The 144,179-nt window shown below is 45.3% G+C and overlaps 4 protein-coding genes across 5 annotated transcripts; 2 read left to right on the top strand and 2 right to left on the bottom strand.

Annotated features, from left to right (window-relative positions):
* Positions 1-6,098: 6,098 nt before the first annotated feature.
* Positions 6,099-26,251, bottom strand: LOC144114900 (torsin-1A-interacting protein 2-like). 2 transcript variants are annotated; one of them, XM_077648914.1, is made up of 3 exons: positions 26,124-26,251; positions 17,164-20,294; positions 6,099-7,749 (listed from the first exon to the last, which is right to left on the bottom strand). In XM_077648914.1, exons 2-3 carry the CDS (start codon positions 17,332-17,334, stop codon positions 6,871-6,873), a joined length of 1,050 nt encoding a protein of 349 aa, XP_077505040.1. In that variant the 5' UTR covers positions 17,335-20,294; positions 26,124-26,251; the 3' UTR covers positions 6,099-6,870. The 2 variants fall into 2 exon arrangements, with proteins under 2 accessions (XP_077505040.1, XP_077505039.1); XM_077648913.1 differs by lacking the exon at positions 26,124-26,251 and adding an exon at positions 24,500-24,612 and having other exon boundaries at positions 17,164-17,344.
* A 198-nt stretch (positions 26,252-26,449) lies between these two features.
* Positions 26,450-29,168, top strand: LOC144114899 (pumilio homolog 3-like). The gene is made up of 2 exons (XM_077648912.1): positions 26,450-28,030; positions 28,613-29,168. Exons 1-2 carry the CDS (start codon positions 26,546-26,548, stop codon positions 29,129-29,131), a joined length of 2,004 nt encoding a protein of 667 aa, XP_077505038.1. The 5' UTR covers positions 26,450-26,545; the 3' UTR covers positions 29,132-29,168.
* A 4,682-nt stretch (positions 29,169-33,850) lies between these two features.
* On the bottom strand, positions 33,851-71,140 carry LOC144114898 (FIGNL1-interacting regulator of recombination and mitosis-like). Its single transcript, XM_077648911.1, has 22 exons — positions 70,915-71,140; positions 70,732-70,771; positions 70,447-70,526; positions 70,256-70,351; positions 69,099-69,236; positions 67,939-68,022; positions 59,004-59,161; positions 58,008-58,128; positions 57,464-57,597; positions 56,966-57,108; positions 52,813-52,887; positions 52,598-52,663; positions 50,979-51,042; positions 50,795-50,876; positions 50,522-50,604; positions 50,271-50,415; positions 49,199-49,348; positions 48,895-49,083; positions 45,875-45,985; positions 44,772-44,960; positions 38,117-38,272; positions 33,851-34,036 (listed from the first exon to the last, which is right to left on the bottom strand). Exons 1-22 carry the CDS (start codon positions 70,963-70,965, stop codon positions 33,902-33,904), a joined length of 2,490 nt encoding a protein of 829 aa, XP_077505037.1. The 5' UTR covers positions 70,966-71,140; the 3' UTR covers positions 33,851-33,901.
* A 225-nt stretch (positions 71,141-71,365) lies between these two features.
* Positions 71,366-139,388, top strand: Oseg2 (intraflagellar transport protein Oseg2). The gene is made up of 43 exons (XM_077629399.1): positions 71,366-71,476; positions 80,471-80,614; positions 85,550-85,662; positions 85,901-86,006; positions 87,577-87,656; positions 90,415-90,502; positions 92,261-92,478; positions 93,432-93,555; positions 94,322-94,417; positions 95,360-95,521; positions 95,605-95,658; positions 95,878-95,981; positions 96,372-96,457; positions 97,073-97,185; positions 99,621-99,686; positions 100,853-100,954; positions 101,276-101,412; positions 102,540-102,732; positions 102,803-102,895; positions 103,403-103,480; positions 103,563-103,643; positions 105,490-105,736; positions 108,351-108,471; positions 109,587-109,734; positions 112,141-112,230; positions 112,747-112,844; positions 113,446-113,581; positions 115,932-116,048; positions 116,166-116,308; positions 119,078-119,236; positions 119,329-119,509; positions 120,064-120,173; positions 120,649-120,784; positions 120,916-121,014; positions 121,096-121,205; positions 124,324-124,483; positions 126,104-126,322; positions 126,937-127,140; positions 128,249-128,308; positions 130,611-130,709; positions 132,181-132,334; positions 135,958-136,049; positions 139,031-139,388. Exons 1-43 carry the CDS (start codon positions 71,438-71,440, stop codon positions 139,118-139,120), a joined length of 5,250 nt encoding a protein of 1,749 aa, XP_077485525.1. The 5' UTR covers positions 71,366-71,437; the 3' UTR covers positions 139,121-139,388.
* Positions 139,389-144,179: the final 4,791 nt, after the last annotated feature.

Here is a 144,179-nt window from a genome sequence, read left to right as displayed (position 1 = left end):
GTAATGTGGAATGAGGACCTAAATCTCCCTTCCTCCTCGTCACCACCACGCCAACCGCCACCTCTCAAATAGTTCCGCCGCTGTCCTTCTCATAGAAAGGATGTGCTGCAGTACCCAACAGTGCCTCCCGACTTTTCTTTACCGTGATGGTAATTTGGGCACGGGAGGATGAGTCCGATAGCAGATGATGATGAGTCTGATTGCAGAGTCTAGGCAGGAAAGGAAAGAAGACGTCAGACGTGATTTTGTCCGCGTGTCGCGGGACATCGAATGTTCACTGTTCGTGCTAAGGTTGTGGAAGAGTGAAGGGGGAATTTGGAGAGCTGGACACAAATGCCTGTCTCCAGGGCCCATTCCTGCCTAGTGGCTGCGCACCCTCGCGCGCGCTCGATAGAATTAGGTCAAACTGGCCGCCGAACTTTCCAGAAAGAAGTAGAAAAGGATGAATCAGAGGCGACGGAGGGCGCGTAACTTCGCCCGCGCTAGGAGTCGCCCCCTCGCCTTCGTTCTCGCACTCGGCGTCGACGGGGCGAAAGAAAAATCGAGAACCTCCCAGAACAGACGATTGCTCCTAGCCAATAGGAAGACGAGACCGGAACGGGAGAAGGAGTGAGTTTGTATGGAGAAGGAGGGAATTTGTACAAGGACCTCTATGCGTATGTGAACGCCTGCTTTGGCGCTAGTAACAGACAGACGCGGGGCGCGTCTATGAAAGGAAGTTGATCGCGGGCTGCGATTCAGCCCTGAGATGCCGGTTAAGCTTGCATAAGCCCGCCCGCTGAGGAGCTCCCGGGGGACGCACCACTCTCGGCCAGCCACGGACCATCCAGGCAGCGTACGCCAGTCAACGGGACGGCCACCGTTGGATACCTGCGGTCGCGTCTGACTGACGAAGTGCCCGGTGCGGTGAACAATTAGCATCCATTCATGCGAAAATGCTCGGTCGGAAGCATCAAAGTGGTGCGTCTAAACGAAAGGCGAAGTTAGAAAGAGAAGAGCGTGAAAAGAAGCTACCAAAGATGACAAAGTACCTACTGAATGCAGCTTCCGCGGAGCAGTATGATCGCTCTACCCAGAGTCCGTGTCAAACTCCCAATAGTACCGACTGTGCTTCTGTGGAGGAGTTGCCAACTCTATCACCACGGTTTCCTGGCAAGAAGCAAGGTTTGACTCATCTTGGTTGTCTGGATCCTGTGAAAACGGTGCCAACTTCGGTCGTCCATATTTCTGAACAACCGACGCTAACTGAGACCTGTCCTGTTCCTGAGTCAGCAACGTCTATGCTATCGGCCGGGCCCCTGCCACAGAGCTCCAGGTGTCCGGTCCGTCACGCCCGATTTCTACTACTGCTGATCAACAGGTGCCAAACCTCCCCGATGAGCCTACTTCTACTGACGAGCTCCATGAAACAACAATCCAAGAACCGACTCACTTGTTTCCTGTTAGTTTGGCGTCAAATAATCATGTTCCCACCCACAAAGTGTGCCTCGAGAGGACGAATGAGACGGCTTCTCGTTGCGGCAGCAGAGAAGTACAGACGCCCCCGCAGCAAGAGGTACGCTGCGAGATTCTCCGAAGTGACCCTGCTAAGTGGCCGCACGTTATTACTGACAGCTTTCGGAGTGTATGCCTTGAGAAAAGGCCATTGTATTTTCAAAATCGGGTAGAAAATTTTCCGTCTTTCGAAAGGCAATACAAAACTGACAAACGCTATATGTCACCTCACCTTTTCGTGCGAAAGGCTGTAAATGGGGAGGCATACGAGCGACACTGGTTAATGTACTCGGGGGTCCAAAGGTTACGTTTACTGTTTCATGTGCAAACTATTTTCGATTTAAAGCAACCCAAGTGCTTTCACAACGCACGGCTTTTCTGATTGGAAAAGAGCAGAAGAAAAGGTTTACGCACATGAAAATAGCGCCGAGAACCGGAACTGCGTGGCAGCATGGCTCGCCCGCTCCAGCTCGATCAGCACAATTGACAAGGAGCTGGTTAAGCATCTTGTCACTGCGACCGCTTACTGGACAGAGGTGTTGAAGAGCGTAGTCGTTGTAGTTAAGCTTCTAGCTGAGCGCAACCTAGCGTTTAGGGGCAGTGAGGAGATTTTTGGTTCACCGAGAAATGAAAATTATATGGGAGTTCTTGAGGCATTGCCAAGATTGATCCCTTTCTAGAAGAGCGCATCAAACGCTACGGGAACAAAGGAAAAGGTCACCTATCGTATCTGTCAAAAACCATTTGTGATGAATTTATCGAGCATATGGCAAAGGCTGTCAAAGAACGTCTCGTTCACGAAGTGAAACGCGCAATATACTTCCCTTTAATTGTTGATTCGACTCCAGACCTTACTCACCGTGATCATCTGTCAGTTGTTTTACGATACTATTTAAATGGGAAAGTGTACGAACGCTTTCTCGGATTTGTTCCAGTCGAATCGCATACCGCCTTGTATCTTTTCAATACCATGATGTCCCTCTTGACGACCAATGGCATCTCAATTGATGATTATAGGGGCCAAGCTTATGATGATGCGAGTAATATGTCAGAAAAATACAAAAGAGTGCAAGCTCAAATCAAACACCTGAATGAATTGGCAGTCTACATCCCGTGTGCTGCGGTCATTCACTGAACTTAGTTGGCGCGTGTAGCGTTGATAGTTGCCTTGAGGCAGTCAAATTTTTCACTGTAATTCAGAGACTGTATATGTTCTTTGCTGCCTCACCTAACCAATGGTGGTATCTTTTGGATAGCATGGGCAGAACTGGCCAGCAGCTTGTTTTGAAAAGTCTCTCTGAGACCAGGTGGTCAAGACACGCTATCATATGCAAGGCCATTCTGAAAATTTCAATGCAGCCTTGTGTTGCCTTGAAGCTATATCAAAGAACGAGGAAGAAAATGGTGACACTAGGAACGAAGCGCACTCTCTCTTGAAGAGAATGACAAAACTAGAGACTGCATTCATGGCGATTTTCTGGAGTGAAATCTTGGAGGGCTTTGACAAAATGAGCGTAGCACTCCAGAAACCAGGCCTAGACATTTCAGCTGCTGTAGACCTGCTGAGCTCTCTAGAAGGCTTTGTTAATTCTTTGCGACCTCTCTTTGATACCTTCGAAGAGAGAGCACGCACGCTAAGTACCAATAAATTTTATCGGGATGAGGGCAAACGCATCGTTTTGAGTAAGCACCCGGACGAAAGAAGCGATAGTGCGCTACAAGGTAGAAAAAAGTTTATCGTAGAGCCCTACAATGTTGTACTCGAAAAGTCTAGGCTCTGCTTTGCGAGTGCGAAAGGCTGCCTACACTGAACTCTGCGAAAGGTTCGGATTCTTAAAATTGCTGACAGAAGTTGGCAGTGAGGCCTCTCTGGCACAGCAGGCTGAGAAGTTGGTGAAAGCCTACAAAAATGATTTGGAGCCAGCATTTTCTGCTGAAATTGTTCAGTTTGCGAACTTTCTGCACAACTCTGTGTGCCAGGACACGAGTCCCCTGGGATTAATGAAGTTGCTGCACGAAAGAAAGCTTATTGATATGTTTCTGAACTTTCTATTGCTTTGCGAATGTACTTAAGCATACCTGTGGCAAACTGTGAGACCGAACGATCATTTTCCAAGTTGTCGCTGATGAAAAATCGCCTTCGTTCCAGCCTCCTTGACGACAAGGTGAACTCACTTGCTATCATGTCCATTGAAAGTGACCTCCTCAGCGATCTATCCTTTGAACAGACTACATCTGATTTCGCCAAAGCAAAGGCACGAAAGATGTCATTTTAAGAGGACTGTTTGCGCTAAACATGAATAGTTCCAATAAGTTCGTTGTGTCGCCACCCAGCCTCAACATTGCCAATGAAAGGCCGAGCAGTGTAATTCAAGATATGCAAATCTTCGTTGTTCGTCTCTTGTTTGTTCTTCTCGTTATATTTAGCGTGCTTATGAAGAATTGTATTTTTGCTGTTTTTGATAGTGCCATGTTCATTTTGGTGTCGTCCTTGCTTGTCTTTAACGAAAATATTTTCAAATAATGTTTTGTAATTAGTTGGTAATTTTCATCTGTATTCTAGTGCATTTTTATGGTGTTTGTATTGCCTTAAGTATTATATATATATCTATTGCATATTTATATACTAACGTGTATAACGATTACTGCAGTCTGATGCTTGAATTTTAATAAATAATGTTTTGAATACAACCATGTGTCTCCTCACGGGATTAAACTTAGCGATGCAAACAAAGCCTAGCTTCAGAAGGATCGACATCAGAGCTGTGTTGTCTTTTCTACGTTCTTGTTCGTCTTGAGTGCACAAAACTTTTCCTTAAAGCCTAGCTCTTGCTGAGAACAGAATGCAGATTAATCACAAAGTGAACATATGTGTTGGTGTTTACAACAGCAAGCGTTTCAAGCAAGTTTTGTTGTTTTGCTTATAATAATAACAATAATAATAATCCCATTGATCACACTTCATTCTTTTTAATTTGGTGGAATTAAAATAAAACATGGCATATTTCTAGTAGCGCAGCAGGCGACGAGGGCGGGGGGGGGTTCAGTATAGGGAAAGGGGGCCCTGTGAGAAAGAGGGCCCCATCGGGGTGGCGGGGGATTCCTGTTTTTGCAGCTCGACAAGCTCTCCCCAAACGATCAGGCTAAACACATACTGTTACAATAGGCAGGGGGCCCTGTCTCCTCGTCCTGGTTTTCTCGCTTCATACATGTCGCTCGAAGTTCCATTGCCCATAGTTCCATATTCTAAGCAAGTTAGAATAAATGAGCCCCCTTCTCCTACTGTCCAAGGTGAGGCCCTGGGCTGCAGCCCCCTTAGGCCCCCCTTTAATGCAGCGCTGTTCAGTTGCGACTGGTAAGCAAATATGGGCAGCTCTCGTCACCGAATTATTTCATATTTACAAAAGTATGCCATGCTGCACAAAATTTCACTCTCTCTTGATCCACTCTTGCACCACCACCCACACTGCAGAGCTCACTCAGACAGCAATTAGAAACAGACATCTTCATATAAATGTCTAATAAAATATAAATGCCTAATATTTATGTCTAATAAAATATAAATGCCCAATAAAAGAAACAGACATCACGTGCTAAGTACACTGATAGATGGCCGGGGAAGATAGGAGGCTATTGGATTAATTTAGACAACCTGAAGTTCTTAAAAGCACATGGACACTTGCTGCACTTCAGCTCATGAAACTGCAGTCATTGGGGCTACATTTTGATCCCTCGATCTTAGCTCAGCAGCCTCAAAGCCACAGAATATATGTGGACTTGCATAGGTAATTTGGTGGGAATGAATTGCCGCAGATGTTGCATCCAGCAAATTTTACAAGTGCATCTTCACTTTTTTTTTTATTGTACTTCCAAGGTTCAGAAATCCGCTTGTATGAGCTCATGCTCATATAAACAGAATCCCGTTTCAGACTCTCATTCTTTTGCTTTCTGGCATAAATCTTTGCACTATATCCCCCTCAAAACTTTGCAAGCTTCTCTTTAGCCTTAAGTGTGGATCATTTGGTACTGTTGCTCATTTGGTGAACGATTCCAGGTCAGATAAGGTATGTTACTGCCATCACATGCACAACAACTTATTTCGCTCTTTCCTACACTTGTTTGTGCACTTGTATCGCTCAAATGCATTTGAAAAATATTTTATGGTTTAACCTATCAAAAGGTTAAAGAACATAGTTTAAGACAGGGGACTGAAAATGTAAGCAAGCGCCTTGCACTATGAGCCTTAAGCTTAAGAAACAAAACCAAGTTATACACCAGCACTTTGTGGGGGCTGGCCAGTTCAACGCAGCCAGCTGCGATTGTGGTGATGAGGAAGAGAGAAAAAATGCAGGTGACACAGCAGGCATTTTGTATAGGAGGCAGAATTTCAGCGTGCCTCACGTAGCTTAAAGTCCATTTAGTGAGGTTGTGTGCTCCCATGCTCCCGTTGAGATGAAGTCTGTGCAAATCCACAATTCATTCCTTGAGTTCAAATATGACGAAAGCTACAAGGGACATTGTGACAAAGTCGTTTTCATTCCGCGCATCTGTGGGTCTTTATGTACCCTCAATTATCCATATATTACAAAAAAAGAGAAGCCAAATTTCAAAACAACATAGTTTTTTACTGAGCAATAATCCATTGGGCACAATATGTTGCACAAGTAAATGGCACATTCATGCTGGCAACTCATCGGCCAGGTCAACAGTAACAGCCGCACACAGGAACAGACAATGCACAAAAATTAAACGAGCTGTTTGAGCACCCCGCACAACAATGAACTGCCAAGCCCAAACAGCATTCTCACACATTTCTTGCAACAAAACATCCCAAATAATTTCAACCCTCCGATTACTGTCAAGCCATTACAATTTCTTGTAATGACATAAATACAATGGCTTTCGTGTGAATACATATACCTAACATTGCCAGTAACCTTGTGTTGATTAAAAGAAACTTGGTCTGCAGAATACTGAATGCAAAACAGAACCAAACAAAAAAGGTTATCCGTGACATCAAAAAAAAAAAGCACGTCAGCTTTTATGAGAACCAATGTCAAATTATGCCCCAAATGATGTGTAGGGCAATCACTAAAAGGAAAAGTACGCCAATAATTTGTGTAAATGAGAACATTGCTATGAAATATTTAGACAGGTACGAAGAGAAAGACATGCACGCTGACGAGCAAGCATTCTTTCAAGTGGCCACAGCTCTAAAGATGTGCAGTGAACTATTACACTATTTCTCTAAGCATGTTCACTAATCACTAATTAAACAAATGTACCTCTTCAACCCTTGGCACACCAATTGAAGCTCCAAGGAATAAAACCACCACAGCAGTTGAATTATTAAAATACTCATTCAAATACTCCCTATCACGCAAAACAAGATTCAGGGTCTTCATGTACCAGTACAACGTTGCCTGTGACCCTACTAATGATAGCAAACCTTTGGTTGGAGTCCATTGACTCCCAGGCATTGTTAAGTGCAGTCTCAGCAAGGCGATCATACTCTGTTCGTTCTCTTTTGCCAGATACATCTTCGTGCTTTGTAAACACGGTCAGAATGTATGTCACATTTTTGTACCGAGCATTTTCCTGGTCACATAAAGGATGCAACATCATTGCTGCATCAGGGTTCCACTGTTCAAGGTGCGACGCTACCATCACATGTCGCTGCCTCTTCTCTACCACTTCTTTGCACCGATTGTCAATAATATGCCGTGCTACATCTTCAGACACTAATAACTCATCAGCATCTATAGTACCATAATCTCCACCATCATCAAATGTATACGACAAGGCTGTTGCTACTTTTTTGGAAAGACATGTGGCAAAACGTTCATTTTTGACAGATGCAAGAAACGTGATCACAGCGGGGCCCGCATAAAGACCAGTGTCATTGAGCATGTCCACAACCGAGCTGCGTATGATCTGCCAGCTATACTCTGGCTGTGCTGTATAAGTGTCCTTCAGACTACGAAGGTGTTCTCGCAATGTGAGAAGCCGCCCATCTGCCAATGGTACTGGTGCTGATGTTTCGTTAAACAGATACTGCACAAGTAGTATCAGTCCACAGACAAAAGCGGCAGCAGAAAATATATAATATGTTTGCTGGCGTTGTGGTGGTGCTTCTTTCTTGAGCTGTGCTGGTGAGGGACTCCTGGGTATAGATTTCCTCTCGTAAGGTCTCTTCTTGATGTCTTCCCTTCTTTGGCCAGGGTAAGCTGGTTTAGTACCACTTGGTCTACATGCCTAAAAGGGAATGAATAATAAATGAGTGAAAAATTACCAGGAAAATGAATGCCTCTTTAATGGGACCCAACTGAATTCCAATCAAACAGATAAAAAAGGAGAATTAATCCGAACCTGTAACTTTCACAATGTTCCCCATACATAATTACACAATCTATATCTTTATATGGTCTGTTTCTTTGATATCCATAATAAGTGGTCAAAAATTTCTGTATGTTTCCTTACTAAAAGCATTTAACAAATAACAAATAGTTCACAAATCAATTGCTGCACCACCATACCAGATATTTTCTCAATGCACCTGCTATAAGCAGCATACAAACAGCCTAACTGCTATGTCACAACAAAATCAGCCATGAAATAATGCCAGTTTAAACAACTGAGCCACCATGCCAGATATTTGCTCAATGGACCTGCTGTGTGCACAGCATACAAACAGCATAACTGCTATGTCACAACAAAATCAGCCATTAAATAATGTCAGTTTAAACAATTGAGCAAGCAGCACTTCAAAAAGACTAACCGAACAAATAGCAGGCCACAAATATAAAAATGTCACTGTACTTCTCTCTTTCATAAAACCCTACATACAATCTGCGTGTTTCAGAGTCATTAGTGCACTGCTCTTTAAAGGGCAATTTTGGGAGTTCCTCCAACATATTCAGTTTATTATTGCATCACATTCCTTGAAACCTCCCGTCGCCGGCACAAGAAACAATTTTTTTGAACCACCAAGTAGAGTGAGTGAGTGAGTGAAAACTTTATTGTCAGCTTTGGGAGGTGGGGTTATTGGGTTATTCTAGCTGCTCCAGTTTTCTTCTGGTGATGACCTCTCGCGCCCTCGTTGTAACCCGGATATGGATAGTGGGGTCCGATCTGGTGAGAACAGCTTGCCATTCTTTCAGAGTGGAATATGTCACTAGTTCTACTGGAGGTGGATCCTCCAGGCAGTCCCAAATCATGTGATGTAATGAGGTGGGGTTTCCGAATAGATGAAAGTATGGATTAATTAGTTCTAGAAAGATATTCGCATGTCTACTGGTTAGGTTGCGACTTAGTTTGTAGTCTTCTCCAAGTCATAGCTTGGTCTCCACCTAGCGAGTTATGCGGAGGAGGCAGACACGCTCTTAGGTTTTGTGTAACCGCCTGATAAAAGTCTAAAGTCTCGCTTCTAACGGTGTCCGCTTCAGAAGTCTACTCATCTGTTCAGTTGACAAATCCTCAAGCGGCTTCGTTCCCCAGGTTACCCGAGTGAGCCAGAACCCATATTAAGTTTACTTCTTTAGTGCTTTTTGGGTGTTTGCGTAGGCCACAACAGAGATACGTTTCACGTAGTTGTGTAGGGCCGTTTCAGAGCTGCTAAGAATAGACTTAGCTCCTGCTCACGTGATCCTTAGGGCAATGGTGGCCTCTTGGGCTGTTGCTGCGCTGTCTGTTATTACTGTGGCTGCGCTCACCGTGCAGATGGCAAAAGCCGTTTTTCAACCTAGTTAACATTCAGCTGCATCTATGCGAACGATGTTTTCATCCCCGTCATATTGTTTGCTCAACGCTTTCGACCTGGCCCCTCTCCTGTAATCGTGTTGCCCCGCGAGCATGTTTTTTGGGAGTGGTTTTAGCCGAATGAGCTTTTGCGTTTCGATCGGCATTGTTACTAGGGCAGAAGCGGGGGAGTGTCCTGACTGCATACCTAGAGTATTTAGAATTTTGAGTCCCGTCTCAGTTTGCCTGAGGCGAGTGAGGAGCGTGGTCAGAGACAATGCTCTGGTTGGCACAGTGAAGACGTCACAGACATTACAGGAAAAACACTCATGCGTGCATTCCGTGGCTGAAATAGCGACTGGAAACATTTACTTGGTTTATAAAATGCCTAAGATGACCAAATAGAAGCCTCAAAATTTGTTCCTCCCATGGCGAGTGGGCAAAAACGTGCGATTAATGTTTGTGACAGTGCCAATAGTGTGTTGCCTGCACAAATCACCTGAACAGAGGCCACAGAAACAGCAAATTTTGAAATCGATTTGTGCAGGAATGAACTACTGCATGGCTGGTGGAAATTATCAGTACGAGGTGAGAACGATCAGTACGAGGTGAAAATGGTCAGGTTGGGGAGGAAAACCTAGAGTAAAAGTTTTCATTAAAATATGCGAAACACGAAAAACTCTCTGGGCTTGTTTATGTTTGTGACACGCTTACACTAACAATCATTAAAAAAATCCAGCAGATGCCTGCAGTAAGTGAAGAAGATTTGTCATTTTCTGCTGGATCACAAGGTTTTCATGCATTTAATGTACCGGGTGTTACAAACTATTCAATACAGATATTTTGTTTTTAAACACTATAAATGATATACTGGTGCAGTCTGTGCAGGTAGATTAAACAGCAAGGTGGACATAATTTACATGATAGAGTGCAAGTAAAAAACAATCAATAAAAAAAATTAACGAATAAACTTTTTAAACTCTTGGTTTTAGGGCACAAGATTATTTTGGGAAGTTAAAAGGCATCAACACAGAAAGAGAACCGATTTTTTTTTAATTTCTAAATCGGTAATGTGATTCAGAATAAGAAATGCAAAAAAGATGTCTTTGAATGCTCCTGAAGTAGGCTTTCCCACAATGCACATTCATCAAATGACCCTGCTGCCTGTGGTGTTTTGATAGAAACAGTATCAACCTCTTCTACGTCAAAGTAGGGGTTGGAGTCTGACTTTTTTTTTTTCTGAATGTAAGTTTCCGTTTTTTCCGCCAAATATTATTTTTTGACAAATGAAATAGTGACTTTTTCAGTGGTCTAATATGGCAGTTCTCTGTGGTAAAAAGTCACTTAGTCTATCTCAGTGTTTTTGTCATCCTGAATAATTTATTTATCAGTAATTAACACGCAAATAATAGTATACTTGAAACTGTGCTTGTAGAAGAAATTGTTATTGTCATTAAAACAGTGATTCAAGATAAATGATAGCCAGTAGACAAAAACGGAAGCGTAACTTTACTGCTGAGAACTATGTTGACATGTTATCATTGGGTTGTCACACTGGGTTGTGAGTAAGGGCGGGCCATTACATGGTCTACATAATGATTGCAGCAATGGAATTGCCGCTCCATTGTCCGCGGTAGCCAGAACTTACTTTTGTGTAAGGTCCATGCGCAGTTTCGTGTCAGTGTACTACATGCAGCTGATTAACTTACTCTATCGACTAACTGCTCTGCAGGTGATGCTAGTGAACAAACACTGCTTGGATAGAAAGCAGCAAGGAGTTGGTGCTTCCTGGTCTGCAGAGACGTGTAAGCTAGCAGTGCAATACCTTGAATTGCATAATTGCACTGCCTACCCAACAATACCATCATCATATCATGCCCCTAAGTTCCCTACTTAGTTAATTTTCAACTCTGACTGAGTGTAATATAGATTACAGCCATCTAGCTATGCTTGTGTACCAAGAATACTAACATTTGTCAGTTAATGCTGAATTTTGACAACTGAATTCAGCGTACTTTATCATTTTTTTTTTTCAGTTAAAACCGATAAGTTCAACTCTTAGTCATAAGACACAGGAACTGCATACGTATTTCCTGCATTAAATATTCGAGTGACGTCACTGATAAATGTGCAAAGTGGGAAAGCAACCTAACGAGTTTTCTAAACAGTGTTTTTCATGTTTGGTACTTCAGGCCACAATGCCGATTCCAATACTTTAAAAACTGGGCTAGCCTTCTATTTTGGTGATCGTCAATATTGCAATACAATGTTTCACACTAAGACCAAAAATGAGAATGATGATTAGTTAATTTCAGTTAACTGAAGGCCAGTACTGCTGCACAATCCACCTGCACAGACGACACGGAAGTATCTTTCACAGCTTCCAAAATAAAATCCATATTGAATAACTTGAAGCATCTGGTACACCCAATTAATTTGCACAAAAGAAAAAACTAGGTCATGTTTACACCAACACTGGAAATGAGAAACCCAAGTAACTTTTCCAGCAGTATTGTAACTTTTTCAAGGCCTCAAGCGTCTTTCAAGAACAGCTCAATCGCCATAACATCGCTCTTCCAACAGAGTTAAGACCATGCCAAAACGAGCGCCAAGGGCAGTATTATCATCACACTGCGATCAGCAGGTTTAAGCCACTCGGAATAGTAGACTTATCATAGTACACGAAGCTATCTTACACTTTTTTTAAAAGGATCCTTGCAACAGTTTGCATCATGGGCAAAAAAAAGTGCCTGAGTTACTGAATCACCCATAATCCTCCTGCAAACATTTTCATCTAGCTTATGTAGTTCTAGAGATGTCGGTGATTAAATGACCCTCCGTCTTTTCTCTCTCAACTCATACACTGGTGTGAGCCAGAAGAAAGAAAATAAAGATTACAGGCTGGAATCAGGCTCCACTCACGAATGTATCACCCAGCTTGTTTTGTTTTGTTTTTTTCACTCATTGCCCTGCCATGCCATGGCAACAGAGGAAAAGTGGAAGGGCGCCGTGCATCGCCATTTCCAGCCAGCTGTGCAGCCTGCTTCTGTCATCAACAAACGTTGCTGCAGTTTTTGGCGAGCCAATGAGAGCCCGTTGCAACTGATATCACGAAAGCCTCATCATGTCATGAGGAAAGATTTTGCACAAGAAACCGACACCAGACGTCGCTGCGAGGGACGAGAATAGAAATTAAAACAAATTATTTTAAAATTATTGGCTCCCTTTTGAGAACTTGTATGCGGTACGAATACTCAATAGCCTTTACTCTATGTAACACACGAATTTTCTAGCCACCTTCGAAACCACTACAGGAAACCTGAAAAGGTACCTTAAACCACCTTTTGAACATGGTCTTACAAGACACAGTGCACTTTTGTACAAAGCACAATGCCCTCTTTTGTTCTGTATGGTTTATGCCAACACTCCTCAAGGTAGTGGTGACAGCAGGGTGACGAGCATGCTGCAGCCTTACACAAGGCATCACTCTCACAGGTACAAATCAAGGGAGAACAGAGTGATTGAGAGCCGGGGGAAACTGCTAAAGTTAAATATTGCACCTAGAATTTCCCTGCTCTTTTTGCACATGAAACGACTTTGCTCATGATGCACCCTCTCAATCCAAGGCGGTTCTCAAGATCAACAAACAGGTGCTTTAATCTTCTTTAGGTGCAGCATCCTCTCCTGTGACGTAAGCAATCCTCCCCCACACCTTTTTGCATGTGCAGATTACATGCATGCAGCCTGCTTTCTCGAACAAGTTTGACATTCCTTGCACAGATGACTGTAAATAGATTTTTTTCACTATCTCAAATAACCTAATTTTTCCGAAACTTTGAAACAATCTGCGAACTCCAAAGCAGTGATGGCCAATGTACTTATCACTGTACCACTCGACAAGTGGGAATAAAGCAGTTCAGATAACTAATGAATCTGAATTTTGCATTATTATAACAGAAACTGCACTGCCATGATATAATAATATCCAAATGTGTCTTTTAGTGAACTACAATCATGCTGGCTAGTAAATAATGATCAGAAGTTGATTGGAAAGACTGTGATTAGGACCCTAGAATGAGGGTTAGAGTATGTGGGGACTCACCCCGCTCCGTCCCCTTCAGTTTGCTTCCCCACGATGAGCCCCTCTGTGTGAGCCAGAGTGTTGCTCCTTTGTTTCCCTCAGATCTAGGCTCGCTGTGGTCAGCGTACGCTCGGTAGCGCTCGCGACCACGGGGTAGGGTCAGCGTTTTTGGACTGTCAGCCGTGGTTAGGTGAGGAGAACGTATTTATCCCTCTATACAACTCCACAAGTATGGACAAACAAATGTATATATAGATAAATAAATATGCTACTTGGATATCCAAGTTTTATTTGCGACAGTGTGCACTGTACACAGTACCAATTTTTCAGAAATCATTCATTTTTGTTAAAATTATTAAAATTCGGTGCTCACAAAAACTTAAGTGATTTTGAGCATTCCTTCAATGACATTCATAAATACTTTCAAATTTTTGAAATTCTCCTAAATTGAGTGATTTGGGGCCATTAACCCCAGTGAATTTAAACTGTTCTAAATTCCTGAAACCATATCTGAAATATTTCTCATGAATAGCTGCTCAGGTCATACAAGCAATGCCAGAAATTCCTCTATCTAATTATCTCAGGCCTGATAAGAATAGAGACAAAAAATTACATTTTGGAGCTTTCCTTTAGGGGGACGCTGATTGATGAATCAACTTTTTAACTTTTAACTGCTTTGCTGTTGTTTTCAATGGAACTTTCATGGATGCTTTATACCCTTATGCCATTAGAACAATCAAAATTTTAATACTATATTTTATGGTAAAAAAGTATGCCCATCACTAGGGGTGTCAGTTAAGGAAAATTATAAATTTTAATTTTTCAACATAGGCCAGCCACAGGAAAGGCTGTCATATAGGATAACTGTAAGAGTACAGTTTTATGTCACACCACTTGAAATACATAATTGTTTTGCCATCACTGCTATTTAAAAATTCTATATATTTTACTGTACAGACTTACTGAAAGCATTAGGTGCATAGCCTTGTTCCTCAAAAAAATATTGGTCCGGAAAACACCATCAAACTAAGTACTGGATATACAACATGAAAATGATTGCTGTCCTAAATGTGCTCTTTGGGCCAAAAAATGCTAAGAGAAAAACAAGTTCAACAATTTGATGCGCTTTCATTTTATTTCACAAGCTTTCTTTCCCCAATAAAATGTTCCTCCTGAGTAGGCAGGACCCCCTCCTTCGAAGTAATGCTGCTATAAGGCGAATACCTGAAGTTTTTGTATTCTAATTTTGTGCTTTTGAACTGCTGAGCGATCTTGTTTGTGCTTGGAAACTCAAACATAAGCTGAAAAGTAATAACTGCTGTAGACAGCAGTAAAAGTAAAGGCCAGTAGATAAAGGCTACAATTTGCTAAAAAAATATCACTTGATGCATTTCTGTCAACCACAGCCTCAATTTTGCTTTGTGCCCAAGCCTAGGATTATGCCATATTTCCTCCTGATTTTATGCATTTCTGCTGTAGTCTTTACACAAAGCCTGTACAGGACACAAAGCACAAAGCCAACAGCGATATGACTTTTTCCCACTGTATACATTAAGAATGATCTTTTTGGGCATTCCCACTGAAACACAGGGTATATTCAATCCCACTGCATGATACGAGTGCTGACTAACCAGGAAAACAGCACGTCATGGCCACATTTCGGTGAAATGCAAAAGGCACCCATGTGCTATGCGATGTCAGCATGCACTAATGAGCTAAAGAAGCTCAGGTGGTCCAAATAAATCTGCAGCCCTCCAATACGGTGTCCCTCATGGGCTGTGTGTCGATTAGGGATGTTAAACTTCACAGTTCGCAATTCTTCGCAGCAAAACAAAGTGGCAAGAAGAGTAAAGATATGCACATACACAAAGAGGACGTGAAAGTACCAGCATATTTGTAAAGCCGTGTCCTTCATTATGACATGACTTTTTCCTTGTAGCTGTTCATCACTACCAGCTTATATGCTTATATGCTACTTATATGCTGCTGGCACATGCATTTGCAGCATGCAGTTGCCATAGTGTACTACCAAATGTCACACCTTCTGCAGTAGGTGCAGATGCCACAAAGATCAGCCTTCATGCTCCGTGCCTACCTTTAGCGATGAGGTACCCTGTGTTGCACTACTTTCAAAGCAGACACACAGCCACAACCCTCCTTGCACTGGTCGAAGAGGTGGCACTAAGCAGCTAGTTTTGTTCAATACAATGTTTACGTGCAATATGTGGCTATTAAAATTGTGCCATAATATTTCGTAGCGCAAAAAGCAGTGACAGCATCCTGCTACAAACACAATAAAAAATTGGAGGGGACACTAAAGGTGCACTAAAGAGGAATTTGAACTCGTCTTTTTACCATGGTAACTCTATCCACACGTTCCGGGCATTCTTAGAAACTTCAAATTATTATCCTGTGCAGCCGATTGCCCTAATTAAATCAGATTAAACGCCCCAGCTCCCGCCTTTTTTTGAAATGAACACGGGAGGTAGGCGGAGTCAACCAATGCGTGGAGAGCCTTTCAGCCAGTCCAGTGGTGGCTTTGCTTCAGATTTTATTTTGTTTTTTTAGGTTTCTGTGAATAAACAGTTTCTGTCACAGACAATATAGCCACAAATTAGGACCACGGAAATAAAAATACACATGGACTCTTTGATTTACGTATCACTCTGCCGATGGCAGAGAGGCAAGCCGCCACGGTACTGGCTGATGTGTTGGTTGACTCCTCCTACCTACCACGTTGAGTTCAAAAAACGGTGTTTAATTTGATTTGATTAGGGCAATCGGCCGCACAGGACAATAGTTCGAAGTTTCTAAGAATGCCCGGAATGTGTAGATAGAGTTCCCGCGGTAAAAAGACGAGTTCAGATTCCTCTTTAGTGCACCTTTAAGCTCCACCTTAAGAGTATGACAATATAGAATTAATGGGTTAATGTCTATATATGCAAAACTGTTCATTCTAAACTATACATTCGTAGATCCCAGGCAGTCCCATACCACTCCTGGTGTATTGGTGCAGCGGTTAAGTGATGTGCCACTGCATTGCAATGGCAGATACTGCCACTGGTAGGACTTGTGCGACCCAGGTTGCTCTTCCTGAGCAACTTCTCGCTACCAATCTTTAATTTAACTGTCACCTGCCATGGTGGTCAGTTTGCTCACAATCTGGTGGACAGGTTGTGATGACACCACAAGGTCACATGATATAGGTGGACCACCTAGATTGCTTCTCCGGGGATTTTTCGCTCACAACTCCAATGCCGCCGTCGGATTTTCTACAGTACGAAATCTTTAATGCTATCGTGTTAAAACCGATGGATTTAACGAGATGCATGCCTTTGCGACAGGTGTTCTGCACTGCTGGTGACACATGGTGTCACCACTCCTCGTGCAGTGAAATTCTGGTTTTATGGAGTCTTATCACCACAGGTTACAGTATACGTCGAGCTGTTTAAGACACAGCAGGCAAGCATTACACGTAAACACGGCATTAAACAATACCATGCGACACAGAGAACTTTGTTCCATAACAGTAAGCCACCATATTTTATTTGTAAAAAATAAGATAAAACATAGCTGCATATGCTTTGAGTGCAGTAGTGTTTATTCATGGGTAACACATTTTTGTGCACACCCCATATAGACAGGCAGGGCTGATATATAGCATTAAAGGGGTGAGGTTGTGCAGTAATGAGGACAGCCTCGAAGGAGACCTTTGCACTCACCCATGCTACCAACAAATGTGCTCAACCTTTGTCACTCCACCCCTCTGCTGCCATAAGGTGCTGCCCTACTGGTTAGCCGATGTTTGTGGGATTCAGGTGCCTATAGCTCGCTAGGTAGAAGAAACTTACAGGTAATTCCTGGCCAGGTGGCTCTATGCTGGCTGTGTCAGATGATATATGCTGAGCTCTGTCCAGTTCGTCTCCAGATTCATCACTCACTTTCTCTGTATTAAAGCCACCAGTGGGAATCTTGTCTCTGTCATGAATGCCTGACCTCACCAGGTCATCGTCCTCACTCATTGCTTCCAGGCTGAAACACAAGGTAAAGCAAACACATGGAAATACAAGCCAGCTGACCACAGATTTTTTATGCAACAATTAGTTTTTCCAAGAAACAAGCCTCAATTGTGTTGTCTACAAAACAAGAAGAAAAACTAAACATAACCACCAAATAAGCTGTACAGCAAAATCCATATGTAAAGGAATATATCAAGTGTTGATGATTACAGCAATGTAAGTGCAGACGGCACTCCTGGCAAGGTTTTTGGTTTTTGAAGAAAAGAAATGGCGCAGTAATTGCCTCACATCTCTGTAGACACCCAAACTGCCTGGTAAGAAAAGAGAGGAAACTGGGAGTGAAAGAATAAACAGAGAAAGCGGTGCCATAGTGGAGGGCTCCGGAATAATTTCGACCACCTGGGGATCTTTAACGTGCACTGACATCGCATAGCACACTGGCACCTTTGCGTTTCACCTCCATTGAAACATGGCCGCCACAGCCGGGTTCGAACCCAGAAACTCTGGCTCACTAGCTGAGCGCCCTAAACACTGAGCCACCGTAGCGGATGCACTTGTGGCAAAATATGCATATTTTTACACATTGCGGGAATGAAGACAGCAAAAGAGTGTTAAAGGGACACTGAGAACAACTACGTCTATATACTGTTCTCAGTAAATATTGATCCTCTGGCTTTTTCTCGCAATGTTGATGTTTGCGCGACAGCAAAACACATTTATCGGAGAGAAAATTGAATATAAAAAATTATCCCGTCAGTCAATTCAAACTCGTGACATCCTTTTGAAAAGGACGCGTTACCGCCGTTTTGAAGTGAATGGTGGTGTAGCGTAGCATCTGGGGTCTGTGCCCAGAAATCGGTGTCGACACAAGCAGTTTACTTGCGAAATCGGCCGGTGATGCAGATGCTTGTGTTTTTATTTCAATCTTTTCTAGCTTATAAAAGCTCCATTTTCAGTGATTTTTGCGATTAGTACGCAGTACTTTACTGATACACGCCAACTTGAATTTGTCCTCGGTGTACGAAAAAAAGAAAAAAAAGAGAGGTGCAGCACTCCCCTATCACTGGCCTACTCAGGAGGTGTGTCTCAGGTTAGCTTGTGTTTTTTTATGTTACCGCAGAACATATGTTAGTGGTGCACTAAAAAAATTAGGGGCACACTTAAGCTCTGCCTTAAGGGCATGATGCCAGAGTATTAATGGTTATTTTCCGCTTTCTTAATCAGCCCCTTTATAATTACACACACTCATTAGCATACATCAGAAGGCATATTAGACCATGTGATAGACAATACACACAAGGTCTCCCTTTAACCATGTCAAACGAACGTGCCTCAGTGGTCTAGGGAAGCATGTCCCACTCGCGACCCCAAGGTCATAGGTTCGATTCCCAATTAATTACCCAACTTTCTTTCCAGTGTAATTAATTTCCTTTACATCCTTACATGTCATAATGACATTTTCGTCATGCTATGGCCTCACAATCAGAATATAACTCAAGTTTTTAATTTTCAATCCACAGCTTAACATGTGACATTACGACCCTCTTGACCAATCGGGATTTTCTCGACATGCCAACACCAACATCTACGGCAGTTTCTCCACTAAACGGGAGCCTAATCTTGTAGCGTACCATATTGTTCACGTCACTCGATGTGCTAAGAGATCAAATGCACCAAAGCCAAACAAAAAGTCACTTATTACAAGAAGCAGGTTACAACAGCCATGACCATTAACAGGAGACCCAAGGGAAAAGGTGAAAACTTAGACCGCTTTTCTGACGAATATAATTTTCAGGGTCATAGCACATTAGCGCTCTATGCACTTTTGCAAAGGGTGCACATGCAGCGAAAGTAAGTGCACCCTGCTAGGAAAACTACAATTCTGAAAATACCAGGTATTTTCTAATATGTATGTAAGAGGCGAGTCCAGATAAAACATCCGCATTTAATGGTTGAAAGAATTCAGTAACTAAATAAAATAAATACTGCCAATTTTATTGTATGCATTAGGCGTCTATGCATGATGTAAATTTTATTCACAACTCAACACAAACATTCTCATACATATTGCCGTTAACTCTACTGTCCTTACAGCTGCTGACCAAACAACCTTTGTTGCCGTCAATATTCATAATCATATGAAATTTCGGCATGTTTCCTCTCCAATAAAAAAAAAAAAGCTGCCTACTTAATGCGAGCAATAATCAAGATTCGAACGAAAATCTACCCCTTGCAGAGACTTCATTCATTCAGGTGAATTTAGCTCCCTCCTTGTTACGATTAAGATGTTTTTTTTACGCCATATAGTGAACGCAGTAAATAACATTTTGCTAAACAATGAGCGAGGTAGAACGCCGTCCGCAGCCAGATTTTTGTCACCAGTAATAATCATTTTTTTTTCATAATTGATGCACATCTTTGAAACAAATTTATTCAGCGATTCTTCGAATATTTACATAAAATTCATGGCATTTCGATGTTGATATTCGCATCGAATATGACACTTCGTACGAAAATCTGCCGATCCCTATAAACCCCTGATATTCTACGATGGAAAACTAAGAAATGATCTTTCTTGAGGTCTCAATATTTGGCGCAAAAATATTTTTTTTCGATGGTAACACAAAATGGTGCCTGAAAGAGATAAAGAGGCCCTGCGACATAGATAAAGCATGAGGTCTTTATTCTTTGTATGCAGAGTAAGCGACACTGTGACGCCTGAACACCCGAAGAGATTGCCAAAGTAGTCATATTTTAATCCTCTCCAGAAATGCTCGTTTCGAGCCAGTGGTGTCGCGACGTAGCAGCCATTTTCGGCAGCGGAAATGAGGTGGCATCCAGATTGGGCACTGTCTTCCTGATTGAGTTGGTCGTTCAGTTTCAATATTATTCCTTGATACTTGCGAAAAGGGCCCAAAATATTATATCTCCGAGTACCCAAAGCTTTTCAAATGTCACAAAAACTGGAAAGAAGCAGAGAAAGCGAAGAAAAACTAATAAGAATAATGCTAGGGGGACCCTTTCCATTCCGCTTCAAACATTGATGGGGGCGAATGCTGTTTAAACCACACCAAGAAGGCAGCAAAAAAACCCGTACACGGGGGCAAACTGTGGGCTGCCACGATAAAGCAACAATTGCAAGCAAGTTTCAGCTGCGTGTGCGCTACGCGCAGTTCTGATTGGTAGTGCCCAATCTCAGTACTGGGTGAGTGAAATGGGTGAGTGAAATGCGTTTGCATCAGATTTTTTTATTTTGAATTTTCAAAGTGGAATAACTTTTGTTTGAATGCTCCATTTCAATAATTCTTTTTGCACTGCTCTCTGGAATGCATGATAAACCTACTTATTGACATTAATCGGAACTGAGAAAAGAATCGCAGTGCTCCTTTAAACTACCCTTAAGAGTACAATGCGAAGCATTGCCGCTTACTGAACTAATGCTCCTTAGTGGTGTAGAGTGGTGTGGTGCAAACCTTGCCCAGTTGTGGCATACTCTCCTGTATTTGCTGCTTCCTGTGAGACCACGTTGCAATGTGCTTGTCTCATTGATTCGAGACACTGAGGCCACAAAGGACGCACTTCGCGTGGAGCAGGCTTTGAGGTGTGTGGCCCACACATTCCGCACAGCGCATGCCCTTTAACATGGTGAATGGTGCAGACTCCACAAATAGCCCCATAGACGCCCATGTATGTGCTGGTTGATGGTTTGACTGCCGATTCATGGCTGACTCAAGTTGCGACTAGCAGATCTTACGCTTATTTGAACATAATCAGCCAAGCACCTGTGCTAAAATTAAGGGGCCCGCAACCTTTACACAAGGAATAACTTCACTTGGGCAAGGCAGTGTGTCGTTTTTCGCAAACCCTCAGATGTGTAACGCCAGAAACAGAGGGGCTGTGGGGGTATCTGCATGCTACCGCATCCACTGCAGTCGCTTTTGCACATTTTGGTGCACATTCTAAGCATGACTTCCATCTGTAAATGCATTTAGGAAGTCATTATGCAAGAGCCGGCGCAAAACTGAGCATGACCCCTCTTGCCTACTCTCACCGTACCCTCCTCTTCCACATCCCACCTTACACTTCCACTTTTCTCTCATCGACTGCTACCCCTTCTCTGCCCTTTTATTTTCGCCCTCACATCATTATCATCCTACTTTCATCCTTAGCCATGCTCTTCACTTTGCTATATATTGTTACGGGAATAAACGCCCGGGCGCGGCGTGCGCCGACGAAGTGCCCTGCGCCGAGGAAGATGAGGCGTGGGGAGCGCGCGAAGGAGTGAGCGCACGCAGTCGAAGATAAAGATTAGTGGCCGCCGGCGGTGTTCCCTTGGCTCTCTCCATCCTGGCGTGGTTTCCTTTTGGTGGAACCGCCGTCCCGTTACATTTTGGTGGCAGCGGTGGGATGGCGGCCACCCGCGCTCAGAAACAGGCTGCGGCAGCGGCCGAGGACGTCGAGCGACCTCCAGTTGACGCGGCACACGGCGCGGCGGATGGCGCCACTGATGTCGGGCATTCCGACGACCTGCCCCTTTCCCCGGAGCTGGAGGCCGACTTTGAGCGCCTCCATTGGCGAGTGGACCGGCTGTTCGAGCGGCTGGAGAAGATGGAGCGAGAAGATGGCATCTGTGGCGGTGAGGCAGCGCCGGACCAACCGGCTAGGACATTGGGTGAGCAAGGGGCAAGGACTGAGTTGGCTGCAGGTGGCGACGAGCGTGGACGTGAGCGGAAGAGGATGGTGCGTCGGCCGGGAGGTGGGAGCGAGTTGGATGCATGCGACTGTTCCCCTGCCGTGCCCAGTTGTCCCGGAAACGCCCGATGTCGATGCAACCTGCTTGAAGGTCGGCATGGGGTCAGTTGTCCCGCACCATGTGATGTTTGCCGCCTCGCTCACCGGAGTGGACCTAGCTGGTGTGGGACGTTCTTCGGCGACTGCAGATGCCTTCACCCAGCTCACAAACTTTGAAGTCAACGAAAGGTTTGACCACTTCCTTTCTCCAAGCCCGCGTTGCGCCACTCAAGGGAAACCTGAATCAAATGCCGATATGTCGTCTCCGTCCTAAGAAGAATGGCGCGATCACAAGTTCCGAAGTGTGTCAGTCCAGACTGTAGACATGGAAGCGACCTCGTCTGCCACGGTAAAACTGGAAGAGGCCAAGCCAGGAGATGCACCTCCAGAAGTGAACACGAAGCATCAGGAACAGATCGAAGAGCCAGAGGCCAGCAGTGCCGTCGAAGCCGAAAAGCTGGCTAAGCTGGCGGTGAACGGCTTACTGGAACCGCTGTCAGAAGGCGTGCGGGAGCCCTCACCGTTGTCGTACGCGGAAGAACCATCTACAAGCAGCTCCGCCATCTATCTGAACAGTTTGGTATCTAACGGCACTTCAACACCTTCACCACGGGATGACGCATACCGCAAATCAAGCTATGCTCCTGACAAGAACCTGAATCCAGAATGCCCTGTGGCTAGTCTGGAAGAGCTGGATGCCTTTCTCAAGGAATGAAGGAATGCAGCCCCATCAAGGGAGCGCCGCAAGATGTGCAAGAACAACAGGGAGCTCCTCCTAGCTGTGGGTCACCGTCGACTACTCCATCGGACGCCATCTCAAGGGGTACCAACGTAGAGTCTGCGAGCCCACATGCTTCGTCACAAGAGTCCTCGGCGACGGCTTTTCTGATATTTCAGAACGCCGCTTGCCCCTAGCCAAAGACCTGCAGGTGCCAGACAATACGTCTCTCGCGAGCGGTGAGACCCTCATCAACTTCACCGAGGACACAACCACGCTCAAAAAACACCTGTACGGCTTGGTGGTCGACTACAAAGCGAAGCAGGAGGTCGATGCCACAAGCACTGCTGGAATGGCGTTCTGCCCAGATGGTGCCGGCGCTGACGGCGCCAAGAACGGCTTCGAAAAGCATGCCAGGTCCTCTCCAACTAGGTCGACGGCTTCAGTGCTGCAGCCTTCCGACATTTTTCACCCCGCCTCGCTGCACTGGAGTCTGCGGCCATTGCCGTGGGATGGCATCACTTGAGATTGCCATACTTTCCGGCTGGCCTCCCTGGACACGAACAACCTGGACTGTCACACTGCATCGCGCTAGACTTTCTTTCTTCCATCCACACCCCCCACCCCGCGTTCGGTGGAAAGATGTTACGGGAATAAACGACCGGGCGCGGCGTGCGCCAACGAAGTGCCCCGCACAGAGGAAGATGAGGCGCGGGCGCGCGAAGGAGCAAGCGCGCGCACGCAGTCGAAGCTAAAGATTAGTGGCCGCCGGCGGTGTTCTTTTGGCTCTCTCCGTCCTGGCGTGGTTTTCTTTGGGCGGAACAGCCGTCCCGTTACAATATTTTCCGGTTATGCTGACAAAGACGGCACACAAGCCAGGATCGAGTACTAAGAACTGTGCTCTAAAAGCACATCAGTACGGTCATTCGCATACTTGCAAACGCCGTCCTGTCACACGAAGGAAGTGAAATTTTTAAGCGTACTCCGTTCTTGAGACAATGCTTGTGCTGGAGCGAAGGTGCATAGACTCAAATTTGCCCTGGCAGTTGCACTGTAGCAATTATAGAGCACATAAGCCAAGATTTAACTTTCTTTGTTCTGCAGCACACAGCTCCAATGATTTCGACAAACGTGCAGACAACCGTACTACCTGTAAAACTTGATAGCATCCACAAATCTCACAATGCGCAATAAGATGCAAGTGGTGGAAGCCATTCTTTCATATTTCTGTGGTTACATGGGAGCATGTTGACACGCTTCAGTCTCTCCAAACTATTTGCACTTAACAGCTTCTACAGGTGGCACAGTGGCAGTTCAACATGGAGGATGCAGCAGTGATGCAATCGTTGCGAAAACATGTGCATCTGGAAAAGCAAGGCATACTAAGCCCAGTAGTTTTCTTGTGGGAAATTTTTGGTCTCGAAAAAAACGCAGATTTCTGTTGTTGAAGGGTAGGCAGCACTGAATGCTCCCTGTGCACTACGACAACAAAGCAGTGATGCACACACTACATTCAGCATCGCTTTTCCAAAGACCAGCCACGCTGTGAAAATGTCTAAATATGCAGGATGATTGGCCCTCTATTAGAATGGGAACACTGGTGCTACTTTCACTCTATCACTCTTCAATAAACGAACTCTATGAGATTGCAGATTGCACCTTTGTTTCTGTTGCACCCGTAGCCCAATGAAGTGCGGTTTGAGGGCCCTCGCTTTGATGTCCGGCTGATATAAGTGGAATCTGAATGCAATATTCATGATTTCAGGTGCTTATATTGCGACTTTGAGCTCGTACACACACTACAGGGGCCCATTTATGTCCGCACATTTCTAGTACACAACGCGTGTGGCAAACTGAGCCGCCTTAAAAAAAATAGCCAGTTAAGGTAGCCTGGGGCTGCATAGGTAACTACGGCGCACATTTGTTTATCTCAAGGCCACGCAGAGACCAGAACATGCAGAGGTTAACATACTGTTTTTGTTGTCATTCTTGAAGAGCCACTCCTTGGCTACAGCCATAATACAATATGCATTTAAGGCAGAAGGGAAATTCTTGCAGAGGGAAGTGCGGTGTTCCTAACAAGATAGAAGACATGACTGAGCTGGTAACCAGATATTTCTGTGCATTTTTCAGAATATGTTATACGTTATACTATTATTGCAAATGAAGGCTCCATGTATTTCACAATGCCCAGAAGATGAAGAAAAAAAAAACCGCCTCCAAAACATTCTGTTCATTAACGTTCCTGACGAAAATACTAGACTGCAAGTTACAAAAAATGTATGAGGTATTTATGACTCTTCAAAGTCGGCGGTCTAACGGGACGGTTTTCTTGTAATTAAATGGAGGCCCACTGCCTCTCTCTGCTCTCCTTGCCAGTAATCAATTCCTACGCAGTCATGTTTAGATGCAGTACAACTGAATATGTGACCAAATTACCCTGGTGCGACCGGTGTACTGGTGAGTTCCTTGCATTATACAAGTTGCTTCAAAAACACAACAGAAATGTTGAGTCTAGCGGTAGCGCCATCCTTCTCCTGCTGGGACAACATATGGCCACGTGCAAACACCATCACTTTCTGCCTAAACTCTGGTTCACGACCTACTGTTGTTGTAGGTCGTGCTCCGGTCTTAGCACCCTCACTTTGCACTATAATTCACTAAACTAACGTTCAGCTAAAAGACAGCTAACCTACTTAACATTCGCTAACGACCAGGAGTTGGCTAACTTTTCGCAGTCATTTTCTTCGCCCAGCCTGTTCTCACTACGCGCTGCCTTTTCACTACGAACCAAAACAAACTTGATCAGTTCTCAGTCATCCTGCAGACCTTCCACACGCGCGCAGGGCTCATCCATCTTCAGTCAAATTTATCGTTTTCCGAAACTTTCTGGGTAGATGCTTGAAGATTTGGGGGAATCGAATGCAGTAAAGGAATAGCGACCTCTGACCCGTATCCGCTCACACGCACATTTTGTTCAGTTCTGCAACGGTTAATTTACGGCGATAACGTATCGAAATTTTCAAGGTGCTCAATTCTTTTTGAGTAAAGACTAACTGCCAGATTTCGTAAGGGAGAGCAAACAAAGATGCTTTACATAACGCGGAAAACTTTGGTACCACCCGAGTGAGCAAGCACGTATTTATTAGCAAGCTCAAACTGTTTCTGTGCCTCCTAAAGCGCGAAACTATTTTTGCAGGCGCGGCCTAACTGCCTACTGGATTTCGTACTACAATCCGCTGAAACATGCGTATTAGAGCAAAGCAGGAAACACAATACCTACATCAATGCAGAAGCACTGTTCAGGCAGTTACATTGGTCCGATAATAGCTGCGGAGATGAAGTGATAAAGCGACACAGCCTCGAACTGCTCGAACGCCTCAGTGCCCTCTCTTCTTCGCCAATGGCTGCACTTGAATTGGGTTGGATCACGGGGTTGGATTTTCACTGGCATCACAATTAGCTAGAGTGAAATAAACAACAATATCTCTTACAATAATAAAATGTAGTTTACTTTCACACGTTCGCAAAATCAACTTTTGGCTAGTAACATTGCTCATCTTGTTTATGACATAATTTTCGCCGATCGTCGCAATCGTCACCAGCATCATCGAAGTTAAGAAAACGAAGCAGCGCACGTTGCTTCACGTGTTCGGTGTTTAGTGTGCTTACTGTTAGCCTGAAGTCAGACGCTTACTACGTGCTATGAAAACGAAAAAAGGCGAGATGAAAGTGAATGAGCTGTCGTCGAAATCCCCCAACAGAACAAAGATTCCGAAGCAAAAGCACAAGGATGCCGAGGCGAAATCTGAGCAATCGCCGAAGACCTATCAGGCAGGTGACAAAATGAAAGGCAAGTACGCAAAAGGAAACGTCCGGAAGACCTTTCCACCCGCGGCCGGCAAACTTGGAAAATACGGAAAACTAGGCAAGCCCAAGCCCAAAAAACCGCAAGCTGCGAACGATATAATGAGCTCAGTAATTGGAACACAGGCAGCGACAGCCGAGCTCTCAGCGGAACGACCGTTTGGCGTAGCTGCGTCAAGAAAGCGTGGTTTGGAAGTGGATAATGAAGACACAGCGGAGCCAAAGAAAATCAAGTTGGTTGAAATGAAGAAGAAGCAGCGGAAACAAGAGCGAAAAAAAAACGAGAGCAAGATTTACGAGATATCCAAAGCTGCAAAGCGTATCTGGGAAGAACTGCGGTGCAGGACGTGCACACCGGTAAGGCGTGAAGAATTGCTAGCCCAGTTGACTAACGTAGTCAGGGGCAATATAAAGCAGCTGATCTTTGCTCATGACACTTCTCGTGTTATCGAATGCATGGAGCATTTGGGGACTGCTGTTCATCGTAACATGATCTTTGATGAAGTTAAAGATATCATTGTACCGATGACCAAATCAAAATACGCCAAGTTCATGGTGAGGCAGATCCTTCGGAATGGCACAAGTGAGCAGAAACAGCACGTCATCAAGGCGTTCAGTACACACGTCGTCACTCTCCTGCACCATGCAGATGCGTCGGCCATCCTGGAGGTTGTCTACAACGAGTATGCCAATGCATTGCAGCGGTCGTGGTTATTGCAGGAGTTCTACAGCCGAGACTTGGCTCTTTTCAAGAAGGATAAAGTGATTACATTTGCGGATGCACTAGCTGAATCAGCAGACCGTGCCAGAATGATTGAGAACTTAAAGGAAACACTAATGAAAATCATTGGCAAGCCAGTCATTCGCCACAGTATCATACACCATGTCATGCTGGAATTTTTCAAGAACGCCGACGCTAGTTCAAGGTCTGAAATGATTCATGCGTTAGGAGCATCACTGGTAGAAATGATGCACACTAAAGACGGCTCACGTGTGGCTATGCAGTGCATCTGGCATAGCTCTGCAAAGGACCGAAAGACAATAATCAAATCATTCAAGACATATGTTGCTAAAATTGCACGAGAAGAGCATGGCCACATGGTGCTACTGTCCATCTTTGATTGTGTGGATGACACAAAGTTAATTGAGGGAGCCATTATTGCAGAGTTGTTGAAAGAGCCTCTTGATGTATTGATTGATCCACACGGGCAGAGGGTGCTAGCTTACCTGGTTGCTCCGAGGGATGGTCGCATCTTTCACCCCCAAGTTGTGGAAATCCTCAAGGAAGGTGATAGCAGCACCACAAGCAAAAAAGACCCCGAGGTGAGCCTTTAGCTTAGCCCTTCTCCTTTATGGCGTCTTCAGTTCACTAGCACAACCAGTGCATTGCAGTTCAGTGCCAGTTGCATCTTAGTGTAAATGTCTGTGTGAAACCCACTTGGAATTGTGCATATGTTGCGTGCTGCACTGGTAAAATGAATAAGGATGTTTGGCACCTTGTGGGCTAATTTAGGAAGTGCAGGTAAATTAAAAGACCTGTTTGCATGCAGACTGGATTACCAAGTCTCTCATTTCGAGAAGTTTCACAGGTATTCACTGCCACATGATTTTCATGTACTTGTGCCGAAATTCAATATTATGCTGCTTAACAAGTGACGGATGTAATTTTTGTGCCTCTCTCATTGCAGTATAGGTAGTTTGGATGTAATGTCACAGACGCCATCTTTGAGTGTAGAGAGAAGCTTTCACAGTGTATGCCAGGGAAGGGAGTGATAAATGTATTAACAAAATATCCGAGTTACCATTGCACTTTCTGGCCCCAAACATTGTGGCCACTGTGATGTTGGTGCAAATTGTGTTTGGCATCATGCTCTTGTATACCGATGTCTGCTTTCATTGTTTTAGGTTCGCAAGCAGCAACTTCACAAAGCAGCTGCTGGTGCTCTTGGCTCAGCAATCAGTGACAAGATAGAGGAGCTGATGACTTGTGGTGGGCCTACGCCTGTAGCCCTTCACGTTATCCTGACGAGCCTTAGCACTACTGAAGCGGCCCCTGCGTACAAAAGCATAGCCAAGCTTCTTGATGCATCACCGTACATGGTTGGAAAGGATCAAGGCACTCATATTTTCGACCAAGCCCCTGCTCGGTTCTTCCTGAAGAAATTGGCTGCCCACGATAAGGACATTGGGGACAAAGGACAGGATTCATTCTGTGGTGTGATTGCTGAAGAAGTGTCCCAGGAGACCATGTCAACCTGGATTGGATGCAACTTTGGGGCGTTCTTCCTTGTACAGCTGTTGGAAACAGGCATTACCAAAGCAGTTGCACGTGTTAAGGCTGCACTAGAAGGAAAGCACAGCATTCTAAAGAAGAGTGACCTAAAAGGTGCAGAGATCCTGCGCAGAAAACTTCACGAGGTGTGACCAGCGCACTTATATCAATAAATGTGTTACTCTTGTACTCTTGTTGCCTCAGATATGGAGGCATAGCATATTTTTGATTTCTGGGTTACCTCGCAAATGCATAGCTGAATCAACAAAAAGACAGTTTTTAGGAGAGACCAGTTTATTATGCACTGAATAAGATGTTTTCTTTAACATAGCTTGTGTTTGCTGTTGCCTAATGGTAGTGAATTCTGAAACACTATTAAGAAGTGGAACTGACGCTTCGTGACTGTGTCGACACCAAAAATGGTAAAGCTTTGAGTGCTTTTGTTTTGTTGGGTGGCATACAGTGAAACTTGGTCCCAAACTACATTGTTTGCACATTTCTTGCTACAGGAGGAGGAAAAGTAGCAGTTGATAACTGTGGACATGCACTGCACTTGAACTCTTGATGCCCTCACCTTTTACCTCCTCTGCAAATTTGTCTGCCCCTCTTGGCATGTGTAAATTCATGCTGGAAAGAACTGTCTTCACTCACTTTCATGTCTGCCAAATGTTTAAAAGGAGGTGACTGGGTGGAGGTTAAAGCTTATCATGATGGGCACGGGTAAACTTTACCCTTGCCCATCATACCCTGAAATAGAATTTGCTGCCGTCCGATTGCTGGTGTGGCTGTGCAAAAGAAAACGATGTGTGCAGCCATGATATATTTGTTTTTTTTTAGATGTTTTTTAACCATTGCAAAAAATATTTGCGTAATGTACTGTCGTGCATCATTAATATCGACACTTTGGTTCCCGAGCGAAAGTGTCAATAAAGCGAGTCGTCCATAATAACGAATCATGAAAAAAAAAATTTTGTAGCGTACTGCGTGTCTGCATAGTGATCAGCTGTGAAGCGGAAATCTAGCAGTAATGGACGCTAAAGGGGATTGTTCGGGTCTTCATTATATTTAAAATTGCGCGGTGCAGGCTTTAGCCCGTTTAGAGCGCCTAGTAATCCATGAGATGCGTTATGGTACCTTTTGGTGTATGAGACTGTAGACGTCGAAAGAATTCTGTACTCACTCGGCTGACAGCTTTTGAATGTGGTTTTCAACGTAGTGTAGCAAGAGTTTTTTTGTTTGCAGCCATTCATGCAGTGCGGCAAATGGTAAGGCTTGTGGACCGGCACTTTGCCGCTGTAAATCATGCAAGCCACACATACACAAAAAGACCCTTGCTGTCTTTCACTGGTGTTGTGCACCTGAAATACAAGGACTGGAACATCTGGCTGAGTCACTTAGGATTTATTCTCATCGCTGTCCATATTAACGGCACAAAAATACGTGGGTCCCAATGGGCTTCGTACATTTTCACCCTGTCCATTGTCCAGACAATTAGTTTTCATATAGACGAGACGTTATTAAAAGTTTGGTCCCCAGAAAAACTGTCTATAATGCGAGTCGTCTATAATAATGGGGGTCCTAATAACTGGGTGTGGCTGTATTGCCATGGTTGAATTGGGTCGCAAGCAGGTTCTCTCGTGTAGTGGTGGAAAATTTTAAACAAAATAGCATTCAGACACACCTAGGCAGTTGATACAGGTGCTGATGGGGAAAGTGGAAGGTTATGCAAATTATATGCTAAAACTGCTACACTATTTTGTAGAAAGCTACTAATGTAACCAAATGAACATGCAAGAGGTATTTGGCTATATTAGATGACATGACTAAAACGAAGCTAAGCTGATTTCCAGATAGTGTTGTACCGTACATTGTCACATGATGACCCCTCCCACTTTTGTCGTCCAGAATTTATTATTTTTTTAGCGCACCGTCCACAGCGCTGACCTTGGCCCCTTGGCAGTGCGCAAAGATGCTGCCTGCCGATAACATCAGTTTATCTTTTGAGGAGAGCAGCTGCCAGAGGGGTGGGGGGTGCGGCGCACTCGTTTAACTTGGCAGAGTGCCACAAGACATTGCGTGCTCTAAGCTAAGGCTTAAACATCCGCATTACACACTCGTAACCGTCCTGTGTTTTTTTAAACCCGCGTAAAAAACATGCTCCTGACATTCAGGGCTGGTGTTAGCACCGCCGCAACAACCATAAAATTGTCGGATTGCGTGAAAGTGAACGATACTAAACACCAGCGACACGAACGAATATTACCGCGTGCTTTTGTTGACGTAAAGGACGTACAGAGGTATGATATGAAATTTTGGACCCTTCCAAAAAAATCTGTTGAAACTTTTTCCCGTGTAATGAACCCTCCCCCTAAACAGATGTCAACTTTTCTGGAAAAAAAAGTGGGTTCATTACGCGACTATATACGGTAGTCATATAGTGGGCAGATATTTGACAGCTTGCAGCTCTGATAAACATAACTACAAGAACAAAATTATAATAACCCAATTTGTATTTTTTGGATAATGGTAGAAATATATTGGTCCTGTCCTTTGCTACAGTTGGCTACAACATAAATCTGCAGTGAAGTTCCGCTCACATTCATGACCATTTCACAGAATTCCTCTGCAACAGAAAATTAAAGTTTTTCTTGTCACCTATACGAGGAGCATATCGCAAGGTAAAATTATAAGCTCAAGAATTTTGATGCCTGTGGCTTGTTTGATATAGTCAAACATTAAAAAGCAGATTTCGTTTACCCCTGTCCCAGTGGAGTAATACATGATCAGAGGGGCCCAAAATTGGGTTGGCCTTGGCCTGTTCTTACCGACTGTTGTTTAAAGTAAGTTGCGCCATGCAGCTGGTTTACAGATGTCACAATTGTTGCCTTTTCATCCCAGCTTTAACCTCTTGTGGCTGAGTGTTGCAAATTTGCGACAAACTGTTTGTGAGCTCCTGCATCGAGCTAGAATGCACAAATGGCAATACCTGTCTCGGACAATATTTGTGTCCGGAAACCACTTAACAGCAAAGTGTCGCCAAACTCCTCATACGAAGTTCTTTACGCTGTTGTTTCCACAGAAGAAACCGCAGGAGCCCCACTCGTTTTCGTTCGCTTTCATTGTCATCGCAGAAATGCACGAAGTTGGTGATTAGCAAAAAAAGAGTATTTCACTTCATTCGCTTTTATATAACAGCCCTGTTCTGTAAAAAAAAAGTGCTGTTGCAACATTCAGGGCTAAATTACGCTGGGAACGTTATGTCGCGTTTATCATTTAGACGCAGATTTTTTGCTACCTGAATTAACAGTAAAGACAATGAAGAAATCGCGTTATATTAGCTAAAAGGCCATTTTTTAGGCTTCCAGATGGACGAGAAGACTTTCACAGAGCAAGTGTGCCGTGTGAAGGCAGCTGAGACATGGTGAAAGCGGCTGTCTTGGCAATAGCGACAGCAGTTCGGACCACAATCCTGATCATGAAGCGGATGCAGCTGATGGGGCAAACGTCACATCTGGAACCTTTGAGAGCGAATTCCTAGCTGCAATTTGGTCAGTGATGCTGAGATGAAGAAAGGAACGGGAAGTTACGAAGAGAAAGAGGACTGCTAATGGAGCAGATGTGGCGTTTGCAAAGTGGCACGATAACCAATGGGGAACACTGGCCAGCACAGGTGATGGGGCTGTGCGAATAGGGCAGCGCAAGAGGTATGACAGGAAGGAAAAAGATATCTGGGATGTGCTTCAGCCAGCGATTGTTGCCACATACAACTCATTTATCAATGGTGTGATTTACTTAGTGGACTGATGGCATATTACAGGATTTCTCTGAAGTGATGGTGATGGAAACAGTAATTGAGAGACGTACTAGAGCAAAGTTGCCAAAGACAATGGGGTCCTTAGCCCAGGGCTCCAGTGGCGAGGGCCACAGCGTAGGACAGCAGCTAGACATAAATGAGAAATGGCAGCATTTCAAGCTACCACGACGCAAAAGTCAGCCAGGGTTCATTTGTGCAAAATGCAAGCGTTTCCTTTGCATTAATAACAACTATTTTACAAGTTCCTGCACAATTGTGAGTTGCTGCTTTGTACTGCAGTAAGTGAAAGCCATTGAATAGATATATTTTTAGCACTTGACACCTGTTGTTGCTTTTTTGCGACGAACCTACAAAATGCACAGCATGGCAACAAATGGTCTGAAAGTTTTTTTCATGTTCCCAGAAGACAAACAAGGAGTTCTCGGTACAAATCAATTTTTTTTGTTGAGATGAAAAAATTGAGGTCATAAGAGGTTAACAAATTCTATACACTGTGACATTTTTTGGCGATCGTGCGGAATTAGCTACAGAGGCGAAGTATGCCTTCTCTTTCTACACAGAAGAATATAGTCCCTGGTTTCAGTGAATAGTTTTTTTCTTAAAACATAGCGTATTGCCAATATTTGTTATTTAATGCATATTTCTGACATGACTGCCAACTTTTAATGTTCCAAAGTCCAAGGCAAAAACAATTTCTTTGACTATAATGAATTTGGTAAGCACGTCTTGTTTCGTAAAGCTTCCATACGTGGCCCCAGCTAACCAGCAATGGAATGCAGCAACTGTACAGACAGCAAGGTGGCTACACGCACCGTCGTGTGGATCAACTAGTTGGCGGAATGACACAATTATGGACGCTCCATACCTGTGGCCATCTCTTTATTGCTACGAAATGCTGTCCTTGCATATAAAAAGCAATACATTCTTCAATGAGACATTTCTAGTGTGTCTTGCTACAGAGCTGCAACAGCAGTTTTACAAAGTTTTACATGCTTGGCCATCATTTGACACTGCCTACAAAGTATGAGAGCAATACTCATCTGTTTTGGCAGATGAATTGAGAGGATAAAAAGTCCTTTATTTATCTTACAATTGTAGAACACTTGCTTTACAAACTGTTGAGAATAGCATTCATCTGTTCCTGAAGGCGAGAAAGGCGTGGCTTCATTGCACCTATGTTTTCTGCGTGCAGCAGCTTTGCAACTGCATTCTCAATAGTTGCAATGAGCTTTTCTGTTTCATCCTGTGAAGAGAAAAGGATGAAATGTAGTTTAACCAAGGAATGAGCTCTTGCAAGTAACTTTAAAATGAAATGCAGCTGCCATGGCTCGGATTCAAACCTGCAACCTGCTGAGCCCCAGGTTGTGGGATCGAATCCCGGCCGCGGTGGTTGCATTTGGATGGGAGGCAAAATGCCTGTGCACTGTGTGATGTTGGTGCACATGAAAAAGCCGCAGCCGATCAAAATTAAACTGGAGCCTCATCCTCCACTAAAACGTATCGCATAGCCCATGTGCAACTATGGGACGTTAAACCCCACCCTTATACCATACCATAACAAAACTCCCATTGCAGTCACATACTGCTTTCTTTTTAAGGTTGCAGTTCTTTTTTTAATTCGAAGGTTTCCCATGTGGTATAAAAAGAGGCTGTCAATAAACTAAAGTAGGTTATTAATTTATCGTCCGAGTAATGTTTTGTTGAAGAAGTTCATTGCGAATACTAAAAAAATATACAAGAATTTGCAGTCTATTATTAATAAAACTTGTAGAAACAGGATCGAGAAAAAGCTTTTGTCCCTTGTTTTTGTGAGATTGATCAAATGCTTGGTGTACTTGGTGCCCAGTATACCGACAGAGGTAGGGTCTGCCTTCCCAACCCTCTATGTCCAGCACCTGTGCACGTTGTTTGTTGCTCTATGAGTGAAGCAAACTGACTTGTCCAAATTTTTACATCATGCACATTCACTAAAGAACATAAAGTGGAAATTGAATACTGTGCAAATATGTATGAAGGCTTTATTAGAAGAAACAAGTTCTATCATAATGTTTAAAGGCAAGAAGTAGCAGTAAAATATTAATTCATTCTGAAATAATGTAAGATGGTAAAGACAGGATAATGCCAAACTCAAATTGTGAGCCATACACTTCTAGGTTCACAATCACAAGTTATTTTTGTTTTGTACTTGCAGTACCACAAATGACCATGTCTACAAACATCTCCTCATGAGCAAAACCATAAAAGGCATCATCTTTCTTGCATTTAACCAGGTAAGAGTTGGTTTAGTACCTGGAGCACAGAATGCATATAGCATGGAGTAGGTGATAAATGTAGATGAAAAACGATTCTGCTCCTACTCGAGTTGTCAGAATAAAATTTCCAATCAACTTGCAAAAATACAAAGCAGCATACTGGGTACCTTTGCAGTACAGTCGAACCCACTTATAACGATATTGGTTTTAACAATATATCGGTTAAAACAATGAAAAGCTGCTGCACCGTCCACTTTTGTATGTTTTCAATGGTAAAATAGCCCGCTTACTACAATGCCCCCATGCCGCATTATCGGTTACAACAATGGAGTCTGGCTCCTGAGTGCTCGTGCCAAAAGGTAGTGGAATGCGAAATCCTTGAAAAGAAAAAAAAAAAATGAAATTCCAGCCGCTGCACCCTCTCCGCCGCACGCTCACACAATAGAACCTGTTTTCTGGCCTTCTCCGCATCACCAGCCTCGCGCGCCTCACACCCGCTGCCCTTCCACTCCTCCGAACACAAATGTGCTGCACCCATAGCTCTACGCCGCGCCACCCCCCGAAACATGAATGGGCCTCGCCAACACGCCGACAGCGCTGATCTGCTCGCTCGCCCCTCATTATGCGCAGTTCTGCCAACGGATTTGGTTGTTTGTGTTAATTGATTGCGTTGAAGTCGTTCCTCGCCACGTGGCTTCTCCGTCTCGCTTAAATCGCCGCCGAAACGAAGTTGGCTGATCCGCCCGCTGATTATCGGACAACGTTGCCGGTGAAGGGAAAGCGCACGGCTATCGATTTGGAGACTAAATGCAGTATCATGAAGGACTATGAAGACAGTAAGAAAGTGTGTGACTTGGTTAAGAAGTACGCACTATCGCAACCGACGGTGTTGACGATTATCCGCGTTGCTGAGAAGTTCGACAAAAAAAAGTGCTCGCTTGACAGTGGGCGCAAACGTGTTCGACAAGGTGCCTATAAGGAGGTGGAGGAGGCCCTCTACGAGCGAGTGGTTTCTTGGTGCCCATGCCAAGAACTTGCCTATCACTGGGCCAATTCTGGCCACAAAGGCGAAGCAGTTTGCCCTGCTGATTAACAGTGTGGACTTCCAGCCAAGTGGCGGCTGGATACAGCGCTTCAAAGAGGGGCCATGGAGAAGGATGTCAGCATGCTTCGCGTGAGGCAAGCAAGGCTGACAGACATGGGGTTTTCTTGTGCAAGCCAGTAAGAAGTACGTTGCCAGATGCTTGTGGCGATTTCACCCCAGCATTTCCTCGGGAGTTCTCAAGCTGAGAGGCAGCCGCGGCAACCTTCTCATATTTTTTACAAGGCCCCTTTCGGGGCCACCAAAATGATTCCTCGGCGGAGCTCGCATATCACTTGCCGTCCGTGACCCCTCTTTGCAGTTGTTATGCTTTTTTTCGTGCAACCCGTTTATAACAATTATCAGTTATAACAATGGAATTTTCGTGGCACTTGAGTATTGTTATAAGTGGACTCGACTGTAGTTTGACATGTGACAAAAAAAAAAATCTCTCTTGGTCTTAAAATATCATTGCTGTGGACATTTATTTATCAGACCATGTAGAATGACACTAGGTCAGTTCTCAACATGACCAAGGAAAAAATATTTTCAGTGCATGTTGCACACCCATGATCTGCATTTGTCTGTCTTTCTTTTTCTAACACTCAAGCTGGCTGCAGCATCGTAAACAAACTAGACCAAATCCAGACTTTGTCAAGGTACCTTCAAGAGCGAGTCCAAATAAGACTTCCTTATCTTCACACATTTTCGCCGGAGTAACAAAACAAAAAAGTTAAAGGACTATAGACACCCAAATTTTGCTTGCGTTTTTTCTTTTCAAATGGTGCATAACCCATTAGCATACATGGGTCACCCCGTGCTATCCCCCCTACAACAGCAAAATGACTGATAATTGAATTTCTTGATGCTGTGTCAGTTTTGGTTTCAACAATCGGACAATGGCTGTGATGTGTGAGAAGTGTTTATGTCATGTAAAGCATGAAAAAACTGCAATATAACCACTGATACATTGTTTTTTGTTATTCCAGAACTTGAACCAGGTTGGCTTAAGCATTGTAGTAAATTAGAACTATGTATAAGCTATTATACTGGTTATCATTTGGTTGATGAAAGTGGAACAGCATGAGAAAAGAAATTCAATTATCAATTACTCAGCAGCTGTAGGTGAGTACCACATGATGGTCCATGTGTTTAATGGCTTAGCATCATTACAGAGAAGAAAACAGCACCTAAAATGTCGTGTTGATAGTCCTTTAATGAATACTTTGTAAGCAGTGTACTCAGACCTTAGCATCCTCATATATGAAGTTGGTGCAATTCTTCCCAGGAATGTAAGAGGTATAACTTCAGTTTCTAGGAATTTGGGCACTGCATTTCAGTTCAAGGAAGCAGGCACATGAGACAGCTTCAGAATGCCAGGATTAGCGGGCACTTTCAGGCAGAAGAAAATGGAATTGAGGTTATCCTGCTCCATACTTCAGATTGTAGAAACCTTGCGCTAGTGAGTGCTTCCCAAATGAAGAGCAAATTTTCATTGCATGCTTCCTTGAGTTCATGGAATAAGCACAGCACTGTTTATTTTTTGCATTACCCGTCTAAGATGGCAGCACATTACTTAAAAAAATGCTTACACGTTAACAGTGTACAGCCATTAAAATGCAGCCAATATGTTTCTTTGTGTACTACTTATCGTAGTCTATGCCTCACCATTCACAATGCAAAATCAGCTTATTCTTAGGAAATAATTTTTCAAGAATGCATGCCACAGGACAAACTACATCAGAAACATTTGCACTTGGAGTAATAGGTTGTGACACGGAATCTCATTTCTCATTAATGTCATTAAAACATGGCCAAATATGGGCTGCCTACATATTACAAAGTGTTTCAGTGCGTGATGCAAAAAAATGAGCAAAAATTTTACTCAACTTTGGAGCAATGCTACATTAAGCATTTAAAAATGCTTCACAGTTTTAAATTGCGAACAATACTAGAAATTAGCCATTTTAAAGAAGTTCAAGTTCATTACCTCGCACTTCCTGCGCTTTTCAGGAATCACTTCTTCTGTCACATGGCTGGCACTGTTGCCTCGGGAATCCTTTGTAGCACCCTTCCAAGAGCAAGACAACATTTTCTCCTGGCAGCTCACAAAACTAGGCCAGCAAAAGTGCTTTTGCAGGTCCTCCTGAAGTGAGACAGGCACATTTGCTAATAAATTCAAGGCACAAGTTATCAGACTTGTGAGTTGTTCAAGGTGAAAGGCGCTCAAGAAATGTTCCCAGTGCATAAAGGTTATCAATTATACAAGTGCGGACTAACATCTAGTATAGATAGCAATGTAACTTTACTGTCATATGGTAAGGCAGGAAAATTTTCTTTTTTTACTGTCCCACCATAGTATTTGCCACTTGGTAAGAACAATAAAATTGTTTATTTGCCTCCTGATTGGGTAATCTTACTCCAGAAAGAAGAAAAGAAAGCTCAGAAGAGGCAATGATAAAGCAAAAACTTGGCCATCATCAGTCAGTCAGCTTTACTGTGGCTCTTAGCCACATTACATTTAAACATATGCCACAGAACTTCACAATTTACAAACGCATGCATGGCGGAGAACAGTCCTGAGCTCTTCAGGATTGGGCTGCGTCACTATGACCCTTGGGAGATTATGGGAGATTCTTGCAGCTTGGTTAACAGAGCTGTGCTGACCCTTTATACCAATTGTAGGTTCATAAGACAGTTAATTGGTTAATTGGAGATATATGGGAGAGGCATTTGTCCTGCAGTGGGCATAGTCAGGCTGATGATATGATGACGACGTTCATAAATGACGAAAATACTTTTGCTCGGCGATTAAGTGCCACAGGCTCTAATGGGAGGGTCAGCTATATGGCATATGGGATAACTCAGTATCTGGATGTGTATTCACCACAATGTTGATGAATGATCATTTCCAGTCCATATAACAAATGGCTTTCAATGTGTTGTTCGCTCAGTTCACTGCTTGTCTTCGCTTCACAGTTTGTGTTGTGATGGCTGTTCAGGCTTCATCTTGCACATGTTGCTAATGTTGTAGTGCGGCAGCACCATCTGAGCTCTTGAATGAAAAATAAAAACAAGAAAAGCCTGTGCTGAAAGGGACAGCTGATAATCGTGGCTCCCCCTGCCGGACCTCAGCACAGATTGGGAAATTATACGAACTCTGACGGCTGCCAAGTACCATGAGATCAGTGAGGACCCGCTGGTGGGCTACCACTGCCACTACACTGGACGGTCCACGACAAGCTTAAGAAAGGGACGTTACGACCAACACTTCCATGCAGCTTGAGGAGCTACTGCCCACCTTTGCTACCGCTTGCCTTTTTTATTTATAACCTTCAGACTGCACTACTCTTGCACCATGGGGTTGAAAAGGACAGTTAGAGACCGTGGCCCCTCCACTGTCAGGCCTCAGTGCAGGTGTCTTGTTTTTATTTTTCATTCAAGAACACAGGTGGTGCTGCCGCTATAGAATGCTATGCATTAAAACGGATGCTTCGGTGAGTTGGTAAGTCATTTTAAACAGAACAGCGCGCAGTTTGACAGGGACAACGAGGGAGACACGACACACACGAGTACTCACTTGCAACTGTTGTTTATTGCTTGGAACGAGGCATATATACAGTTCCAACAAAGAGAAGAAAACAAAACAACCATTCATAGATTCACAGTCATTCATACTTCATACATGCCGCAGTGAACAAAGCAGATAACTAAGATCATCATTTCCCCCTCGCTAAAAATGCCAGTTCTTTGGAACAAATCAATAAAGAGGGGCTGCTGACGCAGGCGTCTTTTGAGCAGGGGATGTGCACTGCTTCAATTATTTCACGTGTTAGTTGGTTACGGGGCTTGCTTAACACTTGAGTGCGAGTGAAGTCAGGGTGGCAAGTTTTGCTGTCACAGTCTCTACAGGGGATGCCGAGATGCCCTTTTACAGTATTATGCACATTGTTATTGTGCTCCTTCAGGCATTCATTGAGGCATCTCCCCGTCTGACCCACATAAAGCTTGCCACATGACAAGGGAATGGCATAAACTACACCTTCTTCACAGGAGACGAATTGATTTTCATGCTAGCTGTTGTTGCACTCTGTAGGAACGAAATCGATGTTAACCATCTTTTTGCACATCTTCCCAAGCTTATCCAGAGCAGATAAAATGCCTTTGACATGTGCTCTATTTGCTATCTTATTTAGTCTGTGGTAGAAATGATGAATGTCAGGCACAACAGTGGTTTTTTCCTTTTCCTTTCGCGTGAATGAATCTGCCCGTTCCCCTTTTCTGTTTATGCTCAAACTACTGAGAATAGATTCTGTCACTGACACTAGTAGCTCCTTGGGATAACCAGCCTTTACGAGCCGAGAAGTTTCGTGAAGGAAGCTATCTTGCATGGAGTGCATGCAAGATTTGTTAAGCGCATCGTGAAAGCATGATTTCGCCACGGCACGTTTAGCCAGCTTAGAATGAGATGACGTAAAGGGGAGCAATGGCTGCTGCTTCGTGGCTCGTAAGACCAACACGTGTGAAGGTGCATTAATCTGAGTTTGATATCTAAAAATCGGATGACATGATAATCTGGCACTTCAGTAGTTAGTATGAGGGCATGGAGGCACTGAACAAAGGTAGCTTTGATCTGCGCAAATACTGCGTCAAATTTTTCCACACTTGTGTCTATAAGAACAGGAAAGTCATCAACATAGCGAAAACACTGTATAACCAATGACCCTTTCAATTTTTCTTGGTAGCCTTTTACCCTTTTGTGCTAATAACGAGTCACTAAGCACGGGAGCTATGCATGACCCGATGCAAACTCGTCGTTTTTGCAAGTAAACCTCGCCGTCCCAAGAAATGAAGGTAGAAGTTAAATACATGTGAAGTAGTTCTAAAAAGCCACTGACAGATATGCCGCTCTAGTTTTGGAATTCAGTAATTCCTTGCTGGTCAATACATTTTTCTAAGCACGCGAAAAGCTCATCATGCGGTAGTGAATAATATAAATCCTTAGTCAAAAGAGCAGGCCATCAGTCCCTTGTTCTTGTTAGTTTCTAAAAACTGGATTACATCCTGCGAATTTTTTACCTGATACGGATCGTCCAACGTGAGCGAATTTAAAATCTTTAGAAAAACGGCTAGAGTTTTCTGCCAAGTGCCTCTTTCAGATACGATCACACGAAACGGACACTCTGGTTTGTGGGTCCTTGCGCTAAAAAACACTTGTAAACTAAGCCCTTTACTTTTATCGGCTCCTTTCGTTGACATTCCAAGGTTAAGTTTTTTGCACACTTTCTTGGCCTTAGCTTTAATTTTTTTTACGGAAATGTTCTTGGCCACACAAAACGAAGACAGAATAGCTTCCCTACCCTTCTTGACATACAGTTGAGAGAGTAGCACTAGGAACCGATGCCCCACCGCATAAGAAGAAGAAATGTAAAGAATTTTCTGATTTAGCGAACTCCACGGCCGACTTCTTGTGGCAACAAACCCTCTTCCAGCTCCGCGCATCACTTCCCAGAAAGAAGCACAAGACTGAGAGAGTTATCCACACCGCAGGGAACGTGTCGCTGCCCACAGAAGTGTATCGTGTTCTCTCCCAGGGGCCGAAGTATGCCAAGGAGCCGAAGAGGTCGCCTGCTGAACTTGTGAGCATGGTGAGGCAGGTGTCCAGGCTGGCATTGGTGGCAGAATTCGATAGGTGGGTGTCTGAAGGAGTGTACGCGTTACTACGTTGCAAAGCTCCAGTGAACACCGTCTCTGTTCGGCGAACCGTCTCGTACTTGAAGGGACATTCGCTACATTTGCTCCCAGCTGACAAGGAAGGGGATTCCTAGTGCTACCTTCTCAACTGTACGTCAAGAAGGGTAGGGAAGCTATTCTATCTTCGTTTTCTGTGGCCAAGAACATTTCCTTGGAAAAAATTAAATCTAAGGCCAAGAAAGGGTGCAAAAAAACTTAACCTTGAAATGTTAACGAAAGGAGCCGATAAAAGTAAAGGACTTAGTTTACAAGTGTTTTTTGGCGCAAGGACCCACAAACCAGAGTGCCCATTTCGTGTGATCGTATCTGAGAGAGGCACTTGGCAGAAAACTATAGCCATTTTTCTAAAGAAGATTTTAAATTTGCTCACGTTGGACGATCCGTACCAGATAAAAAATTCGCAGAATGTAATCCAGTTTTTAGAAACTAACAAGAACAATGGACTGATGGCCTGCTCTTCTGACGTTAAGGACTTATATTATTCACTACCGCATGATGAGCTTTTCGCGTGCTTAGAAGAATGTATTGACCAGCAAGGAAATACTGAATTCCAAAACAAGAGCGGCATATCCGTCAGGGGCTATTTAGAACTACTTCACATGTATTTAACTTCTACCTTCATTTCCTGGGACGGCGAGGTTTACCTACAAAAATGAGCAGTTTGCATCGGGTCATGCATAGCTCCCGTGCTTAGTGACTCGTTATTAGCACAAAAGGGTAAGAAGGCTTCCAAGAAAAATTGAAAGGGTCATTGGTTGTACAGTGTTTTCGCTATGTAGATGACTTTCTTGTTCTTATAGACACAAGTGTGGAAAAATTTGACGCAGTCTTTACGCAGATCAAAGCTACCTTTGTTCAGTGCCTCCATCCCCTCATACTAACTACTGAAGTGCCAGATTATCATGTCATCCGATTTTTAGATATCAAACTCAGATTAATGCACCATCACACGTGTTAGTCTTACGAGCCACGAAGTAGTAAGCCACTGCTCCTTTTTACGTCATCTCATTAAAAGCTGGTCAAACGTGCCGTGGCGAAATCATACTTTCACAACGCGCTTAACAAATCTTGCATGCACTCCATGCAAGATAGCTTCCTTCACCAAACTTCTCGGCTCGCAAAGGCTGGTTATTCCCAAGCAGCTAGTAGTGTCAGTGTCAGAATCTATTCTCAGTAATTTGAGCAAAAACAGAAAAGGGGAACGGGCAGATTCATTCAAGCGAAAGGAAAAGGAAAAAACCACTGTTGTGCTTTACATTCATCATTTCTCCCAGAGACTAAAAGAGATAGCAAATACAGCACATGTCAAAGTCATTTTTTCTGCTCCTGATAAGCTTGGGAAGATGTGCAAAATGGTTAACACCGATTTCGTTCCTAGAGAGTGCGACAGTAAACATGAAAATCAATTCGTCTCCTGTGAAGAAGATGTAGTTTACGCCATTCCTTTGTCATGTGGCAAGCTTTATGTGGGTCAGACGGGGAGATGCCTCAATGAACACCTGAAGGAGCACAATAACATTGTGCATAATACTGTAAAAAGGCATCACAGCATCCCCTGTAGAGACTGTGACAGCAAAACTTGCCACCCTGACTTCACTCGCACACAAGAGTTAAGCAAGCCCAGTAACCAACTAACACATGAAATAATTGAAGCAGCGCACATCCCCTGCTCAAAAGACGCCTGCGTCAGCAGCCCCTCTTTATCGATTTGTTCCAAAGAAATGGCATTTTTAGCGAGGGGGAAATGATGTTCTTAGTTATCTCCTTTGTTCAGTGCGGCATGTATGAATGACTCTGTATCTATGAATGGTTGTTTTGTTTTCTTCTCTTTGTTGGAACTGTATATATGCCTCGTTCCAAGCAATAAACAACAGTTGCAAGAGAGCGCTCGTGTATGTCGTGTCTTCCTCGTTGCCCCTGTCAAACTGCGCGCCGTTCTGTTTAAAAAAGAATGCTATGCAGGTATTCTCAAGGATTGTCTGTTTTCTTTTGTGCTTCAAATATACTGAAAACAACAAAGCACGTTCAGTAGTGGTAACAGCAGTGGGGGCTTGTGGCACTAGATGAGAGTTATAGTGCCAAGGGCAGCGTACTGACTGATGCTTATAGGGCTTTCCACACAAAAAACATTTCGTGGCTAGTGAAGTCTGCTTCACTGGTGACATATGCTCTGCATGCCCAAGTGCTGTAGCAGATACGGTGCCTCAGTGTGTGTTCCCTGGATGAAGAAAGTGCCACACCAAGGTACCATAACATGAACTGCCTCTCCGATCCCTCTTCCTTCACCTGCACACCTGCACTACTTGGCTTCATTGCACGCTAGCACTGGCTGCAGTACATGGCGATGCACAGACCACAGCCACACGCTGGCACGCTTTACCCCAAAAGTGGACATGATACTGCGCATAAATAAATAAAGTCTCGGCCATAATAACACGGAGCATGCTTCGACAATCAAAGCATTCTAATGCCCTATTTAGCGAAAATTAAGAAGTAATTTTTACATATGTTAGCGGCTGCCGCTGATGCACTTGCGTATGAAACCAAGAAACCATCATATCTTCTCTATGGAACATGAGAAAATTTCGAACGCGGAAGCATGCTTCATAATATTTTGGCTGCCCCCGTACATACACGTTTTGACTGCTAAATTTTAAAGCTGATTCTTCAGCACTTCTAGCAGCAAGAAGAAAAGCTAACTAGACAAGAGTTATGCACTCAATTATTCGTGATACATATTGGCGTAACAGTCAGTGTTCACTGGAGCACATAAAAATGCAGCAATACTTGTTATTCATTATTTTTTTTTATATAGAACTGTTGTTTGCCTGTTTTATCCATTAGGGCTCATTATGACTTCAAATTCTGAATATCCAAGGTGCACAACTTACCTTCAGAAGAAACGATGTCACTGCTTGTTTTAGAGAAGGACATTCAACTGCTTTAGTAATGACAGTGTTGTACTCTGTGACTTGTGCAAACTGAGCAAATGAAACCATTGCTATGTGCTGCACAATGTAGTTCTCAGATGACAAAACTAGGGCAAATGACCTTGCCAGCCTTTCACAAGCCTCGGCTTTCTGAAAGTGAATAAAAAACTTGGTTAAGTTGTTACTTTGCAAGTCTCGCAAAGTAAGAAATTGCATACCACTGCAGGGTTGTGCAAATCATAGCTGTCAAAACTGACCTGATGATTGAATTTCTGAGGTTAGAAGTTGTCATGCAGACACAGATCTGCTTAGTAGCAATTAATGCCAATCGCAAAACTACATTGCTGAAATATTAAACTTGGACAAAAGCCCACATAAACAAGGCTCTTCAACTTATCACTCTGTCCATGGGCAATGCAGAGACAGAAAAACAGTACCGCACCCTACAGCACGCCCTAATGAGTGAATTCACTTCAAGACCCATTTAGATCACACGACTGCCGACAACACTTTTTTGAGAGCACACATTCCAAAGCTCACATGCCTCTTGTGGCAGAGTGTTGTGGCCCACTGTACACAACACTCTGGGAAACAAAAGACAACACAATACAACAAGCTGGGAAACATTCTCTTTGGGTCGCAGCTATAGAAGGATTGATGGTTTATGGGGGTCTAACGTCCCAAAGTAACTCAGGCTATGAGGGACGCCATAGTGAAGGGCTCCGGGAATTTCGGCCACCTGGGGTTCTTACATGCACTAACATCACACAGTACATGGGCCTCTAGAATTTCGCTTCCATCAGAATGCGACCGCTGCGGCCGGGATTGAAGCGGCCCCTTTCAGGTCAGCAGCCGAGTGTCATAACCACTGAGCCACCGCAGCGGCTCTAGATGGATTGAAAATGCCATAGTACTTCAACAACGGCAATGACACCAGTAACTGCAGGGAAAGTCCCTCATAGAACTAGTGCTTTAAAATATTGCAAAACCAAAAAAAAAATATCAAGCAGGTAATTACAATGTGACAAGAGTGCATTATGCATAGCGATGGAAAGTGAACACACCTGTGAGCCAGAAAGATTGCGCATTGCTCCAAATGATGAAAGATGCAAGGCAGTGATTGTCTGTAGAGAGTCAACTCCACTAGCATGTAATGATTCAATGACTCTTAGTACCTGCAGGATGCAAAACGTTATTATTTCTTTTCACATAGAGTAAGCCACAGTGCTTCTATCATACTTCAAAATCAGGCTTGTACCACATGCAGTGTCTCCATGATTTAAAAAAAAAAGCTGCCTACGACCCCTAGCTAATTGAAAACTTGACAAAGGTCTAAAGTTTGAAACCAGATCAAAGGAAAACAGAGTACTTAGGTAGGATAATTTATGTTACATTGGAATTTTCACTTCAAACCATCCCAAAACAAATGGCCATCTGTCACGCACAAAATTTAACTAAACAAACAGTGCAGCAGACAGAACCATTTCAGTGAAATCCAACACTCACAAAAGCGGTACTCCTCATACAAATAAAATTGAGCCGATGCTGAGGCAGTGATCGAATATCCGTGAGCTAGACTATGCTGCTGCAAGGTAGACTCTAATTTAACTAGTAAGTTTATGCTGCACGAAACGCGAAATCGTATGCAACCACCCCGAACACTCTGCGGTTGAGCCGCAATGTTCATATGAAGATTTGTAAACACGTTGAATTGGGGGTACATAGGTCATTGGTTCGAATCCCTGCCGCGAGCTAGGCTCTAACTTAACTAATAAGTTTATGCTGCATGAAACGCTGAATCGTATGACACCATCTGGACATTCTGCGGCAAACGTTTGGGCCACAAATTTTACATGAATGTCGGGACTAAGTGGCCAGACATTGACGCCTGCCAGGCAGGGATATATATATACCGGATCGACATAGTTTAGTTTCGAGTTGTGTTGCTCGGGCATCATGCTGCCGCCTGCTATTTTATTCCATTAAGTAGAGCTTAACGCTCTAATACAATGTCACTGCTATGGAGGCTGTCATCTTAGATTCTATGTGTGTAACCAGCATAACTCGAAGGCTCGAAACGCGACCAAGATAGCTAACGCTCTAAAATGAAAAGTGTTCACAAATCAGGTAGTGAATAAAATATATCAGAATAACATACTAACAATGACAGGCACGTGTGCTTAAGCAATGACATGTTAATGACGACATTTTTTTAACTGTAGATTAAGATAAGCAGCATAGTGTGCAGTTGAGAGTGCAGTAGATGGATCAATCAATACAGAAATATATACCAGCCTGTGGAATGCACAAATGATGGGCTGCAAAGTGAAACCTAATAAGAGTAGGACGTTTCACTGTGTTACCTTGAATGCAAATAAGTAGGCTAATTCTGAACATTCTAGTAGTTTCTGTACTTTTGAATGCATGCTAATATTTTACCATTACAAGATAATTCTTGGCCATTTTCATTTAATTTGATCCTAGAATATTCCCCATGAGTTCCTCCTCCTAACAAATGCGTTGACTGCAATAAAATTAGAGCAGCCTGCCTTTTATGTGTCCAAAAAATCAGACATCTACATCATCATTCTGCAGGAAAATGCAGTTCACTCATCTTTGAAAGGAAACAATTTACCTTCATTTCAGCGTGGCATAAACTAAATTGTGAGAATGTACCTGCCTGGTAATCTACTGAATGTGTTCCATGTAATGCTGCTGCTTTCCCGATATGGTTCTCTTGCCTTAATACACATCTGCGCCCATGAAGAAAAGTAAGAGATCATTTGTTTGAAACAGAATTTCTTGGCCAGCGAGCAGAACTGTTGGTTGGTTTGGTTTCCGGCATTTAACGTCCAAAGCAACCTAGGCTATGAGGGATGCCATAGTGGAGGGCTCTGGAAATTTCGATCACGTAAGGTTCTTTAACGTGCACTGACATCGTGCAATACATGAGCCTCTAGCATTTAACGTCCGTAACTGTTGACATTAATTGTTGCTAATGATGTGGTTCACTTCCTAAATAGTGCACTGAACAACAACAAAAATCTTTATGTGGGTGTGAATGCAGTTCAAGGCGGGGTAGGGACCTCTCAATTATGCTACTGGGTGCACTCTGTGGTTTCCATAGGGCTCAAGGAACAATAAAAAAAGGCTTTACACCATAGTACATCTGAACAATGAGATGCTTGTGAACCGTGCTGGCGAGGGACAAAACATACTTTCCAGACAGTGGTAATGTGTGTCACTGCTAGACTGAAGGTACAGCTAGAAATGCACTATGCTCAATTCACCTTATATCATTCCCCAGACAGAGCCACTTCACTGCACAGTACTGCCTCAAAATGAAAATACTGTTCCCTGCCTTTTCAACACAACTGGGCTAAGGTTCTGGTTCATTTGCAGCTGGGTGCCACTCCTGTCTAGCAGCCTTGAAATTTGGCCCAACTTGGTATTTATGGCAGTAACTAGTTTACAAGAGGGGCTGTAAATTTCTGATAGAAATATGCTGAAAACCAGTTAAACTTCTAACATAAGAATTTTACATGGGATGGCTTCAACCAGTGAAGAGCGTTAACTGTACTCCTCTTTTCTCCCTCAACTAAATGCACTTTTGAAATGTTCTTTAAATTTCTTTCCAAGTATGGCTATCAGAGAGAGCCCTATATGTGCTACCATGTATAAAGAACAATTTGCTAGGAGCTGTAGTACTGCCAATGAATAGCTTTGCAATGTCACTTAGGTCAATGAGAAATGTGCTCATGTAGGTGACATACAATGAAAATGCTACACTGGTTGTGAAGAGATAGTAGAATATGCAATGCAATGTATGAACTGCTGCCACCAGACTTAACCCAAATGCATGAGTACATGACTAGCACAAGTGCCAGTTGTGGCACCAACTACCATGAAGGCTTCACAAATATATGCGATAAACAGATTTGTGACAAAAGAGTGGCTAAATCATTTCAATTCAGTAAGATGACCATGTATCTGCCTGCAAATGGTTGCACAATTACAATTATGCTTGCAAATGCTTATACAAAAGGGCAAAACTAAATGCAGAAGGAAGGAATAAAAGTCTTACATCACCAATGGAACTGGCATTCAGGTGAGCTACTTGTGACACAATTAGTGAGATGAGACATTCAGTCAGAGTGCTGCAAATCAAAGACTGGTCATATGGAATAGTCTTGAGGGCTTTCAAGAGAATGGAAACAGGCAGGTGGTCACTCTTTGCTTTGGAGCTAGTTTTGAGATGCTGAAGGAAGTGCTCCTGAAAAATAAACACAACCCATCTTCAACATGGCTTCAAGTGGTCTTTACCCAACAAGAATCATGGCAATCACCCACCACAGAAAAGGGCAGATGCATAGGATCAAAAGCCATACCAGCGTTTTCAACTCCAGGGATGTTATGGTCTTGCACAGGAACTTATTCAAAAGTTGCATTGCATTTGCCTTAGCTGTAGGCATCACTTTGGACAATGGCAAAGAACTTAAGACCTGCAAGTCCTTAGAGTGTAACTGTATCAGCAGTGCCTGAAAAGACAAAAGACACAAAAGTGGGATAAACAAGCAAATTGAATCTGCATTCAGCCACATTCATTTGCTTTGTGCAGCTGCACACAGTACTAGCTCAGTGGCCATCATGCTGAGCTCCCGAGTCCAAGGTCAAGGGACCAAATCCCAGCTGCAGCAGCCACACTTCATTAAAGACAAAATGCAAGAACGCTTATGTGTTGTGCAATGTCAGTTCATATTAAAGAACCCCAGGTGGCAAAAATTAATTCGGAGCCCTCTACTACAGCCACCATTTCTCTTTCCCCCATATCACCCACCCTTCAACCCTTCTCTCATGGCACAGTTCAGACCTGCACCATGCACCATGAGTGAGATAGTTACTATGCCTTTCCTTTTCTCATAACCATCCCACCTCACCACCACTCAATCCACTATGATTGCAGCTACCTGAAAGATATGAGGTTATTCACAATGCACATCCAATTTTGGTTCCTTTCAGTAAGGATGCATTTGAATGGTGGTCACAGAAGTTTTCACACAGCTGGCTGCATAACTGACCAATGCAAATGGAATTTACAATTTAAAAATAAAATAAACTTAAGCATGACTAAAAAATTGATGTTGCATTTCTTTGCGCTCACTTGCCTTTAAAGCAATAGGTTCAAAGCACACAAAGCTACACAGCTGTCACTTAAACACCCTGCAGGCAAACACAGATAGCAACATATTGTTGTGGACTAGAAGACGACAAACTGTGCAGTGGCACGAGCACCACTTGCTACCACAGGAACTGGGTGCTGCATGCATAAAAGACATAGCACAACCATGCTTAAGACAACAGTGAATAACTTTTCATCACATATCCATTTAATTATCAACTGTTCAAAGTTCAAAAAGCTGATAGAACCTAGGATGTCATATATATATACGACATAATCACCTTGTGTTCATCAGCCATGAAGTCGAAGAGGCGTGCCAAAAGTTGCTTCACATGAGCGCTGGCTTTCACATGTTTACCGGGAATAAGTTTGGCAAGTCGTACAAGAAGCTGGACATGCTCGTAACAAAGCTGCGGAGAGCCATACCTAAAAAATTAATTTCAAGGAAAAAAAGAAAAAAGCTGATTATTGAGCAAACACAACCTTGGTATAGAAGGAAAAGAAAGATTGTAAAGAAGAATATGCACGTCACCTAGCAACAAAACACCACACATCAGCTGCCAGGAAAGCCCTCCAGTGGCTTTCAGAAAAAACATTTGCGAGCAGTGTATGTTCCTGGCAAAAGAAAAAGCATAAAAATATATTACTCAGGCAGTTAGCTCAGTAACCTTATTAACTAAGCATTTATAGCACTGTTAACCTTTCTAGAAAAAAGAATATGAAAATGAACCTAAGTTTAAGCATGTTACTCTCCCCTCAGAATAAAAGCATAGAAAAACAAGCAAAAAGAAAAAAAAGTTCATACCAAAGCTGGAAAATATTTTGCAGGGAGTGTGGCCACAAATCGGCACATGTGGATGCAAACATTTTCATAGAGTCCTATTTTTCTGTAACACAGAAGTCAGTAACATGTCATATAAAACTCCTGTGCTTTTTCAGTAAGCTATGAAGCCTTATCTGCAAATGCTTTCACTGCTCGTTGCAATTACCTTGGTGCTTTGCCATCGCCTGTTGAATACTCCAGAAACACAGGGCACTGCAGCTCAACTATGCCTAGAGGTGCACGCAAGAACCAGAGTTGCAATTAAAGTATGTCAGAAGCAGTGAACATTGTTGCATAAAGTTTCAAAAGTGTTCCACAAAAAAAAAAAGCAATAACAGTTAAGGCACCACAGCAGCTGAAGAGCTTAGTCACAAATGTTGTGGCTCGCCTAATGGTGTTGGAATCAGTGGGAAAAAAAATACTGAAACATGCATATACAAGTGCTGCTCATTGAAACATGCTGTTCTCCCCTCTGCAACAAAATACTGATAGACAGTCCTGTGCCAACCAGCCTCTAAAATGTTCAGTCATTAAGAATTTGATTCCTAATCTGTAAGTAAGCTTCAGCTTAGCTAGAATGGTCACATGAATAAAACACTGAAACTCATGGTGTTTTCAAAATATTTGTGGCAGCGTTACAGAATGCTTTACCAGCCAAAAAAAATAAGTTTGGTATTAATAGTAAAATGAGCTTAACTGAAAATCTCTCTTATTTTGTTTACAAATTTTTGTGGATGCTGCATGCCCATGCTCTACACCTAGAATGTAAGGTGTGAGTAAGCTTATTAGACTTCATGAAGTAGGTCTGGAAGTGTGCACAAAACATTTATTTAACGATTTTACAGCAGTCATTTGGCCAATACGAACTACCATACTAACACATCCTGGAGCAATGAATTTAAATGAACATGGCTTATACTGCCCCCAAACTTAATTTTAATTCATATTTGGATGTGCTACTGTGCTATGTAGTTGCCATATTTCCTTGTTGCAATTATGAAAAAAGCAACTCGGGGGCACAAAAATCAAAGATCCTATGACTGCTACAGCCCACCCCCAGCAAACATGCAGATTCATTACCAGTGTCAATGACTGGGTTAGTTGCTTTGTGATGCTCAGATCTATAGTCCTAGGCTGCAATACAAATTAAAAAAAAAAGCATCCAGAATATTGCATGTGCTCATTTCCTTCCCTTTTTTTTTGTGCTCTTATAACAAATGACATTCACACAGAGGTCCTCACTGTCTAGAAATAAGTTATGTCAATTTGCATAGAAGGTTTCTATTAATGCAGGTTTTTATGCACAGAAAGCGACACTTAATTAAATTTTAAATATGGCTCTACGTTCTGGAATCAGCTGCACGAGATGCTATTAGATCATTCAAACTATGTTCTATAGCTTCTATTTGTTTAAAAAACACAGGAACAAAGAACACTTCTAGCAGCACCACTGGGAGTAGCATTCATTATGTGCATTACTTAATAATGGATAGTGCATCATATATGTAACCCTGTCTAGGGTGTGCTCATTTTACCAGTGATACATGTTGCTAGCTAAGCCAGTATGGCCAAGTTAAGTCATATGGCCCCTTCCAAACTATATATAACCCAAAATTTCCTGGCCAGTACTTTCACAATGACGTCACAGATTGCAATCGCTGCTTCAACTGCCTAATACAAAAACATAAACAATGATCATTTGGAATAATGTAAACATGCACAGACAGTTGTGGTTCATCAGAAATTTAAACATGCGAGGCACCTTTAGAAAACAGATAAACTCACATTTATCAATGCAGCTGAAGATAAGGTCAAGAATGTTTGTTTGACTTGGTGGCTGTAACCACATGTCTTGAGCATAAGAGAATGAAAAGGTATTAGTAAAGCATAACACCATCATAATTCAGTAATCACAAAACTCCCCAAGATTAATATCTAATCATCACAAACATTGAGATAGCTAGAGAAAAGCCACAACTGCAGCCCGAGAAAAGACATACCACTAGCATTAACAATGTGATCCAGGATCGTTGTGAGTAGGAGCAGGTTCCCAGGTGAGAAGTTTTCACACAGATCTGTGGAAAGATTGAAGCACCTTACAATGAAAAAAAAAAAAGAAAAAGGCTGAAATAATAAGCAAGGCTGTCAGATTTTCCCTGATTTCTTAAGGTTATCAAAAGTAAGTAGCAAGGAAATGCAAACTGAGATAAGGTCATATTTTACCAGCTTTTCTTTCTGAATGCATATTTGCATATACTGCCATTTTTGCTTCAAAAATAAAAAAAAAGACATCCACCTTTAAATCCACATGTGTCTTCTCCATTATCTTGGCATTACGCTTTATCAATTAATCAACAATCAGCTCTCTTATGAATTTATTGATCCTCGCTTGATGCAAAATAGTAATCCAACTAGTTTTGCTGCAAATAACAAGTGCCTTTTTCTTGAGCTTCAGACCACTGTGATCAAATCACATTTTCCTGGCATTAATTTTGGAACTGCTTGCCATTTCAATAAAATCCTGCCACTGTTTTTCTAATTTCAAAAGATTACTGAAAGATTTAATTTCAAACAGTAAACTCGTTTCAGTGCACTTTGTTTTACCTCTCTTCATTTGTGTTTATTTTGTCGTATGCCACTGCCACAATATCATTCCAACTATTCACATTTATTGCTGTGACTGCATCTTTTTCTAGCTAGGAATTAAGTAATATGGGGTTCAGGTACAGACTCTGGACTATGCGACCTAATTCTGTCTAACAACATATATGCTTACTCTTGTTCCACTTGTGCATAATAAACCTGAATCGATTTGATAGTTTTATTTTACACCATTCCAGGGCCATTACAACAGCATGCTAGGCATGTGCACCATATTTGCTCGAAAAAACTGCAAGATATACAGAGGGTTTCTCTCATGAGCCAAAAATAAAAGCCAGTTGACATATGCTTACAAAAAATTACAGAGTGTTTGCTGCATTTGAATCAGTGCGAAAGCACAGATTTGTGCTATGTAGAAGACGATGATGAGCACAAGCAGTGCCACGGGACGGAATGTCCGCACCTCAGATGGAAGTTGATGAAGACGACACTCTGCAATGCACAGCTTGAGAGTGTGCTGCAGTTTAACACGAGGTGCGTTCAGCTGCGGTGATAGCCTAGCGCTCTTGTACAGCAGCCTTTGAAGGTGATCTGTCTGTGCCACCGCGGGTTCGACTCCCAGTCGTGGATAGAGAGGTGATTTTCTTTTCTTTGCTTTTTTTTTTGTGGATAGTGATGTGATTTTATTTTGTGTTTTTTTTCTTTCTGCTGCTTCTGCTGCACAAACATCAGCACGAGATGATTTTGCTTGGCTCTGAGTGTACGGATTAGTGCTTTCGCACTCAAACAACCTTGGGGAGTGTTGAACAATAACCAGAAAGTGATATAAAAGAATCCATTTCTGTGTATACGAATCACTGCTATAAAAGAAAGCATGGTACAGATGCTACCTTTACACAGAGAGCCATATAACCACTGAATGGCATTCCCTAACACCTCTAAAAAACTTTTCTTGGTCTCCCCCTTCCTCTACACATGCAGTGGCTGTGCACATTGAGAAAAAGGCGCATCCTCCACTTGCTGCATTGTTTGTCCAGTCAGAGTGCTGCCTACCTGCTCGAGAGACCCAAATTCAATTTATGGTGCTGCTAACACCTTTCTTGCAGTGTGACATCTGAAGTTGGTGTGGCTAAATGGAGCTTCCCCCTTAGAAGTGAGGCACTTACAGATTGCCACCCTGCCATTCAGCGTGGGTCGTGAATTTGCCAGCAACAGACCCAAGTTGCAGCAGCTACCTTTAGTAGCTATTAAGCTTACTTTCTTTTTTCCCTCCACTAAGCCATTCTTTTGTTCTCCTCCAGCTTCCTTCCACTACGTTTTACAACTTTGAAAGCCTTAAATAAATTCCTCACTAAAATTCCAGATGGTTAACAGTCAGTAAGCTATAATTACACATTTATAAAGTGCCACAGAGAAAAATATTTTCAACAAGAAAATCCAGGGCATCATAAAAAATGTGTTGAGTGAATTCAACGCATTAGTAGCATACAGATGAGCGCTCAGCATACTAGTCAGTGAAGAATAAATCATGTTGTATATTTGTGCACCAGGAAAATCCCACAGGTGGCTATTCACTAATCTGATACTCATGCTGTTAACTCGCATAGGTTTCCAAACGGCATGACAAATGCTTCCAAACACTCACTTAATCAGAATTAGCTTGCATAAATATGTTTTCCTCCATTTCGTGACTACTACAAAAAGAACTTATTTAGAGGTTAACCAAGTTCCTTTAAGGAAAATGAAAGTGGTTCTAAATGTTGAAATATGCAGCAAATAATGTAATTTCCTCGCTTAGTATAAGTGCAGTAGCAATAAACCAGCTTTATTTTTCTTATGCAGCCTTACATATTCACACCAAACCACTTCAATACACCTGGGAGCACACAAGCACCCCAGACCACAAAAGAGGAGCAGAGCTGACTGCAACCAAAGTTATGCACATGACATGATTGTGAGAGCAGAACTCCCGACTTTCATCGGCTCACATGTTTTAATGGCTGCATAGCGATAATGAAGTCATCACCATGAGATGCATAAAACAAGCAATGAATTTGAATGTGGCATTTTCTATTGTTCTGGAAGAGTATGAATATGATTTGCTGTTCATAGGCACATGAAACAAGACTACAGCCATCAGTAACACAGAAACGTTTGGAAGCCATACTCACCTACTCACCTAAATGTTTCTGAAACCCCTACAACTTCCCTTTGAGACTCAACTACTGTTACGTAGCAACTTTATGTATACAATGACATGGGCAATCACATGCATAACAAAGCTCAGGTATGCACATCGCCACTTAAAACAAGAGGTAACAGCCTATTTCAAAATTTAAGCATGCATCTTTACGTAGAATACTCAATTGAAAATATAGGAAGAAAAGAAAAAAGAAGTGGCTGTAATTATATCATTTGCCAAATTTAACAAAACAGTACTGGCACAGTTATAAGGTGGTGGGAAGTAACAATGTTCCTGTACAAGTTCTTTCACACAGCTGCATGCAGCAGAAGTGTCTGTATCTCAGCAGAGGTAAGTGCCCTTTGAGGTTCGCAGTAGATACACCACAATGGCAGAAACACCAATGCAATGCAACACATGCACTGCTAGCATTAAGCATAAAATGAAAGAACTTACCACAGGATACAAGATAGAGCTTCACAACTTACTAGGCACAATTAACGCAATATTGTTCTCTGGAATATAGACCCAAATAGTAAAAATAAAAAGCTTAAAAATAATAACATGTGATGTGGACTGTTTAAAGTTTTGAAACGACACACGGGCTACACGGGACACCGTAGTTGAGGGCTCCGGATTAATATAGAGCCCCTCGGGCCTTTTAACGTGCCTTGAGATTGCATGGCACACAGGCGTTTTTTGAACTTCGCCTCCATTGAAATGCAGCTGACACGGCCGGGTTTGATTTCATGTTCTTGGTAGCAGCTGAATGCCAAACCCACTGAGGCACCGCAGTAGGTTAGAAAGCAATAAAAAATTCAGGAGGGCACTTTGTTGACCTAAAGTGCGGTGAGGCGAAAGCCTTTAGCACGATGTTGCTGCTTGTGTCACGTGTGTGGTTAAGATGTTAATTAAGTACACAATCGTTTGTGAATCTTAAATGCTGAAGACATTGAAGGGCTTTTGGGAGGCATCCGTCTGATTCGACACCTTTCTGCAAACACTCTCCAGCGTCGTAGACAAGGAGAATTACATATGCGTTGGCAGGAAGTAGCGTAGTTGTTACCACGCTCGGCTGCGGAATGGAAGGATGGTGGTTCGAATCCAATCGTGCACAAAGATTTTTTTCTCATAGAACTGAAGAGCGTAACGAATGGACGGACGGTATGATGTCACTTCCATTGTCGTGACTTCCGGTTCGTGATGTAACGGACGGACAGGATCTCGACCGAGAGTATGAGCCATTAAAGGCTTTCACCTTAATAAAGTAGCAGTCAGCTGGCAACATTGGGTAGGGCTGAATAACTCATTCACTTGTGCCAACCAATACACGCACAATGAGACTCCCTACAACTGTCAAATGATCATACCAAAGCCAAGAACAGCTCCACAGAAGTCGGTATTGTCTGCAAGGACTGCCACAAGGTGCTCTGCTGCTATCCAGACGTGCAGCATCAGACTGCTTCTATGGGATGCTACCAGGTTGGCCGCATAAACCTCGAGAGCAGGCAATCTGCACACAGAGAAGCAGCACACTGTCACAACGTGTGTGCACTAGAAGCCTGGCAACACAGTTTCCTCACTTATAAAAGACGAAAATTAAATGAGTGCACCTGATAACTTCCTACTAAAAGAAACTTTTGCGAAGGTCACAATCAATAGCTAGTATCAAAGTGTCAACACCATCAAAGAATTTCCTGCACCGCGGCTGCATAGCCAACATCAAATGCATTGTGCAGCACGCGTAGAATCTGCACATCTGCTATGCCAGGTTCCATTACTAAGCCTCATATGCAGTCACTTCATTAGTAGAAGAGAAAACAACTTTTAAAATGCTGACGTCACGTGTGCACAAACATAAGACTTGCCTTGAGAGGATGACAATCATCTTAACAACGTTCTTCATGCTGCTGCTGTAATAGCCTTCATATTTCAAAAGGAGGGAGTCCAACAAGCGCAGGTGAAAAGCGACAGCTTTCATCTCCACCAAAAAACTACCTTCCTAAAAAAGAGAAAAGGCGCATGCAATATAAACAGTTTCAGCGTGCACGGATACAAAGCTACGAAATATCACGAATGCTATTCACATCGCAGTGATTTCTTTATATAGGCTCATGATTAGGTCAAACATACACAACTTTTTGCTTCCAGACAACTTTCATAGAAAACAGCTGAAGAGTACAAAATATTTCCTTGCAGATCGTTCATTGTTTTTAGCACCACACTTGAGCAATTAAATGTTTCTGATTAGGTTTTTCTCACTGAGAGAAAACAAGATGTTGCAAAGAGATTCCCCATGAAAAAAAAAAAAAAAGAGAGAGAAAGATAAAAATAATTCTGAAAGTAGTATAGTTATGAGCTCAACATCAAGAAACATTGAAAATAAACCAGCAAGAGTGCAAATTTTCTGACCTTTCTTTGTTCCATCTTCTCCAGTTCCAATAACCATTCAGTCACATACCTGCAGAGGTCACTTACAGCAGAATCAATGCTAAATTTGTGTTTCAAGCCATCCCTGTACTGAAGAAGGGTCCTGGCATAGCAAAAAGGAGAAAAGATGGATCCTTATATGACTATCAGTTAGCCACCGCATGTTCGTCCGGTCACTCATAACACTGCTGTACACAGTCTTTTGTCTTTTTGAACAACTAAATATCTTAGCTCAGAAGCACACTACTATACTGGGCAAGTTGGTTGGTGTTCATTCTGACGACCAGCGTGAAATTCAACAAGGGACAGCGCACGTGTTGTCTTTCCTTTCTGTCCCTTGTCAAATTTTGCACTGGTCGTCAGAATGTATTTTAGCTCATGCATGCAATTCTGATAATGCAATTAGCAGAAAGAGTAAATTACAAAGCAAAACTAGAAAGAATAAATAGGTCATTGAGCTTGCATAAATTCATGTGCTGCAATCAGTAGTTGGTATTAAGTCATCATATGTACAGGTGATCACAATGTCGTTCCGCAAACACCTTGTGTTTTGCAGAAGCGTATTCCACTTACTGTCTTATCCTAACAATTATATTTCAAGCTTTCAGTTTTTAACTGCAGTCAGTGAAAAGCTTGGTTAACTAACTGAAACCATGGTTGTTAAACAAATGAAAGGCGTTTTTTATTGTCACAACAAGACAACAGAATCATTAAGGCCGCATGCAAGACTATTTAAAATTAAACAACAGACAGGATTTGTAATGTAATAAATAGACCTTTTGATTATTCACCTATGACTGATGGTCTTTCTGCTAGTACAAAGAGTGCTAGAATACAGGACTGCTTGCTGTGAACTGATGGAACTTAACCAATGCAAAGCAATCACAAAACAATTGCAATCCAAAGCACTCGATGCAAAGATTCTATTCCACAGTTAACCGAGGCGACTGCAGTTTGGAAACGCAAGGTACCACCTACTTGACTAAGATCTTGCGAGCTGAAATGAGCATCTTGAGATCAAGGCCTTCGAGCAGCAGTGCAAGTTGGCTCAACTTCTCACATACACTAGACAGGCTAGTGAGCTGCTTTTCGTGAGATTCTCCAACGTGGAGCTTTTCAAGGCACTGAAGCAAAACCTACACACAAAAAAAAAACAGCAATTACAGTACACACCTAACTAAAATATATATAGCCACATACTATGCAAAATGGACAGCTTATAAAACACTGTACAATGGTTGTGCCACCTCTAATGAAGTGAAGAAATGACTGACTATCGCATTTTGTGCAATTTTTGGACTGTCATCCAGTGTCTGTGATATTAAGGTTACTGAGTACCAGATGAGAGTGTAATGGTGTATTCCAGTTGGCCTTTAGGAGCATCGCTCTCAATCCGAGAAGAAACAGAAAACGCGTCGCAGTGTCGATATATCCAAATTGGCAATTACAACAATACAGATGCTCCTGGCTGCATAGGGCAAAGCAGGTCGATCCACTCTGGAGAAAGTTGGTCATGATCCATGACTGGAACCCAGGATTTGAATCTAAATTAGCCATTGAAACCTAAGTTTTAGTTTGTGAAGCAAGAAAATGTGCTCCAGATCAACAACTTGCTCCAGATCACCAACTGGAATGCATCATAAGGCTTCCCAAATCAATACTAGAGCAAAAGTTACTCAATACCTGCTTGGCATTTAAAAGAAATATAAAGTTAACGCTGTCAGAGAGCTACAGAAGCAGGGTATAATGCAAAGTTTCTGCAAAGAGGTTAGCAAAAGAGGGCACGGCCCATATTTTTCAAAAGATTGACAGAAGCATTTTCAGTTCATTACTTCGCATTTTTCTTTTCAAGAATTCAAGTTAACTTTGCCAACCGTTGTCATTATCTGTTTTCATGTCATTAGCAAGCACTCAATGTTATAATCAGAAAACCATTCCCATGCATCAAAGTCTTGTTTGCTGGCACCCTGTGGAAGCAGCTATAGTCTGCGGCACATGGTGTGCTGCGACACCGCTGACTTGGACGCATATGGGTTAGATCCACCTTTATCTAGGTCAGACACATGTAGCTTTGCCACAGTTTGGAGTTTAGAAAAATTATTGTTAGGTTATAGAATGCCAAGTGCTTGGGCTCTCAGCAGCTATGTATGTATTTATGTGTATATATATATATATATATATATATATATATATATATATATATATATATATATATATATATATATATTAAGGAAGCCAACAGTCACCGAAACCAAGGTGCATAAAGGAATGTTTTTCATTTTTAGTGCCAATCAATCGGTTTTAAAGAAAATTACTTATAAAGCAGCAGAAAAAACAACCATGCCCCCGGTGGGATCCGAACCCACGACCACCGAATATCGCGTCCGGTGCTCCGGTGCTCGTGGGTTCGGATCCCACCGGCGGCATGGTTGTTTTTTCTGCTGCTTTATAAGTAATTTTCTTTAAAACCGATTGATTGGCACTAAAAATTAAAAAAAAAATTTTAAACATTCCTTTATGCACCTTGGTTTCGGTGACTGTTGGTTTCCTTAATATGTTTGTCAAACGAGCCCCTCATTTCCTTTATCTTGCCTATATATATATATATATATATATATATATATATATATATATATATATATATATATATATATATACACCTTTATCTAGGTCAGACACATGTAGCTTTGCCACAGTTTGGAGTTTAGAAAAATTATTGTTAGGTCATAGAATGCCAAGTGCTTGGGCTCTCAGCAGCAGCACAGCACATATATATATATATATATATATATATATATATATATATATATATATATATATATATATATATATATATATATATATATATATATATATATATATATATATATATATATATATATATATATATATATATATATATATATATATATATATATATATATATATATATATATATATATATATATATATATATATGGGCATGTTCAGATAAGAACGGTAATCGAGGTCCCATGACCATTTTTTGTTTTCAATTATATTTTTATATGTGATGGGTAAATGTGTCCACACAAAGGAATGAACCTTAGTTTTGCAAGGAACTTTGTAGTTTTCTCGGAAAAAAATCGTATGTCACAAGAGGTGGAGAATGTCGTTTTTGCCACTTCTCAAAGTTGCAAGTTTGGAGCATCACTGCATGCACAATAAGTTGTTTTCGCGCATAATTATTTTTTCAGTACTTTATTACAACTTGTACTATACGAAGAAATAAAAAAACGTTTTCTTTCTCTGTCAATCTTCTGAGTAAAAAATCGCAAATTTCGCTTCCGGAGCTGTGCGGTGCCAAAAAGGCACTTTTCAGGGCAGCCTTAGGGCAAGATGCGTAAAGATCTCCCGGCTGAATCTTTTTCTCTGTATTTTTCAGCTACTTTTAATCACTTCAGGCAAGTTTTGTAGCTCTACACTTGACCTATGTTTTTCAATATGGCCTCAAAATTGGCAGAAGTTCAAAAACGTCAAAAAAGTGACAACTTTGACTTGAATTTAAAAAAAAACATCATCATCGAATTCTATTAAAATTTGCCCTAATAATACTCAACATTTCATAATTCTAAGGCTTTAAAAAAGTATTGCATTATATTGTTTTAAAGTATGGAAATAAATACAAAACGGACTTTATGATTTCAATCCCTACGACTGCTCAGTATTCCCTCTTAGAATGCGCAATCGTCAGAAGCTGGTTTTAGTATTGGTATTTTGTAAGTAAATTTTAAACGCTACAGTTGCTGAGTTCATAAGTGTAATTTGTAAGCATTTTTTTCTATTACAATCAAAGGTCTAAAGCTCCTATTCGCTTTCGTACTGTTCTAACGGTGGGACCTAAATTACTGTAAGCATATTCCAACACGTTATTTTGGAGTGACGTGTGTGTAGGAGTAGTTTATGCAAACAATTAATGCACCCGTCGCACTTTCAAGGTGACTTTAACTGCTACCGCCGCTCCAGGGATGAACCGCGCTTTGCAGCCGCTCCTATAGCTATATAACGCCCGGCGCGACCCTGAAATTCACAGCATCATGTGTGCCGCCGCCGCACCGAGGCTTTAGCCGCCGCTATCATCTTTTCATCGCAACGCACCGAACGCCTAGCAGTTATGCCTCAGCCTTCGACCTTCGACCGAGATAACCCTTGTGAGCGGATGTTGTTCGGATCTCGAATTTTGTGTGTCGTTTTCCAGGCCTGGTAGACCCGGTGGGGTCGTTTTCTGTACTCACGTGTTTTCTCTGCGCTGGAGCGCTCCCTCGACAAGCATACTTGGTATATCAGTCTCAGCTCGTACGCCAGACCGAAAGAACATCAGTGTCGACGGTGGGCAGCCTGTGTTAAAAATCCATTCATCTGTCCATCTCCTCTTTTTGGAAAAGCAGCTCTGGGCCCTGCATCCGTCACCTGCTCTTCTGTCTCGCGATAATCTCCGGAAGCGGTGAGCTTTTGCATTCATGAAGAGATTTCCGCGGCGAACGTTTTGTGCCGACTACTCAAAAAGGCACAAACAGAGAATTGAAAAAGGACGTAATTTTTGCAGTGTAAAGACACTCAATGTCGCTGCTCTCAAAAAAGTCCTACTTCCCGAAGAAGCTCTCCGAGTACGAGAATGTGACTTCATCTGTCAGAATTGTTACCGTCGGTTCAAGGAAGACATAGATAATATGCAGGCAGAGTCAACCGAAACATTAGAAGAATTCCGCCCTGGGGAAGAAATCGTAGAAAATTTAAATTCAAGTGTCAGCCTTACCTCCGAAATCTCGCCCCTAAAGCCACCGAGCGCTCTAAAAAAACGCCTCAGACTTTCCTATGCAAAGCGAAAGCAGGAAGAGGTGGCAAGAGCTATGGTGACGAAAATACGATCGGGGATACAGGCAGCATATAATGTCCCAGAGACTTCGCGTGCGTCAGAAGAAAAGTGTGCGCAATGCAGCAGTTGGGAGGACAACCTACATGCTGCCTACAATAGGTGCACGTCCTTTCAAGAGCGTTGCCAGCTGCTGACACTGCTACCACGCAACCTAACCGTGAAATATGTGCAGGAAGTTATTCCAGAGGCAACGAGGTCGTTATCCAAAAATCGAAGAAGATGGTGGATGAGGAAGGCGTATGGTCAACACAGGAGAGATATACAAGATGTAAACTACAACAGGAAGACATTACCACCGTTTTAGAATATTACACCATGGATGAACTCGATTGCTCTAGACAGACTCCGAACAAAAAGGATGTTGTGAGAATCGAGAAGGAAGGAGAGAAAGAATGGATACCTAAACGCTTCATGACGCGGTCCTTGCGAGAAGCATTCCGCCTCTACAAGCAAGCTCACCCTGCCTCCCAGGTTGGCCTCACGAAATTCATATCCTTGCGTCCTAAGTGGGTGAAATGCTCGCCACAGTGGCAAGTGTGTGTTTGTGTGTGCTGTGCAAACTTTCAGTTGTGCCTCGTGGGACTGCAGAACGCGTCCGGAAGGTCGCTTTCTCCCGAAGATATGCAGAGCCTCTGCGTATGCCAGGAACCTACTGCGTCGTGTTTCCTTAGGAATTGTGAGCACTGTCCACAAGATGGCATTTTCACTTCGGAAAATTTTGAAATGAGCAGCGAGGACGAGGTGTTGATTGCTTCATGGGAATACGGTGAGCTCGTTAAAAAGACTCTGACCGCTTCATCATTTATGAGAGAATGTCTAAGAATGACCATGAAATGGATTCCCCACAACTATATTAGATCTGTGCAAGCAAGAGCAATACATGAAGAAAAACACAGCTGCAAGAGAGGTGCAATTGTTTTGCATTTTGATTTCGCCGAAAACTGGACAGTTGTGCTTCCAGACGCAGTACAAGCTTACCATTGGCAGAAAAAGCAGGTGACCGTGTTTACCTGCGTTGTCACGTCAAGAAAATCGACTCGGAACTACGCCGTAATTTCCGACGATATGTCTCATGATTCAGCTCATGCATGCTTGGCTCTGTCAAAAATCAAAGCACACCTCGAAGACAACGCGCCAATCTACACCAAGATAACATATGTGAGCGACGGGGCTCCCGCTCACTTCAAGAATAAATATCAGTTTCATGAGCTACAACGCAGTGAATGTCGAGAGACGAAATGGATGTTTTCGGCCACTGGACACGGCAAAAATGCTTGCGACGGCGTTGGTGTGCTTGTCAAACATCGAGCATCACACCACAACTTGCGGAAGCCTGCAAGTGAGTCCATACAAACAGCCAGCGGCTTCATAGACGCAATTAAAGGAACGCTAAAGAACATCACCATTCTGGAGCTCCCACAGAGGGAGCTTGCAGACTTTCGCGAAACGAAGAAGGAAGAATGGAAAATGGCAAAGAAAGTGCCTGGAGTTCAGACGCTCCATATGTGGAAGTACGTTCAAACAAATGAAGGCAGTGCATCCTACGTGGCCTCCACCACTGCTTCGGAATGGAAGAGACTGTGATCTGGTTTGTGCTTCGTGCTGGACAATATACTGTGCGCATACCGACTTCAACTGCTGCCGTTAATTTCTTGTTACGATTTTCTGAATTGCGATCTGCATATAAAGCGGCATCCCATTTGTAAATTGCGTTCCTATTAAAACTCCTCCTGATTAAAAATCTCGCAGATAAATTGTTCCTCTCAGAAGACGACGTTCTGTCTCCTGACATTGCCCTGTAGAACCTTTGAACACAGAGGTAAACAGATGCAGGTACGGAAACGTCGGCTTCAGAAATACATTAATATAAATTTTTATATATAAAATTTTTTCTAGGAACCCACAAATTATCTAATATTTTTAAAAAATCGATTACATACCAATGTACCTTACGATGATAAATTAGAGAATACAAAAAAAAAACGTTTGACCGCCAGCAGTCAGTTCATCAGGTGAAATAACGAATTTATTCCCATTTTGACGCATTAAGAACGCCGCTAACAAGCGAGTAGAAGCTGTACAAACATTCAGGATGGTTCGCATATTGTGGTAATTGAAATGTAACCACGTTCAGTGAGTGCTAAATCAAATTTCTGACAGTTACTATTTCTAAGAGGCAGTAATAAGCAATTCTAGGTAACAAAAACATGAACTCAGTTTTGCATTTATTTTTATACTTTAAAACAAAATAATGCAACACTTTTTTGGTGTTTTAAAATTATCGAGTATTGAGTATTATTAGGGCATTTTTTAATAAAATTCGATGATGATGTTTTTTTTTAAATTCAAGTCAAAGTTGTCACTTTTTTGAAGTTTTTGAACTTCTGCCAATTTTGAGGCCATATTGAAAAATATAGGTCAAGTGTACAGCTACAAAACTTGCCTGAAGTGATTAAAAGTAGCTGAAAAATACAGAGAAAAAGATTCAGTCGGGAGATCTTTACGCATCTTGCCCTAAGGCTGCCCTGAAAAGTGCCTTTTTGGCACCGCACAGCTCCGGAAGCGAAGTTTGCGATTTTTTACTCAGAAGACTGACACAGCAAGAAAACGTTTTTTATATTAATCATATAGTGCAAGTTGTAATAAAGTGCTGAAAAAATACTTATGCGCGAAAACAACTTATTGTGCATGCAGTGGTGCTCCAAACTTGCAACTTTGCGAAGTGGCAAAAACGACATACTCCACCTCTTGTGACATACAATTTTTTTCCGAGAAAACCATGAAGTTCCTTGCAAAACTAAGGTTCATTCCTTTGTGTGGATACATTTACCCATCACATATAAAAATTTAATTGAAAACAAAAAATGGTCATGGGACCTCGATTACCGTTCTTATCTGAACATGCCCATATATATATATATATATATATATATATATATATATATATATATATATATATATATATTCTATTGCCCCACTTTGCCCAGGCCAGCTTTCCCATTATTACCCACCAAGCAAAGTTGGTTTTTATATCCTTACAAATTCTGTACTTCTCTATACACTTCCTTTATTCCTATGTGCTGCACAATATTTAGGCGTCAGCAGTTTTTACAGAACGCAACTATAAAGGCCACAAATTTTCACTTTCAATTCCATCCACTTGTAGTGTCTTCCGGGTTAATCCGAAAGGACGACACTGCACCAAATTCAATCTGTTTATTCTAGAGCACCTGCATCATTACAGACTCTGGTCGCAGCACACAAGCATATGTTGTTTTACATTTTCTCTGACCAATTGGCTTCAGATTTCCAATTACCTGGTTTTGGGTTTCACATTACCGAGCGACACCACAGGGAACAACAAGGCTGCCCCCAGCACAGCTTCTCTGTGGCGCAAACGCAGCAGCGCAAATTTTCCACGACGCCATTCGACAAGTTCTTCCGGATAACGAGGGATTCATCAACATAAGTGATGACATTTTACAATCTGGACAAGTGCAATACTCTACACCATCCACGCCTAAAAACAATGCACATGTAAAGGCATATACACACATAGACATGCAGTAAGCATGCATGTGCTTTGCAGTGAGCATAGTTTTGTGTATTGTTCGAGATTCATTCTAGGTCCTGCAAATGCAACTAGTGTGACTTGAAAGGAAGGAAGCCTTCATACTAAATTAACGTGCTAGCATGGCATATCATGCATGGCAGCATTAAAGGACAAGGGTGTAAATATTTTGGCTGCCCAGTGACCCAATTACACTCAAAAGTCATGCAGAGGTAGTTTTAAATGCTGGATTTGCTCTAAGTTTTGTTGTTCCTGACAGCTGCTTCATCCACAATGGACCAAAATATACCACTGTCAACTGGAAGGGCTAGCCAAAACTGCATCATTTCACAGAGCAAGGAATGGCAGTGAAAACTGATGAATGAGGCAAAATGCCTGTCATAGCATAAAGCCAAGGAAATAAGTGCCTAATCTCTCAAGTAGCAGATGGCACTCTTGTTGCTTAGCTGTGAAATTCCATGCTTTTGGCTTCGCATTGTCAAAGATTACTGAGCAGTTTATTTATACTGGATGAGCCACACAAGTGTAACCAAACATGGTATTTAAAATATCCTCCCGTATAATGCTACACCTGTGCTGCCTCCCTCTGTACGAGATTTTAGTGCAAATAGCACAACATTTGGCACGGAATGTGAGCATAAAACAGCAATGTCCTTACAGCTTCACATCTATAATACTAGCTGCAATGCATGTGACAAAGCACAGAGCCTGCAAAAATTAAAAAAGCGTGCTAATGTTTAGTGAGCTTCATGACCTGGGCTCTTGAAATACTAGCCACAATTGCTAGTGCACAAGTGGTAGGCAGATTTTATAGAGCTATACCTAACAAAGTGATTACGGCACAAACAAACTTTCAAACTTTGGAGCCACTTGAAGTGTCAGCGTGTTTAAGCTCATTAGTGCACATACACAATTCTTACAAGGAGTAACTCAGTGACAGAATAAGGCGTCACTCTTGGAGGGGGGGTTGAAGGGAGTGATGGGGGTGATCCCATTTGAACCATGTATTTCTCTGACTTGGGGTTTGTCATTGTTTTCCTATGTAGAATTTCATGCTTAGGTTTCCCCTCCACCCCCTCATAGCCATGAATCTGCCCCTGGAGAGCAACTGCTGAAATTACTGCTCTTGCAAGTGACCTCTGCTATTAGTGAAGTGTACTAAAAAGGCGCAGTGACATTATCATGGCCACATGCTGAAACTTGTAATCACTCTATTGTTTCAATGAAATGTCATACATAAAATGGGTACATAAGCCAGGGAAAGCTTTTGTGTGCTGTTTGTACTGTTTAAGCAACAAAATATGCTTGTATTTGCACTGCAGTGCAAATATTTTGTTGCTCAAAGAGTACAAACACCCCAAAAAAGCTCTCCCTGGCTTATGTAAGGGTTTGCGCTACACTTAGTACTTTGCTGTTCTGAAATGTCAGCTGGCTTTTCAAGTACTCACCGTCTGCAAGTGCACCGTATGGCTGGAAAGGTTGGAAAGGGCATCTTCCACACTACGAAGATGTTCTCCATACAGACTCTTCTCCTGAAAGTTAATAAAAGACAGTTGTGTCCCACAGTGTATAACTATGTCTGCTTGCAAATGCATGCATAAAACGAGGGTTAAAAGGCTCCTGATCAACCCTGCAGCTTTCTTTGTTTCCGAAACTTTTCACTAATCTCAGCCTCATTAGTAATCTGGAAAGAGCCAAGACATGCTCAGTGTAGCAAGCACATTTCCACTAATGCAGCACATGTGACATGGCCACAATGTTAGGCCAATTATACAATACAATGCAGACAGCACTTGTCATCCTGTCTTCTGTGAAAGCTTCACCGCTCATGTTGTGAAAAAAAAAACATGAAATCTTGTTATTCAGTTTATAATACCCAAACCATTATGTAATGCCCCCTAACAAGGGTTGTCAGATTAATAAAATGAAATTAAATAAATAGGTGAAGGCTTAAAGAAACAAATCAATGACTTGTGAAGGTCAGTCAGGGGTCTTTAATCAAACACCGTTCTATAAAGCCACAGAGCATTACAAAAGCCAATATTTCTGTTACACAAGACAGAACTACCCCAGTTGAAAGTAGCATCAACATTCAAGCTATTTTAGTTCATTTAAAGAATAAATAAATTTTCTTTAATTCATATAATATCCTCCCCCCCTAATATGCCAAACTTCTTTGAACATCTAATAGACGTCTAAAGACCAATAAAATAAATAAGAGATTAAAAAGCACGATATGCAACTGTTTCTGCCTGGGTCCTACCACACACTGCAAATAATTTAGTGATTTTTTTAAATGTAAAAATTTTCTACTAAACAAAACAAGGTTCAATTCCAGTGCCTGTGCTACATTTTGCTGATTGAAAAAATGTGGCAGCAGAAATTTTCAGACCCTCAAAGAATGCTATTACAATTTGACAAGAATGACTCAGGCAGTGTGTCACAATCAATAAGTTCTGTGCCCTACAGCAGTTCTGTCAAGTAATCACTCAAGGATGTAATCTATATGAAGCTCAGTTTTTGCAATACACTTTTGTTTCTACTCACACATGAAAGTACAATGAGCAAAAGCAACCAGTGTGCCTCGCAGCTTGGTATGTTTGTTTACCTTCAAATGAGCATAGGAAGAATGAAGCAGATCAAGTCCCAAGGAAAGGGCCACAAGAATGCCTTCAATTTTTGCATCGTCGTCAAAACATATCCGTTCAAACAGTGCTTTTGCAGATTCCACTGAAGTTACTGCCACCTAGAAATATGCAAAAAGCAAGAGAGGGCTGAGCTGTTATGGCGTAAATAAGGGTTGATATAAAAATCACCAAACAAGAATGCACAACTGAGACAAGTACAATGGTGTATATTACAATACCCAAATTTTACACTTGCCAGTTTCTTGTGCAACTTGCATATCACTAGGTCTAGAATGAAGCTTGCACCCAAACTTGGAACACAAAAATCCCTTTATACAGTACTTTTCTGACACAATACAATTAGTAAGGCATGGTTAAAAAAAAAAGGAAATGGGGACTACTTTTTGTGTTTCATAACTTGAATCAAAATGTTGCCGAAACACTTCAGACTATTAAATTTTTCTTCTTCCAGAGTTCTGCTACGCTTGTCAAAGGCTTCTCTGTAAAAAAGAATTAAACAAGAACCTGCCAAGCAGAACGTCATATATAAATGCCTTTGTCATATATCACAGAAAGCTGTACCAGAAACACGATAAAAGTGCCGCTTGATTGATATAGACTGTACAAACTTGATATCTTTTCACAACCCAAAACCAGACTCCGCTTGTGAGCAGTTGCCTGCAATCAGTGGGTTATAATGCACAATTTTTCATGTACCATCAGTTCCAAATGAAATGCAAACAGGATAACTGAAACACGAATGTATATCTGCTGGAGAGACAATACAAGTGGGGTCTAATGACACTTCTATGCAGCATTCCTCGCACCGTCGAAGAGAAAATCAACTGCGCTAGTATTCAATCGCCCTCAACTCCTGGTGCGGCGTCATTGAACTTTAGTCTCGTGCTTCTTTGTATTTCCGCCTTTTTGTGTACTTATTGCTGATTTTTCCTAAAAAACGTTCTGTTGCGAGTGAGCACTTGTGTCGTGTTGTCGTCTTCTTCTCTGCGTCTTCATCTTTTTTGCGCTCATTAACCATGAAAATCTTCCAGTTTTGCGTTTCCCATTTAATTTGTCTTGTTCACGTTTCATTTGACGATGTAGAACAGATGTAAAATGGGTTGAGTAACACACTTGCCTCTAGTAGATTGAATAGCTCCTTGTCATCTGAACCACACGAGGCTTCACGTTTTTCAACCAACCTTTGACACGTAGAGTCAAATTTCTTGCGTACCTGAAGAAAAAAAAAAGAGGTCAAGACAACGTATACATGTACGAGTGTGACGGTCGCCTAGTATGGTCATATACCGTTAAAAAATGTGAGCCTACAATTGATAAAATCTTGTTGGCGACGGTGCAGCCAGCCACTGGCTCCCCTGCACCAAGGATGCATATGTCCCTCAGCAGCCCTGTAGGAAGAATGATGCCAGCAATGTACTGTTAATAACGAACTGAACGAAGAACGTAGCGTTGAAACAGCACACAGACTGTGCAGCATGCTGTATTAACGTTCACAGCATTGACGCAACAAGTTTGCGGTGGTCTCATTCAACTAAAAAGTATTTGCCACAGTGCACTTATCATCGAAACGCGTCGGATAGCACATGTTCTCACCTACATATGACTGCTCGTCGGATCCGTTTTCGGCACTTGCCTGCAAAACAGCTAAGGTGGTGAAAATGAGAAGCAAGGATGTGATGGTAGATGAGAAGTCCTATATACTTAACCTCGACAAAGTTATGTTACAGCTGTGGACCTTAAAGCACAGAAAAATAGCAAATCAATGTACAAGGATACGGTCAAAGCAGACAGATTTTGTTTCAGGCGGTCCTGGTTTTCCTCAGACATGTTTCTTGATGTCGCAGTCCAACGGGCGGAAAAGAAACGGCGCTACCGCTTCAAGCAGAATGTAAGAACACGATAGTCAGACTGTAAGTTTCGTTTAAATACACGCTGGCATCGAATTTCCATCAGCGCGGATCTGAAAACGAGTGTCCCGCCAAAGCGCCGTCCCGTGCACCGCACATTGTTGCTAAGTGTGTAATCGTTTCTTGCCACCAAACTCTCCTAGCTTTAGTTTAAAGAAACAACTTGATGTAGTTTACGCTTTTTTCGTAGTCTTATTGGTTATTCATAAAATTTTTAAAATAAATTGTTATTTTAGGTATACTACATTGCTGAATATGATAAATTTTGTTGACGTTACCATAGAAACAAACCGTCAACAATTCATGTGTAAACGGCGGGCAAATTTTTGCCGCTGCTCTCGTGTGCGTGGAGTGTCGTTGGTGATATCTGACAGTGGCAAGCAGTTTTCGTCATGCAGATAAAATATTTGAAAACGCTGATGCACCCGCAAGTAAGTACAAGCCTCCGCGAACCCAATGGTCATATATTAATAATGTCGCAAGCGAAACTAATGTTTCTTTCAGGTAAAACCAGAATAATTTTTGATATTGCTACATTTTTCATATATCACCTTCGTAGAAGGTTTTCGTACAGTCAGCTTTTATTAGAATGATAAAATACTGTTGCGGGTGTTTCACAAAGCGAAAACACTTTACAGTCGTCCACACACCCCTCTCTACCTGTCTAGAGAGCTCGAGCAGAATGCTCTGTCGTGCATTTATGACAATCACCGCAGCCTGACGGGCCAAATATAGCGTTTAAAGACATAATGAGCTAAACACTATCCGTGTGAATGTGCATGCACGGTAGGGTCTCGTTTCGAGTCCTAGGCAACTCGTAAATGAGCTCGAGCGCTTTAGAGAGGTGCGCATGGGCGACTGTACAAACCAAATACATATGACAAAAAGGCACAAATAAGGCAGTGCTCTAGCAGGTTTACAAATTCTAAGAGTAGCATATTCAACACCCAAGAAGCTAAAAAAAAAGAAGAAAATGAGTGTAGACAGGCAAAAGTGAATGCCAGGCAATTGTATGTTCGGTTTCGGAACCACAATCGTTTTCCTGCTCGCGTAATCTCCGACACAGCGCTGAAATCACACCCAAGATTTGTTGGGGAACGAGAGAAACTTGTGCTTTACTGGGAAAAACTTTCGTTCACTTTGTACCAATTCAACCGCTACTGAGGGGCAAATTTGCGCAGTAGACGTCAAGGATAGGGTGATTAAGGCGGGGGGGGGGGGGGGGGGGAGAGATCGTCAGGAACTGACGTCATACAAAGGTTTTAAAAAAAAGTTTATGTTGCGAGAGCGAAAGCAAAACAGCATTTTTATCAGTCGCAGACAGGGGTCATTTTAAATAAGTGATCACTAAAGTGTTTGATTTCAACTGATTAATAAACTTTTAACTGGTGAGCACGTTCACAAAAATACGCTGTATGCAGTTGCTCAGCGTAGAGAGTATTCACTCAGGGAGCGATTCTCGTGATTTCGTGAGAGTTTGATACGGAATGTTCTCGGCAAAGAGGAGGAGCAAAATCATTGCAGAATTCAACGGCTAAATCCTTAGGAGCCGAAGCTGAATTGGTATACTCTCCTGCGGGGGGTTTGCTCTTCATAGAACAAACATTATTTGAAGATTTCCCTTACACAATCGGGGCTAACTCTTTCTTTTCCAGTCCTCACCTGCTTCGCTGCGGACATCAGGAAGCATGTCCTAGTTTATAGCTCACGAGTACCGTCATCATTGCTACTTGGACATTCCTTTCTTATCTTCATTTTTTTCCCACAAAATAGTGTTTCCCTAAGTTTTAATTCATTCCGGCATCCACCCTCTTTCAATATTATTAAAAGGCTTTTCAGATTGCTCAGACGTCTATCACGCGATCTATGACAGCTGACAGTGAAAATTCCATCTCTTGTTTGGCACATCAAACTCTCCTGTCATGGGTATGCGCTCTCTTTTCAGAAGCGAACAATAACAACTTCCTCGTGAAAAGGAGCATATTTGCTCCGCTAGGGTCCGTTGGTGGTCCGATGAGTCTGAATCATGGTGTGAAGTATCATAGGCCCTGACTGCGGAGGAGCTGGAGGGCTCCAGCCACCGCCCCCCCCCCCCCCCTCCGAAATTTTTCCGCTCTCGGATGTCGTTGTTTCCAACCGCACGCTTCACGACAGGAACGGCTAAGTACTACACTGGAGCGAAAAAAGCGCGCAGCAAAGAAAAATAAACAAACTCGTCCCGTCAGCCTCTTTATATCAGCGCCAAATGCAAATAAATGGCAAATCTATACGGATTGCTAAAGCGTATAGTTCTATCATCATGGAATGCGCATTCTCACAATCGCATCATCATAGCGTACTACGAAGACTGTTGTGGTCGTACCAGTACATAAAGCTGGAGATAAACAGAATCCATCTAACCATTGATCCATATCTTTGAGATCAGTAGCATGCAAAATAATGGTACATATATTTACACGTCTCGTTAATTTTCTGAAGGATACCAATTTCTTCTCTCTAACAGAGCATGGCTTCCGACAGTTTTTCTCTTCTGACATTCAACTACTTTCCTTCACTTACGACTTGCACATTTAGTGCACTCCGCTTTTTCCTCTATCTACATGTTTCTTGACTTTGCTAAAGCATTCGATAAAGTTAATAACTCACTGCTATTACATCAACTAAGTGTGCTGAACATTGACCCTGCAGTTATTTATTGGATCCGTGGATTTCCTTCTTCTCGTGTTGAATTTGTCAGCATTAATGACGCTGATTCCTGTACTGTACCACTTGGTTCTGGGGTTCCTCAAGGATCAGTACTTGGCCCCTTACCTTTTTTTTATCTTCTATATTGCCGTTACCCTCCGTAATTTACTCTGTATCCTGAGAGTAAAATAAATAAATAAATATCTCTTGCCAAGGAGCATGACCGGAGGAGTAGTGGTTTGGAGGGCGAATGAAAAATAGAGAGTCCTAACCCCCTCCCCGGCAGATTGAAAACTCGGCGCCTATGGCGTCAATAAAGTCAAGAGCTCCAGAAAGAAAGGCAGGGTGCCGGGAATAGGGAGATCACCAGACAGTGCGGATTATGTGGGGACAACGAGCCGTTTCGCGCCATCCGAATTTGTGGAGCATTAGTGAACATTAACGTGGAAGCCCGTGCTCTGGCCGCCAACTTCACGTCCTCCTCAATGTTCGCGTCGATCAAGAGCGCGTTTTGAACAAACAGCCCTCGACTAGCAGCCCTCCTTGCACAGCACGCGGACGTTTTTGCATTTCGTCTGCGTCGGAAATGCGACCGCGGTGGCCAGGATTCTAATGGAAGCTAAGTGCTAAACGCCCTGTTGCTGTACGGTGTGAGTGCGCGTTAAACCGTTGCGTAGGAGAGTGGGTCACATATGTTCCCCACCTGCTTCAAGTGCCGTGAAACGGACAACGCACAGTCGTCCACACGCCTGCCTAGAGCGCCCGAATGGCGCGCTCTGTTGTGCGTTCATTACAGTCGCCGCTGCCTGGCGGGCCTGCTATAGTTTTTTTTTTAGCACGATCCACGGGGACGTGCATATGCACGACAAGACTTTGTTTCGAGCCCTAGGCCACTCGTAAATGACTCAAGTGTACTCAAGTCCAGGTGCAGGACTCAAGTCCAGGTGCAGCGCTCTGGACAGGTCATGCGGACGACTGTACTATCAGCATCAACTGAAACGCGATTAAGAGAGCGAAAATGTAAACACAGAAACGCACACATATGATCTCGCGCAGAAGAAATAGAAGCGAGTTTCGTTAACACTTCTAAAGAACCGTCTTCAACCGTTCAAAGTGAAACTAACCGGAGCTATAGTATTGAGCTTACCCAGGCTAAGATTTTTTTCATTTTGCCATTCGTGCTTCAATTGTCTTGTTCGTAGTTCACAATGTTTTTGCGTGCTGAAGAGTACCGAAATATCAAACAAACCATTCAGCGAGTTTTTATCTTTTGCTATTAGACCTCTTTTGATGCTGGGTGTGTTTTTTACTGAGCGCAGGTGTACAGTGATCGATGCGGCCCATTTTGGAGGGGGAAAAGAATTGTTGAGCGTTTCAGCCTTTTCCATGTGTCAACTGCCTCATAATACTTCTCGAAGGAATTTTTAGAACTAATGCAAGTTTTATTATACGCCGAAAAGACTGAGGTACGGATACGTACCATGATATGAGATCTTTTTACGGAGCCATCGTACTTAGACTCTCACAGCGCCGTTCAGACGTCCATTGTGAGAGACATTTTCTGCGCCTTTCCTTTTCTCGTAACTGCCCTATTGTGCGCACCAGCCACTGTAGCTCTTAGCGCATGCGAGTGGCCGAAATCTTTTCTAGGAGCTTTGTGTGCAACCCGCCGCGGTGGCTCAGTGGTTAGAGCGCTCGGCTACTGATCCGGAGTTCCCGCGTTCGAACCCGACCGCGGCGGCTGCGTTTTTATGGAGGAAAAACGCTAAGGCGCCCGTGTGCTGTGCGATGTCAGTGCACGTTAAAGATCCCCAGGTGGTCGAAATTATTCCGGAGCCCTCCACTACGGCACCTCTTCCTTCCTTCATTCTTTCACTCCCTCCTTTATCCCTTCCCTTACGGCGCGGTTCAGGTGTCCAACGATATATGAGACAGATACTGCGTCATTTCCTTTCCCCAAAAACCTATTATTATTATTATTATTATTTGTGTGCACCGCGGCGGCTGCGTTTTTATGGAGGCAAAACGTTAAGGCGCCCGTGTGCTGTGCGATGTCAGTGCACGTTAAAGATCCCTAGGTGGTCGAAATTATTCCGGAGCCCTCCACTACGGCACCTCTCTTCCTTTTTTCTTTCACTCCCTCCTTTATTCCTTCCCTTACGGCGCAGTTCAGGTGTACAACGCGATATCAGACAGATACTGCGCCATATCCTTTCCCCCGAAACCTATTATTATTATTATTATTATTATTATTATTATTATTATTATTATTATTATTATTATTATTATTATTATTATTATTATTAGCTTTGTGTGCACACTTCAAAGCGTAGCGTAAAAAAATAATAAAAATAAAAATGTTAATTCAGAATGACGTCGTGCGCGGTTTCTTTTGACGCGCCTGAACTTTCTAATCGAAAATTTATTGATTGTGAATAATGATTGGTTTGGTTTATGGGGGTTTAACGTCCCAAAGCAACTCAGGCTATGAGAGACGCCGTAGTGAAGGGCTCCGGAAATTTCGACCACCTGGGGTTCTTTAACGTGCACTGACATCGCACAGTACACGGGCCTCTAGAATTTCGCCTCCATCGAAATTCGACCGCCGCGGCCGGGATCGAACCCGCGTCTTTTGGGCCAGCAGCCAAGCGCCATAACCACTCAGCCACCGCGGCGGCTGTGAATAATGAATTCAGTTTATTGATTGTGAATAACGAATTTGAAATGTATGCAATAAAGTATCCGCTGGCTTGCTCTTGGCAACCGCTAACAATAACGTTGCTGTCTTAGTAGTTACCGTAACCTGTGCCAAATTTCTCAAAGCCACTCCTTGCTTTCATCCTATTTCTGGTGCTTTGTTGCGAAACAAAAGAAAATAATGAATTGAGGACGTATAATGCCAAGAAAGCAATTAAAAAGAAAAGCTGGCAGAAGAGATTCGATATTCTCACAATTTGTCCCATAAGATATGTGACGGAGAGCTTTTGCGTAAATTATATAAACGTGCGAAAGCAGAATGGCATGAACGTTGGCTTGTCTTGCTGCTTTACTGTTGGCTTTATAATGTCGGCTTATCATGCTGCTTTTCACGCCGTACTATCACTGTGTACCATGTTTTCATCGAAACGAAGCACACGTGTTTGTTCCTCCCAACTTTTTATTTTACATATTCTTTTCTTTATCGTTTTATTTTTTAAAGTCATGGCGGGTCATGGACTTGGCATCATGTCATAAATATGTTATAGCTTTGTTATGACGCTGCGGTTGTTATGCCGCAGTTGCTATGCTCTTGGCACAAACCCACAAACATCGCAAAATATTGCTCGGGGCTTACCCATCGGAATAATGTCTTCGCATTAATATCAAGAAAGTGGACAGTGAGCATGAGGTGGGTGTCGTGTTTTCTGCGCCATGCCGAAGATTTGTTCCATGATTAGTACCGGAAAATAACACTGCATGCCAATTCCAAGAGCACGTTCAAAGAATGGAAGGTAAATGTTACCTGTTAGGCTCCTTTCAGCTGCAGGTGCCAATACGTATGGGGCTAACTAGCAGGCATTTCGATGGAAAGACAAAAGGGCTCAGTAAAACTATGTAAAACAACGGAGGCAAATACATAATTAAGAGAAATTTCTTTCTTTATCAAAAGAGCAGGAGACTACTGCATCAGCAGGGCGTTCATCATACTGTCCAAATGATTCCCTTCCTCGGAGGGTTTTTATTTTACGTTTTAGCATCACAATGTGTGAGACCTTTTCTCCTCCTCTATTCCTTTTTTAAATCTTCACCTGACTCCCGTGAAAATTTCCGTAAATATTTTCATATGGACCTTTCTTCCTTTGCGTTTATATAGGTTCGTTGTTTTATTTAATTTCAGGTTTTATTACTTTATTTCAGGGGTGTCACTTTTCTTGTTCTTTTCTTTCATGTTTTCTATTGGTCGTTTTTTTTTTCAAACAATAGCGCTTTCTTCGTTTTTGCTTTTCACCATGCTTTTTTTTTCAGAGGTACATTCATGCACGTCTTTCTTTAGCTTAAAAAGGGCCCACTTATGCCGCGCTATTTTTTGCGAAATGTGTTTATCCAGTCACTGATGCAAGGCTTTCTTTTTAAAGAAAGAATGAATTGGAGAATGCCTTTTTCTTGTAATTATGGGTTTGTTCCTTTGTTTTTTTTTCATTTGCCATTGGTCTTCAGAACATTTGTAAAATGTAGCTGACGCATGAAATAAAGTCTAGTACGAAGTCGTTCCCGTTTATCTGGGTGTGTGGACGGCGGCGTATAGCCGCAGTGTAATGTTTGGTACGTCGCCATTGTTTATTCATTTCTTTCTCTCATTTTTCGCGCCAACAGAGGGACACCTGCGGTGCTTTTTGTGAGTCAAGACAGAGTTCCATACGCTGGGGTAATTTCCTGGTCCCTTACCCCTGCCTTCCCACACCTTCAAGGCACCAGTCCTCTGGTGCATTCTTATCCCCGTTTTCTCCTCAGCAACGAACAGGGAGAGCAAGGTCAGAAGCTGCGACCTTCCCTCGTTGGCCCTAGATTCTGACGCTGCCTCTGTCGTGATGTCAGTTTGGACCGGAAACATCAAAGAAATGTGACAGCACGACAACGGTTCCTAGCTGTGTTATTTTGTCCCTCAGAGGCTGGCGAGGTTATTTAAGGTCTACACCACGCACCATCAGCGGGTCGGTCTTCTTTTTGCTGTCACACGTTCGGATTGACCGACCGTGACTATTATTTTTGAGAGCTGGTGCAAGGTGCGCCAGTCCTCGAGTTTGGGTCGCGGCGTCCCGTGCTCATGTATAAGTGCATATAAAGACATCTCCTCACCGAAGTCATAGAATGTCTAGCGTCTTCAGTGAAGCAGTGTGCCGAATGTCCAAACCCACAAATTCTGAAAAACCGTATTTTTAAAGCTGCTCATGACCGCAATTTTTTTCATATATCGTAATATTACACTATAACAATCAACATATCCGCAGATCGCTCCTCGACAGGCTTTCATTTTTTTTTTTTGCTATCGCCAAAAACATTCCGCATTTGTTTCCAATGGCAGTCTTAACTACTCGATGCAAGTGACGGAAAAAAACTTTAGAATGAAGATTTTGCTACGAATCGGAAGAATGGACCACTAACTTCAGTATTTTCATAACAGTGCCTTGCAATGTTTCACAGTTGTCTCACAATTAAAATTGACGTCCAATACTTCTAGACTTGGAAAAACCCACGGCATCCATGACTTTACTCTTGGTTTATTCCCATATTTGTTTGTTCGTTGCCATGCTTGTTCGAATTTCTTAACTGCCATCCCATACATGGGACAGTGCTAAGTTCTGTTATTTGCCAGACAGGAAATAGCTTCAGAAGCTACTGCGATAGAAGAGCTTCAACCGACATAATAATAATAATAATTGGTTTTGGGGGAAGGAAATGGCACGGTATCTGTCTCATATATCGTTGGACACCTGAACCGCGCCGTAAGGGAAAGGATAAAGGAGGGAGTGAAAGAAAAAAGGAAGAAAGAGGTGCCGTAGTGGAGGGCTGCGAAAAAATTTCGACCACCTGGGGATCTTTAACGTGCATTGGCATCGCACATCACACGGGCGCCTTAGCATTTTGCCTCCATAAAAACGCAGCCGCCGCGGTCGGGTTCGAACCCGGGAACTCCGGATCAGTAGCCGAGCGGCCTAACCACTGAGCCTCCGTGGCGGGTTTCAACCGACATGCTGCTTTTTGTTTTATTTTTTAGAACTTTAACTTTCTTCAATACTCTTAATAGATTAACGCAGCGGAAAGAATAATGCAACTCTAGTTAAAGGGTTGACAACATATTTTCCCCAGTGTATTGAGTGAAGCGTTCGGGGCATCGCTTGGTCTCCGTCAAATGCCACCCGTAAAAAATCTCGCTCCCGTATAATTTCGCTTGTGTTCTGTGCCCAAAATTCGCACCTTTTCCCTGCTTTCCCTGCTGTAAGCGTAGAATTCGCTCAGTGGGCTGCATTAACTTACGCTAATACCACATAATGCCACATGAGCCGTATTTCACAGTTGAAATAACGGTCCCCACTTTTCGAGTGCCATGGAACGTAATCACTGACAAAGCTAGGATACCGTAAAGCCCGATTACTGCGGGATCTCTCCACTGGAAACGACATGCTCAACAGAATTGGTAGCGCTGCGTTGACCCAATTACCGTTCATATCAAGGTGGTTCGTCGTCCTGTAGATTTCACTTCACAACGATGCTGTACTGGATATGGGGCTGTCTTGGCGACCACTTTTGCGGTATACGTTTTACTCTGGTCCTCATCTAAGGATGGCGAATGAGATCTCCATAGGAGAGGGCAATACTGTCATCCAAATAATTTCGCCTGCCCGATGCGCACGGCCCCTGTTTTCGATGCCACGTGCCTAAGCAGCGGCATGGCGAAACAGCTGCAAAAGCCTACGTACATTCTAACGTGATTTTAACGTTACCGCTTTCGTTCCAGCCGAGTAGGGCCAATAAATTTTGCCTGGTGCAATGGTTGCTTGCCATCCAATAAAAATGATGGGACGTAGGATGAACTAAGTGGCTAGCTAAGCTCGTGCATTTCTGTTCAATTTTCCTTCGAGATTAAACTGTATTGGAACATTTTAATTCGAGTAGGCTAAGCCTGGAGTAATCACCGTCAAACCGCGTCAGACTGCACAGCGAAGGCTGGCGGTGCAAATAGCCTGGCGAAATTCGCGCAGGATGGGGCAGCCAAGGTGGTGGCGATGGCCTGGTCGCCCAACAACGTCAAGCTGGCCGCCTGCACGGCAGACAGGGTGGTGCTGCTCTTCGACGAGATGGGAGAGCGCCGCGACAAGTTCTCCACCAAGCCGATCGACTCCAAGGTACGTACGCGCGAGCACTGCACCGTGTATCCTGCCCCTCATCACTGCATGCACACGAGACAGGCAAAAATATACAGTGAACCTGATGCAGTGCGGTTAGGCTTCAAAGGATCGCAGAACTCATTTGTGACGCCACATGTGAAAGAGCTCGTATCATATACAAGGTGATTTTTTTTTAACTTCTACAGATTTGTATTACTATGTGAGATACGTCTGTGATGTCTGTGCGGGTGGAGTGTAGAGCAAATCGGACGTCATATACGTGATAGAGCATAATGTGTGGGGTTTTAACTGGGGGTATAAATACGTTCTCCCCCATTTAATCGCGGCTGGCACAGTTCAATACCGCCAGACCCCACCCCATGATTGCGTTCGCTACTGAGCGCACGCGGACCACGGCGGGCCTTGCTCTGAGGGAACAAAGGAACGACTCTGGCTGACACAAGACGTTTATTTCCACAGCACCAATAACGCCAGCTAGCAACAAAATACGCTAAGGAATCGCGGTCGTCCGACTCTCCGGCAAGGTTACGAGCGAATGTTCGCCCACGCTAGGGCAGGGGATACTCCGAGGCCGGACGGGACGAGATACGGGAGAACGTTCCTCCACACGAGGCCCCGCCCCGCTGGCGTTACGCTGGCGGAAAGAGTAGCGCCGCGGGCGACACGTCCGCTCGCGATGAGCGTCCCAGCCCAATAGAATGTGCTCTCCACCGCGCGCGCGCGCAGCAGTCACGCCGTCCGTGGCGCTCATGTCGCTGCAACGCCGGCGCCCTCCCTTGTTAACAAGTTAAAGTAACTCACAAGGGAAGGTGCATCGCGGGAAAGCAGACCAAAGGGGATTGCGGGGCACGTCCCCGCAAAGGATAAAACGTTTAACTAGAATTAAGTAGTCAACTTTTTCATTTTTGATTTTTGATTTTAAGGGGCAATGCCACTCTGCGAAATTGAAGGCTGGCATCATCAAAGATGAGTCTTTCTTTAAATTTTCTGTATCGGCGCTGTGGTTCGAAATATGGCACGTCAAAAATACGTATTTGAAAGCTCGTTGAGTTGGCTTTCTCGCATTCCATATTTATAAATTGGCATCACTCGCATTTATTGTGCATCAAATACTCGCACCGTTCGTGTATTTGATGATATAGAAGAAGTTTACATGATTTGGGCGACAATACCGCCGGCAACGACGCCATTTTAGAAATATGCAATGCTAGAAAGCCCCAGTCAACGAGCTGTCGAATGCCTATTTTAGACTTTCGATATTTCGAACCACATTGCCGATTAAGAAAATTTAAAAAGGGGGCTCACCTTTGATACTGACGGCCTTCAATTTCGCAATATGGTATTGCTCTTAAAATCAAAAATAAAGAAGTTGATTCGTTAACTCTAGTTAATTAATCGTTTAATCATTACGCTATATCACGTACATGATGTCCCGCCTTGCTGTAAAACCCACCTGCACTGACATCACAGGCCTATCTCTCATAGTTTTTAAAGTAAGATTGTGTAAATGTTAAAAAATGTCACCCGATATATCATGGCCTGAACGAACGCCAACGACGCTACGACCATGCGTGCTATAATCACCATTTACTTAGTATGCAGTGGCTCAATGACTATGGCGTTCTGCTACTGAGCGCGAGAACGCGGGTTAGATTCCCGAAATGCAAAAACGTCCGTGTACTGTGCGACGTGGGAGCATGCTGGAGAGTCCCAGGCAGTCTAAATCGATACGGTACCCTCCACTACGGCTCTTGACAGTCGACAGCGCTGCTTCGGCACATTAAAATCCAAACATCAATCACAGCGTTCTTTTCTTAGACAACATGCATAACAAAAAATCCCATCCATACTAATTTTTTTTAAATTTTTTTAATTGGTTTTTGGGGAAAGGAAATGGCGCAGTATCTGTCTCATATATCTTTGGACACCTGAACCGCGAAGTAAGGGAAGGGATAAAGGAGGGAGTGAAAGAAAGGAAGCATAGGTGCCGTAGTGGAGGGCTCCGGAATAATTTCGACCACCTGGGGATCTTTAACGTGCAGTGACATCGCACAGCATACGGGCGCCTTAATTAGTAAAAATTAGTATGCATGGGATTTTTTGTTATGCATGTTGTCTAAGAAAAGAACGCTGTGATTGATGTTTGGATTTTAATGTGCCGAAGCAGCGCTGTGGACTGTCAAGAGCCGTAGTGGAGGGTACCGTATCGATTTAGACTGCCTGGGACTCTCCAGCATGCTCCCACGTCGCACAGTACACGGACGTATTTGCATTTCGGGAATCTAACCCGCGTTCTCGCGCTCAGTAGCAGAACGCCATAGTCATTGAGCCACTGCGGTGGGTAAAAGAACTCCATGCTCCAGAAAAGCTCGTCGTTGGTAGGTTCGTGCTGCATGTTCGAAAAAAGTTACGACGCAACAGAGACTGAACAAATAGACGAGATGCAACAATCACAAGCGCTTATTTGTGATTATCGTACCCTGCCTCTTTGTCCAGCCTCTGTTGCGCTGTAACTTTTTTTTTTAACACTATGTTCGCTACGCCAAATCTGTCTGTCTTTGGATTGTACATCATCTGGCCAGAACGTAGCAGGTGTGTAAGCATACACCTTCTAGTTTATGGTTAAAGCTTGATTTTATTCAATTTCCGCGTCCGGAGCAGATATCATAAAATAAAATTGGGAATAAAAGCGGAAGCCGCCTTCACGAAAATGTGGCTTGCCAGTGCGAGAAGGTGAAGGTGTCATACAGAAACTAGCGCATATATTTCGAGCGTGCTCCGAAGCTCTGTGTTCATGCCTTGTTGACAGTTTTAATTCTGATGTAACGTTTGTTATCCACGGCACGGCTTCACCTCGGGGTGAGCTTCAGAAGTGTCTTATAGAAGCGAGCCAGCAGAACACAGGTACTGTCCTGACGTGTTTCTGGCATTACTGTATCAAGCTCTAACTATGCCAACGACTCCCTGCTCTAACGCTGTTATATATTTTCAAATTGCCGCTCTCATTCTTTAGTCCGATGTTTAGGGGAATCCCCCAAATGGAGTAGATTTGTAATGGTGAAGTAATTACTCATTATTTTCGCCCAAGCGCCGGGCCAGGGTAAATATTTCTTCAACTATGAAGCTTCAGTGACCTTAACGAGGACGAATTTTTTTTCAGCTACTAAAACCTCATCTCGCGACGCTGGTCGCATTAGTTTAATTTTGTCTCCCTGGCGCCAGTAGCCGAAAAGGGGGAGAGAGAAAGAGGGGATCCAATGACAGGACAAAAGGTGAAAAGTAAGTCAGATATACGCAAAAGTAAATTCAAGCAAAAAAATCAAAGCGAGTAAGTCAAACGCTGTGGTGAAGAGGGCCACTTGTGAACAAAAATTTGTTTATTTTTTTTTCAGTTATTTTTCCATCTTGTTCAAATTTCTAGGCCCGTGAAAAGCTAGCGATTGAGTCGGCAGGGATCGCCCGACGTGAATGAATTATGTGTTGCTAAAGGTTACCGAAGAGTGAAAAAGGAAGAGGTGAAACTTTTTTACAACAAGGGCTAAAACGTTTTTGCCCAGCGGACCATATGTTTGAGACTTCTATATAACTTTCCTTTGCAGGTGTATGGATGCGCTTGGGTGGATGCTATTGAGTAAATACTCCCTTATAGCAGCTGTCATATTGAAAGAGCATGTTATCAGCGTAAAACATTTGGGAATAATGTAGAGGCCGCCAAAGTTCATTCTTGGCGGCGCACTGTGGCTTTCCTCGCGTCGCCAGCGTTGTAAACCTCTCGAAGGAGAACGGAACCATCGCCCTCACCCTTCCAGAGCTCAGCAATTCTAGGGGCCCTCCAGGAGCCCCCACAGTGCGGCCCTGCACTAAGACATGTGGCCTGTATACTACTGGCAAAGGTTGTGTGTTCAAATGCGGGCGGGTACAACACCGATGCGGAAATGCTGTGCGCAGGGATGGCGATGTATGCAGCGAAATAATTGTAAACAAGAGCAAAAAAACCATCTGATTTGCTAAACATTTTTTTGTGTGTGGAACCTACCATTTGTACATTTGTGGGTTGCTCATGAAAATTAACAACGATAGGAACAACAGTTGCCAATGGTGTGCGATGTTTACTGTCAACGGAAGTCACCGAAGCTCCTTTCTTGGGGGTCATGATCTTAATCACATACTCTGTATTATTCAAGCGATACGCGTCCCTCATTTTTTTAATGATTTTTCAAGGCATAACGTGCTAAAAAGGGACTATGTTTGAATGAAAATGCTGAAATGACAGTCACGAATATGTTCCCTAATTGAGAGGCGGTTTCCGCTTGTAAAGCGTCTTAATACGTGAAAGCAAAAAATATTTTCTGCAGAGTCGGCCTCCTCTCTGAAAATGTATGTGTGCTTCCCAAAAAGCAGCAGGTGCACGGAATTTTCTGAATTAAATGTTAAGCGGTGAGAAAGTTCACTATATACCCACTCTAGTATTTGTAAGCGCAACCATGGGCGCGCAAACTGCTGAGTGAGATAGTTCGTTTGAGCGTCTTAGTTTATCACAAATCTTCTAACTCGCCCACCTATTCATTTCTTCAGTAGAATATAGCTGCGTAAGCTTGCTGGATTATACTATATAAATTTCTATTTAATGCCGCAAGCATAGAAAGGCACGGCCGAGCTGGCAACATGAGCCCACATGTTATTGTGAAATTATACGTATTTGCTTGCGCCCGTTACCTTAGTTCGAGTGCCGGTGTAGCAAATAGCATAACTAATTTCATTAAAACAGTAACTTCTTTTAGCCCGCCACGGTTGCTAAGTGCTCGCTTTTTCTCTTGCCTCTTTCAATTGTAATCCTCCCTCTTCTTCCCCCAATTTTTTTTCTTGTAATTTACATAGGTAATTTACATAGGTAAACGTATGCTTCCGTCTGCCCGGCCCTTTCACTCGCAGTACGGGAAGAAGAGCTACGTGGTCAAAGCCATCTGCTTTTCTCCGGACTCAACCAAGCTGGCCGTGGCTCAAACGGACAACATCATCTACGTTTACAAAATCGGCGAAGATTGGTGACTCTTCTCCCCCTTAGCGCACCCTTTCATGCCCCATGTTTTGCACCACTTAAATGCGGACCCCAAAACATGCGGTCGGCACGCTGCCCTCAGCATGCGCTTCACTCTTGCTTGACGGCCCGAGGAAAACATTTACGGCATTTGCACGTATTGCTCACTGCTGAACCGTATCGGCCGGCTGCTCTCCACAGCGCGAATAATTTGCTTTCACGGTGGCTCTTGGGTTTCATTTCAGGGGAGAAAAGAAGGTCATATGCAACAAGTTCATTCAGCAAAGCGCCGTCACGTGCATGGCTTGGCCCCACCACGGTCCCATCGCCTTCGGACTCGCCGACGGCAAAGTGAGCGCGGGTGTTTCGCTTGGCCATGACTCACGACACCTGACGCGGAGTTGCGCGTGCGCACGTCAGGACACGCTGTGACTCCATTAGATACGACTGGTGTGCACCTCGCAGGTCAAACCAAGAGGCAGCGTTTCTTCCGCGTCGCGTCAGCGTGTGGGCTACTGGCACGGAGCAAGACTATACAGGTGAAACTCCCGTCTGAGCGAGCGAGCGCAGGCGACCAGATAAGGTCACAATTATACGTATGCACCGACGGGGGCGCATGCAGTGGCGGCGCCTTGCGGCGCCTCGTAGAAGCAGCAGGAAAAACAATAAAAAAAAGCAGCGCCCGGGCAGGCGGCCCCGGCGCGCTCTCCGGCGGCGCGCGCTCAAAGCAGACGACAAGCAGACGAAACCGGTGTTTGCGTCAGCGGGCACGCCGTGACGTTGTATTTCAGTAGTTTCTTTCCAGGCCGCCAGGCGCCGCCAGCAGGATAGTGGCGCCGCGGGTTGTGACCTTTTCTGGTCGCCGCAGACGGCGGAGTTTCCACTCCTTATAGTCTTCCCCCGTGGCTACTGGCGTCGCCGGAGGCGAAATTCCGGCGCTTGAAGCGAGGCGACGCAGGGAGACACCGATATCTGTTGGGGCCAGATCTCAGCTTCGGCGCCGAAAGTACGTCGTAGGTGGGAACTGGTTGGGATCAATGACTAGCCGCGCATTGGCAGTGACTTCCGGGTTAATCCGCGCCATTGTTGTAACCGCCAAAGGCGCGGCCCATTTCTGCGAAGGCAGCAGCGCTCCTTCTATCCCCGTGCTACTGTCCCTTTTGACCCCAAGTAGTTTCCCGTCGCCGCTGAATAGGACGATTAGCTAAGGGTAAGGGATAATTGAGGGCCTTTATCCACGATTTCTCCCCAGCCTTGTCTGGAGACGCCGGTCCCTGCGCTCTCCTGTGTACGGCTTCTCTCTCCAGCCGTAGCTGAGCGTCAACGGGGCCCACCGATGCCCAACGTTGTCGCTGACCTTGAAGCTGATCCCCACGTCTTGAAATCTTGAACCGTTGTCAAGTACTGGCGCCGGGTCATTTGACATGAGTGCGCACCTGCATTGCAAAAATAGCAAAGTAAAGAAATAAAGAAAGACCCAGCGCGCAGGAACAAAGCACAGAATAAAAGAGGAATGGCCCCAGAGGGCTGCGTACCATGCGAGCGCAGCTTTGTAAAACTAAGCGGCGAGAATATTATCAAGTGTTTCTTTTCTAGCTTCGTTAACAATAACAACAACCATAGATGTTGATTCCGCAATGGCTGCGTTTCTAATGTCAGGTGCGAATGATGCGCTTGGACACTGTCCACTGGAGTGCAGAATGCCGTGGCACCGAGGCTTGTTACGTGAGAGCACGGCCTTTCGCCTAAGTTTTCAGCTGAACGGAGTTAGTTGTTAGTAAGCACGAGTTCGTTTGCGCGCTTTCACTCGTGTTGTTCAACTGAAGTTCTACTGATGCTTACTTGTGACTCTCGTGTTATTTTCATTTTCATTGGTACAATGTCTCGGATGAACGCTGAACACACGCGTTCCTGCTCGCAGGTGCGGAGCGCCAACGTAAAAACCAACAAGTCATCCACGTTGTATGGCACCGAATCCTACGTCGTCTCTGTGGTCAGCAGGTGGGACTGCGGGCGCATCTTGCATGTCGCGTTGCAGTTTTGCACTGTGTGTTGCGGTCGTCGATTAGCGGCGGATTATGAGGATATATTTTCTCCTCATGTGATTTTTTTTTCCTACCCTTGCTGTGGGAATTTAAACACAGGCGCCTAAAGCTAAGATGCTAGTTAAACATCTATCCAGATGTCTATACTCCAGATGGCCCGTTTCTTTGAGCTCTTCGCGCTCAAGCATCTGATGGATACTGCATTTGGTATACTCTGGTACTAGAAGCGTGTTTGGCGACAATTTGCGTCGCTTTTTTATCTTTCATCTGATACTGGATTCAATATTAAGCCACGTAGTTTGTCGTAGATAGTAGCTAGTTTCGGGAATGGGAAACAGTTTCACTGCTATAACAGAAGTCATTACGAGAAAGGTATTTCTTTAATTTTCTGCATTTTGACTTTTCTTTCCTAGCCTGGTTTAGAGTTTGGAAAAAAATTTCTAAAAGAAGAGTTGATTTCAGAAAAGCAAATCTAGTCCACCTATAGGTGGGTTGACCTGATAACATTGCGCGACGCCGCTCTTACTTTGAGCTGCTGATCATTTCCATCTCGCCCTGCCGTCTGTAGCCATCCTGGTTGAGCGACCTCGTGAACAGCGTGGCCGTGGCACTATGTTGGATCGCCGGACAAGCGCGGATTTTTCTTCTTTACTGCACGAAGACTTCAGACAGCTTTACAGCCTTCCCTCGTAACCGTACCAGTGCGTTCAGATGAATGTTAATTCTGTTTTTTGTTGTTGTGCGAAACGGGCAGTGCTGAAAAATCATTAATTTAGCTGCCAATCAAAAGTGTAGCGGTCCCTTGCAGTGTCCGCCCATGCTTCTTGCAATGCTCACGGCACATTCATTTTCATAAAGTCTGAGACACAAAGCTGTCTCCTACGGCATGTTCCAGGATATATTAAGTGGAGCCGTATACGAAGTAGGTTGCCCATGCTTTTATATTCCGACAGATTTCTTTGTTTTCTTTCGGTTTCCTTTGGGTTCTTTTGACTTTGAATTTTTTTGACTTTCGCTGACTTTTACTTGCCCTATTTGTTTGGTTTTTGATGAATTCGTTTGGGCTGCATCGAATTTTATAGTAAAAAACGTTGGGTTGCGCATTCATTCATTCATTTATTCATTCATTCATTCAAAATACCTTACAGGGTCCAGAAGAGCATTGAGTAAGGGGAAAAAACGACATGAGTACAAGACGAACAAGTAGTAAAATACAACACGAAATACAGCGCGGCGTCACCCTCTCCATGGGCGGCGCGTTTCGCAGCTGTCGCCACAGATAGGCCGAGCTACATTTCCCCCACTCTCGCATTCTCTCCCTCCTCCTTCCAAAGTAACCACTCTTCGGATGGTTTCCGTGACAGCCACCTTCCGGCTGCTAATCCCTCGCACTCACCATACCTTCCTCCTTCCACAGTAACCCTCCTCCTTTCAGGGTAACTGCTTCCGGTAATTACCGTGGTAACCAAATCCCGGTTGCGCCTTCTTACGCTCTTACCATACCCTCCTCCTTCCACGATAGCCAGGTGGTTCCCGTGGCAACTCCTCTCCGGTTACGTATTCCTACGCTCTCACATTGCCCTCCTACTTCCACGGTAACTATCCTCTGGTTGGGGATCCCTCCGCTCTCGCGATAGGCTTCCACGGTAACCACATTCCGGGTGGTTCTGGTCGTAACTACCCTCCGGTTACGCATTCCTCCGTTCTCGTCAAACGCTCCTCTTTCCACGGTTACCACCCTCTGAGCTTTTGTTATGCAACCATTCTCCGGCTACGCCGGCTGCTGCTATTGCACCGACGCGAAACCCAGGAACGGCGCTTAATAGCTGTCGCTGTTAAACGTTAAGTTTGCTTCACCTGACAATGAGCTGAAATGTGGCAGAGCACGCTCTGCAGGAGTGGGCAACTGTAGGCGAACTGTTTTGCCTGCTGCTTGCGTTTGTGAAAATGGCGCGCTCTTTCAGTACGTGTACAATGCGACACCATAGGGACCCTTGTCTTCTGCCTTCTAATTAGCGTTAAACGAGCGTGGGCAAAAATTTCACTTATTTCATTTTGCGCATGCGCGTATTTCATTCCACGCCATATTAATTGAACGTTTTAGTAGTTTAATGCGATACCATTTAAGCTACAGCCATGCAGTTTCCTGTTTCTCCGTAAAGAAATTCCCTGATTGGTCGAAATAGGTCACGTGACCTTGTAACGTCGAAAAACCTGCCCTGGTGGGCCATCCTGATTGGTCGAGGGAGGTCACGTCACTTTCTGACGTCGTCACTACCTGCCCACCATGGCAGGTGGAAACCTGGCCTGCAAATCTGCTCACCATTGCAGATGGACCCTGAAAGTTTAGCAGTTGGCCACCGCCTAAAATTCCAAAGGACTTCCGAAATTTTGGAAGTAGGCCCACACGAGAAAATTGATTAAGGTGGATTAGTGGGGGTTAGTTGGTGGGTTCAGGTCGATTAGTGGGTCGGATTAGTGTAATTTCGTATGATAATTCAATCGCAGGTACTCGAACATCCTAGAAGGTGGTGACTCATGCATGCCATATAAGTGCAATGGAACCGGTTACAACCGGAGTTTGGCAGAAATGCCGCAAGGAGAACATTACACACTCATTGTGGACACCCTAGCCGGCAACCGTTTGTCCTTTACAATGTGGTTAAGGAGGACTCCAAGTTTTTCATTTGTCTATTTATTTACTTACTCTCCAGCATCTCAGGCAAAGGTATCCTGTCTGGGCATGCTGATGGCAGCGTGGTTCGATACTTCCTAACTGACGATGACAGCGGCGAGGTCCAGGTAAGGAATCTACACTTGGTTGTAAATTGTAAGGTTTCACGTTCCGAAGAGACATAAGGGCTATGAGAAACGCCGTGGTGGAGGGCTCTGGATTAATTTAGGCCACTTGGGTTTTTTTAGTGTACGCTGACATCGCACAGCACACGGGCGCCTTTTGCGTTGCACCTCCATCGAAGCGCTGCCGTCGCGGCCGGGTTTGAACCCGGGTCCGACGTATGGTTTCCTTGTGACAGTTTATCGTGGGGCTTTCACGCGCGCGGGCCCTTGACGTATATACCCGTGGGTCGCCATCTCTCACACCAACTACACATATAAACGTTTTAGCGCTTAAAGGACGCACGCGAATATAATTGACACGTCTGAAAACGGAAGCAATGAAACTATGGTGCCACTTGCGCTGTCGCACCAGATGTGCGGCGACGACATTGCTTGGATTCGCAGCGCAATCATTGCAGAAATGTTTGTGAACTAGTTTTGACGATGCTGTTGAAGTCACGCTGGTCAGAATGGGTTGCTGAGTGTGCTGCTGGCCGGTGCGCTTCCATGCCCGGCCGCCAGCCGCCGCACAACCTTCGCAGAAATGGTCGCAAAGAGAACGTGTCATTCGTGGGATGCCGCAGAGACTGATTAACACAGTGCGTAGACACGCTCGCTCGACGATGACTTCTGCTAATATCGTTCTGGCAAGCAGGTAGCCTGTGAATATGAGAAACGTTACGGGACCGTTTTCGCGACTGTGCCAAAACACAATACGCACTGCGTCGTCAGTGCAGCTTGCGATGCGTAGAGTGGCTCCGAACGTGGGGCCCAGAGGGAATGCTATACGCGAATAACGACGCGCAGGGCTATGTATCCCAGAGAGAAGGCTTTTACGGGCAGGGGAGCCCCGAAAGTGGTGCTTAAAAATAATCGCCAAGTGCAGCACATTGTTAGCGCGCGGCTGCAAGGTGAGCCTTGTGTTCAGATTCATTGGATAGATCTCACGCGGCGATATACTTCCCTGCGAGCACCAAGGCAGTGCAAGCTACTACCGACCCTGATGAGAATGCGTCGGAGCAAGAGGACGAGGGCGAGAAACGTGCCCCTTCGGTTTCCGCTCAAGGCTTGTCGAGTTATTTTAACTGCTTTCGCTTCAAATAACTTGCCGATAAGAACTTGACTTTACCACGCAGTAAGTTCATCAGGGTATCTTGCTCCCATGAAGTTTCATTTTAAGCACAGGACGGTCAATTTCCGACATGAATAAAGCAGAACGAGCGCATGGTGACTGCGAAATCCATTCAGTGTAGCTTTCGGAAAGCGGTCGTGGATTCGCTCCTTATTTCGCCAAGTTCGTTCGATGTACAAACTCCTTAGTAAGCTTAGTGAACTGAACTTCTTGCCTTAGTAACCTTACAGTAAATTTTGACCCATTTTTTTTTAATTTCTATAGCATGCCAGTTTTAATTCAGTTTCAAGAAACTTGCAATGTTTCATTTCCGTTCTAGTTGCCTGCCATTTTACTGTGCTTTGAGGCATTCTGCTATTCCAGCTAGTAACCATTTTAGAGTGTTCAAATTGTGGCTGATATAGAGATGGGTCAACGTATTCAATAACTAGGAACCAGACGGCGAACTAGGGAAGGCAAAAGCTTCACAAAAACGATAGAGCGGCGCGGACCATTCCGTAGTGCTATTTTCTTTTTATTAAGCGCTGCTGTCGCGGAGGCTTCTATAGTGAGTTTTGGTACCTGTGTTACCCCCTCGTTTCCCTTCGTAGGGCAAGGTGCTGACGCACCCGTGCCCGCCGTACGCGCTGTGCTGGACAGAGCAGTCCATCATGGCGGCCGGCTGCGATAAGCGCATCATCTTCTACGCACCCCGCGAGGGACGCGTGCAGCAACAGTTCGACTTCAGCCGGCAGCCGGAAGAGCGCGAGTTCGCCGTCGCCGGATGCAGCCCCGGCGGACACGCGCTGGCCGTGGGCAGCTACGACAGGCGAGTGCGCCGCCATTCTCGCCGCTCTCGTCCCGGCAGTCCGACCGTCAGGTTGCGCACTCCCCTGTCCAGGGTAGCCACCCTCGGGGTTCTTCCCATGGCAGCCACCTTCCGGCCTCTTCCTCCTCTCTCCTACACGTCACGAGAGGGAAATCGCCCTCTCCACTTGGCAACCTTCCTACTGTGGCAGACGGAGGCTTCAGAGAACGATGGGAACTTTTTTTCCAACATAAGGGCTCTAATGCTATCGCATTAAAAGACGAAATAGGCACACATGCACAAGAGGAACTGCAGCACAGGTGATCTGGGGAATAAAACGGGATAGACGGAAAACTGTTCAAGTAGTGCAGTAGCAATAGCGTTGCAAGGACAAGCTAGAACGTTGTGTAACAACTGACTCTTTGATGATGGCTATGGGGACGGCAATAAACTATCCGATTTTTCGGTCCCCTCCAGGCAGTAACAGCAAAGCTGTACCGCGAACAAGGTTGTGATCGCTGATGTGCACCGAGAGTGACTGTCGCTGTGCAATTAAAAATTAAGTTCACCTTGTCAACGGCCAGTAGAGATACGCTACTCTGCTGCCGTAATAAAGTGATGACCCATTTCATACCTGCTCATGTTCTACATTTCCGGAATTGAAACTTTTTGTGTTTTTCGTATGTTTTATACGCTAGATCATTAACATTGACTAAAGTCGATTACCCAAAATATACTCTGGCTTGCCTTGAGCAGTTACAAACAATGCCGTTTCGGTTTAGCACCAGCAACCCATATAGCACTGGTTTTTATCATTACTTTAGTTCTTCGCTCACGCTAGCTGGAACAAATCGATGGTAATGCACAATTTTGGCCAGCTTTGTTACCCTGATGTCGCTTGAACAAAAAAAAATCTGTCTCTGGCTGTGTGTGTAACTTTGCGTGGTGTGGCGGGATTTGTTGGTCGAACGCAGAGTTCGGGTGTTCACATGGAGCAGCAGCAAGCGGGCGTGGGACGAAGCGAAGCCAAAGGAACTCCACAACGCCTACACCATATCCAGTTTGGCCTGGAAGCGTGATGGATCCAGGCTTGCCGTGGTACGTACAGCAGTGGACACGGCGCATGCTGTTGTGCGTTGCGTGCCACATTTACCCAATCGCTTGCTATGAGGCGTAACGCTGAAAATATTTTTTTTTCTCGAAGTAAAGGATGCCTCTACTCAATCAACCACATTATCTCTCCTCCCCACGCTACCTTTAATCATTGCCCATAAACACGTTCCTGTTAAAGATGGGCTAAAAAATTTAAAAAAAAACCTGGAGGAGCATTCCAGTGCTGCTTGTGAAATGAAATGACTCTTCATGCATTTCGCACGTGCCAGAAAGTATATAAGGCCCTAAAAAGAAAGCAAGCCAAACGCCTAATTCAAATTCGGGGCCCTTTCCAGTCAACTGACGCTGATAACGTAAAATCAATAATTTACGCTCTAGACCAAGTTTGCCGGCCAAGCAGGCTAGACAGTTCAGCTCGGTGTTATCGTTATATGTGCAGCCTTCCAGCGGCTGGATTTCCTGGCTCCTTCAGTATTGGGCCGGGTATACGAAAGGGTTTTTGCAGGCAGTGATGTCCTACAGGTGTACAACAGCATATAGAATCGTCTGCAAATAAATAAAAAATAAGCTGTCCAGAAGCTCGATAAAACTTTCATACTGCGTGAATATCTTACAGAGCTTTTTTAGAGACGGATGCGCGTTCGCATGCTCTACAGATGCGCGTCAATGCACAGGTTCGCGTATCACATCGCTTTTGTCGACTTTTGAAATGTTTAACAAGTGTCGACTCCCGAAACGTCTCTCTTTGCAGGGGACTCTTTGCGGAGCCATTCTGAGCTACGATTGCAGCTTACGCAAGACACTTTACAACAACAAGTTTGAAATCACCTTCGTGGGGCCGAGCCAGGTCAGCCTCCTTTTAAGCACTTCGGTTTTTTCGGAACAACCTTGCGTTGCACTTGTCAGCCAACCTCCAAATTCGTATGCGCAGTTTGTAGAGCTCACGAAGAGACAAGCCAGTCATCTTGCACCCGGTTTCCCGGACAAGCGCGCTGTTTACAAGATAAGGTCTTACTCTGCAGAACTGGCGACTGACAACCGTGATACTCAACGTACGAGCCACTGTCAACGGCATTCAGTGTGGCGCAATGCAAGATGCAGATGGAACTGAAGAGAGGTCCCGAACTCATCTCGCCGCGGAGCTGCTTACTGACGAACTTCTGCCTACCGCTGGCCAGTAACCGGAAAAGGTGGAGGAGGGGACGGGGAGAAGCAATGCACCCTTACGTACACCGATTTAAATTCTTCGGCCGCCTTAGACGTTGTAAAAGTCAAACGGTGACGCACACCCGAGCCCAGTCCGAAGGTCAGGGTCGGAGATTACTATCCCTCGATTTCAGCACAAGGTATTCCCAACTTACAAGTAAGACGCGGTGAGAAACCGGCCGGTGTCACACTGAGAACAGCGATGAAGATGTGCGATAGTGGTGAAACAAAAAAAAAAACAAACTAGGGTGTTAGACGTACGGCGCCTCCATCGCCAGAACAAGGGCTAAATATTTTGGGCGAGCGGGCCGTACGAAAAGTCCTAGAGGGCCGTATATTCAGCGCGGGCCGAGCGTGTTTGGGACCTCTGGTATAAAATGTGGTATAGAAACTACTGTTTAAAACCAGTAGTTTCTGGTATGGAACGTTGAGCCTACAGACCAGCATGAGTATGGAGAAGCCGAAGTCTCGTTCGCTTGTTAGAGGCAACTAAAAATGCTAACAAAACCTGTATATGACTTCGAGACCGGCAATCGCCACAGGCAGAGTATTCTTGAAGGAGTCTGTGGGGCATTGCGCGCAGGCCCTGATCGTGAACCTGGCGACGAAAACGAAGAGCACGCTCAAGTCTCAGTACGGCCACGAGATCCAGGACATCAAGATCCTGGGCCGGGACCGCTACCTGGTGGCGTACACGGCGGCCACGCTGCTGCTGGGTGACTTGCTGCAGGACAAGTTCTGCGAGGTTTGGCCCGGATCACGAGGCGCGCGTTTCACTCCGCGCTGCCTGGCGCGCTCTCTGACCGACACAATTGCCGCATCTTGCAGGTCTTCTGGGAGGGGACGTCGAGGAACGAGAAGTTCTACTTCGAAACCGAAAACGTGCGTGCCATCATATGAGCATCTTAGCGCATTTTCACACAAGGCAAAAGTAAAGGCTCAGTAAGACCCGCAGGAGCTTAGTAAGAGCGAGCACCTTTTTATGCTCTCTCGCAGAGCTGTAAGACCAACCAACGAGAATAGACGCTGGGTTTCGTGCGTTGTAACAGAGCAGCCGATTCGATTTCAGCGCGGAATTGTTATGTTATACTTATTTCGCAGGTCTGCATGATTTTCAACGCTGGCGAACTGTCGCTAGTCGAGTATGGGCACAATGAGATCCTCGGATCGGTGCGCACAGAGTTCATGAATCCGCATCTGTTAAGGTAAGTTGTCTAGCAACGTTTCGTGAAAGCATGTCATGCTGTTGTTTTCGTAAGAGGGAAAATCACGTTATTAAATAGCGACAGATTAAGCGCTCAAAAGATCCGGGGCAGTCACCCAATTTCATGGTACAACGCCAGCCATTTACTGCAAGTATGATGAGTTGGGGTGCGGGGAATGGGGAGAAGGGAGTTCAGAGGGCTACTGGGTACTGAAAGAGACAGTGCTCTAGATTGGCATAGGGTGAGGGGCAGCTGGGGCCGGACGGGTAAGACCCTATGCGAAAGAGGTGCAGGCGAGCTGGGGTGGGGAGGGTGTTGGTGTGAAGCTGGCTAAAACGTAAACGCTTCTGGCGTGTTCTTTCAATCATCTTCATTTATTCCTTATTGCAGTGTGCGTCTCAACGAGCGCAGGCGAGCTGGGGCACCGGACAACAAGAAACTGGCATATTTAATCGACCTCAAGACTATTTTTGTTGGTGCGTGCATTTTCCCTATCAGTTGAGATTTACATTTTTGAAGGCTTAGAGTACAGGCAACGACGCCTTGGCTTCATGTATGGCGAGAATATGCTCAGGAACGATTGCCGCTTAACAAGGCAACACAGACTTGCGCGGTACGCTGATTGAAATAGTACTAAATCACACAGCAATAACAGGGATAACGGCGCTTAAACAAACTCAAGGTTTAACCACACCTCTCTAAGAATTCTGATTTAAATGTTTCAGTCGGAGCGATATTAGAAAAAAGTCATAACACCGCAAGAACACTGTCCATATCTCCTTTCCGTTCAACGAATTCGGCAACAGTGGTGATAGCAGCTTTCAAATAGTAATACAGCGAGTAATTTTTTTTTTGTTTTCATTTGCCGCTGGTCATGGTAGAGTAGTCTGAAAAGTTCGCGTACTTCATCTTGGAAGCAATAACTTATACCCGCGCCTGGCTGAAGGAACAGCTACTCACTGTAACAGCGCAAAGTGTAACGGAATCGGGATTGTTCCAACGTAAAACGTTGTTCAGTCGTGCGAAGAGACATGGACAGGCGTGGCGCAACTCGTGTGTCACTGCCCGTTGTGGCTCTTGTTCGCGCGCAGTGGACCTGGTGACAGGCATGACGCTGGCCCAAGTGCCGCACGACTCCAAGATAGACTGGCTCGAGCTGAACGAGACGGGCCAGAAGCTACTCTTCCGCGATAGACGCCAGCGGGTAAGTCCTCAAGGGCTGGTTTCAGCCGGATGGCACTGCACCCGGCAGCTGGAACACGCCTTGTTAACAGCGTCGGTACTGAACTCTGTGAGCAAGACGGACGCAGCCTTAGTGAGCGTTTCCTCGCGGTAAAACGCTGTGTCTGCATTAACTGGATCATTTCTCAGAAAATTCCCGAGGCGGCGAAAGTTGCATTAAAGAAAAAAATATGCTGCCACCGCCTGGAAGACATTGAAGTATCGAGCGTTAGCTGTTTGGTACCGCAATCTATCGTCCATGAGATGTATTACTGCGTGATTAGGCTAATTTTCCATACCTCGCGGCGAGCGGGTGCCTATACCTCCTTGAGGTCGGGTATTTTTGACTAATTTGGGCCGACAAAGTTTTTCGACTATTTGGAGGGCATTTTTCCTTGCCTTAAGGAGGTAGGTGCCCGGTCGCCATGAGGTATTAAATTGTGAGCTGCCGAGTGCTGACGTGACGACCGCCATGTTAAGCCTAACCATAACTAAATATTAACCTCATTAGGCGATATTGGTGTCTAATAGGTTTTAAGCATCGAACCTGTTACGAATATGTCATTAGTTAGATCACGACGTCATCGGTTATAATAAATTAAATTTTAGCCTAGCCATAACTAAATATTAACTTCATTAGTTAATATTGGTGTCTAACGTCACAAATTCAGTGACCTCACCAATCAGTCACCAATTAAAAATACTAATGACGTCACCAATCAATCACAAATTCGGTTGCTATATCTATTTACTATGGGGGCCGCCATCTTGAATTCCTCGGACTTAGCAAATTTCACGCCGAAGGGAGGTGGTAGCAGACCCCAAGAAATCGAGAAACGTGGTGAATAAGACCTAACACTCTGAAAATTACCCTTTTACTTCACTGTAGCCTTGTGATCGCTGGTCTGTGGTCTATGGCAGGTTTAACGTCCCAAAGCGACTCAGGCTATGAGGGACGCCGTAGTGAAGGGCTCCGCAAATTTCGCCCACCTGGGGTTCTTTAACGTGCATTGACATCGCACAGCACACGGGCCCCTAGAATTTCGCCTCCATCGAAATTCGAGCGCCGCGGCCGGGATCGAACCCGCGTGTTTCGGGTCAGCAGCCGAGCGCCATAACCACTGAGCCACCGCGGCGGCTTGTGATCGCTGGGGAAACCAGCCCGACCGTTCGAAAGCAAGCTACGTTCCTGAGCAAAAATTCACCGTGATCGGGGGTTGAACTCGGGTTCATTGCTAGACTAGGACATTATTTTGACTTAAACGTAAGCGCACAAGAAGACGGGAAGACGGGGACATGAGAGAGACACAGGACTCAATTCTAACTTGCAACTAATTTTATTGGCGACAAGGAAGCGTACAAATGCGGAAGCGAACAAAACAAAAAGAGGAAGAATTCAGCGCATGCGTGAGCCATTTCTATCCAAGAACGTTTACGTTTTCGTCAAAATTATGAGAAGCCAGCTAGCCCGAGCAACTGCCTTGTTAGACTAGGACAGTCGCTGTAAACGAATTGAGCTTTTGCCGTTTTGCGTAATTCTTCCCGTACAACTGTCGAACTAGCACTAGAACCATGCCTTCGGAGACTCGAAATGGAGCCTCGGAGTTCTAGCCTTACCCTACGCCCTTCGTTTATTAGCGAGGAAAAAGAAATGACGGACAATTTAGCGTGGTTGGGCCAAATGTGAGTTGGGTGCGCTCGCACTTATGTTTTCACTTCGGTTTTCGTTCGAGGCTCGGTGTAAGAGGCCAATGCGATAGCGACGTGTTCCGGATCCATTGCGCACGAATGGACGTTGAGGAAGACAACGACATCCAAAGCACAGCGCGTGAGACTTGCGGGATGTTCGGCTGCGGCGATGGTGCAGTGGTGTCGTGCAGTAGCCAACGAAGATGATCTGTTCGCGCCGCCGCGGGTTCGAAACCCACTCGTGGCCATAGAGAGTTTTGCCATAAAGTTTTGCATGCCACCTGCCAGAGGCTTCAGACAGACAGACACGGGCGAAATCACAAATTGAAGGTTTTAGCGCTAGCGCACTAAAAGGAAGATGAAGCGACGAGCAAAAATGACAGCATCTGATCGTTTTGCTTTTGACACAAGTTCCTCCCTTACGCGTGACGTTCATGGCGACTTATAGGCAGATGTCCGAAAGGGAGGAAAGACTCGACGAACTGAGTACCAAATTATAGCTGGCTCAAACAGACCATTCAGGGTGATTTAACGCCTAACCTGGCGCGCTATCGTGCGATGAAAATGATCTTGGAATCTCAATGCAGTGGAACGATCTTGCATGGATATCCTTACTGTGCAGTATAAGGCAATATTTTTGCCGTAGGCGAGCGCACCCTGAGTCTGGTAGTGAATTCATTCAGCGAAGACACATTGTGAGTGTATTTAATAGCGTATCTTCTATTTCAGCTAAGCCTGTTCGACATTGCGACCCAAGCCAAAGTGACGCTTCTCAACAACTGCACGTTCGTTCAGGTCGGTGCTCCTGCAACCATACGCTGTTGTGCCTCCCGGGCAAGCCTTTACCACATCATTACAAGGCCGACTCCTCGGCCTTTATTCTGAGCACGTTTTTAGCAAATTACTCAATCTCCTGGTAAGGGAAAACAATCCGCAATATTTTCCATTTTAAAAGGGGCGTTCAACGCAAAAGTGGAGCAAACTTCGGGGCTGTTATTATTTTCTTCTCGCACGACGCGACGCTCGGCGGCGATATGAAAGCTTACAGGGCACAGATATCCGATATGAGGATTAAAAAAAAAGAGGCAAAATGAAACAATAGAAAGCCCCTGAATGGAAACGAGGGGTTAGTGCATGCTGAGCTCTGAGTAGTCAAGAGCGGCAGCGCAAGCCAAAGACAGCGGCGCAGAGATGACAGAACGGATGCCAGCTTTCGTTCCTCACCGCGCCGTTGTCTTTGGCTGCCGCTCTCGTTGATTGAATAAGCAAAAGAAGAAACCACCAGCGCGCTGCTTAGTCACAGAGGCGCTGCACGAGCTATAGCTACTGCGAGATCGTCACATTTCAGGCTATTGGACTACCCACTAATGTAGAGCTTGGCGCGTGTGTAGGCAAGGAAGAATAGGGAGCAACACACTACTAAACCATTAAAGATGAAGCCGTCATATCATCATATCTTTTTTTTTCTTCTCTCAACTACTACCCAAGATCACGCTCATGAATGGGTCATGAACAACAATAAAGATGCTTTGCTGTTTTTTTTATTCTTTTATCGCAATAGCATCGCTGCAGGCATCGCAGCCACGTGAGGTGAAAGCGTTTCGTTAACAAAGGCGCTCTTCCAGACTGGAGGTAATTGTCAGACCGGGAACTTATCCAACGATAAAAAACCTGGTTCGAACTTCGAGACAAATTGAACCGACATTGACGTAGTACGTGCTAGCTTTACCATAGTTACAGCGCCTTAGTGTCGCGCGTCACGTATTACCTGCATTTAAGGCGCGAGAAGAATGCACGAAATAGTGAGGTGGCAAACTATAGTAATTTAGATGTAAGGAAAACGCATCTTAATTAGCTGCTGCTGCTGCTATTTCGTCTCTGCAAACCTAGTGGCTGGCGAACTGAAACGCCACTGCCGCAATTGTATACCTTGCGGCCGGGTGCGTGCGATTGTTTCGCAGTGGGTGCCTGACAGCGACGTGGTGGTGGCGCAAAGCCGCAGCGTGCTCTATGTCTGGTACAACGTGGACGCCCCAGAGAGGACCACCAACATCCCCATCAAGGTATGTGGCTCCAATGTGCACATTGGCGATCGGGAAAGCTGTTTCGACAGCAACCTGAGTAAACCACAAGTTCATTTACGGCCTGAACCCCCCCAAAAAACGCGCACTTGCGGTCACTCATTATGAACAGTTCACTTGCGTGGCAATATGGCGGTGATTACAAAGGATCGATTTTACAGGTTCTCTCTGAAGAAAGAATAAGCCCAACATCCGAAAGGAGGGGCTCGTGTGCCTGACAAGGCGTCTTGCTGGCGAAGCGACGTGAATCGACGCTCATGCTACCAAAACCTTTTAAAACGTCCCTTTCTTGTGCCTCCTTAGGGGGACGTCGTGGACATCGAGCGCGAAGATGGCAAGACTGAAGTCATCGTCAACGAGGGTCTCACAACAGTTGGCTACCCACTCAAAGAAGGTCTTATCGAATTCGGCACAGCGATCACCGACGGCGACTTTGGACGGTAAGAGGAAGGATGCGATTAGCCAAACCTGTTGCCAGATTATCGCAATAGTTTTTTTCTGTAAGAGGCTCTGAAATGTCTTCTGAGGACAGCACATAAACCTGCTGTGGTCATGAATACCTGAGCCAAATACAGTCGAACCTCGTTACAACTAAACGGTTTATAACGAAATAATGTATATAACGAAGGAATGACGATTCCCCTTCGAAGCTCGGTCAACACGGGCTATAACGAAGCCACGGCTATAACGAATTATTCGCCGGGCCCCTTCTACTTCGTTATAACGAGGTTAAACTTCTACACACAGCAGAGAACATACAATCGTGCCCAAAATTTGGCGAACACTTTCCGGCCACTTTTTCATACTGGCGCCTTGTTCCCTTTCACGCTACTGCGTATATCGGTTAAGAGATGGCTATTAGATTCTTTCAGACTTCACGCAGCTACCATGGCTGCGGTCAGTCAGCCACGTCGCTCCGGCGGCTTAGGAATCTTCGCCTTCCGGGGAATCGGCAGCCGGACGTGGGGCTGAATGGTTTGCAGAGCCGGTGGGTTGGGGCTGGCAGAGGAGTGCCAACTTTTCAGCATGCAAGCAGTGACAAGAGGAGATGGAAAGGCTCTAAAACGCTGAAATTGAAATTCTGACTGCAAATAACTCAGCTTCTAACAAGCGCGTTAAAAAAATTCTTGCTGGAGGATAGTCGTGAAGGGACGTTCTTTAACATTCCAGGCTTATCTCAACTTCATCGAGAGTCACTTTCAGAGCCCTTTTAGAGCCTGTTTATTTCCTAAGGAAACAAAAGAGGTTGGCTGAATTAAGAATAAGTGTTTGCAGATCTAATGAAGTCCAGAAAACGCCTACGATGGAGTGCATGTCTCCCAGCAGCATTGGACGCCGCACTGTCGAGCACGACACTCGTTATTGACATTTGTCGGACTCTCCTTGGTATCAGTGCTAGGAAGATCCATACCAGGCGGTGGATGTCGTCTTCGACTTCTCGGGAAAAGACCGCTAGGGCAGTCTCATGTTACATTCACGCGTTCATGTCCAAGCGCACCGTATTGCGCGGCCGGTGCGCGTATCGCCGAGTCGAAGAGGCCGGCGACATTGGTGCCCACGCGCGCAGCGCGGTGGCCTACCTGGAGAGCCTGGAGCTGACCGAGGAGACGGAGACAATGTGGCGCACGCTGGGACAGATGGCACTCGAGGAACGCCTGGTGGCCGTGGCCGAGCGCTCGTACGCTGCCCTTGGCGACCTGGCTCGGGCGCGCTTCCTGGCGCACGTCATCCGCCTACAGGAGGACGCCGCCAGGGCCACGGTACGCTCTGGCTGCTCGATACTCTCGCGCCTGTGCCACTGTCCCCGTCTCATCTCTCGTTGCTCGCCAGGGTCAGGACGGCAACGACCACTACGAGGTGAGGGCGCGAATGGCCATGCTGGAGAAACAGTTCAAGCTCGCCGAGAACATCTACCTCGAACAGGTACAGCCCCGCCAGCGCATTTCGTGAGCCTGCACCAACGTGCCGACAAAGGAGATGATGTCTGGGACCAAGTAGTTCGCTGCACTAATGCTGATTGCGATGGCACTGGATATAAGTACTTTTAATGATATCAGCCATGCAGTCAAGTAAGTGCGTGAGAAACGTGTTCCAGCTATTCAGCGAAGCGAGATATAACGCGAATGCGTGCGCTATGGCGGACAGCAGACCGCGCTCCAAGTGCATATCTGACTAGAGTTTCATTAACAGACGACAGCGTGTCACAAGCGTTAGTGGGAGCTTTCTCCCGACACGTGGAAAGTTTGTGAAAGAATGATCCTTAGTCTTCCAGCTGTCAAACTGCTGGCTCGTGCAAGTGAAAACGTGCGCAGATCACACTGCAAATAACTATCAGGCCTGGTGATGGTTCTCGCTCTGATAAAATGTCTTCGAGCCTCGTTGATACGGCAATATGTGTCTCTTTTTATCCCCTCGACGTGACTTCCACAGAACAAGGTTGAAGAGGCAATGGAGATGTACAAAAATATGCACAAGTGGGACGAGATGATCCAGCTTGCAGAATCGAGAGTAAGACAACGTCTTCGTTACCCCGGAGACGCGTCTGGCAACAAATTCTAATGACCGATTCCCGTGCCTTGCTTTAATTCAGAACTACCACAACGTCGACAAGCTGCGCGAGGACTACTTCGAATGGCTTCTTAGCAATGGCATGGAAGGGAGAGCCGCCGAGGTAAGCGCGTTCTTACCCTTTCGTTCAATATTTACGAAGATGTTGATTTTGATGGAAGCAACTGGACATGCCATCGAAAGATCCGAATAAAAGGTGCCCGCAGGGTTAGATTTGCGTGGGAAAATACTGCCACTTTTCGTGAAACTCATCGTTGTACCTCTGTCCGTCGAAAAAGGGCAAACAAGTTGGCCATGTCACCGAGTGTTATCAACGAACCGAGTAAAGAAAACGAAGAACACGGTGCAAAGTCTGTCCTACGCTTCTTTGCAAACCGTAATTTTCTGACATCAAGGAGTTAACCCCTGTTGGTCCACGCCTGAGCCGTCCTCCACAACGCAGCTGCTCGATGCGTGAACCATGGTTACGTACACGTGATATTTTGTCCTTCCTAGCTATCCGTAATGCGTACATATCGGCGCCTGTAACACGATGTGACCACCCGGCCTACGCTTCAAAACAAGCTCTTGGAATTACGCAAACAAAGCGTATATTTCCACATTCTGTGTCGTTTAGAAGGTGCTCAAGTCCAGGATTCTTGGACATGGATTTTAATCGTAGGACAAGTGTGGAATGTCGTAAAGTACTGTTATGAAAATAATGAAGGTAATGGTCCACTCTTCCGATGCGTAGCAAACACTTGGTTTTAAAGTTTGTCCATCGCTCGCATCGAGTAGTTACGACTGCCATTGAAAACAAATCGGGTACGTTTTTGGTGGTAGAAATAGCGTGAATAGAAAAAAAAATTCAAGCATGCCGAGTGGAGATCTTCAGATATATTTATTAACTTCCCTTTGAAAAATGCGCTTTCTGGGTTGGGTACGATGATGGACAACTCATTACGAGATATTTATCGCCGCTGGGAAGTGCATGGTATCGCTCTAAGGAAATTGAAACAGAATTGTTTTCTCTTCCTTGTTCTCGTTGTTCAGTGTGACGAAAAAAAGAGAAAAACTTCTAGAGTCTTCAGGCCTTGTGCGTTTTTTGCTTTCCCGACAGGCGCCTTTATGCACAGGTGTTTCATGTGGATAACATATTGTTTATTTTACACATGCACAAAAACCTTCAGCAGTGTTCTGAGCCATTTTCTCCTCGTCCTTAATCACCATTAAATAGACGATGTGGAGGACGCCTTTCCAGAATTACACGCGGACAGCGGTCACCATATCGGAACAGAAAGAGGTTTTTTTATAGCTATAGGAAGAATTGTGAAGTCACGAAAAAACAAAATCCGGAAAAATTCAGCGCGACGTCTAAGGTTTGCTTATTTTCTTTTAAGACTGCATTTCCTGAATAAAATACCTTTGCTCATTTCAGCTAAAGCTTGTTTTATTTCCTTCTGTGCCATGTTTTCCAATTAAGTTATCAACATGGTTCTCAGCTCTCGCGATTAACTAGCTCGCAGTTCCTCTCGGTCACATTTCGAGAGGGGGGGGGGGGGGGGGGATGCTAGAGGCCCGTGCACTGTGCGATGTCAGTGCACGTTAAAGAACCTCAGAACTCGAAATTACCGGAGCCCTCTACTACGGCGTTCCTCATAGCCTGAGTCGCTCCGGGATGTTAAACCCCATAAAACCAAACCAATCTTTACCAGCTTTGCTAATTCGAGGGTGGCAGCACAGCTCAGAAATAACGACTTTAATTCAGACGTAGCTGTGCACGTTCAGTTTTGGAAACCAAAAAAAGAATTAAATACGTAATGAAAAGTCGCAGGCAAAGTGCAAGGTATTATTTATAGCCCGAGTGATGAACACAAGCCGCCATGTGGCTACAGACAGCCTGAGAATACGCGCAGCTGGCATGCAAGACGAACGAGGGATCGGCAGTACTAAATGGCATTACCTCGCAGCTCAAGGAGAGGGAGGGCGACGCGGAGGAGGCGGTCTCCCTGTACCTGAAGTCGGGGCTGCCGGCCAAGGCCGCCCTGGTGCTTCGCTCGGTGCCGGGCCTGGTGCAGCAGCGGCACCTGGCGGACCGCGTTATCGCGGCACTAACCCAGTCCGAGCTGTACGAGCACGCCGGTGGACTGCACGAGCTGCTCGGCGAGCACGCCAAGGCTCTGCAGTGCTACCGCGCGGGACACCACTACGCCAAAGGTGCGTGGCTGCCGGCAGATGGACACCAGTGCGCGCAGGCACGACGCGGTTAGGAAGAGAAAAAAAACGACCGCCAAAAATATGGCTGCTGTCACCGATGAAGCTTAATTCCCGATACATCGGCACCTAAGTCAACGATGGATAGAAATTCTCAGCAGGGTTCCATGGCTCTTAAACGTGTGATTTAAGCGTGTATTACAGGACGCGAAAACGTCCTTTGAATACGCTTACAGCGCTACCCTTCATTATCAACGTCAGACGCGCTTCTTATTTATTTATTTGGGCAGGGCGACCAGTGATACAGAACTGGCGCTGCACTTGCGTAGTTTGACATAGGACGGCCTCATTCCTGAGCCCTTTGCCGCAATTTGCATCTCTGCACCAGGAATTAAGCTTCATTCGTGACCGTAGGGTTTAGACTATTTATTTATTTATTTATTTATTTATTTATTTATTTATTTATTTATTTATTTATTTATTTATTTATTTATTTATTTATTTATTTATTTATTTATTTATCAAGCAAGCAACGTGCCTTGAGGGAAGTAATTCGCACTACTTTCGTTCTTAACGCACTGGTTATGTGAGCTATACATAATTTTAAAACCTTAATGCACCAGTTTTGGAGGTATTCATTACGATACAAGCCTTACGCTTGACTAGGCGGTGTCTGGTTGTTTAGGCGACGGCGTGGAACGCTGGGAAAGTCAACATTAGGCAAATTTCATGCAGTTCATCATTATGTCACGCGAGCAGCTGCACGTTGCGTCGGTGGGTGATTTCTTTATTTCTAAGTTTTACGAACAAAATAAAGCTTCTCAGTGCGACGAATGTTATAATAATATCTTAAACAGTCTATTTTGCTAAGTATACAAGCATAACTGGAACCTAATTAAGTGTCCCTTTAATCTGAGCGCGGTATCAAATGGAAGAATACAGAAAGTTTAGGTCTCGCTCAGCTCGACTTTATATCCAAGGGGCACCGCAAAACAAGCGCCGCGTTGCTGTAAAGCTGAAGGGCGCGCCTCTTTGGTGCAAGTTTAGCTGCATACCATGCAGTTCATTGGGTGCGGCATCAGCGTTGCGTTTCTCGTGGACTGAACTCGCCTCCTGCTCCTTCTTCCGCACCTCGCGTGTTGGTCCTCCGGCGTTTTATAGTGCCGAAGGTTTCCGAACTGTGGAGGAGGTGACCCTGTGGCAGCAGCGGCCATCTATGCACTCGTTGTTCGAGGCACCGCTTTCAAGGGCTCACATTGGGCCTTTCCTCATGGCGTTAATCACAACATGTGCGGTGTTCTCTGGCCTGCCTACGTGGTGAACACCCGCAGACAAAATTTTCGAAGTCACAGGTTTTTTCAGAAATAAAAAACCACACTGCCTCTCGTGGTCGAGAGTAGACGTAAGCATTAAATGCTTTGCAGTTGCGGTGTAACACATTCTAGAGACTAAACCTCGTTGCCAGGCAACGTGTCGTCTCTGCTAAACACAACCATCCGCCCGCAACGTCGCTCCGGTGGCATACTGGCATGTCGCGAAGACTGCGGGTGTGCAGCTCGGGCTTCTAGACACAACGTAGGCATCTTCGCGCCGCGCTGCATGAAGGAAAAAAAAAAACTCAGGAGGGAACGCAACGCTACGCGGCCAGCCTTCGCAAGCAAGTGCTCGTGAAGCCGCTCAATAGCCCGCTTTTTGCTCTCCGAGTCAGTTCCTAATTTTTTAGGTGCGTTTTAGTGCGCGCGTCTGCTCTATTACGCGGGCGTCTTTTTTTTTTCTTTATTGCCTGACTTCGGCGACGACCACCATATACAAAAACAAAAGCTTTGCGCGGGCGTCTACAGCAAGGATGTTGACCTACTGTCAGTTTGCCATCACCGCACGCTGTCACGTGATGTGATCACAGGCAGACAGACTCCTTTTTACTTTTTCGCGCGCTGGCTTCGCCCATCGCGGGACCACGAAGACGCTGTTGTTGGCGCATGTACTGCTCTGGCGGGTGCGCAGCACGTAAGCACCAGGGGAAGAGGGAAAGGTTCGACAAAGTTCGTTTAGGTTCGCCTCCGTGTTCTCTCTCCGCTGTGGCGCCAAGGTCACCCGCGACGCGCCGACAACAAAAGCGAAAAACATTCAATGAATAAAAACTCGATATTGTCAACTTCTAGGCGCCAGAGATTAAAATTAAAACTGCTAGAGTGAACTTCGAAGTGTCAACTTTGCAATCCACCAATGCGGTTCAGGCTGATTCAGCTTTTTCGTGGCGGCCGTATCCGAGAAACTTTTGTCACTCGGTGTGGAGAAGCCACGCCTTGGGAAATAGCGAGGAGGGGGGGCTCTCAAGAACAATCATGTGGAGATTAGGCGCCCCTTGTCACTCAGCGCTCTCTCAGTGAAACCAGACAAGGCGCGCCTCACGCGCACTTAAAACCGCACTGGCTAATCTTCAATAACTATCGACCCGCGAATGCAACAAGACTGGCTGTAGCACTCCTGCAGGAGCAGTGCAATTTCTTGAGAGTCACTCGCAACATTCCTCTGTGCCATACACCGTACGTGCGTGCCCAGCGGCGGTTGGCGCTGTCAATGCGAACGAGGTGAACTGGTGACCGCTCTTTTCCAGCCGTGGACCTTTCTCGCCAGCGGAACCCCGGAGACGTCGTCGCCCTGGAGGAGGAATGGGGCGAATACCTCGTCTCGCAGAGGCAGCTGGACGCGGCCATCAACCACTTCATTGAGGCAGGGTGGGTGGTGGTGGTGCATTAATTGGCGTCTGCGAGAGTAGAAGGCGGATATGCTTAAAGGGCGTTAAGCAAAGATAGCTGTAACTCATATGAAAAATATCGCAACCAAATTTTTTCACTTACCCATACCTCTTGCACCATCTCTATCTGTGCCTGTTAGGGACTTCGATTAAACACCAATATTGTATAGCCGCGCCAATACCTTTTTTCCCTGCCTACAACTTTTTTGTGCGCGTTGTTTCGGCTCTCATGCACTAATGCTGCAATGTCAGCCGCGAGGAGAGTAATATTCTCAATCACAAATCCTCGATATGTGAGCGATGCACAAATACATTTATGCCATAAAAAATGAATGTTAATGAAAGAACAAACATCTGCAATTATGCATAGAAGGTAACCGCAGCAGCCATGCTCTAGATCCATTCACAAGTGGTTTGCAGCACTCTGGTAGGTTCATCCCTCTTTTCCAGTCAGAGCCGCAGGAACACGACAAATAGTCCCTCAAATATTTGAGCAAGGTTGCGACTATTTTTCGGCAGTAATTGAAAAGGTATAGTTCAGGCTGATGTTTTGGAAGTAGTCACAATTGAACTAGTTGGTACGTCATCGTCTCGTCTACTTACTGGTCCTTAGCTTTCGCGCTGTTTTATGCCAATTTAGAAAGCAGAGGGTGCGTTTCGTTCACTGGTTAAATTAGCTGAGAAAGTCCGCCCGAACACGGCACTGCGGAGGCCTGCTGCGAAGTGGTGCGCCGCTATTCGTAAAAATGGCGTCCGCCGAGTCTCCTGCGCGCAGCAGCTGTACTCCGGTGCTCTTTGCTTCCATATGGGATGATGACGCCAGTATTGGGATGATAGGCGCGGAGGAGCGTATTCATGCAGTGCGCTCCTTTTCTGATAGGCTCAGATCCCCGTAGCATCCACAGCGCTGCAAACAACTAGTGAGATGGAGTACAGAAATTCGCTGCACGTCCCGTTTTCAAGGTACGGATTATAGGAGGGTCACACTGGGGATCCTTCAGCGTCGGGTACTAATGGCGTCAACAGCAAGACGGCGAACAACGCGCGCGCACTCAAGGGACACTCGCAGCGTCTCATGCGAGCCGACTGGCGCAGGAAAACGGTGAAGGCGCTGGACGCAGCTATCAACGCGCGCCAGTGGAAGAAGGCGGTGCAGATCATCGAGGTGATCGACGACACGCCAGAGCTGAGTCAATACCAGAGCAAGCTGGCCCAGCACTTCCACGCGACTGGAGACCTCGAGGTCAGCCCCCCCCAACCTCTTCCTCCTCCCATTTTTTTTTCTTTTTTGCCTAGCGAAGACTTCTTGATTATGCGAAGTCTCTCGTGACTGCGCTGACTCACAAAAGTGAGTGCATCCAGCCGCCAGGACGCTAGAGGTGCAAGCTACTCAAGTTTGCTCTGTGATCAGGCTTGAAACGTCATTTCTAGAGAACAGGGGAGAGATATTTGCTCTCGCTGGAATTCTAATGGCCTTGGCTCTGCTGTTACGTCCCTGCGGCCGCAAGCAGACTTGACCGCCTCTAAGACTGTATTACGAGCAATGAGCCATGGACGTTGTAGGGATTAAACAAAGTAGTCTCGTTAAAAATTCATGGTCAGACATATAGGTGAGAAGGCCCACTGCAACTGCGCGCAATGTCCTCCAGCACGGGGTGGAGACGGTGGCTTCCGTGCAGAGAAAATAACGCATCTGGCCATTTCTGTAGTATCAAGGCTGTCACATTTGATCATCTTTAAGTGACTGAAGCTCAAACGAACGTGTCGGTACTATCTGCGGAACTAGAACAACAGTGGATAGGCATACATGACATAGGCCTTCTGACAGCAACCCGCATTAACTGTCTATTTACTCTACGTCACCAAAATGGCTTTTTTCCTTTCAAGTCCGACAATATTCGGTCAAGAATTGTGCATTAACGCGATAGCGTTAAGGCTACCATTCTACAGAAAATACGGCGTCGTCGGTCGTGTCGTCATCGGCGGCGACGTGAGCAAAAAAGTAGGTGGCTCACTTGCCACTTAGGTCACGTGACCTTGTGACGTAATCGCAACCAGCCCACCTTGGCAGGTGGCAGTAAAATTCATGATTGGTCGCGTGATCTTGCTCTTGGGGATCAATCCGCCCCTCATAAGCCCCGGCCATCGGTCACTGGATTTGAAATAGCCACCTGACGGGGCAGTGGCGCATCGCTTAACCGCTGCACCACTGCGGCAGTAGTGGCATGAGGACTCCCAGCGATCCTTGAATGTAAAGTAGAGAATACCTTTAGGGTGGAGCTTCAGTGCACCTGCCAGTTTATATATATATATATATATATATATATATATATATATATATATATATATATATATATATATATATATATATATATATATATATATATATATATATATATATATATATATATATATATATATATATATATATGAAGGGACCCAACAGTCACCGAAACCAAGATGCATAGGGGAATGTTTTTTTATGTGTTGTGCTTATCAGTGGGATATTATAGTACTTAGATTAATAAATCGCTTAAAGAAAATTACTTATAAAGCAGCAGAAAGAACAACCATGCCGTTGGTGGGATCCGAACCCACGACCTCCGAATATCGCGTCCGGTGCTCTTACCAACTGAGCTACGGCGACGGCTGTCCAATCTGCTGCTCTCGTGGGTATTTGTGTTCATTGGGTGTAAGCGAACCTTGAGAGTGTTCACCAGCGCCACCCTCGACCATAGCGGCGGACGTAGCACGTCCTGTAATACCGCGGGCGAGACGTGGAACGTCATCTAACGGCGAGGGCGGAAACTGTGCGAGAGCCCTCTTATGCTACCTATGGCATCAAGACTGCCAGAACCGAGATCCTCGTTCAGCTATTAGCAGATAAGTTAAAGGAAATGAGGGGCCCGTTTGACAAACTTATGAAGGGAGCCAACAGTCACCGAAACCAAGCTGCATAGGGGAATGTTTTATATATATATATATATATATATATATATATATATATATATATATATATATATATATATATATATATATATATATATATATATATATATATATATATATATATATATATATATATATATATATATATATATATATATATATATATATATATATATATATATATATATATATATATATATATATATATATATATATATATATATATATATATATATATATATATATATATGTTCGTTCTTCGTAGCCTCAAACCCCGAGAACAAAACACGCACCGATATTATCCACCGAAGTTCATTACTGGTTTTGCAAAGGGCATAGCCGCGAAGGATCAATTTTTCAGGTGGTGGCAATCAACTGGAGTTCTCATGCATGAGCAAGAAACGTTTCTTTGCGCTGCCCGCACGTGTGTCCTTGATCAGTGCATGGTAAACTTTTATTCAAGTAAACCTGCTTCGTGTTTTGTTCTTATTTTTGCCTTCTGCTGACGCTCAGTGCCTTTCCAGTTGATGCGATTGATGGCACTGATGCCTTACAGAGCTGCCTTCTCGGCGGCGTGGAAGGTACATGAGCAGAGTTCTCGCTCTGTGACATGGTGTTACCTCACGTTCCAGGCAGTCCGCTAAAAGAGGGATGCTCACCTTTGGTGATTCTCTCAGGCTGTCCAACGATTTCGTTTCAGATGGCAGAACACTTTTATGTGGAAGCGGGAAAGATAAAGGAGGCCATCGAAATGTACAACAGTGCCGGGAAATGGGAGAAGGCGCTCAAGGTGAGAGCCTTTAATAGCGTCATTGATTTTGCACTCAGAAAGGTAGCTAGCGCTGCGGGTCGCTGTTAGTGACAGTATGTGTCCTCCTGTGATTCGCTGAATTGCCTTCTACGTTTTGTCCTTCGAAAACGGCCTACTTCTTGTATGGCTATAGTCAGCGGCGAAAACCCCTGGTGCAGGTGCCATATCCATGCAAGCGAAGCGATTCAGCGAAAGCGCGTAGCAGCGCTGATATCACGCTGTTGCCGCTTTGTCCTGTCGCAAGGAATATGTGCAGCTGCTGCATGTAGTTCTTATTTTTAGCCATTCCGTTTTTTTCCGAAGAGAAGGTTCCTTTGCATTTTTCCTTCGACTGAGTGTCCGAGGAGCTGTGTGTCGCAATTCTGATGAACTGGAAAGAACCGTTAAGATGCTTCGTTCTAAACTCTACTGTTAGAAAATAATAACACCGCTATTTATGTACTGGAGAAATTTCTCCTGTGTAACCGTGTGCCAAATGATTTCTGGCGCACGCAGCTTGCAAAGCTTCATCTCAGGCCGGAGGATGTGACCAGCATGTACACGGAACAGGCCTCCGAACTCGAGAAGCAAGGGAAGCTCAAAGAAGCTGAAAAGTGAGTAACCCTTTCGCCAGGCGACGGAAGAGAAACTCTCGGGGGAAACGTGAGAGCGCAGTCAAAAGCTACAGTCTCCAGACAAGCAGGCATACGCAATAACTTATGTGCGTCACAGTGCGCTGTCAACGCGACTGGTGACGCCATCTGTGAGGTTACCGTGAAAGCCCTGATGGAGGAGTTTCGGGTGGTATTTACTGTGGTATATAGAAGCCGTATTTTTGGCTCTACATGTAGGTGTTAGCGTAGCTAACAGCATATGTCGCTGGTTAAGCCATCATGCTCAAGCCAACACGACGAAAATGACGCGGTCTGCCATTACGCCACATGAAAGTAGTGCAAGCGACAGCCGATGGCATCGCCGGAGGTTTTCACTATTTCTGGATTTTGTAAACAAATGAAACCTCTTGAGCCCAACCCATTGGTCTAGGATTTTCTAATGCAGCTTATTTTACAATTTACATCCATAAGCGCAATTACATCAATGTCCTCATAAACGTTCACTGCTGAGTTCTTGAGACGGCTCAATTTTTTTCTTCTCGCGCGTACGCCTCTGGACGTGCCGCTATTGTTCCTATTCCACCATGTTATGTCCTTGCAGGCTGTACCTATTCATCGAAGAGCCCGACTTGGCCATCGCAATGTATAAGAAGTGGCGTCAGTACGACAACATGATGCGTGTGGTGAAAGAGTTTCACCCTGACCTTCTTTCCGACACCCACATGCATCTGGCAAAGGTAGGCGACAGATCGCGCGTTTTGTACGCCTAGGCTTCTTTCGGATTTTTTTTGTCTTATTTTTGCGAGGTGGTACAAGGTATTGAGCCGTTCATGATTCACATAACAGAACGCGACATGAAGCTCCTGGTTGTCCCTAGCGTTTGGCGCAGTTTTTTTTTCTTATTCACAGAGTTGTTTGCTGAAGCAGCGAAAGACATCTTACAGATATTTTTCTGCCTTTAGGCTGCCTTGTTAGACTTCTTCGTACTTCTGTTGTACAATCCAGGGGCGATGTGCACGCAACTTTTATCAGGTGATGGCTGTTCGCGACTTACCTGCATCTTATCAACCGTGTCATGGTTGATATCGTTGATATCTCGCGCTTTTGCATAGGAAATGCGTGTAGCGCTCTCGTCCAAGGGTACTTTTGTTGATTTAGCCCGGTCTGCACCGAAAACAGAAAATGAACTACCGTAAGCTAACACGCACCAGGAGTGAGGCAGCTGAGCTTTAAACGTTTGTGCTAATTTTCTCTCTAGTTCTGTGCAGTTAGAAGTGGTAACCTTATCATAGGCGGGAAATAGTGTGTTACCAAAAGTTCTCTCTTTTCTTCCTCGATTGGTCTAGACTCTTGGCAAGTTTATCCGGTGAAATGGTTGCCACAATTTGATATGCACTTAGAGGGAATCACTCTCCAGTAACCCTCTGAACGCTATGAGGCGCCGCGAACGTATGCTTTAGTAGGCAAGTAACCAACGTGAAAAAAGAACTCGCTCAGAAACTCTTCGCAGCAAGAGCATAAATGTGTAATAGCATGCCAGAGGTATCCCTTTCACTATTTATTTTTGAAAGATACTGCGGCAACGTCACATTGTTGTTTTGCAATGAATGGGTTATTCACATGAATGCTTGTTGATTTTGCGGTCAGCACTTAAAACGAGACGCAGCCTTGACTGCATAAATTGACTGTGGCGAAAGGTACGTCTAGTAGCCTGTAACTAGTAGCGCCACGTAGTGCTCTTGAGCATTTTTCACTTAATCTAGTTATGAGACGAGACAGTGTTCATGAACATACTGAAGCTGCGTAGTAGTGTTTACAAGCGCAGTCATAAAATACAGTTATGACGTAAACATTCAGAAACAATTCAATCAAGAAACAGCGATTCATGGAACTTGGGCGTTTTCAGATTGGCACACAACGCTGCGAGGCGTTTCAGTCCTCACTGCGTTTGGAACAGAGACGCACTTTACTTTCTGGAATGTGCCCGAAAGAGGTGCTTTACTGTAACACGACGATAATTTTCATCGACACAGACCATAGAGCGTGCCAGACAGAGCAGTCGCGCTCGACTTAAGGCCGTTACCCCACCGGGTTACCTTGCTACCTCAACTGCTTTCGCACGGCCTCAGGAGATCTTCATTAATAACATCATCGCTGATGCCGCTGACACGCCAAACATCATCCTTAACATCATTACCGGCCCTCGCTGGCATCAAGGGGGCAGTGTAACACGTTGTCATGAAGTGGCATACTGCGGCCGTATATGCCGTGCAGATCTGTACCACCCAGTTTGACATTGCTCGGACTTCCACTAGTCGCCAGGCATGGATTTTCCACCGATGGCGAGGAACTTCGTGCATTGACCAGAGCCGGAGCAAACGACATCTGGGAAGATATTGGCAAATATGCTGAGATAGGTGGCCTCTACAAAGCAGTTGTAGATAGTGGGCTCGACCACCAAGACGTCCCCCCATGTATCTAATAGGTCCCTACTCTTCCCGTCCTTAACAACCCAATTTCCCAACAGATGCCCTCGAGCCTCGCTTTCCAAAAAGGCAGCTTATTCATTCATCGACATCGCTTGTGCTGAAAGCAAGTGAACCAACACGGAGAGCTACTGAGCGTTCATTCGAGAGAGCGACAGACAGACGGAATAACGAAAAGGCAGAGAGGTTAACTGGGCAATGGTCGGTTTTCTAACCACGCGTGAGGAGGGGATCAAGGAAGCGAGAGAAAGAGATAAGAGGAACGGGAGATCAGAACACAGCAGGGAAAGTGTACGCGGCGGCCATTGCTCCACCAGAACACAAACGACGCACGCAGAGAGTCTGTAGCCTGCAGCTCGGGCCTGTGTCCTTTAAGTATTTGAAGAGTGCCTTGATGGCTGTCTTCTCAGACAAAGGTTGATTTCGGCTTCCTTTAAGGCGCGAGACTGCTGAATGGAAAGTGTTCATCTCGTTCTGCAGCATGTCGCGTCACTTGCTGGAATTCAACATTAGTTCGTAGCGATTCGCGTAGGGCCTCTTCGCATTGTTTGCACAGCTATCGCTATCGGTGGACGGAAGTTTAGGCACTCATTGCCTGCAGGAGTTGGAGGGCGAGGGAAACTACCTGCAAGCGGAGGCTCATTACATAGCGGCGAGCGACTGGAAGGCAGCCGTCAACATGTACCGGGCGAACGACATGTGGGAGGAGGCGTACGCCGTGAGTAGCGTGCACAGTGTTCGCTTCTGTGAGGGGGGGGGGGGGGGGGGGGGGTCTTCTTCTAGCCGCCCCGATGACGACCACCGTGCAGACGTTTATCCCACCAATCGACCGCAGGTGGCAAAGAAGCACGGCGGCCCCGTGGCCTGCAAGCAGGTGGCCTACCTGTGGGCCAAAAGCCTCGGCGGCGACTCGGCCGTGCGGCTGCTCAGCAAACTGGGCCTGCTGGACAGCACCATTGACTACGCCGCCGAGAATTGGTGCGTATGCGTGCAACTAATATACACCTTTAGCGTACTGTGTACCATGTTACCATTACCAGAGTACCGGGAGCCCGCCCGGCTCCGTTGAGCACGCGCTCATTGGTCCCCATGTTGCAGGCGCACGTGCAGCTGCCTAGGGTGCCTCGTTCCCAGCGCCGCCGTTCAGTGTGGAGACAACTTCAACGGCGCCGCCATATTGAATCACACGAGGGCAACTGCGCTAGCGTTTGTAACCTGCGCCGTTCATGCTCTCGGCGCGCTTCAGAGTGGTTTGACTTGAACAGTCTTCTTCTGTATCGCACTGCACATCATTTAACTCATAATAGCCATTTTAACATCCGAGGGTGGAAGACGTAATTGTACAACTTAATTTTAGGGTCCCGAGTGGTCGAGGTTGGACAAATAGTGTGCCGTATGTTGGTATGAAAAACGCGCTATTATTTTAAAGATTCGTTGCCGAGAAGGTGCCTCCGCTCCTTGCGAGTGGAAGAACTTGTTTTCTTTCTTTTTCTAAGTGCTTTTTTATTTTTAAAGTCCTGCGTTTTAATAACAGCCGCGCGTCATCAGCCACTCGCGCGCTACTGTTGGTATCGCTTTCGTCGTGCGGGCTGTTTCCGTTTCTTGTGCTCGCAAAGACTGATGCCTGTCTGCTTTTTCATCTTTCAAAGTATAACTGCGAGTTGCTCGACTGTTTATTGAACACAGGGGGGCAGACGGGCGCTGGTATGTAAAAACGATGCCACCCTATACTACCAACGTTGCCACTCTGCCTGCGTTTTCTTTCTCGAGGCCCACGAAAACTGATTGCCCTTCGTTGGAGATAGGATAAAGGATTACTGCAAGTTTTTCACTCGTTTCATTTTTCTGGCAGGCGCAGAAACACCGTCCTAGTGCTCTTGCGTGCGCTCATATGCAGACTTCGCTTGCGCCATTAACATGCGCACCGGTTGCTCTGCTGCGATTCCTCATGTGGTGAAAGCCATTTTTCTGCATATATTTTTTCACTGTATTTATTTTATTCAAGCCCATCTGTACTCTTTAATAAACCGTTCATATAAACCTACGCAAAAAGGGTGAATTCGAGGTCACTAAGTAACTGCAGTAATTCTTAAAATTTTATATCCGAACTGAAAGTAATTGACTTTAAAAAGTCAGAAATGATTTAGCTTAAAAAACTGCAATTTTCAACGATATCTATGCGCGCAATTCCTATTTTGCTTGCAAAATTGGGTGATGATGGGTTAGGCTTTTGGAAGAATAACTGCTACCTAAAAACTGAGCTTCATTACTGCTTCAGCTTCATTACTGCTCCGTGTCCCCGGGGGAAACCAAAATAACGCCTTTAAGCGTTGACCAGCAGCACATTGGCACACAACAGCCCGTCGTGATGGTTCGGTAGACTTGACAAGCTCATCAGTCATGCGGTCGGACACTCTCCAAGAAGTAGAACCACCAGCGAATCATTCGCAGCCACTGTGCCTCGAACAAAGAAAGCGCAGCTGCTGTACTGAGCACTGCGCCCGCCCGTCGTGATTCAAAATCGCGTCGCAGCGAGAAATAGGCGGCGTGGTTGCGGTCAAAGGATGGCACCACACTGAACGGCAGCGCTGGCATCGAGGCACCCTGCAGCTGCCGGGCACCTGGCGCCATCTGGCGCCCTCAAGGCGATCTGCGCATGTGCATTGGCTGCGCGCGGGCTCCCGGTACTCCGGTACCGGTAATGGTAACACGGCACACGTTATGCTTAAGGTGTCTAGTGTCGCTGCGCACATGTGACAACCGCTTCTTGCATTTTTGGCAGCTAGCTCCTCCTCAACCTCATGAAATGGCCAATGAGTTCAACCTGTTACGGATATATGTAGTGATGATGATGAGAATTTTTTATGGCGCAGGGCATCTGTGGCCAAAGAGCGCCATGGCACAAGGTTGTTTCCTTCTACTCAAGGTAGGGTAAAAGGCCCATTTCCCGAGAATTTCATCCTAAAGAAGCCGAGCACCAGGCAGTGGGAAAGCTTGTGCCCATTGTATCGCCGATGGGCTCCCGGCGGCACTGGGGATCGAACCCCACACCTCCCGCATGCGAGGCGGATGCTCAGACGACTAGGCCACCGCTGCTGTGGATATATGTAGTGCCGATGTGTTTATTTGCCCACTGTGTATGACGCCCATATTGCTCTTTTTTTCTAGCACCTAAACATGGAAAGGTAGTGGTGTTCGTAATGCCATCGCAAATTTCTACTGCAAACCTATGAAACGGAGAGCCAAATATGAAAACGAAGTGTGGCTAGTTTGTGTTTTGGCTTGAAAAGTAATTGGGAAAGTTATTGGATATTTCGAAACGCAACAATAAGGACAGAGGAATACAACTTGTGTCGTCATCCTCTGTGCTCGTTGCGCTTCTAAATCCAATTAAGATTAAATTGTGCTTATTGGGTGGCGGTGTAATGCGCGAATGGTACGGAGACGCCCATCTTCCTTGAGCGAGACGCGTATTCGTTTTCGTGTAAATCACGTGCCTCGGATGCAGGAACAGAGCCAAACTTTGGCGCTGTTTCAGCTGCTTCACGTCTTCAGTGGCTCATTTATTACGATTTTATGTTGCTTTTTTTTCACTGCTCGATAGTGCCGACAGGTGCCGCAGGCAATCGCCGTAAAGGTGCGAGCACCTTCACAGAGATCGTGCGCTAGTTTACTGCTGTTTCGACGTAATGCGCATCTCATCGCGAGCTGAGCACGATCTCCACTCGACCGTCTACATTACTGCAGTGCCTTCGACTTCGCTTTCGAGTTGGCGCAAGCAACGGCCAAGCACAAGCTGCCAGACATCCACCTCAAGTACGCGATGTTTCTCGAGGATGAGGGCAAGTTCCACGAAGCGGAACTCGAGTTCATCAAGGCCAACAAGCCGAAAGAAGCGGTGCTCATGTAAGTCGTACGCGGGGGCCCGTTGCCAGTAGCACGCTCGTGCGTGTTCCGGAGAACGACAGCCACACAAAGTGTTCCTTCCCACTCAAAAGGTACGTGCACAACAAGGACTGGGACAGCGCCAGGCGCGTCGCCGAGGCTCACGATCCGGAGTCCGTGGCGGACGTGTCCATAGGACAGGCGAGAGTTGCCTTCCAGGCTGGCCATTACCAGCAGGCCGAGTCCCTGGCGCTGAGAGCAGAAAGACCGGACCTCGTCATCAAAATGTACAAGGTACGCGATCTCTACATTCCCCTGTTTACAACTGAAAGGGAGGATGGATAGAGGACGCTCGTGCGCGCAGGGCGGGGTTTCTTGCGGCCTCTTGTCCAAGGTTACGCGTACCCGCGTGATTCACTTAGCACCCACACATTCTATGTTGCGCTCTTGATTGGATGACTACAGCTTGGTGCGAAACGGGACTATGCGACTTCACGGCTGAAAATAAGGTTGGCCCAGAATGGAACCCTCGCTGCTTTTTCAGCGAAACATTCGAAAGAAATGCAAGATTTTTCTTTCAGGCGCTGGATTCAACGTGAAGACGAGGGTTATTTAAAGTTAGTGAGGTCTGAAACCAAGCTGACCTTTTTTTTTTAATATACCCTTCGAGAAAATCGGCATTTAAAAATTTGTTTGAAAATTTTTGCCGTGAAAAACGCAGGTCGTTGCCAATGCAGCTTCGCAACACTAGAGCAGAGTACATTCCATGAAAGTCAAGGGAAAACAATAAAACAAACACGAGCAATTAAGGACGATGAAAGTTCCACGGTGCCGATATATCTGTGCAGGATGCAGGCATGTGGAACGATGCTCTTCGCATCTGTCGAGAGTACACGCCGTCGAAACTGATGGAGGTCCAAGAGGAGTACGACAACCACATGGACACCAAAGGAGCTCGGTAAAAATATTCACCACCACCCCCTCCCCCCTGTCCTTCGATTCTCATTTTATCACAACTCACGTGTCCTGAACAGAAACGGAGTTGGACCGGTGGCGACGGCAGCCTCAAATCGTGCTGCCCACTTGTGTCCTTACGACTTGTGGATGCTGTTTACTTGCGCGTCATTGTGTCGCAGTAAACGTGCGCTATTTCAGAAATTCGGTTCTTTGCCTCAACAGAAAGCAACATCCACTGGCGCTACCGGCGGATAGTTGCATCGGTACTATTTGTGCAGCTTTGCAGGGTTCGCGAGTCAGGCGCAGGCCAACTGGCCATCCAGAACGCCTTCGGCGATTGTAGCCAGATGTAATTTATATCCGCTTCAGGAATACCTTTGCCGACTAATCACGATTTGTGCTGAGCTGAACACTTATTTCAACGTTGTGTCGGTGGGGGCATGTCCTCACGGTTCTTACGATAACCCCATTCGCAGGGACGTTGACGCCCTCCTTGAACAGGCCCAGGAGTGGGAACGCAACGGCCAGTATGACCGGGCAGTGGACTGCTACATGCGCATGACGCCAGAAAACGTGACAAATGTCGACATGCTCGAAAAGTGCTGGGTGAAGGTAAGCAAGCACTGCTCGCATGCATACATGTGTAAGGAATCTACGAAATGTGACAGATTTATACGCCGAGGCGATCTATTCGGCGATTGCTGGAAGAGATGCAGCTTTAACTGCGCACTCGATTCGCACAGGCGGCCGACCTGGCTCTGAAGTTTCTAGATGAGCAGAAAGCGGACAGGATTCTCAAGAATGCCGCGCGAATGCTGCTGGACATCAAAAAGCACAGTTCGGTAGGTGCTCTTCCTGTAATGCGCGCTTAAGTGTTCCAACTGAACGCGACAACGCAATCTTTCTCGACCGTCGCCACGCAGGCAGCACAGTTGTTCCTCAGCATGGAGCTGGTCAAAGAGGCCGTAGATGCTCTGATTGCGGGCGGAGAATGGAGCAAAGCGAAGAAGGTGGCGCAAGAGTTTGAACCCAGGTGCGTACAAGCTATGTTTGCTCGAGTATATCACACGTTAAGTGCTCATTAATGATAGTTTCACTGGATGCTCATTACAGTACGCAAGCCTAAAGTTAAAGGGCGCAAATGCGCGCAGCCTGTTAAGTGCAGTCAGACTAAGCCGGCCGTTGATGTGCCAATCAGTGGTAGACTCTCGCAGACGTTCGTGTAGAAAGATGCAAGACCAGGAACGCCGTCAAAATTTCACGCAAATAATATATCGAGAAGAACACACAATGGCCAAGAACAAAATAATAAGCAATAAAAAGCAGCGTAAATGGTGCAAGTGTAAAAACCAGGTCACGCGAGTAGTTATGAGAATGAGATCTGGGACTCTAATGTTGTTGTCTTCTTTTGTGTCAAGTGAACGTTGACTCCTATAAAATTTCTGCCAGATGAAGCAAACCACTGTCGCATTTCTTCTGGCTACTTATCAATGGCGCCGCACTTATTTGTTTCTAGATAGGGTGATAAAACAAAATAAGGTGCATCAATATATTATTCAGTGGTCTGTCAACATTCTGTGGAGAGATATGAACCCGTTCCTTAACTGAAGCTGAACGGTGTTCTCGAATCTTCCGCACCCGCCGCGGTGGCTCAGTGGTTAGGGCGCTCGGCTACTGATCCGGAGTTCCCGGATTCGAACCCGTCCGCGGCGGCTGCGTTTTTATGGAGGAAAAACGCTAAGGCGCCCGTGTGCTGTGCGATGTCAGTGCACATTAAAGACCCCCAGGCGGTCTAAATTATTCCGGAGCCCTCCACTACGGCACCTCTCACTTGCTTTCTTCTTTCACTCCCTCCTTTATCCCTTCCCTTACGGCGCGGTTCAGGTGTCCAACGATATATGAGACAGATACTGCGCCATTTCCTTTCACTAAAAACCAATTATTATTATTATTATTATTATTATTATTATTATTATTATTATTATTATTATTATTATTATTATTATTATTATTATTATTATTATTATTATTATTATTATTATTATTATCTTCCGAGTATATGAGAACTACACTCAGGAACAGCTTTCTTTGGCTATGCGGTGGAAGCTACGAGCGCGCACCCCCAGCTTAAACTCCTGTCTCTTTCGATCGTGAGCGTGTACGAAGCGCGCGCTAGTGGAAACCGGCGTGTGACGCCCGTAGCTTCCACTGCATAGCCAAAGAAAGCTGTCCTCAGTGCGACTCGCTATACCTCATTTTTTTTTTTTTTACATTTCGCCTGTAAAGCGTGCACCACAGAAAGAAGGCAAACACTGTGGAGAAGCTACTCAATTTCTTGCGGAGAAGCTACAATCTTACAGTGGACCCTTTCAGAATTTTTTAAGTTGGCTTCCTCACGTTGCCCGTTGTTCTAACAATGGCGTCACTGACTCTCAGTAAAGCCAGAATAAAGTGCTGAAAACGCATGTTACTGATTCACAGGCGTACGTGGTGTTGTCAAGGGATCGCGTTAACAGATTCCTCTTCGTGAAACACAGGAAATGTGACTGTTAGTCGTGCCCGGTTAATGTACGACCCCTTAATATGAATGACTTGACTTAATTTTTTTTTGGGGGGGGGGGGGGGAGGTGTGAAGAACCAAACTTTTTGAATGTATTCACGCCTAATTAATAGGAAAAGTTGCTGTCAGGATAATAAAGAGTGAAAATGCTCGTGGCCCATTGGGGCCCATGTATTTTTGTTGCTTTAATATGGACAGCGATGAGATAAAAACGTCGACTTCCCCAACCAGACGTTTCCTTTCCTCGGTTTTGAGTGCAGAACACCAGCTAAATTAAGTGTGGAAGTGCGAACGGTTAAGCGATGGCCTTTTTTGTTTGCTCTGTGGTTTCCTGGTTACAAATGAGAAGGTGCAATGTTGACATGCCTTTCCATTTTGCGTATTGCTTGAGTGGCTCTGCAGCTTCTGCTACGTTCAAAGCCGCGTTCGGCAACCGTCAGCAATGCGAGTTCAGATATGCACTGCCTGCCCATGGGATGAAGATCCATAGCAGAAGAGACGTCCCCCCCGCGGACTGTAGACCGGAAGACATTAGGGGTGAAATACTTTGGAAAAAAGGGCCAAGAACCCCACTCTGTGCCGACCCAGCACGTTACCCATAACACCAGCTGGTCAGGCTGCGTTGTGACAATAAAATGCATGTCAATGTATTGTTTAATTGGCGACTACGATAATCCACTTTCAACTCCAAAATTCTTGCCCATTTACACTTCACTGTCACCGCTATGCACAGAAGCAGACCTTAATCACAGTGTTCTTTGTAAATATTTCTTTTTGCTTTTTCATCAAGATTCTTTATTACGGAACTCTCGCTTTATAGGCAGTCTTGCTAAGGAACCAAAGTGACCTTATTAACGAGGCACGACTGTATATTGTCTTAATGATTTGCTGTTCCGCCATTAATACTGCATGCAACATTGAGGTGAAGCCAGCTTAAAATTTATGAAAAGGGTCGAGTGTTTTAGCGCGAAAGCGCTACTTCACTAGCAAAGCTGAAGAACCTGATGTATGTGTGAAGCCTCATTCTTTCACCTTTGACCGAGCGCCAGCGGCGGAGGCCTTGCGCAGCTGCTCCGTCAACGCGCGGAACCGGCACCCCCCCCCCCCTTTCCCCCTCCCCGAACGCGGCTGCCGATTGCGGCTGACAATAAGACCTTGCATGAGGTTGCCCCAAGTGCTTTCGCATTCGTACTGTGTTAAAATCCTACAATTTTTTTAGGACCATTCAGTAGCTTTGGTCAATGATAAACAAAGCGCCACCGCAAACGCGGCCTCCTGGTTTTCCTTCAACAAACTAAGTCCCTCGAAGCAAAGAGCTCTTCAGACTACGTCACGAGCAACGTGGTAACCAGCGAAGGTACGCTGTGACGTCTGTAAGCCAGTTGAGAAAGTGAGAGGGCAGGGGGGCTTTTTGCCCGGAAAAAGCAGCTCCTTCCCATTTCTCTGACCCTCCACTAGCCTGCCTCTCCCAATAACGGTAAAAGAAGCGTCTCTGTGGACCAGAAGCGTATATTCTGCAGCCTTCCTTCGACAAAATCTGCGTAGTTGACTTGCCTTGTGGCCCACGGCACACTCTTCTCCCGTTGCGCAGGCTGGAGGAACACGTGGACAAGGAATACAAGAACTTTCTGCGCAGCCGGGGCCAGACAGACCAGCTGGCCAACGTGGACATCATCGCTGCTCTTGACCTGTACGCCGAGAAGCAGCAGTGGAAGAAGTGCCTGGAGATGGCTGAGCAGCAGGGCCCGCAGGTATACTCGTGAAAATTTACAGCCCCAGGCATTCGCGACCGTTCCCTCACAGGTGCCTTGTAGCTGCCGTGCTGCAAGTTGCCACGAAAGGCCCCCAAAAGCGCACAGCAATGCCGCTCGCGCGTTTACTGTCTCTCATTCTTCAACTCCTGAGGGGACGCTGTGGAGTGTATGTAACTGAAAAAAAAATGCCTTTCTTAGTCTATGAACTGCAGGGTTCCTAGCTACCACTACTTCCGAGACCACTTTGTGTGGTTTATTTCAGCACGAAGATAAAAAGTGCGCGGAGACGAAAGAAAAATGCTGACACAGGAAGCATTTATTTGTGATGTCTTATACCATCGTTTGGCAAAATTTCCTTTCGGTGCCTCAAAACTCCTCACTACTTACGTTTATCATGTGGGGAAAGAAGTGATATTAATTGCAAAATACGTAAGCGGTGACACGTTGTTAATTCTTTGTGTCGAATTACTTGAGATCTGAGAGGGGGAGCTTTTTGTTCAAAAAAGGTAGCGGCGCGAAAGATGTCGTTCATAGTGCGTACTGTCAGCGTCGAATGAAGCGCGAACAAAACAGCTGAAACGAGAGCAGCAAACCCAGGTTTTACTTGAGGCATACCGACCATTAGTAGACTTGATGTTCACTTCGATGGCGCAAAGACCGTCGCGTGGAAGTGCACTGTAGACCGTGCGTGCATTTCTCTGCCAGCAGACAATATTTTATGGTTCTGGTTTCGGCGGCAACGTCTTCCTGTTGGCATTTTGGGCTGACGCTGATTGGTACGTCAAATGTATGTGTGCATACTGGTCGCACAAATTAGGTGTACATGCAGTGCCGCTTTAAAATTTGAGATTTATTAAGACGCTCTGATATGCAGGAACTTCGTGTGGCGGAAACGAAAGGGTTATATGTTTATAAATATCGTCGCCGACTTAATACACTTTTGCCTTTTTCCAGTCAGCTGCAAAAAAGAACGAACAAAAAAATCGCATAGTTGCGTAGTATTCGACCAATTCTTGCTTGCGACAGTATTCAAGCGCGTGCGCAGCGAAGTATCGAAGTGCTTCCTTCGAAAGCTTGAAGGTTATCGTTTCTCGACCAAATTTGTCGTGTTAAGAAAAAAACACGGTTTTTCGGTCGATTGGACTTGATTTCAAGAACGTTAATTTTAAGATGCACTCTTGCGTGTGGCATATATGCGTGTGAGCGCGTGACTCTGCTGAAGTCGCGGCGGCCTAGGCGGACGTTCATGTGGTCGCCGTCGACTGCCGCACCTGCTCTGCCCCTCGGCAGAAAGGAAACGCATCGCATACTGACTGCAATGCTAGGTGCCTCGATGGGCCAGCAGAGGCGCTGCATCGAGGCGCCCTATGCCGCGCTGCATCAGACGCAGCATATAACCCAACTCACAGTTATGCAACAGCGTGGCAATTATACAGAGCAACACGCAGCGGCGAGAGGAAATTGCATATAAAGCTTCAGTACCTCTTTCGCAATGAATGAAATTTGTGTGCTTCGTGGTAACAACCCATGGTCGACGCTGATGAGGCGCGCTCGAAGGCTATTTTTTCAAGAGTGCGCTTCGCAGCACACTTGCGTAGTGCCCCTGGTGTCCCGCAGGTGCTGCACAAGTACGTGGCTTTGTGCGCCAGCCAGCGGATCCGTGACGGATCGCCGCTGGACGCCCTGCGCCTGTACGCCGACCACGGTGCGCCAGCCCTGTCGCAGAACCTAAACATCTACCGGCACATCGCTGCCAGCGTGTTCGCGCTGCCGGGCCTCTATGATGCGCAGGCCTACCGAACGTGGTCCGAGCTGAGGGACGTCCTCCATGACCTCGTAAGCAGGGAGGGTAACCGCGCTGCATGAACCTACTCGGGGGCTGGAAAGCACTAGCAATTGCCTATGCAGAAGGTACGAGTTCGGTGGTGGTGCTGGAAACTTTACTTAAGCACCCTTTTTCCGGGGCTGTAAAGGGTAGAGGGGACGGGACGGCAAGGTCCAGCTGGGTGGCCGGGCGCACCAGCGCTCGCATGGTGGCTGCAGAAAGCGAGAAGTGCGTCAGCCGCTCTTTGAGCGCAATACGGTGTGCGAGCAGAGACGTTCACGTAGCCTATTGAAGTGAGGTACCACGCGCACAGCATCAGAAGGCGTGGAGGGCGTTCGGTGCTAGTGCACAGCGCACGCAAAGGCAATGTTTGGAGACGATTCGAGACTCTTGAGCTGGGTTTTTAGCCAATGCTTTTGTGCCTGCGTCGCCAAGCCGCAGCCTAATCGGGGCTAAAATAGCAAGGTCGCTCCAGCCTGACTTCGATTTTTGCGAGAAATAGGAAAAAATGATGAGACGATGTCTGAGGACAAAGCCCCGCGCGACAGGAGACAAAAATAAAGGGGCCGCGCTTTCGAATGTATACGCTTGCGATGCACTCAGCAACTGTATACCGCTCGTGCAGGTGAAGAACCTGGAGGCCAGCGGTCAGGACGTTGGCGACTTCGACAAGCTGCTGCTCATAAGCAACTACTACGCCACCCGGTCTGCGTGCCAGGGCCAGGAGACCCTCGCCGAGCATGCCATGAAGATCTCTGTGTCGTTGCTGCGCTACACGGAGTACATACCTGCGGACAAGGCCTTCTACGAGGCGGGACTCGCCTGCAAGGCACGCTGTTGGCACGGATTCCGCCGCGCATGCACCCTTGTAGGCGAGAAAATGTCCGCACATGACAAAGAAACGTGAAAACCTCACAAGTAGGGCTGTGCTAATATTAAATCAGTTTCTGGACGAATCAAATAGTGCGCATTCAAAAATATTCGAAATGAATCGAATACGATCTAAAGTGTTGTAATGGTTTTCGAACAACAGATGCAAATTTCGAATTGGCCACGTCATACTTTTCTTCGGCGGCTGTTTCAAATACAGGGCCCGCTCCGCTGACGTCGTACAGCACTGCCGCGGTTGATGAGCAGGCTCAGCGCCACGACGCGGTCCATTAGTGCGGCGGCGCTGATGGTGCTGGAACATATGGCCTTCAAGACTGGGTGACGTGGCAGGGTTCAGCCAGGTCCCGCGAACCCTGCCTTCATGCCTGAAATCGGAAGCGATGGCTCATTACTATCGTCCCTGTCATCAAATGAGATACGGTGCTAGTTGGTTCGCCGTCGTCGTCAGTAGCAGAGGCCTACTTTTCTGAGAAAATTACGGTCACACAGTTAATATACTGACTCCGTGCTGGGCGCCTCGCAGCGGAAATCACTGCTGCGTCTTTCAAAGCGCCGCCGCTAGGTCTTTACTGTTTCGCATGACTATTCGTTTTCTTCGAATATTCGCACAAGTGGCTAATAATCGCAGGAATGTTCGATGCGTATCCGGTTCGGCTCTTTCATTACTCGATTCGCATTCGATTCGGTTTATATATAAACTATTCGTGTTCGATTAAGTTTCGAAAAAAGCATTCGCACACCCCTACTCATAGGACAGAAGCTCTAGAGGAAAACACGCCGGCGGAACTTGCCATTGCTACTTGCGCGCTGCCATCTGCAGACAGAGGCAGAGCAAGATAAATCGTAGCGAGGGAGACCACTCTCTGGTGGAATGTCTGTCACTTAGAGCGAATAGCAGGCACCCTTTGCTTTTTATTTATTTTTTTTCCACTTCGCTCTTTGTCACGCACTTTACAAATGATTTACAGGCGGCAGTGTGGGCTTCGTTGTCAAACCCGCTGTGGGGCGGTGTGGAAGGTGACATGTTCGCTCTCTTTTCTTTCCAGACAATGAACAGAGAGGGAATGGCCTTCGTTTTCTGGAACCATTACCTGGACATTTGCGAAGTACGTTGACCTCAGAGTATCAGATGCGCAGTGCACGCACCATGCTTACAAGAGTGGCGTATGTATATACGCACGATTCTAGTAGGTTCTCCTACGAAACGGTATGGGGGAGCGGGGTCTTCATTCCCAGCCGAACACGCAACGCAGCACGCTGTATCTTCGAGAATCTTCTTTTTTTTCTCTATTTTTCTAGCATTAGTTACTTCAGTGCGTGGCATTTGACCGTTTTTGCCAACAAATAGTAATTTTGGTTCGAAAAACTTTGAAGCGTAGCGTTCCATTTATCCGGAAGCTCAAAACTTAAACGGTGTTACACGTGCTAAGAGGGAATGTCGTGGTGAAGGTCTCCGGGTTAACTTAGACCACCAAGGGTTTTTGACGTGCGCTGACAACGCATCGCACACGGATGTTTTTGCACATCGCCTCTATCGAAGTGCGGACGGACGCCGTGGTCGGGATTTGATCCCCCGACCTTGTAATCGGCGGCCGAACATCAGAGCCACTGAGTCGCCGCGGAGAGTCTCAAAGCTTGATAAACGTCAGGTTGCCACATTGAAGAGGAGACCCCGTTCGCAACAGCGAGGCGCATGCTTTTGCAGAGTGCGGTATTAGGCTTACATTCACGATATCGCGAGTTCCAGGCCACCGTGCAAGTATTTCGAGACGAAAACTTCAGTTTACATTGCAGTGCGTGCGCTTTAGTTTACTGCTACCACGCCGGGGAAGTAACTATGCCAGCACTCGACAGTAGCGAAACACAGGCGACGCACATTGACGCCAGGATGGCCTCTGCTCGCCGCTGAAAACTAAGCGACTTCAATGACCAGTGCTCTAGCGAGAATGACATTCGAGCCTGTTTTCGAGCGCATAACTAAATACATGCTGCACGTGCAACGCTAAACGGAAGGCTGCGTATGATTGACGTGCGTATGCCAGTACTCCCGACAGAAGAAAAGCACGTCAGAGGCCAAGAAGCACGGCTGTCAGCAAGGTGTTTTGCAGGACCTTTTAAGGTTACGTGGCACACACTCCCCGCCATAATTTAGAGGTCAAAAGTTCTTGCGATGCGTGGCATAGCGCCAACCTGCCCACTCTCTCATCTGGTGCCATGGCAGGGTGAGTAGTGAAAAGCGCGCTCGCTCACGCTAAGGAAAATAGTATCGACACTTAAACCGCAAATCGCGCTTGTTCGCGTTTTGCGCCATAGTCGCGCCAGGTGGAAATTTCATCGCCCACAGAGCATCCCGCCCACGGAAAAAAAATATCTGGAACAGGGCGGTTACGAGTGTGTAACAGGAATCTTTGAGCGTTAGCTATCCATGGTGTGAGAGCAAAGAATCTTTCAGAAATACGCCGTGCCGCTACTGGCTCGCAGCGCCTTGCGCGCTTCCAAGTTCGCCGGGCGAGCCATTGCAGCCGGCGCTCTCGCCAAAATAAAATCGCAGGACGGTAGCAAGTCTTTAACGCGAATTATCCAGCTTTAGCTGGATTGTGATCGCGACGAAATGGAGGCATATTAGAGTTGATATATTAGTGCACCCGCCTGCTATTCAGGAGCTGCTGGGAGCTGCGGGAGGTGGTGTTCGTATGTCGAAGGTGCATTTTTACCCATGAGTGCCCGGCGATGGGCTTGCGGACGCCTACACCAACGGCGCAGAACTGAGGAAAAGGTTAAGAGAAGGTAACGGTGAAGCCACTAGGCCACCGCCTAGTGATGGGAGTTACATTGTTTACCGGTGGGCGTGCCCGGGGGCTGTTTGTACGGCACTGACGACAACGAAGTGAAACTGAGAAAAGAGCGAACAGCAGCAACGGCTCTGAAATAGAAATAAAGACAGCAGGTGTAGAAGAGATTTTGTGTCACAGTATGAACCCGGGGCTTATTCGGGATTTTGATTTGAGGGGAACATGGCGGTAATTACTGGTGTGGATGGAGCTTTAAAACTAGAGGACGGGGCAGTTATGTCAACCACGCCGTATAATATACAAGGAAGTTAAGGGTAGACAGCTGGGCTAGTTGGTTGTTTGCATTATAATGGAACATAATGGAACGATGGTGAGTGCTATTTGCCTGAAAAAGTGGAAACTGCTAAGCTGCAGTCCGGCGATCGTCTTGTCTTCTCCCTTTGTCCTTGTCTCTTGCGCTGGTACCATGTTCCATTATAATACAAGGAAGCACGGCTGAATGCGAAAAAAAAAAACACGGGAAAGGAGGTATAAACCTTTCGGTATAAACCTTTCGGTAAGTAACTGATATTTTTCCGTTATTAATTTCTGCTTTCCAACTTGCTTGCAATTTCAGGCCATTGAAGAGGGGTCACTGGACACATTAGATCATTCCGACTTCCAAAACACCGACATCCCGTTTGAGGTACCCTTGCCGGAAAAAATGTTCCTCGATGTAAGTGCCACCTTCCCTACAGCGCGTCATTGGGACTCTGTTCATTTTTTTTCTTTTATGCTCTATCTACATGACGAGGAATACTATGTATTATCTTGCCAAGGCCGGAGGTGCGCGTGGTTATCATTCTGCATGCTTGATGAAGCCATGGGCACCCATGCAGGGACCTGTCTCTCGTTCGCTTGCGGCGGGAGCCGTTGATGGGAGCCCACCCTGAGTCGTCGTTTAATTGAAGCCCATTGTAGCTATAGAAATCCGCAGGCCAAGACAAACCAATCCAAAAGCCAAGCCTAGAGAGAGGAGAAGATACGAAAGGAAAAGAAGCGATAGGGGAATAATAAAGAAAGATGGGAGAGAAACTTGAAGGACGTGACGGCTCTGGTCGAATTTTTTAACTAAACCGTAGCCTATTTTAACCACTAATTTTTTTTTTCAGCACAAACCTTGTTTTCTGTTTTGAGCTAGCGTCTGACACGTGCCTCTTGATGCTGAGCAACCATGAAGAGTGACGTGAGAAGACACCAGGGAGGAAAATGTAAACTGAAAGAACGAAAAACAAGGTTGACTCCAAACAAAATAGAGCATCGGCTATCTATAATCACATCTACAAAACATGACGATTAAGTGAAGGAAGGGATAGTAAAACTTGCTGGTATAATCGCAACAGATACTCACTAATAGCTTTTCGCAACATGTGTCAGGAATAGCTATAAAATTAACGCGCTGTCTTATTTCTTGTATTCTTCTATCCAGAGCAATCGACGTCAGGCAAGACGTGCTCCTAACGGCGCCCCTTTTATTCGGGAAAAATGATGGCGTATACGCGGCTTATCCGGCCCTCAAATGCGTGCCCTCGCATGCTAGCGAAAAAGGCGTACCACTAAATGGGCCCTTTGCATGCGCAACTTACTCTATCGGATTCACCCGTGCCGTAGTTGATCGAGGTGCAATTTACAAGCACCGCAGTAAGAAAAAAAAAGTCATTACTTTCTGCTTTGAAGTCATCGATTCGATGTCGCAGTGTTGTCGCTCGTATAAATCACGTTAAGATATGTATGTATACAGTTGAGCTCAACACAACTCGCAAAGCGATGACTGTGGCCCCGTCGCGCGCAGTGCTCTCCAACACTTATAACCCACACTCATATGCAGCACCAAACATGTGAGGGCTGTTTTAAGGAATATCCTTCTCTTTCGGTCTGCTGCCGTATGTACAACTTTTCTGCACCACCTGGTGCTCTCTGGACTCCCACCGCTCCAGGCACGCGTGTTGTTGGTCACATTAAGCGCGACTGCGCACGAACAGCGTCCCGCATGTAACCAGTTCAACTGTCTTTCGGGAGAGCTGCACCTTGTCTTCATCCTCGTGAGAGCATGCGCTCTCTGCATGCGCCCTACTGCATGCGCAACGAGCAAGCGAGCCGCCCTCGGCGGTCACCGGAGGGAGTCTGAATTGAAACCCCGCGCGCAGGAGGCGCAGCACGAGGACGTCAAGGAGTGGGTGCTGGCCGTCAGCATGAACCAGGGAGTGGAGCAGGCGCTGCCCACGGACGAACAGGGGTTCTACGAAGCTTCGCTCCAGGGCCCGAAGGGAACCTTGCGCGCACTGCCCTGCCTCATCACCGGTACGCAGGCCACTCCGTGCCCGCCGCGCGCCAAGTGACGCTGTCTTTCTAGGAAATCACTTGACTTTACACTAAGAGCCACGGAGATAGGCCGCTGTCGACAGGAATAAATTTCATGCACACGACGAATTTCGGATGCGCATAAAAAACAGCCCACGCGCTGTGAGCAAGGATCCCAGCAAGCCGGGCTCATCGACATGCCGAAACGCTCACTCGAGAAGCGGGAATTTTAACGCTGCCAGCAGAAGACGTAACTCGTCCAAATCTGCCAAACGATCGTGCCTCCATAGCAGACGCATATTACTGTACGGGCAGAGAAACTGAACCGGCCGTTTCTTTCCAGGGGAGAGCGGCTGAAATGTTTTACTCTGTTGCAATAGAGAAGCTACCTGATGTATGTTTATAGACGCAAAGGGGCAATTTTATTCATTTTTTCTAGCGCTTATTGCAGGCGGTACAGCGAAAAACATACGAGAGACGAAGAGTAGACCACATGGACGACACGGAGTCTTCTCTTCGTATTTCGTCCGTTTTTGCGAGGTACCCCCCGGCTCAACTGTCCGTTTTACTGCAGTTTATTTCTAGTGTTTAACTGTATCATTTTACATGCCTAAGACACATACAGACGTAGCTGCTGATGGGCGAATTACGTGCAGTTGGGCTACATACATATCCCCTGAGCGTCACTGCGCAATATTTACCGTAGTTAGATGCGTAATGAACGCACCCGCCACATCGGCTGTCAAAAAGTACATTTTTTTTTGCTCTCGCGTATTAAACGCGCTTCTTTCTTTTGGAACGTAGTCTGCTGGTTATGATAGTGAGTGATAGCAACCGCCCTTTTTTGAACGCCGAAACAACTGCGCCATAACATGAAGTGCTATCTGTCGAGTGACAATACTTGTGTACCGTATCCTACGGGATGAACTGCCAATAAAAATGTTCCGCGAAAAGTCCGAGAACCAACTGAAACCACATCTGGCTACAAGTGGTTCGACCTGCCATATTAAGGATCATGGCAACTTGTTGCGGCTGATATTCGCACCTAATGCTGTGAGTTGTTCTGGAGTGAACTCCAATTGCGCTTTCTTTGCAAGCAGTACCGGCCGCTACACGAGATATACAAGCGGGTTTAGGATAAAAGTTGTTTGATGAGCTCCCGTGCACGAAGACTGTGCTGAAGAGTGTGTTTTGTTTTATTTACAGAGTGAATAGCGCCGCACGACGTATTTATTTCGCCAGCCTACTCTTAGTCTGTCACGGATCTTCCCGGAGAACACTCGGACCGAAATAATGGACTAGGCGACAGGTGTGCCCACACAGACGCTCATTTAACACACCCTACGTGACACACACACACTAGAACACAAAACTAACACAAAACACAAAGACTATAAATACACACGACCCGGGAACACTCCTACCAGCGTCTACTACTAGCGTTCTACTGTTAGTGGTCGGCGTTCGTGCTCACAGTTGGCTCGGTGCGGCTGCAGCGTTGTATGGGTCCAGTAGCCGGCGTCGAGGCGGCGTTCGACGTGCTTAGGATGGCGTCTCTGGCGGCGTCGCTGGCTGCGTCGTATAAGCGCCCGTGGAGGTGTTGCTGGTGTTGTTGGCGTTGGGGGCATCACCCGGATGGCTGGCAACAGCGCTGGAGACACCCCTGGACGTAGCAGGTGGTAGCGTCCTCCGTTGACTCCCCGGAACGGGCTCAGGCACGGCAGGAAGTCCACGAAGCGGAGTCGTAGAACGCGAGCTCACCGGAGCAGTAGCCGGCGTCTCTCTCTTCTAGCCGAAGCGTCCCTGACCCGCCGGAGCCTCCGCTTCTCTGCTCTCCCCCCACCCACGGGCCTCGCTCTCCCTCGCCCTTTTATAGCCTTGGCGATAGTCCACGTAAGCCTTGTCGTCGTCTTCTCCTTCTCTTCTCCACCAATCATCTCTCTCCACCTCGCCGAATGCTTCTCCACCAATCATCTCTCTCCACCTCACCGAATGCTTCTTCTTCATCTTCTTTATTCTTCGGTTAATCCACGTCGTCGTCTTCACACCTCTTTCCTTCATAATTTTATTTTAGACTCTTTATTATATGTGACATAGTCCCGTTTGTAGCGCTTCAGATTTTTCTGAATATTTTACGCCACGTAATGAACGCATCGTCCCAAATTTTCTTTCTTTTTTTTTCGAAAAAAAGTTCGTCCATTACGCGAGTAAATATGGCATGTGCAGCGCATCTTTTTAAGGCACGCACAAAACGTATATAATGCGACGCAAATGTTGATACATTCGAAAAAGTAACTTATGCCCTTAAAATGAAACAATGCTTACACAATTATGTGCTTCTTCAGTAGATGTTTTGGGGGATGAGGTGGCAATTTTACACCTCACTGCTGCTAAGACTTGCAATAAAACAGCGCATCGAATTGTTGAATGTATTGCAAGAAACGCACGATCAAAGCATCCACAACGCTTCCCCGTAGCCGCTACACCCGCGGACGCATTGCGCGAAGCGGCGAGAAACGAGTAACAAGCGTTGTTTTTTAAGCGATTTAAATTTTATGATTTATTCGAAACCAGTACTGTGTATTAGCATCTTTTCACAGTATTTGTTCTCAACCAGTACCAGTAATGCTCCTTTTCCAGATCTTAGAGCTTACAGCCATCTCAGAGTGCAGCTCTACTGTGAGAAAAAAAAAACGGTTGCACTAAAAAAAAAAATGGCGGGGAGGGGGGAGGGTAGATAAAACATGCTGCCTCGTGATTGCAAGCAGTGGACACTAACGAATACGTGTAGCTCTGTTCCCGCAGCTGCAATAATCAATAAAACGTTAATCATTCACCGTTTATTGCCGACTTTGCCAGCAGATTATAGATTTATAGTAAACGTTTTAAACAAATTTCTCGATTTCGACCGGTTGCATAACTGCGGCGCTATAGTAAAGGAGTAATTATTGATTAGCATTCGCCTAAACGCAGCCATAATGCTACAAAGAAAAGCTATATAGCTTTCACAGAAACTTCGTAGTTGAAAAAGAATTCGTTCCGGTCCGGGAATCGAACCCGGAACCAGCACCTGTCCGGGGAAGTCGCTCTACTAACTGATTTAACCAGAGCCGCTAGCATGTGGCAGGTAGAGGCTGAATTTATAAACAATTGGAAGTGGGAACGGTGTTTTTAGCCACATGGATGCGCTCAGGTGGCGCGAATGAGTAATTACTCCCTTATTACAAAACCCACTGTAGCCATCGTGGTTAGCGCTGTTGGTAGAGTGACTGCTCTCCCCCCCACTCCCCCCCCCCCCGAACAGGCGGTGGTTCCGGTTTCGATCCCTGTACAAGGACAAATTTTTGTTCCAACTTCGAAGTTTCTGCGAAAGCTGTATAGCTTTTCTTAGTAGCCTTATGGCTGCGTTTGCGTGGGTGCTAATGAGTAATTATTCCCTTAATACAGTTTTACTCCACCTTGGGGGGAGAGGGTTCCCCTAAGCATAGGATTAATGTGGCGTCATGCAAACAGTTCTTGTGGCATGCTTCACTTGCTTACGTGAAGGCCTCTTCTCTTTCTACTGAAAATGGCTTCTTCAAAGTGCATCGCTTATTTCCTATTGATTATTTTATGCGTTTCAGGGTACCCCGTGTTGCAAAATAAGCTGCAATTCCAAAAACCAGGGATAGCGTGCAACAAAGACGACTGGAACAAATTTCTTCTGGCCACAAAGGTGAGTGGAAACGGAAGCACAAGAATGGGCTGCCCTTTTATGTATTCGTCATTTTACAGCTTAGCATAATTACTACGTGACGTTCCATGAAGGAAGAGTAGATCGTGAAAATGCCCGCATACACCGACACGTTTGATTGTCAACGTGAGAATAACGAACAATTTTTCGTGAAAAGAAAAAGCAAAAACCAAAGCCGGCCATATCGCGCTGCTTGTTCGCCTTGCGGCAGTGCGCAACGTTGGTATGCTCTCACTCATTCGGTGCCGCTTTTGTGGTCATTTGATCGCCGCCGAGGAAAGCTTTACACGTTCTTGGTGGCCAAACAGTTGTCGACTTCAGTCTGAAAGTGGTTAGCCAGCCGCCGGGGCTGTTGGAAGCTAGGAGGCTGTGCAATTTACAAGGCTCTCTGTATGTCATCGCATCTCTTCGTCGGCATTGCGTCGGCGGGCCAGCCAACACACCGATGCCGCCAATTGATGTTCAAGAAGGCAGTGTCACTGTAGGAGAACCAGAGCGGGAGCAGGTAGTGGGGGAGAGAGAGCACTCCAGACACGCCCGCCGCTGGGTGACAGAGCATGTGGGTGTGGTTGCTTGCGCTCCTCAGCCCCGCGGTTTCGATTTCGGAGAATTTTCGAGACCCTTTCAATAGAGAATGAAGGCGACATATGCGTGACCGCTGGTTCCCAGCTACTGCTATCCAAAAAAAATTGAATACGTAAACAGCAGCCTGACGCGCGTGCCCAGATTCTGCGTGGGTGTCCTTCCTTCCTTCCTTTTCTTTCGGCCTTTTTCAATGCTTTCTTGCTTTCGTTTTCGTTTGACACGTACTTCGCACGAACTGTGCCTTTGACAGCGCAAAAGAAAAAAAAAAGAAAACCTAAGCTAACACATAAGTTTACTGTTGTCTTTTAATTTTGTTGTTTTCCTTTTCGTGCTGTTTCTCTTGCATACTTTTGAGGCGCTGTTTTGTAACTCTTTTCTTTGACTCGCTTAAGTGCTCCTTTATAATGAACTGCACATCTCCAACCTGTTCCCAAAGACCGGCTGCCAAGAGAAAGAGCCCAAGGCATTGTCTACAAAATTCCATGCGCCGACTGCGACGCAAGCTACATCGGCGAAACCAAGAATTTCAAAGAAAGAATTCGGCAACATAAAAACGACGTCCGCAAATTCGCAAGAGAGCGCAATCCAGTAGCCGAACATTCCAAGGGCTCCGTCCATAGAATCAACTTCGAAGAAACCCGCATCCTCGGAACCGAAACAAATTACCACAAAAGGCTCCTTCTGGAATCCTGGCATATCCAAACCACCCCGAGCAATATCAACCGCACAAAAGAAAACCTGCCTTCAACTCAACGAAAAAAAGTCGCCATTCACCACCTCCCTGCAGTGCGCCAGCGTGACTAACAGCCTTAACCCCCTCCCCCGCGCCTTTCGCGTCACAGCTGTAGTTCCTTTGACCCCCCCCCCCCCCTCCCCTCTTTACTTAAAAGACGCTAGCTATTGCCCTCAGTCACTCGTGATGAAGGAGCCGAGTCGGCTTCGAAACGTTGGGTTAAATTTAAAATTTTTGGTTGGAGATGTGCATTTCATTACAAGTCTTCAAGCCCAACCAGACAGGCAAATGTGTCAAAATGTTTAGTTTTCAACTGCTCCTTTGGTCGGAAACAGTGACTGCGCCCGCGCATAATAACGCGGTCACAGCTAGTGAACTGTCGATTAGAATAGAGCCTTCGTCCTGTGCGTGCATGTTCCTCGCCTTTCTCCTGCGCGTTACTTCTGTTGAGCTGACCTGCTCGCAAGACTCTAGCTAATGGCGTAGTGCGGATTCCTTCCTCGCTGTCTTGTCCTGCTTTCTTTTGTGTCGTTGCGCTGGCGTTCTGCCATGATGCAGCATTTTTAGTGCTGTTTGTCTCTATGCCTTTACGTCTGTGCTGTTCTGGTGTGTGCTGTTTCATTGTAGCCTCAGTAAGAACAACGCATGAAACCAATTTAGTTTATCACACGGCGCCGATCGAGCACTCTTTTCACTAGCATATAGGAATGGGCTGCTGGAAGAGGTGCAACTTCTTCAAAACTAACAGTCCACTTCTATTTTCCTTCTTAACGCTATAGCGTTAAGTTCCCCGTTACCCATAAAATACGGTGGGCAGGTAGGCCACCTAGGTCACGTGACCTTGCAGCGTGATCACAACCTGCCCACCGGATAGTGAGCACACGCCGACCGCGGCAGGTGGCAGTTAAATTAATGATTGCTCACTCGGGAAGCGCAACCTGTGCCGCACTAGGCCCACCGCTGGCAGCACCTGCCACCGCAGGGCAGTGGCACATCGCTTAACCGCTGCACCACTGCGCCAGGAGGGGTATCAGGACTCCCAGGGACCTACGGATGTAAAGTAGGGAATGGCCTTCCGCATATATAGGAATTAACCCACTAAAGCTATCGCGTCATACCCTTAAGGCGGAGCTTAAGAGTCTCGCTTTTTTTTTTTTTGGGGGGGGGGGGGGGGGGATTACTATATTATGCCTAAATTTCCGCAGTGTAGCCAAGAAGCAGGGCAGAACTGATAATTTATGACACATTTGTGGCAGTGATTATTCTTGCAGCAGATTGTGAATTGTGAATCTTTGGGTTTAACGTCCTGAAGCGACATTGGCTATGCCGTAGTGGAGCTCTCCAGATTAATTTAGACCACGTGGGGCTCTTTAATGTGCGCTGTGATCGCACAGCACAAATGCGTTTTTTGCATTTCGTCTCCATCTAAATACAGCCGCCACGTCCGGGATCAAACCCTTAACCTTCGGATCCAGCATATTTGTAAGCATACCATTAGTTCCTGGCTGGAATGACCATAAACCGTAATAATCTAACCACAAGAGGAATTATTTGTACTAAAGTAACAAAATTCCAACACATCTGTTTGCAGAATCTGGGAGGAATGCACTGCCACGCATAAATCGTCCCACTCTGTTCCTTGCAGCTGTCACGAAGCGCCGAATGTCAAGACGTCCTCAAGTTCATCACAGAATGGGCTGGTGGCACACCAAACCTGAGCTATTCTTTCCAGTAGATAAACTGCCTCTACAACTAGAATGGCTTAGAGCATGGACAAAAAGTGAAAGGGCCTCCGGTTCGCCCTAGCTGTGAGTGTTCCACATCACACAAGTATCCAGAGAAAGCGGTTTTAACGGTAAATCAGTGCAACCTTAGAATAAAACCACTTCGTGGGATGCAGGTTTTGTGTTATCTAGTAAAGGTTCGATTTCAAACAACTGCGCCGCATTGAATTGTGTTTCTGCTTTCAGAACGGGATTTTTCAGTGTGATTTAATAGCGAAATAAAATTGGCACATCGGTCTTTCGTTGTATTTCTCATGCTAAGGTGTAGGACCTCCTCATACACGTATTCACTCACGCAGTTCATTTTCAGAGATAGCAGCGATTATTTCTATAAATTTAGATATAATGCTGCAACTGTGCATGCTTCTTTTGTAATGAGCCTCTCAGCTCACCCAAACTTCCACTACTGCGGCAGGTCTCAATACAAGCACCCACAAATGTGGTTTGAATAAGGACTTGGAAATGGTTTTGCATGTGCTGTTCGAGCTAGAACTTTGCAGGGCACTGCACCAGCTGGCGGGACAGTCACTGGGTCATGTGGTTACATAAAGTTCAGTGAGTAAGTAAACTTTATTACTCTCTCTCACACGCACGCGGCGGTTGTGGGGTTTTTGAAACACTTGACAGCCAAGAGGCTAGGAGCTAGACTCCGTAAAGGGACACTGAGGACTAATTCAAGTCGGCCTCCATCGATAAGTATGTCCGCTGATCACAAAGAGACCACTCTCAACAAAAACGGGATCTTATAAGCTAGAAAAGGCAAGCAAAAATAGCGAAATACAGGTGTCGCAAACAAAACGTGTGCGTTGACGCCGTTTTTTTTTTTTATCGCGGATCCCAGAGGCCATGTTACACCTCCGTTAACTTCAAAACGGTGGCAACCCGTCCTTTTCGGTAAGGACGTCACGAGTTTGAACTGAATGGTGGGAAGATCTTTAAATCGAACTTTCTCGCCGATAACTGCGTCCTTTGTTGCCGTGCAAACGCCAACATCGCCACAGAGAGCCACAGAATCAATTTTTACTTAGAACAATAGGTTGGAGTTGTCCTGAGTGCCCCTTCAACGTGCATATCATTGAAGCACTAGGGGAACCAGGCAAGCGTTGTGAATAGTTAATTTACATGGAACATTTCACTGTAATAAATATCATGTTAAAAAAAGTATAGCGGTCTCATCCGTGTTACTCCCAGATTACCCCACTGCAGGAATGCATGCGTGCTGTTCAGTGTTTCAACATATTCATATACATTTTATGCCCGCGACGAGACAATCAGGCACGCCAAAACTATCACTCTGTAAGAGAGAAACGCGCAGACTACTAGAATGTACAAGGGAGGCTACGAAGCGTAAAAAGCTGCAACGTTTGCAAGTAGCCTCTGTTTGCTCCTCTCGTGAGGATGCTGTGCACTCATAAGGGATTAAATTTACCCCTCGTACGGTGTCTTTTTATAAATCTCTGTTTTCTTCCTTGTTCTTCGCTGCACACTAAACACGACCAGTCTTTCAGCAGCGCCGTTGGTATTGTCTCACTTATTGCAAACTAAGAGTTACATGAGCAAGTGCTCCTTTGCATAAGCCTCTAAGACCTGCATTCCAGATGGCAGGGAGGCTGTGGGTGTCTGTTGATGCGGCAGTAGCTTGGGCGGACGTGATTACTGACGCGTTTATTTCCAACCTTTTTCCTTTCTCGATTAGGGATGGGGGGGGGGGGGGGGGGGCATTCATTTCTAGCAACTCCTTTCTGTCTACACGCGGAAGTGATAGTAGCCCCACTGGATACCATGCAGTTGAAGGAAGGGAGTATCTGTTCCTGCAGCAGTCGCTTCGGCGGACGCGGTTGCTGCAACGCGCCTATTATTTCAATATTTTCTTTCCCATCCGTTTTAAGGGTGTCAGTGGTAGCGGCCCAATTAGAGGTAGTCATTTTTTCGTGGCGTTGACGGATGGACGTACGGACGAAGGGACAAATTCTGAAGGCAAACAGAGGTGAAAATGTAGCTATTAAATGAATTCTTTCACCTGTGTTTGCGAGGATCACAGGCAGGGGCATATTGGTTTACAATCTTTTTCTGGCTGCCCACCATACTTTTTGTGTTTGCGAGGAGGTGAGAAATGTTTTGACTTAAGATGATGCACTACCCAACAAACGAAACACCTAGACATCAGGCCCAGTCTACCTTATTTTGGTATATTGGAGGTTTTATAGTAGGATAAAACTTTAGAAAACAGCAGTTGGAAACAATATGCCATGGTCTGCGAGAGGCAATTTATGGTGCTACCTTGTGAACAGCCAAAGAAGACGGCGCTGCCGGGCCTGAAAGAGAAGATCCCGAAGATAAATTATGAATGTACGCACTTCCAAACGTCTAACAGCGTCGGAATATTACTCTGTAAAAATAAAGCTACTGCACAGTTTCCTTCTTAACGGAGTCGACACCGTCCTTCGGAGCCGGGACCTGCGGTGCTGAAGGAGTCACACAATCCAAGGGCCCCCCTTAACTCCAACATCGGTGGCAGCGGTGGGATTGAAGCCCAATTCCCAACTCTACTGGCACCGGTGGGATTGAAGCGGAATTCCCCAACACTGGTGGCAGCGGTGGGATTTAAGCGCAATACCCAACACTGATTGGGAGCAGCTGGGATGGACCGTGTGACATCGTGCTTTCTCTACGGGTGAGCGTTTGGGCTTTTGCTAGGGGATTCGCCAGGCTTCGGATTTTGAGAGAACAATCTTTAACCTCTGGGAATCGAGTGTTTGTCAATTTAGAGGGCTAATCTCACGACATTTTTGGGTCATGAACCTAATGAAATTGCCGAAGTCGGATTTGTTTTTGTTATGCGAGGAACTTTGCGGAGCATTTGCGAAGGAAACTGGAATGTAACGCAGCCTCAGCTGCGAGTACTCAAGAGAGGCGAAAACATTTCAAAATTTCTTAACAATTTTGAAAGTATCTGAGAGAAGCCGAAATTGGACAAAGACATTTGGAGCCACTTGCTAGTATCCTTTTTGCCGCCTGAGCCTGCTAATGTCGTACTGAGCCTGTCCGATGAGGACAGGGATGATAACGGAACAGTAAAGACAGCTCTAACCCGTCATTTCAGAGTTAGGACAGTGCCTAAGCGGCCGGATACGCTTCAATGGTAGAGTAAGGGAGCCAATTTGGTGCGATGCGGCTTCTGTCCAGAGAAAATCCGCTAGGCTCAGACTGTCGCGGAGTGTAGAGATCTCAACGCTGTGAAAGCGAAACAGAGAGGTTTCGAAGAGGCTAGGGAGACCGTTGCTGAGCCTGGTCAGCGCGTTGACATGAAACAGGAATCAACGCAAAGGTGCGACCGGCAAAGAGGTAAAGCCGGAAAAGGAGAACACCCGATCCGACAGCCTGCGGTAAAGGCACGCCAGGCCGTGGCCAAGTTGGATAAGCGCGACGCCACGAGAAAAAAGTTTGCTCGGGCGTCCAAGCGGCACGGGCGTGAAAATAAAACGGTAGAGGTGCCCGAATCTACAGGTTCCGAATGTGAAATTGAGGGCAGCCTTGAAAAGTGTGCATAGTACAGAGCAGGACGGTGCCACTGCAGAGTGTATGACAAAGTTGAGTCAGGCGAGCTCGAAGGCAGTCAGGAATATGCGCAAACGTAACAGGACAACCCTCAGAGGTATATGAGTCGCATAACCCAGAGGCGGTGAAACGTCCGCTGGTCGATTGCGTGGAGTTAGAGCGCAGCTACGACGCCAACGACACGGTTGTCAACACGGAGAGAAGTGATCCTGAGGTGCACGCGGGAGGCTCGCAGCAAAAAGAAGAACGCACCATGGCCGGAGCAAAAAGAAAGGTTCTTATCTTGAGTTAGCAGTGCTAACTGCAACTGAGGTAAAGAAAGCTGGGGTTGCTTCAAAGCCTAAAGAAAAGAACCACACTGCGTGTCAGAGAGCAGATCCTGATCATGCGACGCGTGCGGATAGGTCAGAGAACAAACCCCCCCAAAAATGCCAGGAAGCTGTCTTCTAAGGGTGAAAGTGGCAGTAAGCCCACAAAAAGGACGCGACGTGCAAAAATAGCAGTCATGTTGTCTTAAGACAAGTGCAGTCAGCATGAGAGTGAGTCATCCTGCTGGAAACAGAGCATCCGCTTCTCGAAAAAGCAGAACAAAGGTAGAAGTAAAGAGCTCTGATTGCAGAAACACTCAAGCACGCGATTCTTCGAAAATGTGTGGGACGATCCCCAGGCGAAAAAGACGATGATGTCGAAAGTCCCCACGGCAAGTTTGTAGCGCCTGCCTACAAAAAAAAAAAGGCACGGGAAAACTCGTTTGCATCGGCTGCATCAGCAGACCGGTCAGGAGGGAAACAGTGCAGCCGGCTCAAAGTGTGAAGGGGAAACAGGCAATCGTCTTGCTCGCAGACCATTGTTGTGTAGTAGGGTTCGGCACTGCACGCACTACAGAGGTTTTCACAGTGTCTGGACAGGGCACAGAGACAAAGACAGGGGTCAAGGAATGACTAAAACGAGGGGTGACTTCATTCAAAGCAGACAAATAGTGAAAAGTAAAGTTGGCTCTTGTTGCCAAGAGTTTAGATCACTCTCACATGTGCAGTGAACTGTCAGGTGAAGACAGAATGTGATGTTTTCGCAATTCATGATAATTGACCATCCAAGGTGTGTGTCGACTGCATTTGAGGTGCGACTTTGCACAGTGCTTTTAACAGTTGTTAGCCGCTAGTGTTCATAGAGCCCGATGGAAAGAAGCCGGCAGAGAATAGTGTACGGGCACGTGGCTTGAACAACAGAACGCAGAAATATATCTGCTCGTTCCAATGTAGATCTCAACTTCGAGATGGCAGGCTTCTCGGCTGTTTCTTCGGAAAGGTCGTGTAAGGGCAAGCTGAGGAAAATTTCAAACTGAGACAGATTCTTTTAGTTGTCAGAGGGTATTGAGGTGGTCGTCCAAGCTTTGTGTTTTTTTTTTGAAGTTTTACTCGTAGAACTGAAAGCTTTGAGAGACCACTCCTT

Source organism: Amblyomma americanum, chromosome 1, assembly GCF_052857255.1.
Source record: "Amblyomma americanum isolate KBUSLIRL-KWMA chromosome 1, ASM5285725v1, whole genome shotgun sequence".
In the NCBI taxonomy this organism is placed as follows: Eukaryota; Metazoa; Arthropoda; class Arachnida; order Ixodida; family Ixodidae; genus Amblyomma; species Amblyomma americanum.
Note: the sequence above shows the minus strand (reverse complement) of the source record. Positions and strands in the feature narration are given on the sequence as shown.

Bases quoted from the DNA above. Each gene is read 5' to 3' on its own strand.
- LOC144114900 (XM_077648913.1), bottom strand. From the start codon at position 24,597: ATGAATATTGCATTCAGATTCCACTTATATCAGCCGGACATCAAAGCG. The intron at 17,345-24,499 runs GTGCAATCTGCA...CTTGTGTTTCAG, and splicing joins CGGGTGCAACAGAAACAAAG to CCTGGAAGCAATGAGTGAGG. The intron at 7,750-17,163 runs GTAAGTTTCTTC...ATTCCCTTTTAG, and splicing joins CACCTGGCCAGGAATTACCT to GCATGTAGACCAAGTGGTAC.
- LOC144114899 (XM_077648912.1), top strand. From the start codon at position 26,546: ATGAAAACGAAAAAAGGCGAGATGAAAGTGAATGAGCTGTCGTCGAAA. The intron at 28,031-28,612 runs GTGAGCCTTTAG...TCATTGTTTTAG, and splicing joins CAAGCAAAAAAGACCCCGAG to GTTCGCAAGCAGCAACTTCA.
- LOC144114898 (XM_077648911.1), bottom strand. From the start codon at position 70,965: ATGTCTGAGGAAAACCAGGACCGCCTGAAACAAAATCTGTCTGCTTTG. The intron at 49,349-50,270 runs GTGATTATGTCG...TTGTCTTTTCAG, and splicing joins TCATGGCTGATGAACACAAG to GCACTGCTGATACAGTTACA. The intron at 49,084-49,198 runs GTATGGCTTTTG...TTTATTTTTCAG, and splicing joins CCCTGGAGTTGAAAACGCTG to GAGCACTTCCTTCAGCATCT.
- Oseg2 (XM_077629399.1), top strand. From the start codon at position 71,438: ATGCAGATAAAATATTTGAAAACGCTGATGCACCCGCAA. The intron at 80,615-85,549 runs GTACGTACGCGC...TTTCACTCGCAG, and splicing joins CCAAGCCGATCGACTCCAAG to TACGGGAAGAAGAGCTACGT. The intron at 85,663-85,900 runs GTGACTCTTCTC...GTTTCATTTCAG, and splicing joins TACAAAATCGGCGAAGATTG to GGGAGAAAAGAAGGTCATAT.